General features: G+C 40.1%; 2 protein-coding genes, 2 long non-coding RNA genes and 1 other non-coding gene across 14 annotated transcripts; 2 read left to right on the forward strand and 3 right to left on the reverse strand.

Moving 5' to 3' along the window:
* Positions 1-4,551: 4,551 nt before the first annotated feature.
* Positions 4,552-4,623, reverse strand: TRNAT-CGU. The gene has a single exon. It is a non-coding gene; the product is annotated as a tRNA-Thr (tRNA).
* A 195-nt stretch (positions 4,624-4,818) lies between these two features.
* LOC116794692 lies at positions 4,819-78,204 on the forward strand. Of its 4 annotated transcripts, none has more exons than XR_004359854.1 (5): positions 4,819-5,099; positions 6,981-7,075; positions 38,215-38,289; positions 70,136-70,270; positions 76,104-78,204. It is a non-coding gene; the product is annotated as an uncharacterized LOC116794692 (long non-coding RNA). The 4 variants fall into 4 exon arrangements; XR_004359855.1 differs by having other exon boundaries at positions 76,110-78,204; XR_004359858.1 differs by lacking the exons at positions 70,136-70,270; positions 76,104-78,204 and adding an exon at positions 42,156-42,668.
* On the reverse strand, positions 8,573-80,708 carry MRTFB (myocardin related transcription factor B). 6 transcript variants are annotated; one of them, XM_032703571.1, is made up of 18 exons: positions 80,631-80,708; positions 77,638-77,682; positions 77,260-77,328; positions 60,227-60,400; positions 35,558-35,623; positions 34,169-34,224; positions 33,549-33,624; positions 32,373-32,534; positions 31,627-31,811; positions 26,415-26,555; positions 25,139-25,386; positions 23,470-23,623; positions 20,560-21,585; positions 19,059-19,181; positions 17,280-17,438; positions 16,859-16,996; positions 15,959-16,019; positions 8,573-14,003 (listed from the first exon to the last, which is right to left on the reverse strand). In XM_032703571.1, the coding sequence occupies exons 4-18, from the start codon at positions 60,378-60,380 to the stop codon at positions 13,465-13,467; spliced, it is 3,288 nt and encodes a 1,095-aa protein (XP_032559462.1). In that variant the 5' UTR covers positions 60,381-60,400; positions 77,260-77,328; positions 77,638-77,682; positions 80,631-80,708; the 3' UTR covers positions 8,573-13,464. The 6 variants fall into 6 exon arrangements, with proteins under 6 accessions (XP_032559462.1, XP_032559463.1, XP_032559466.1 ...); XM_032703576.1 differs by lacking the exon at positions 8,573-14,003 and adding an exon at positions 14,037-14,191; XM_032703572.1 differs by lacking the exon at positions 77,260-77,328.
* A 17,454-nt stretch (positions 80,709-98,162) lies between these two features.
* ERCC4 (ERCC excision repair 4, endonuclease catalytic subunit) lies at positions 98,163-112,506 on the reverse strand. 2 transcript variants are annotated; one of them, XM_032703443.1, is made up of 11 exons: positions 112,280-112,506; positions 110,615-110,795; positions 108,468-108,663; positions 106,904-107,111; positions 105,793-105,973; positions 105,334-105,462; positions 104,656-104,766; positions 103,028-103,619; positions 102,234-102,326; positions 101,416-101,528; positions 98,163-100,352 (listed from the first exon to the last, which is right to left on the reverse strand). In XM_032703443.1, exons 1-11 carry the CDS (start codon positions 112,451-112,453, stop codon positions 99,619-99,621), a joined length of 2,712 nt encoding a protein of 903 aa, XP_032559334.1. In that variant the 5' UTR covers positions 112,454-112,506; the 3' UTR covers positions 98,163-99,618. The 2 variants fall into 2 exon arrangements, with proteins under 2 accessions (XP_032559334.1, XP_032559335.1); XM_032703444.1 differs by lacking the exon at positions 112,280-112,506 and adding an exon at positions 111,410-111,589.
* On the forward strand, positions 105,670-130,045 carry LOC116794646. Its single transcript, XR_004359836.1, has 4 exons — positions 105,670-106,112; positions 111,111-111,202; positions 119,244-119,380; positions 129,953-130,045. It is a non-coding gene; the product is annotated as an uncharacterized LOC116794646 (long non-coding RNA).
* The last annotated feature ends 14,134 nt before the right edge of the window (positions 130,046-144,179 follow it).

Genomic DNA, 144,179 nt, shown 5'->3' on the forward strand with positions numbered 1-144,179 from the left:
CTTCCTGCAGAGGGCTCCTAGCACAGGGGAAAAAAAAAAAGGCAATAAAGTGCTTTTCATGCTTCTCTGATCAGATAATGGTTAAAAAAAAGAATGGTAAAACACTTAACTCGCATTTCTCCGATACAATCTAGGAGTTTCGTATGGGAAGAAAGCTAATCAGTAACCCCCTTTCCTCATTTTCTACTAGTGTTTATAGATGCCTATCTCCTGTATTTATTTTCCCCACGTTCTCATATCAGACCTATGCACGCAGCAAATAAAAGCAATATGCATGTGGGTGAAAAATGGGCCAAATGATAACCCTCCCACGGATCACAGGAACACTAATGAGTGTTCGTGTGTTATTTTAAACAGGCTTTGCCGTTTGCATCTTTCATGCCACGCTGATGTGAATAATTCATGTCCCCACTGTAGATGTGTGCAATATTGTTACTCGCATGAATGGGAATTCGGAGGTTGCCTTTTATTTAAGGGCCCCAATACTGAGAACTGCTGAGCACTGTCAGTCCCCATGGACTTAATGGTATGTCAGGTTGTTAATTAATTCAGTTCAGCCATTCACAGGATCAGGCCCTGCCCGACAAATGCAGACCTGCACACTGTCAGGAGCTGCTATTATTCCTCATGTCTCCTGAATCTCTGTGTTTGCTTTGTGCTTGTGTCTAACACCCAGTCCTTCTTGAGTCATGTCTTTTAAAAAACCACTATTCTGATACATTTCATAGGAAGCAGAACTCAATGTTTGCAAAGCAGAGCTAGATGAAGATGTTATTATATTCAATTAATTATATAAAGATGTCAATGCATTTGTAATAAAGGATTATTTATCCAGGAATAGCAAAGGTTGCTATAAAAACCCCAAAGCCAGCTTTTGGGGGAAGATAATAGGTTTCAATGTTTGCAACTCTTGCAGGTTAATTGAATTTCTGTAATGAGATTCCCCTCAGCCACATGAAATCCTTGGGTTTGTTCTTTGCATTTCATTATGACTTGCAGAGTCTTCTCTGCCCCTAAATCAAATGCAGTAAAAACACCTGAGTCTGGCTTTACTTCAGTGTTTTATGAACACTCACATTTAATCAAAACTTAGTTAGAGACACCTTGTCTGTCTGCAGTTTTGAAGGGGAATTAGCAGAGTTCACCTGACAATCCTGAGTGTGCTTTGACTCCCAAGTATGTTCTAACTGTTATTGCAGTGCTCGGTAAACAACTGCGCCGAAATACAGACCCAGCTTTCAGAGAGGTGCACCCACAGTGTTCCGTTAGCAGTAATGCCTGGTTAGAAGTAGATTTACTTGGAGTAATCTCTTGGAATTCAAAACAGCTCTAGTTAATTGCAAAAAGGCCTTTTTAATCTGGCTGGTTTACTTATGGCACACTGCTCCACTCTGCCTGTCACTCTCATTTCCTGAGTGAAAAAGTGAATGGCAGCTTCAAGTTCAGGATCTTTTAATCATTAAAAGAAATGGATGTGCTGTCCTCTGTTGGTCATACTGGTTGTCACATGTAAAATTCAATTAAAAAGGCAGCAAGAGGTTCTGTTACAACAACGGAAAACACAAAACTAAATTGAATTTGCTTCGTCTGCTGCTTTCACCAGTACAACTGCACAGTGCGAGGGATTTTTTTAAAATGATACAATGATAGAAGCTGGACTGTGGAGAGGACTCATTTCACATGACTCTGTACTACAGTCTGTGCCCTGTGTTCGTCCTGCTGCTGTTGTCCCTGCTGTACCTGGTGTGCTGGGTGCCCAGGGAGCTGTGGGTGCCCAGGGAGCTGTGGGTGCCCAGGGAGCTGTGGGCTCCCCCGGGTGCCAGGGCTGCAGGGGGGCTGCAGTGCTGCCAAACACGTGGCGAGAGGAAGTTTCTAGTTTACATTTCACATCCCCGTGGTGTGGGGACAGGGCCGTGTGTGCCAGTGGAGATAGTTTGTGCTCATCACATGTGGTGACTCCCAGCATGTGACGTGGTGGCAGCTGAGCAGCTCCCGGGGCACCCCAGCCATGGCAGCTCGGGCTGTGCTGGGTGTGCCTGATGCAAATTCCCACTTTACTGCTCCTGGGGTCCTTCTGTGAGTCCTGATGTGCAGGAGTGCTCTGCTCTGGACCCTGTTGGTGAGCAGTGGTGTGTCCCCTCTGGGTCCTCAATTCAAAAGATGTAGCAATTGGAGAGGATCCAGGGGACTGTAGCAAGGGTGATTAGAGGTATAGAAAACCTGAGCTAAAAGGAGAGATTTTAAAATCTGGGCATCGTGTTGTCTAGAAAGGAGGAAGATGAAGGCAAATATAGTAACACTTTCAAAAAGGTTTACCATCATGTAAATGAATGTGTCATGGCAGTAAACTTATGTGATATATCAATTATTTCTACCTCTTAACTGCTGCTGGAGTTATGATTTCTGGGCTACACTAGTTTCTCTTAATATGTAACTTCACAGATAGTTTTCTAACTGCAAAATTATTTTCAAGTAAATAACCACAAGACATATCTTAAGATGTTACTTAGCAACATTGTTATCATACTAATAGTTTAGCTATGTTATTCCAAAAAATGTAAGTTCTGTCTGCAGACTATGGAAAAGCAGGCTCCGTGTTACCTGATTTCTGTGTGTCATCTAACACAGACTCACAGGCCTCAAATTGGTAAGAGGATGAGACACAGCCAGAGCTCTCCTACATACCTGGCTTAGTCCTATGAATATATTTCTAAAAAACAAGGAAGAATTCATGAAAGCTTTACTCATCATGGACAGGGTGGCTCCTCTCCACTACCCTCCCTGTGAGTCTCCCTGAGGCTGTAGTCAGTGGCAAGCAGTATTTATCAGATCTGGGTTTTGTCCTTGACTCTGATTTTTGCATTTAAAAACCTCTTGTGAAAGCAGTTTCAGGGACATGGCTGTTCCTCACTGTCCTTTATATCCATAAGTAAAAACATCTAAGAAAACAGAAATCAACTTAGAACGTTTTGGGTTGTAGTCTTGCATGTGCTCTGTGCTGAAACTGTCACTGCACAAAATCAATAATTTACATCTTTCTTCTCTGTAGGGAGATTGGGCAGTGTTGTCATGGATTTCATACTAGAAATTTCAGGTTCAAAATGAGCTGGAAGGTAAGTACTGTGATTTCCTCTCTGCTGGTGCTTCGTCAAAGTTAAGTCGAATTTACCAAAGAGCAGTTCTGGAGACTTGTGAATACTGACAGGAAACGAAGTGCAAAAAATACAAACTTTAATTACACTTAATTAAGACAGTCAGATAACCTTTGTAACACTAAATTTGAGGGGGGAAAGAGCTTTATATAGAATAAGGTGTGCTGTGAGACAGCAGAACAGGTTGCCCAGAGATGGCTGTCCCATCCCTGGAAGTGTTGAAGGCCCAGTTGGATGAGGCTCTGAGCAATTTAATGGAAGGTGTCCCTGCCCACGGCAGGGGGGTGGAATGAGATTGTCTTTAAGGTCCCTTCCAACCCAAACCATTCTTTAATTCCATAACTGGTTACAATCCTTCTTTAAATCAAAATACAGCTTGAATGATGATTTTGACTTGCCAACAGAATTTACACATTTTATTTTTAACAGATTTTACAAAATCCACTGTAAATAGTTAATGACAGTTATTTCTGTTCGTGCAATCATACAATTTTGATTCTTGACAACAGTGGTGCAGAATACGAGAGGAAGATTTGTCAGAAAGAAAACAAAATCGACCGTGTGGACACAGCGGTGAGTGAAATTTCAAATGGTAAGTAAGTATCAAACACAAATCAATAAAGATTTCCTTCAATTAGTAATAATGTAATTATTTACACTGTTAGGATGGGTTTAAGTGCTGTCAGCCCTTAACTGTGTGTGTGGGTTTGGTGTCTGGTCCTGTCACTGTCACTGGGTTGGACCTCCTGATCCTGCAGGATCAGCTGTGCCTGGAGCACCCAGCGTTTGCTTCTGCTTGGAGAAGGTGACACTGCTGGGCTCCTGGAGTGTAACCGAGGTGCCCTTCCCTTACCCATTTTCAGTGTCACAGGGAGTTTCTCTATTAAAAAAAATGGAAAATGTGAAGTGAACACTAACCAGATTGCAAATAATCCTTCTAAGTGGTTGGTGATACAGATGAAGACACCTCATGGTTTACTAATCAGAAGGCAGAACCAAATTAATAAATAATTAAATGAATTCCATGGCTGCGGGGTGGGGAGCAATGAAAAGAACGTGGCATTACAGGATGATCTCGGCCGCTACATTGCAAACTGTCTTCTACTTTTGCTAAGCTGAGCGGGGCTCTTGAAAAAACAGGATTGGACCGCAGTTAAAAACGAAGACAAACGTTTCTGTCTCTGCAGACGCCAGGAGGGAGGGCGCGCATGAGGCAGGAGGGGCACGACATTGCTCGCGTCCCTTTGTTGGGGCCGCAGGAGCCGCAGCAGCGGGGAACGCGCCCGGGGGCGGACCGGCCGCTGCCGGGAGCGCTCCCGGCCCGACCCCGCGGAGCCTCCGCGCGGCTCCGCCCCCCCCTAAAAATGATGGGAAAGCTCCGGCCCGCGCGGACCCGCCAAGGCACGGACGGGGTTCGAACCCGTGATCTTCGGTTTACGAGACCGACGCCTTACCACTTGGCCACCGCGCCTGCGTTAAGGGCTCCTCCCGACGCCCTTCTATCGCTGGCGCCACTCCCGCGCGCCCGCCCCCGCCCCGCCCCCGGCGCGGGCACCTGAGGCGCTGAGGGGGCGGAACGTGTGGGAGGGACCGGGAGTGGAGCGTGGGTGTTTCGCGCTCTCGCTGTTTCTCTCTTTTTCCTTTTTTTTCTCCTTTTTTTCTCCTTTTTTCCTCCTTTTTTCTCCTTTTTTCTCCCTTATTCTCCCTCTGTCCTTGTCGCTGTCCCCGGGAGCTGCGGGGCCGTTCGTGAGGGTACCGCCCTCTGCCCGTCCCGCTCGCGCTCAGCGGCTCCGGGGCCGTGAGGGCGCCGTGCCCGGAGATGGCACCCGAGCGGTGCGGCCGCTTCGGACCGGTCAGGACACCTCGGAGAGAGGGGACAAAGCGGGACTGAAGCTTTCCTCCCCCGAGAAGAGAAGCAGAAACTCAAAACCTTGGGATAATTAAATGGTAAATGCTAACTTAAACGCACTCGCTACCTGGTAGCTGTTCCCTCCAAAACCTCACTGTTTGGAAACAAAAAAGATACTAAAATACATTTTTTTCTCTAGATTTTGTCTCCTAGATTTTTACAAGTGTGACCCAAAAGCAAAGCTTTTAATTTTCATTTAATGTTTGTGGGGGGGTTTTGTGGTTGGTTTGTTTGTTTGTTTTGTTTTTTAGGTGTGGGGTTTTTTTTTAATGTTATTTTAATGGAGATCCCTTTAAATTCTCCAAGAAACTTCTGCCGAACACCCAAGTTTTATATCCCTTTTGGTTTTGGTTTTTTACTTTAGGTTTTTTTTGTGGAAGAAGCACGTGAACATATTACAGAGGTACCTTCGTAAAGGTCGAGATCAGAGTTGCTAATTTGGTGGTCCTGTAAGGCAGGTGCATTAAAAAATTGGTGCAGAACCGGAATAGTTCTGTTTGGAAGAGACCTTCAAAGGTCATCTAGCTGAACCAACCCTGTGATTAGCAGGAAATACTTCTGTATCCTCTTGGGATGTTCTTTGAACTCTCATCAGGGAAACTCATGCCTGATGGCTTGAGTGCATGAACAAATTTTCATGCTTTAAAAGTTATCAGTTGTCTGTGATAACTCTGTGCTGCCTGTGTTTGAGCAAACAGAGCAATTTGAATTAGTTGCACCTGCATTGAAAGGTGTCACATTGCCTTACTGAATAGTTAGCCCGTGTCAAGCCTGTTTGCTCCTCCCATGGAATAGCTGTCCCAAAGGAGATGAGTCCTATTTTTTGCTTGTTATCATTCCATTTCTGGCCCACTGGCTTATTACAAATTATGCTCGTTGATGTGCCATAGTTGCAAGTTGTAACTTGCCATCACAGTTCCTGTGCAGCTCACATATATTTGATTTATTCATGCTTTTGGATCTTTGTGAGGTGAGAGGTAATTTTGTGGTGGGAGAAGCAAAGGGGGCTGTTTGAATTGTTTGTGGAATTCATATGAGTTTTATCTCTTCAAATACACTACATTTTTAATAAATGCATTTGGTTGGCATTAGAAATAGTATTTAATGGCAAAAAAACTTCTATTGATTAAGTTCTTCCTTAACTGTATGGGGAGATGGAAACTTCAAATTGAAATCATATGGATCTTCTGTGTAGATTAGGAGGAAGTACTTGATTTGGTTTACAAAATTTGGCTATTCCCTAAGTTCCTCACAGTGCCTGGGAAATTGTTTCTATCTGTCTAAACAAAGTGCTGTTTAATGGTGAACTGATTTATCACAACAGTAATTTATATAACTAAAAATGCAATTTTGATTTAAAAACGTGTAATTGCCCTTCTGCTGTCTGAATACTTTTGTTTGGAAGTGTCTTTTATGCTGGTCATTACCCTTGTTTGAGCTCCATGGGAAAGCCCTTCCTCCTCATGCTGAATTCTCCTCATGCTGAATCCTCCTCATGCAGTGTTCTCTTCTGACACAACCTTTTTTTAAACACAACATGACCTTCCTAAAGGAAAGTCTTTGGAAGACTCCATTGCTGAAAAGATAACATCAGAGATTTTGTTGGAAGGAGAAAATAATCACCTGGTTTTTTTCCTTCCTCCCCTAAGCCTCAGTCATATGAGGTGGAGGTGTTGCTTTAGGAGAGTCTTTGATGTCTGTTTTCATGTACAAAACCAAGCTTTTTGACATATCCCCCAACTCTTCTGAGGAGATCCTGGGGAATAATTGTATTTATGTAGATTTGGTGCAGCTGAGTTTATAAAGATTTGTTATGGGATAGCTGGAGTGCTCCTCAGTTAGCAATTACTTGAGCTTACACTTTGTCCTGGCTTTATGAAAGAACATTTCTGTTCACCACCTTAACTTTTAATCCACAGCACTTGTCTTGGAGGGCTTCAAGAATGATGCGGTGCTATGGTGGAGTGGCCCCGCAGTCCTTCATCTGCAGGGAAGGCTGGAGACGCTTCTTCAGGTAATTTTTTACATGAAGGGAAGCATTTCTTAGAGTTGTTACATTTTTGGATAAACACTTAAAGGCAAAAAACCAAACCTGAGCTGTTGGGTCTCAGATGCTCTAATTTGTTATTTTGATTTTGGATTAGGAAGGTCTCAGTAGAAAGAAACATCTCTGAACTTGAGACAGTACAAATACTCTAAGAAATATGTCACTAGCACCATTTGTACAATACACAGCAAGCCAACAGGCAGCAGTAAAGAGCATTTAATGTGGTACAGAGTAAAGACAAATGTGAGGATGGCCATCTGTAGAACATGTTTTAATAAACTGGGGTTTTATTGAAAACCAGGGTTTAGCCTGTGGGAGAAGTTCACTCAGCATAATTGTGTTTACATCGTAATACTAATACGAACACAGTTTGGGAGGGAGAGTTTTGTGTTTGTATTTCTTTGTAAAACAATCAAAACCCCCGATTGCCAGTTGGCACCAAAACAAGTGCTTTACCTCTGTTATACTCCAGCTGGAATTTCTGTAATGCACAAATGCATAGTCCAGAAGTGCTGCACTTGTTTTGCAAGATTTGTGATCGGTGTGTGATGGCTGAAGGTAAGTTAGTGGCATATACAGCCTACAAACTTCTACAGTGGAGAAAAGGTATTTTATGAAATTTACAGGGCAAAATTTTTAATTTGTACAGCTTTACTGCTTTGTGGGTTTTTAATATTTGGCTGAGTTCTGATGTCATCAGTGCAGAACAGACTCTGAGGAAAGGATGGGTGATCAGCACAGGGACTGCCCTCACAAGGGGAAGTAAATATTGAAATGCAGCAGCTTCATCATGAAAAGAAGCTTGTGCAAACAGCTCACAGCTCATTCTCCTGAGGAAATGCTTTGGGGTGTTCTTGAACTCAAGTTGAGCAGAATGCAGATTGCAAATATGAAATCCCACAAACCAGCACATCTTGGAAACCTTGGAAGAATCCAGGAAAGTCGTAAATTGAAGTGCAGGACAAGGGGGAATGGATTCAACCTGGGAGCAGGTTTAGATTAGATATTAGCAGGAAGTTCTTTACCGTGAGGGTGGTGAGACGCTGGAATGAGTTGCCCAGAGAGGTGGATGCCTCATCCCTGGAAGTGTTCAGAGCCAGGCTGGATGGAGCTCTGAGCAACTCACTCTAGTGGAAGGTGTCCCTGCCCATTGCAAGGGGTTGGAACCACGTGACCTTTAAGGTCCCTCCCAACCCAGGCCATTCTATGAGTCTATGTAATGGCATTGCTTAAAAAAACCAAAGTCCAAGAGTTCAGAAAATCTCTGGTCTTACAGGTTTTGGCTCCAATTTTGAAGAGAAATCATCATTTTTTTGAAGTTTGTCTAAGCGCAGATTTCATTCTTTCTCCTTTTTGTGAGAAAGGTACTTGGAACATAGGCCAGAGGTTTCAGACTCATAAAAGAATTTTTGTTCATTAATATTAATGTTATTTTTCACTTTTAAGTAACCACAGACAAACGAACACAGTTTTCCTTTTTTATTTGAGACACTTAGCAAAAATGCTGAAATATCAAACATTTCCTCAGTAGCTACAATATTGCCACTATGTACAAAATATTTGATAAATGTAGTACACATATAAAAATACAGTATGCATTACATATATACAGTACAATGTGCAAAACATATGGCATTCAAACGTATGGAATTGATTTCAGGGGTGCAAACAGCAAATACAAAGGCATCATGGTTTCTTATAGAAAGGCAATACATAAACTGACGCCCTGATTGCCATAATTTGCATTTAGTAAAGTAGTGCTTAAATGAAGAGGGCCCCAGAGACAGGTGTCTGTCTTCTTCTTTTCACAAAATGAGATGCTAAGACATAATTATGACCGTGAAAATAAGAAGAGGAACAGCTCCTGGGGTTAGCGTTGTTCCTACTGCAAGCAGTTCTGTGAAGGAAATCCTATCTGGAAAAAAGCCTGTGCTATTACTTACTACAAATTTCTCAAACAACAAAAACAAATCTGTACTGTTAAACATCAAAAACAGCTTTGAAAGTATCTACATCCTCGATTTTAAAAAAGTATGGGTAACACTTTTGGGGGTTTAATTTCCTACGCTTCAAAGTACAAAGTGCCTCCTTTGGCAATATAAATGGCAATGCTTTGGTTCCTATTTAAATTTTATATTATTATAATTTATTTTAGGCTGTCTTTTGAATATCTGAGCTGTGTTTTTTACAAAAATAATGTGATTATATAGTTATTAACCATTCCCTGCTTTTATTTGAGAATTTGCTCTCATAGCTAGAATGGCTTTTTTTTTTTTTGGCTAGATTTCTACAAATACATTTATGCACTTTTAACTTAAAAAGTCTTTATATTCAGTATTGGACACTACAGAATGATGTAGGTGTCTCTTTTTTGCACTTTACCTAGCAAACTGGTATAAAAGGAATATTTGAGATTACTTCAGGTTTTAATGGCTGCTCTTTATTGGCCATGTATGTACTATGTGCAACTCAATTCCACGCATCTCACATAAAATACCATCTGCACTGAGGTCTAGAAGTCATCCAAAGGCAATTTAATAGCCCACAATATAAAGGGTTTCAACAGAACATTTGCTGGAGATAAGTGGAAGAGGTTTTTTTTTCCAGTTTTAATAGAGTTTGCTTTAAGTTTATAATACACTGAAGATGCCATCCAAATAATAATAATAATTGTTTACATCGGTGAGCTTTCCTGTGTTTTGATTACATAATGCCCTTCCAGTTCAATGGATTCTGTGATTGCATTTTCTCTGTCTTGAAAATAGTTCAGCAGCTTGTGCCTGGGTTCCAATTGTGGTGCCTCCACTTTTGAGGCATCTGGGTGTTTGAGATTATGTAACAGAAAAGTTTAATACTGACCCCTCTGTTTTGATCATCACCACGTTCCCTGAACGTGATTCCTGTTGGTGAATTTAGAAATACCTGGGAGAGAAATGCCAGTATTTAATGATTCTTCCCAAAAGCTGTGGCCTCAGCTTTTTAAAGGTGAGATTTTGCAAGCCCACATTGCTGGATTACACTCCAAATTTCTGTAGAGAACAACTGCCATAAATTAATTTTATTCTCAGGGAGAACTGCTGTATTTATGACAATGCTTTTGTAACTATTTATAATGTCAAACAGAATTTTGCTGTAAACTTCCTTGCTGTAACTGCTGCTGAATGGCACTAGAAGTGTGTAACAAACACCATTTCTGCACTGAATGCAGGATGTGACTCCTCCTGATTAACATCAGCCTTTAAAACGTGTCTGAGCTCTCTCTGTCTAGAAGTGTAAACACCAACTTTTGATTTTCACACAGATAAAATGGTGTTCTTAATTACTCTGAAGGACCTACCAAGACATTTGATAGAATGCATTCTGTTAGTACACTGCAGCCATTACATGGCAAATGTAGTGCCAGTGCATTCCTTTGCAACTGTTCTCTTAATGAGAAATATTCAGCTCTGTACAGTCAAACTGCACAGTCACGGTTCAATTTCTAAGATGTATGGTATTTGTGCTACAAAAATGTTCATGTAAAACATGCACACACAAAAGTCTAAGCAAAACCTATTTCTGCCATAAACAGGCATATACAACTATGGCAAACATATCACATTTCAGAACAAAGTCTAAAGCAAACCATTTTATATAAGGTTTAATACACAATTCTGAAATGTACAAAAAAGTAATCACACATTCCCTACACTAGAATAGTTGTACTTCAGAAACTAAAATGATCCCTTAATTTTTATTTTTTTTTTTTTTTCAAAGAGTAGAAAGCTACACTGTACTGCTAACAAGACAGCTCAACTGTTTGGGTTTATTTCTGCACATAGATTCCTATGGGTTAGTTAACATTCTACACTGCCAATAACGAGAGTTTGGTAGCAAGATGACTCTGCCAGTTTCAAGCTCTATTTACATGCACATCAAAAATGACAGTACAGTTGCTCTAGGTTAATTTGTCCTCTAAAAATCAATTTACTTGCCTCTTATTTAATCAGAAGGCAGGGTCAAAAAGGGATAATTCTAACCACACAAATGTGGTATGATGTCTGGTGTATCACACATAATAAACTGACAGCACTGCAGAACACTAGATTTCATTCAGAGTTGTCTCTACCAGACCAAGAGTCCTTAATTCTTATTCTCCTAACAGCTGAGGGCACTTAGAATCTCAGAGTATTAGCTCCCAAGAGAGTATGGTAAAAAGGAATGCAAAAAGTTGAATGTGAGTGTTCAATGCTCTCAAAGAGTCCTAAACCATCAAAGCTTAAGGCAGACAGTCCACATGTAATACTGTACTCAAGTACTGGAGGCACAGCAAGAAGGAATAAGGAAATATGTCTTTCAGCTTGGTGTAATTAAAATCTCCACTGATTGTTTTGCTGTACTTAGTTTCATATTGAAGTAAATCTTGGCCAGTAAAACTAGTGAAGAGATATAATGATTTAAAGTGCTGTAAGTGATATGATGCAAACATGTGATATGGGGTTAAACCCTGAATCAGTGACATAATCCACTATTTTATCTGAAGCCAATGGAATTCTGCAGTAGTAGTAAACCAGACTGCTTTGTATCTGGAGATATAAATTTGCAGTTAATTCCACAAACTTTTTGGCAAGAGGATTTTGTTTGATGTTAACTGATTGTGTTTTTTAAAAATGTGATAAAGGTTGCTGTATAGTTAACAGCTACTTTCTGGTTTCAGCATTTCTTTGATACATGTCATTATTCTAAGAAGGAAGCAAAAGCTTCAGGGCATTTGTTCATTCATTCCTACAATGAATTCCTACAAAACATTATTTTTATAGGTTAGGGGAAGAAAGAATGATGCAATGAGATCAGTTTTCAGACCAGAAAACATACCACGTTTCCCTGTTTCAGGAAACAGGGGACTGTTTCCTTTTATCTTAATTTAAGAATTCCTTAGTAAGAAATAATTCCCATTTTGATTGATTATCAGCCTCCATCATCTATGGCAACATTTAACAGCTATTACCTGAGAGACAACCATAGAATATCAAAGTATATTAATTCTATTTGCATTTTTTGCTCATCTTTCTAACTGCTTTCGTAATAGACTCTGAAGACAACAACTGAGGGCTTTAAAAAAATAGTATTTTCATGTGCTGTGCTGTGAGGTAAGAGCTTAATTTTTGCTATTATCTGTTTCAGGTATGAAATATGCCTTCTTATCACAAAACAGTACATCCTGATACTATTAGGATTCTCACTGAGCAGCTTCTCTGTTGGCTTCCCTGATGTTATGTAGTGATAGACAAAACTGTTCAATAGATAAAGTACTCATTAAAAAATGATGGTTGTCCTGTCAGTACTGTCCCCTGCAACTTGATCTCATCCTACAAACATCTTTTACTGGGGGCATTGGGCCTATTCTTGCATAGATGCTTGCAGGATCATAGTGTACAAAAGCATTAATTAAACTTTTCTACTTCCTCAAACTGTTCTAATCTGCTGAGATACTGGATTCAATGATCTAACAAATATCCTCAAACACAAAGCAAAGTAGGATATTTATTTCCATTAGAGTAATCTCTTGTTTGAAGACCACTGTGTTCCCCTCTGTCCACAAAAATAAGCTATGTAATGTTAAAAGAGTATACAAATAACTGTCTGATATACACATTAAAACCTATCTGTTTAATCCAGAGCATTGCTATAGAAAATTCAGTGTTCTCAATATTACCTGGCATAGCTACAGTGGATTTCTTGCAGTTACACTTAATATCCCTTTGGATGCAGTGAAATTCCTCCCTCATGATTAAAGAATGGGGGAAGTGTTTTAAAAACCACAAAACCAAAATATAAAAACAACTTGAACAAATTAAGAGATTAGATATATGAAATTTCACTGAACCAGCCAGTGCTTCTACTTGCCTTTGCCCTCCCAATGGATTGTGACCCTGGCTCAGGCTGTCCACAGGAACAATGAAGTGCAGTGATTCCTCCCCCTCCCCCAGATATTTGCTCACTGTGTCAATACAGACAGCTGACATCTCACTAAGTTTAGCCACGTTGTGTTGCTCATTTAAGCATTACAAAGTCAGAGACATAACTTCTTTCTTAAATATTTGTGATGCATTTACCTTGGGGTACTTTTAATCGGTAAGTACAATCATCCTCTCTGGACTTGTGAAATACAGCTTTCAGAGGGCCCTGATCTGCATTACTGGTAGGTGCATAATGTAATTCACTGTTGTAAACTTGAAAATCAATGAGGAATCAGCTTCAAGCATTTGTTCTTCCAAACATTACTGTCCTAATTTATCTGAACTGCAATCAGGATGGTATGATAATGGACCTCTGCTGTGAAGAGACTTGCAGGTCATGTTCTCATTGGCTACAGCTTAATCCCAGTGCAACTGTAGATCTTGTGGATCTAGAAAGTCAGTGGAAAACACACTCGGGGCAGCAGAACTGAGAGGGGTGAGTCCAGATGAGGAGCTGGGCATTGTAATGTCCAGCCATTCCATATTGTCCAAATTTGTATCGGGAAGGTCAAGAGACAGGCAAGAATTATTAGTGGTAAACTGTGGGTCAGATGTTTCCATGGGTGAATGAGAGTGATCTAAAATGCTCGAGTGATTAAGAAGATCATTCTGGAGGTCTTCAATTAGAGAAAAGGACTCCCTGTCCTCATTACTGCCTGTCAGTTGAGGAATTTCATTACCTGATGGTAAAGTTCCATCCAAGAGGGCTTCGAGTTGGTTTTCCAAACTTATAGACAGACTGGTGGTTGGTTCTAAGGACACAGGAGGAGGGGCCATTTGGATTTGTGGGGGTGGACGGGATATCACTGTATTCACTGGCATTGTAGTGATGTTGGCTGTTACTGGTCTCATTTTAGATATGGGAGATGGTTCTTCCTTTATTGGAAGGGAAATCTCTGTAATTTAAAAAAAAAAAAACCAAACCACTGTTGAATTCAGAAAAGGTAATGACATAACATCCCCATGCTCACAACTTTCAGCCCCTCCTTGCCCACTCTGGGATGCACCCACAGCAAATGGAGTAGGAGTCACTCTGCTGCTCTGACAATACTAACACTGTACACATCAGCCTTTGACAGGAACTCTGTGAACAATAAAGTATTTTAAAACAAGTTCCAGAGTTCTGCTTCCAGTAATACTTCAGCCAATTACTATATGAATATTGATGAAAAATGGAACATAAATCCAGATTTAGCTTTACCTCCTTCATGTTTATTGTTCTTCTGACAAACTAGAATAATTATGGTACCAACACATTTCCTCATTTAGAGACGAGTACCCAAACCAATTTTCAGTTTCATCCCTGTTAATACTGTGTCCACCTGGATTAATTAAAAGTCCAAGAGATCAACTTGTGTGATTAGGATGCATTTATTCCCAGTTCTAGAACTAAAACTACACTTCTGTCAAGAAGTTCCATGTAAGGTAGTGGCAGTAACAATAAAAGGAAATAAAGCATAAGTTCCAATTTATTCTTAGATGTGAATGAAGTCTAAAAATAAAACAGACCAGGATATGCAAATAAATCCTCTAGCACAAGGTGATGTTTCTACCAGCAAAAATATACCTGACAATATATTCTGTGCTAATTTTCCAAGCAAAAACCCACGTCCTTAAAACCTGTAAGAGCATCTATTAAATGGTTACTGAACAGACATTCTCACTCTCCTGAAACAGATTAGTAAACTTAACATTTTCCAGTGCAGTGCTTGCTTACATTAAGTGCAAGAGCCCTGAATGCTTTACTTTGTTTTTTCATTAAGATGATCAGGAATCCCCTGCTTTTTTAATGCAACTTCACAAATATGGAGCAGTAGTTTCCTTTCAGATCAAACAGGTTTAGTAACGTAACAGAGCAAATATTGAAGTAAGCACACCAATGTTTCCTGCATTCCCTGTGCCAGAGGCAGAACTTCTTTGAACTACCCGGGCAATATTTTAATAAAAGCACTGAAAGCATTTTTTAATTTAGCTTGAGTTGTTCACTGCACAGGTCACTTATCTCCGTTTGCCACTGTCTGCTAATGTTTTCTTCAGCTGACTTTGTGGTTTGCTTTGAAAAAGCAAAAAAGCTCTGATGTTTAGAATATGGCTAAAATCTTCTAGGAGCCTACAATCAGTCACTTCTGTCCTGGCATTCACTGCTGTCAAGATCCTGATATGACAGTAGTTACAAAACATTATGTTAATTGAACTGCTGGGCACCACAGCATTTCCCAGTATTGTAATGGCTCCTTAGTCTACCAAGCCTAATTATGCCTGAAAGCCTCCTTTTATTGCCAAGCTACTTCCTATATTACTTATTTCTGTGTCTTTCTGGTAGCTCTCTTATTTTAGCTGATATAACGTTGTTATTCATTCATGTCTCTGTGTACTTCATACACACTTTTCCCAGAAATGTACCTTTGATGTTTATAGTTCATAAGATGTGGTTATATTTAATGAAATTTTAGTATCAACATGCTTTAACTCTTACCTTATTCTATTTGTTTTATGATTTCAATAAACATTATATGGACTTGCTCAACTTTTCCAATGTTGATAAAATGTATCTGTGCTACTCTAAGGTGTTACTTTAATCATTTGAATGCTGTGCTGTACAGATTATTCACGTTGCAAAGGTCTCCCTGAACTAATTGGCAAGCAGTGAAATTCCACAGCAGGTTGACTCTGAGTTTTGGTAAATCTTTTCTTTAATTGGTACTTATTGCAAACTTTCAGAAATTTAACTTCATCCAGGCCAGATAGCTTCTAATTCTGCTCCCTGAAGGAATTCTTTGTTTGACTGTAGCACTGAGTTTTTATTACCAGGTTTTAAATCTCTACATGCCACAGCTGTCCATGAGCTTACCTCCACTCTTGATGAGAATATCAAACAGGTCATCCATCTGCTGACTGTGTGCACTGGAAATCTGCAGTGCAGGAGAAGAACAGGGTTATTCTCTTTCATGCAGTATTTTTTCCTAAGCTGATTGTTCCTGGCTTCTCTCAACAGTACATAAGTATAACTTATGATCAAGACTAAAATGCTTAGTATGCAATTGTCAATCTAGAAAACAGAGAAGTAGTTTGGAGAGACACTTGTAATCCCTGTGGTCTGTTCAAGTACAAAGGAATAGGAAAAAAATCTGAAAAGCATGACCAAGATTTCATGAAGGCAACCCAGAGGTGCAGAAAACTAGGGATCAGAGGAGAATTACTAATCCTGTCTTGTACTAGGGCAATAAAAATTGCAGGACTTTGGGTGGTGCACCCTGAACTACTTTCCCTCACAGGTAGTCTGTGAATGGCCATCATGTAAGATACATTTTATTGGATATGTTTGGGGTTTTTTCCCAATTTGTAATTTATGTTCCTTTATTTTTTAAAGAGGGGGTAAGCTTTCAGGAACTTCTTATCTCTGTTTTAAACATCTCCTGATCATCAGCTGTCTCCTGAATATCTGATTCTATGATTCTATGAACCTTAAGCAAAAGGTAACAAACCCCCCACAAACCCATTCTTTCAATACCAGGTCTAGAAAAAGTGAAAACTTTTATGAAGGTCTCAAAACTAAAAGTGTTTTAAAACTTGCTCTAATATAAGAATAATGAAATGGGAGTTCTGTAGTTAAACACAGTTATGAAAATAATAAGAAGATATGTTAGAAAATCTTGAGACCAAATTAAAACAAACCTAAAATAAGCAATAGTTTTGATAATTCTAGAGAAAAACAATGCTTTTAATAGACTAAACAGGAGAAAATAACAACCTCACGGTGCGGTGTCTGAATATTGCGGGTCTGTTTTATGGCCTCTTCGTAACGAGGAGGATCTTTTGTCTTGGACACTGTGTTGTTGAAGAGGGGCTGCTGAACAATGTAAGGCTGGGCTTGGGATGGAGAGCCAGGCTGTGTGAAACAACAAAGTCAGGAGTAAATAACACACTTCAGGGAATGCAAGGTGTGTGAAGGTGTACAGATTATTCTACTTTATCACCCCAATCTACATATTAGCGTAGGTAATCAGAGGGGTGAAATGAGAGTTTGTGTCTCACACATATACACATTATAAGCATTATTAAAATCTACAAAACATTCTTCCTTGAGTGAACTGCAGTACATACACAGTCACGTTATTTAAGAATAATAACATAAAACTGAACTGTACAGAACATTGTGGGGCTGACCTTACCTTACTGGGAGCAGCAGGTCCATTCTGCACAGGGGAGACCTGATTACCACCGGTGTGAATGTTAGAGTTTGATGTTTTATTAATAAAAGATTGTGACGGCGTTGTAACTGGTGCAGTCTGATAGGAAAACACTGCATTTGATGTGGTAGGTGGAAAAACCTGTAAGAGATTAACAGATCAGTCTTAAGACTGTGGGTTTTAAAAAAAAATTAGTAACATTGGGTAAATAACATTAATGAGAACTATTTCTTCTGAAGTACTTGCTTGCTTAAATTCCCTGTTAAGTGAATGTTATTTATACTGATGTTCCCCTCCAAAGGAGTAATTTGTAAATCCAGAACAACTGACCTTTGAAAGAAGCTCTGTGCTGTGACACGCTTTCATTCACTGATAACTAGAAATATTTTCCTCTGACTTCCCAGGAAGCATGAGGAAAGGGTAATATAATTTTTCCAAAACACATTCCAAAGACTGTGGAACAGTTTAATAGCATATCCATGATTTCCCCACCTAGTGGACAGTCACTAACATGAACTTATTTCTGGCCTGATACAAACTGGTACATGTATCCACACCTGTCCTATGGTGCCACTTTTAAGCCAGAACAATTGGTTTGTGCCAAATGGATTGAACAGGCTGTCTGAAGGCTACTGATGCCCACTGAGTGGTGTTCCCCTTTGCTAGCCAGCTCTCTAGAGAATGGCAAGGCACAATCATTCACCTTCTAAGATCAATTCTTATCTGGAACTAGAGCCCCAGCAGAAGCAGATTAGGTGACACTGCACAGGTACAATCCCCAAATCACAGCAGAACATGGGATTCATGATGCACTGGAATATAAACTTTGAAGGCTGAGATATTCTGTAACAGTTGCACGACATACTGTAGCAATTACCCTCTTCATCTTGAATTTCAATTATTCCTCGAGGCAGGCTGAAAATCCTCCTTGTCCTAAGTAATATGAGTCCTATAATCAATAGCACTGATAAGAAAACAATAAAGGTCCAAATCTAATCTCCAAGTTCCTAATCACAGAGGTCAGCCTGGAAGAGGCTCAGAGGAGGAGAAAACCTTTTCTTTCTGGTGCTGAGGGGTTGCTCTCAGTTACCATATGAACACGACTGGATTGGTACTCACAACTGTACATCCAGTGCTGATGAACATCTGTTGGAACGGGACATTACAGAGCTCATTGTTTTGGGTAGAGAGGAAGAGGAGGATCTCTCTCTAAATTCCCTGCATTCCTCAGGAAGAGGTACAGTGGAGTTTTGGCTCACTGGAATTGCCATCCTCAGTATCTGAGTCCATAGTTTTCTTCATAAGTAAGGATGAAATCCACAAGGAAAAGTAAGAAAACTAAAAGGAACTTCTATAAAATAATAAATCTCTGAAGCCACAGGTAGAAGTTTTCTCTTGAGAACTGCCTGTAAGACTTCCATTTTGAGGCAATGGCAAATAAGAGGAACTGACTGGAATACCTGGTACTCCACTGGTACCAAGCATGAGGAAGGACATAGTGAGAGCCATGCCCTAAGAGTGCCATTAAGACAAAAAGTCTTTAGACTTATGTATTTATTTGCAACTGAAAAACAGAGTCCTAAAAAAATTTTTGGAAAGGGAAGTTAGAAGCCCATTGTATCACACACAAAAACATGGTACAGGTGTTAGGTGACTTGCTCATTTATATATAACACAGATGACACATAAAAGATTCTAAAAGCGCTGCCTGGAATTAGATTACACAACTATTTATCTTAATGCTTACTGCCATCCACAAACCTTTCTGACTTGCTGGGTCTGACCGAGTGTGTGCTGCGTGCTGGGGTTTTGGTTTGACTGTGGAGTGTGCATCTGAGGTGCTGGTATTTGTGATGGGGTCTGTATTCCAGCTTGTGATTGAGCCTAAAGGATGAAGATAAAATATTTGCATTATTTGTATCTCACAGTAATTTACATCATGTAAAAATCTATTGCACTAATTATGCAGGATAGCAATAGCCTGTATTCTGGGAAGGATGAGCCTGAACTGTGCATAGGAAACACAACTGTTACTGTGTTTGGTACTGGTGAGTTCCCAGCCAAAAGGTGATGTTTATTTTGCCAAGAGAGTTTAAGAAAGATAAAGACAAACTGGAGAGTCCAGTGGATAGCAATGAAAACAACAAGGGACAGAGAGGGCATAGATCAGTAAGAAAGGACTATAAGAACTGTGTTTGAGTAACCAGAAGACAAAACTGATGATGCAAGAAAAAGGTTGTTTTTAAGAAGATCATAGTAATTTTTAATGGCCAGTGAAAGGCAAGAAGTGTGTCTAGCCTCACAAGACAAATTCAGCTGGTAGTGGAAAACCTTCTGGAATATCAGTAAAGTAAAATACCAGAACAAGCTGCTTAATGTTCTTACAGAATTCTACCAGGATTTTAGAACAATTCAGATGGAGATCTGGGTGTGTAGATCTTGCACTGTGGACTGTGGGGCCCATCCCCAGCAGAATTTTCCATCCCCTGTGGGGATTGCTGAATATGATGGTGCATGTGCTGCATCAGGTCTCAGCCCACAGCGTGCACAACAGCCAGGGACACCTGGAGCTGAAAGAATACTCTGCTGGCAAAGTAGCCAGGTGAGTGGCAGGGGATTTTATCCAGTTATGTCCCAACAGAGCCACTGGGAAGTATCTGCTTACTTCTACCTTAGACCAACAGCTTACATTGTTTCAGCTTGGTCAGATTACTTTTATACCTCTGCATTTATAACCTGTCTTGGTTTATGCTGTATTTATTCACTGTGATACTACCTATAATCAGCCTAGAAATAATATTTGTGTAACCATGGTTTCTTTTTATAAGTCCATGGGAGTTCTACAGCCTGGCATTCACATGTTAAGTATATTGAGCCATCATCACAGAAGGAAGTTCACACATGCTCTGCAAACAGGTAGACCTCAAAATAAAGTACTGGGATCGTAACTCTCTATTACAATATGGAGGTAAAAAAGTGCTGGTATATGCTGATATAAAGCAAACTGTGCATGGAGGCAGTACCTAGTAAGACAGTTGCTTTTCAGGAAAGAGTATCTGGGAACAAAAGTTGCAAAGAAAGCAAGTACCAGAAGCAGATATGAGGAGAGTGGCACTTAAGTTTTTCTACTCTCTTCTCTCAAGCAGAAACAGGCTAAGCCTGATTTTTAAGTTAATCTTAAAAGTAGTACATTTACCTACTTATACTAAATTACAAACTAGTGCCATGCAGTTTACATGATGAAAAACAGAAACCCCCTTACCTGCAACTTGATGTTTCCAACTGGTAGCTGCACTGCAGTGGCAGAATTCGGTCCCTGGATAGACAGTGGAAGGAGCAGCTGTGCAGTCCCTTGGGTAGTTAATAAAGCTTGAGGTTGGGCAACAACTGCAGTTTGAGGCTGCCTCTGTGGATTAACATAAAATTGAGAAATGGCATTCTGAGGTTCAGCTTTGGCCACGGGTATCTCCTGCTTGATAACAACTGCCTTTTTGGCAACTGGATTCTGGCCACTAGTGTACACTGACTGTCCTAAGGAATGGCTGGCCACAGGTATGGATGGACTGGTGCTCGAGCAGTCAGCAGGAGCAGTTTCATCTTTGACAGCAGCACTGAACTGCTTCTGTTCCAAAGCAGCTGAATTCCCACAAGTCTGAGACTGTTGCTGTTGTCCCCGTTTTTCAACCTCAAGTTGCATTTTCAATACTTCCACAAGTTTTTGCTCTTGTTCCAGTTTCCTTTTGAGCTCTTCAATCTGCTTCTCCTTCTCTTGGAGCTTGCGGTCCTTTTCTGCCACATCCAGCTCTATGGCTGAGATGGTGCCACTGCCGCGGCTCTGGTTGTCATCGCTCAGGTTTGCCCTGAGGGGGGAAGTGCTCAAGAACTGCGACGGCGACATCATGGTCATCATTTCTGTGAAAGTATCGGCCATACTCGTGTCATCTGTGCTTAGACTCGACTGTTCCGAGGGAGAGGGGGATATAGGCAAAGGAGAGCTGATGTTTTCAGTATTTACTATTTTGCTGCCAGGTCCAGTAGATGTTTTTTCTGCGGGGAAGCTGGATATCGTATTAGCCACTGGTTTATTTAGTGTTGCAACAGGAAATGCCACAGTCACTTCCCCAGTGTTACCTGTGGCCCCAGCAGAAGTGGTTACTGTCACAGAGGTACTTGTAGCAACCCCGTTGTTGTTAAGATCTTGGTAGCTTTTCAGACGCTCAATGAGATCTGTTTTTGTTCCAGACACTGGTAATCCCCTCAATTTCAACTCCATTTTAAGTTCTGCTACCTGAAATAAAATAAAGCATGATAATAAAAAAAGATTTAAACTTGCTGATATACATTCTACTTTATTACATCTCAATAAGAAAAATCATTTTTTGCTAGTTATTCCTTCTCTGGGTTCTGGCAGCATGCGTGATCCATGACCACATTTCCATGACCTGCTACCTACTCCACTGTCTAAGTGGCCAAAATCTTAGTAGTGTTCAGTTGTACAAAGAGCAGTAGCAAACTTATGATGATTTTTAACAAATGTTCAAAATGGAAAAATGCACAAAAAGCTCCAGTTCTGAGCTAAAAACCTGAGAAGCAAACCTGTAGATGATGGCAGCAGTGCTGCTGATAAAAGCACTGAACCCCTTTGCTACACCACCAAGACACAGATCTGTTTCTGAGAAACTTTATCAGGTCAGTTGGATGATTCAATAGACCCATCAAACACAAAAGGCTCTCCTGCTAATTAGCAACCAGACAGTTACAGCTATGTGCCATCTGGGTTTCTTTTACAAACAGAGACAGTATAAGGAGTCAAAATTAATTTCTGATAGAAAAACGTTCTGTTTTCCAGTAAGCTTTCAGAAAAAGCAAAGTGCAAATGTGTTGAGTGTAAATTAATTATGTGCTTCAAAATATCAATTAAAAAAGAACAGTCACAATGACTGGCTTCTGTTTATGATGAACATACACCACAGCTAACTGCAGTTGGGCTATATGTGTCTTAGAGCTACCTCTATTAGAATAAAAGATCCTCAGGAATATTTCAGTCCTTAGCCAGTCTAGAATTTAAGTTGGAGGTCCTTGTGATTTAGAAATGATGAAAAGTCACAGCAATACATTTTACATCTCTAAAAACCACAGCAGTTTTCTGTGAAGTAACTCTCTACCTAACAATGACTATCAGCTGTTTCCCCCAGTCTGCTCTAAGTTTTCTGTTTTCCAGGGATTCATTTCTGAACTCTTAATCACAACTGACTTTGCTCATTCCGTGGTAAAACCACCACCATATGACCTTCCAAAACTTGTGGTTTTTGTCCCTTCAAAACTAAAGCAATGCTCATTCCCATCCCTCACAAAGCCAGCCCTTGGTAAAGGCAGGGAGGAAGGAATGAAGTGCCCACTAGATGTCCCTACCCCGCTGCTCAGGCTTGGCCTGTCCGTGCTGTTCAAAGAGCTGAATCTTAAACCTCCACAAAAGCTGCTTCAGGTTCATTTTCTTTATGTCCCCCACAGTATGATTTCCTGTTAAAGTATTTCTGAAGGCACAAAATACTATGCAATGCCTTCATAGAGCAGTTTAAACAATTTACACAGTTATTTATAACTTCAAGAAACTTCTGCAAAATCTAGCATTCATTTTCAGATGATGTGTTGAACTCTGGTAAGAAGATCTCTTATTTTCCATTCTCTTTTACTGGCGTTATTTCTGTGTTGGCTTTATAGCACTGACCTCTCTGAACACGTTTTTATTAGGGCAATTTTAATTTATGCTGCTTAACTAAACCTCTGCATTGATACACTGAAATTGTCACGAGGAAACTATTGCTCCAGTGTTTAAATCTGCCTGGGCTAAAAGGTCACATGAAGTGAACCTTATAGTTTACCCAAGGGATCAAAATGAGGAACCTATACAATGTGTCTGAAATCCTTCCTCTTGTAATTCTTTGGGAAAGAAATGTCATTTCTAGAACATATGCATGTGAGGAAGCTATATTAAATATTTTAAGTTTAGAAGATTTGTATATGAAAAACTTGACACTCTTATTCTAAACAGTTAGGAGGAAAGCACAGTTTTCATTGGTAACAACAACTGGGCACATTCTTGCCAGTCACAGTTTGCAAGTAATGCCCTACAGTAATGCACAGGAACGGACAGATCCCTCTGATCTTTTACCTTCAAGTCGTCCAGGCTGGAAGGCAGAGGCCCAGGTTTCCTGCTGGGAACGCTGCTGTTCTGCCTGGGGGAGCTGGCAGCTGACGTGGGGGTGCTGTTGTTCAGAGTGTTCAGTGGTGTGTTCCCGTTGTTACTCTGTTTGTCATTCAGTGGCCTTCGAGTAATAAGAAAAAAGAGGGGCAATAATGTCAGTGCTAATTATATTATGTTTTCAACCAAGAAATTCTCAATCTAATGTCTATCAAGCTAATGGACAAATTAACTTTTTTTACAAATACATATTTAACATAAGACATTACCGTTAAATGTAAGACAAAACAGACAAGAAAACATAACAGAGAGTAGTATGTTGATATTTTATTTTCTGTGAAGTGTACTGATTTATGCTTCACAGTTTTGATTGTTGTCATGGTATCCCCGAAGGATACTGTGGACTGCAAACTCAAGTTACACAAATTAATCATCAGCTAGGACAATTACTTAGTTTTTTGTTTGGCACCAATAAAAAAACCCCACAATACTGAACTTTGTGTATCAACCCTACATACATGTCCAACGTTCATACACAGTCAGGCAGTTTACTTTGAAGATGTATTTTTACCAGCTGTACTCAAAAGAATGTTGTACAAGGATCTCAAAGTAATGGCAAAAAAATTAAAAATGCCATCATTTACACTGGGTACCATAAGTCAGCTCTTTTATTTGGTTCAGCTGATTTCTGCAGAAATGTTTCTGAAATGTCAGTAAATGGAACATAAGAAGCGTGGGTAAGCAGGCAGAAACACCACTAGGCCAAATGTTAGGATACATGGTAATTATAAATACAACCACAGATGGCAGCTTTAACTTTTCTAGCCTCACTTGCTGAGGAAAAATAACTGAGTGAAAACTCATTTAAAAAACAGTTGAAAGTCATTTAATTTGGAGTTGTGTGACTGTGGCATGTTACACTTTAAGCACTTCTAGGAAATGACTGGTCTTAGATGATGAGAATGAAACTGCAGATAATCAGCTTCTCATTCTGCTCTGGGGTGCTGGCAACTCTTTAAACATTTATTTTTCTGACTGCTTCTGCCTATAAATCAGCAAGTATACTTCTCACTGTTCAGTGCTAAAGATCAACACTGATGAGGAATCATATAAGCATTACAGATGAGGCTATAAACAATATACAGATCTTATCTAATTTAAAATGACTGTTATGTCTTACTGTAAACAGCAAGAATGTGTTTTGTGAAACTGATGTCAAAAGAAAATGAAGCCACAATAATAGTGTGTATCATTGTAAAAGACACTCTGTAACCTCTTCTGCTCTGCCTACCTATGACATATTCGAATGACAATGGTGTCAAAACTTATGTGTTTCAAATATTCATCTCGTCAGAAAAATATGCATCTGACAGGTAGGAGGTTCTGTTTCCATGAAACACAAAAAAAAACTAGGACCATTTCAAGGCTTATCAGACTTCAGGAGTATTTTAACAAGAGAACCACCTCATCACCTTGTTAAATGAGGCAAATAATACCCCCAGTGATGCACAATGCCATTTAAGTTTTCTTGGGTTCCAACGATCTCAACAATTGCAAACCACATTTCCTTGTAAAGCACTAAGCCTATAACTGATGTAAATGTCTTTTCTGTAAAGGACACAAACAATGCTTCACATACTTCAGTGGTGCAGGCAGAATTGTCTGGTAGTTGTAGTGTTGTTGCTGTTGGCTCAGGATCTGCAGCTGCAAAAACAGTTGCTGCTGTTGTAGCAGACGAGCATAGTTGGAGTCCATCTGTGGCTCATTTTTCTCACCTTTCTGATCAGGTGGAATATATTGATGATACTTCAATTTTTTCACCCTTGGCTTGGGTTCTTTACATTTCTTGCTCCGATGTTTATCATTTGGGTTCTTTGGGTGGCTTTGCTGTTTATGGATGGAAAAGATTGAAAGAGCTACAACAGATGTGATTTAAAGCAGTTATGCCTGGTGCAGAGATAAGGCATGCTGAGCACGTTCACTGCAAAGAGCTGCTGAACACAATTATCCCTGCAGACCTCCCCAAAAGAACCATCTCCCAAACAGAAATGCTGTGTTGATCCACGCACATTTATTCCACACACAGCCTGTTCTGGGGGATATCTGAATTTGTCATTAGGGTCCTGCATTAAGTAAGCTGCTACGAGTGCAGTGATTTCAAAGGATAAAGCCACATTCATACTAGAAATTCACGACTAGAGGTCATCCTGGTAAATGAACTGAGCTCATTTCAGGTAGTTAGTAGAAGTCTACATACATATATGCATTACACAGCTGAAGATAGCAAAGTTACTGAAATGAAACATTACAGACATCTTCTAACACAACCCCCTAACTGTATTTGAAATGGTTTTCTGTGCTGCTGGCCAGGTCAGTGCAGAAAGAGAACTGAGTATGTTCTTCAGATATTAAAATAGAAGGATACAGTAATTTCTCTCATGCCTTCTGCTTATACATTAAATCAACTAAGAAAATAGTTTTGGAAAAGGGGCAGTGCTTTTCACCAGTTTGGTTACAGGTAGACTATGAATGCAAAATCCTATTAAATTATTCTCCATAGAGAACTAGGTTAGAAGAGATTCATTTCACCAATAGAAAGTCAAAAGTCGGTACTGTCCTTATTCCCTAAAAATTGCTTCCATAAGCAATGTAATGCATAATTCTACATGAAAACATCTGCCAGCTGTACTGTAAGGACCTCTTGGAGTAATGAGCTGGTCCCTACAAGTGTTACTTGACCTTAGCACACAAAAGCTTTGAGTCACCAACCCTGTGTGTCCCCTGACCACTGGCAGAAGTTAATTGTTAGCTACAGGCACTCTAACGTTACTCATGGACTTTTCCATTAAACACAGCACTGGAAAAGGACACAGATAAGGAATGTTGCCCTCAGATGCCAAGGGTACAGTACCCACCTTCACTAAGGTTGGCCCAGGCTTTGCTGCAGAGACAGTGTTTGTGGTCAGGGTGGTGGCAGCAGTGGAACGTGTGACGTGCTGTTCGATTGTTGAGGGAGTTTTGAGAAATTCAGGAACTGGAGAGGTTAAAGGTGGATACTAGTATTAAAAAAATATAAGGAAAAAGAGAAACATTAAAAACATCCACCACCTGAATAACTGAAAAAAAGGTGAAAAGGTTAAGACAATTTACTATCATGGCAAATTCACAAAATATTTTCAGAAGGAATGGTGAAAACAGAACTCTTTCATGTACCTGCCTACAAGTATTCTATGAAGCACATTTTGGCATACTTCAAACATAGCAAATAAACCAGTTTCTTACCTTGACTTCTTAGTTTGCTAAGGAAACACTGCTTTATCACTAGAAATGTGAGGCTTTCAGTATTTTTTCTGCCTATGAAGTCAGAATCTTGTGTACACAAGGAGGATCTTAGCACCCAGACAAGTACTGCCAGATAGGCATTGCTTTCATGAAGGTCAGACATCAACACAGGCAAACAAACTTCTTGTTTCAGCAGCAGCACAGCAGGTATATTTTGAAGACACTGATTCCTATATATTTTCACAGAACCCCACCTCTGCATTTCTGTACCTGACTGCCAGCACAAGTGTAAGATACTGTGCAGGTACAATCCAGGAGTTTGTTCCCTTGATGTTACAAACGTGTGTAATTTCTTCCATAAACTTACTATAATTTCATATAGGCTTAGAAATTCATTATTATTTTTTTCCTGGTGCCACTATCCCTACCAGAAAACTCCCCAGAGTTTTCCTACGTTAAAATCAAACTTTGCTCAGCTTAAATTTGTCATATCTATTTTTATTGAACTGAAATTGTTTTCTGATTTAAAACCTTAAAATTTCCTTCTGTGGTGAATATCCCTCTGATGGGATATAGACTCTGTACATAAACAGATCTCAGCCCTTGTGATCCTAGACATATGAATGAATTTTTATTCTTTTCTCACAAAGACATTTTTCATTCTCTGATCATCCTTACCTGTTACAGGTGACTGTGTTAGTTTTCCTTAGTCTTTCCTGGATATAAGTAATTGGAAAAAGTACAGGATATTCCATGAAGGGTCTCACTGGATCCTTACAGTGGCATTAACACCTCTACTGGAATTATCTCTTCTGACACACTTGTGATTTTAAAGCAGCTCACAGTCACTGCCAAACACTGCACCCAAACTGCCTTCTGCCCCAGTTTTCTCTGGAGTCAGGAGTCCCCAGGTTTCCACATTCCTTTCTCATTGGAAGGAGAGGCTTTACGTATTTTTCTTTTTAAGAACTATTCCATTCTATTGCAATTCCATCTCTCTCCTAAAAGCCACATCAGCCAGCTCTTTCTGCAGAATAACAATCCAACTGTGTGCTGACTATGCTTCCTACTTTTGTTAGGTGACCCATTCTTACGTCAAGGTTGTTAATGGTAACATGAAACCAGAATGTCCCCAAATCAACTCCCATAGACACTATTACCAATTTCCTTTCAACCCAAAAATTCCCTTTGTGTCTCATTTCTGGTAATCTCCATCTTCAGTTTTGCTAGTGTTTAATATCATACAGTATTAAATCCAGACAGATGAGATCAGTTGCATTTCCATTGTTTAAGAAAGTAGTTAGATCACCTAGTACAATGTTCCTTTTATAAAAGTCCCTTCTTTTTTCTGTATATTCTTATCAGTAAACATCCCTTCGAAATTAATTCTAAGACTTGCACTCTGATTAAGCCCAACAGGTACTTCTCCCCAGTTCATTTCTTCCCATACTCTACTACTATTCTTTCATGAGACTGTACCACAAAGGACTTAAAGATTTAATGTGCCCTGTCACTGAAACATTGTGCACGTGCCTGTCCTGGGGTTGTGTCAGTCTGTGGTGGTGGGCTAAGGATACAAATGTCTCTATTTTTATCTCCAAGTTTCAAAGTGTTTGCTCTGGAAAGCATCTGGTATCTACACAGTGTCTGTTATTTGCTGGACTTGCACAAGAATTGCCAAGGGATGTTAGAGGGACTTAGCCTTTGAAAAAGGGTTCTGGATGCTGTATTCCAACATCCTGCACTGCTGTTGCTATCAAGTTTAAAAGGTATATTCTAGTTAGAGCAGTACAATTTAAAAAAGCACTTAGTTTGTCTTTGAATCAAAGTGTCATGTACCATATTACCATAAAGCACAGACGAATTCTAATGACCTTGTGATTTTCTATTTCTTCAATTTTCTTCTCATGAAGTCCCAATTAAAAGGCATTTTAGATGTTTGCTACTTCAGCTTATTCATTACATAATCTTTTACTATTCATCATTCTGATCCTTCTTGAAGCCAAATGAATAACTTGACTTCAAACATATTGAGCTACTCTTTTTAGGCTATGAAAACAAATCCATGATGGCAGCACAACAAAACTCTCAAAACTGGAAAAGTTAGTAAATTAGAAAAACCCAACCAAACCAAACCAACAACAATAAAACCATCCACTACCAAAAAAACAAATCACCTCTTTAATTCACTTTGTGTGAAAACAGTGGTGTTAAACATTCTCCTCTTGCCAAAGTAAATTACTTTTTCCTTACATTAGTTGTTATCCTCACCTACAAAGGGTTAATGGCTACATGAAACACAAAGCTTTTTACAGACATTCCAATTTTACCTGCAAGTCTGAGATGAAGTAATGAACCATGCATATAATTCACTTTACATGTCTTCAAATTCAAAAAACTGAATTTAACAGGTCTTGACTTCTTAACTTGATTACTGTATAAACTAACAATTATTTCATTTGAATAGATCCCTCTTTTCAGGTAATATGATTTCTGCACCTTTTCTGTTGGATGCAAACAAGCATCTAGCAGGTCAACAAGCTACAGTGACTGTATTAAGAAAACAGTCATTATATTCTGTGCCATCAAGCAAAACACTTCAGCTGTTTTGAAGAGAACTGTTTAATGTCTTGTGAATTGTGAGCACCACAATTTCGTCTGTTTAGAGTGTGGTTAAAATGCCTAATCCTTCCCAGATGCAAATATAGTGGGTTAAAGCAAGTTTTAGGTCACCACTCAACAAGAGCTGAAGTTCTCAAAGTTATGTTACATCCTCTGAGGTCTGGAAATGTGCAGAGGAGGAAGCCTTGCAAAGAACTCTGGCTACGCTCCACTGCTTTCAAAACATGCTTTTTTTATTTTTATCATAATAAAATTTAAAATTTATCAGAGGAAATTAAAAGAATAAAGGAGCAATTCGCAGGCACATCTCCTGTAGAGACCTGCTGGGCTGTTGCTCTTTATTTCAGAAGGAACAACAAGGTAAGCATCTGTTTTATTCTGCAAAAGAGCAACTTCTCATGTTGCTCTTCTCACAGAAGTGGCTGTAATACCTTATGAAATCCATAAGCAAAGGACTGAAGTTCTATCTGAAGTGCTTTTTCAATCACATTCAAGTGCTCTGTTACTTTGTTTCTGTAATCACGTATCTCTCTTATGCTTCCTACTTGAAAAGCTTTTGGCTGGTATTATTTCGAGTGTTTTTATTTAACTCTCCATTAGGAACCTAACTCGTTACTTAGGAATCTAATTTCATGTGGTTTGTTTTCAATTTATCCAACACAAATTATATTCTCTCAACATGAAACCCAAATAAAATGGAAGTGCCATACTTTGTGTCCAGCACTGGTTTTGAACATGAACTTTGCAATACTTTTTCTGTCTACTGTGGTAATAAGAAAACCAAGGAGAGCAATTCCAGACCTTGAACTACTCAGCTGCCAAGTGTCCATGGTCATCAAGACTACATGGTCTTCAGAGTACCAGGTACACAAAGCTGAGTGCAATATTATTGCACTGACATAATTTGTAAGTCACTTCAAATATATAATGCTATGACAAAAAACCAAGTCTTTCTACTGAAATATTTACTGAAGTATAAACTTGAATAGTATGGTAAAATGCATCAATCTGAAACATAAATTATTTTTCTGTGATAATACAGCTGCTTTTGTTTATGTACATCAGGAAAATGGGCTGACTGAGAGAAATGGGAGCTGAGGGTCAGGACTTGCCCAGCTGCAGAAATCTAGTTAAAAGCAAAGCCTTCTCCTCTTAACTGCTCTTAGTGAGTGTAAAAGGACTAGCTGAGGTATGACAGAAAACATCATGAATAATTATTTAAGGTAAATATAGTAACCTTTAAATAAACAGGGTCTCTCATTAATGAATAAACTTACTGATTAACTCCAAGGTGAAGAGAAACACCTGTGAAGCAAGCACTGTACAAGATAACTCTAGAAAGCATCCAGATAACTATGCTTGTGCATATAAACCTGTGCTTTCAGTAGCTCACAGAAGATAAAAGAAATTAATTTGTAGCACCTGATGTTTCATTACTGTTTTTACAAATTATTTTACATCAGCACTTTTATAATGTATTTAAAGACAGGGTAGGTGATGTTGCTGTCCATTTAAAATCATGAAAATTAAACTGTTCGAAGAAGAGTTCTCTTTCACATTTTTTTGTGAAAACAGTTGTTTTCATTCAAATTCATTGCTCTTTAAATCTTCACACATTTAAATCTACTATAAAGACAACATTTTATCTGCCATGACACAGTTATTTTCCTTTCTTTCTAAGTAACTCGAGAGAATACTAAAAACCTTATAGAACAATCAACATAAATATCATTTTCATTTCTTAAATAGAAAATTCCTTAGGCACTCTTTTAAAACTATAAGAAAGAATATTTAAATTCTGTGGGAAACCTTTTTTTATGGACTTTTCTGAAGATAATGGAACTGACGTCAACTGTTGTTTCAGCTCAGTTTAATTCTAATGAGTTCAAGACCTTGCTCAGAATGAAGACAGACATTAAGTAATCAATAACAGCTGGAGTAAACTATGGCCATGACCTTTCAAACAACTTCTGGGAAAGCTGCAGATCTTCTATGGGTCATAATGAATTTCAGGGAATTTATGGCTTCACTACAGTCTATGGGAATTTCATCGCTGCCAGCAGCTAAGCCAGGGCTCCAGTCTGTGCACTCCCAAACACAAAAGGGAGTGCCAGGCCCCCCTCTGCAGCAGCACATGGATTCATTCCATGAGAAACCATGCCCCATTTCTGTAGCTCCAGATCAAAAACACACTGTGAAGATTTAAACATTTAAAAGCTGTACCTGTGTTGATGTAGCAGCATTTGAGGTTATAGGTGATGGTGAGTCACTGGTTTTTGGCTCACCAGGGGAAGCTGCTGAACCCTGGGATTCTTGGCTGGCTGGCTGATCTGGTGATAAAGCATCACTGCTGTCTTCATCAAATGAAAAATCATCCAGAGCTTGAGGATAATTCTCTTGTCCAACTGCTAGAATGTTTACAAAGAAACAAACGAAACATTTTTTTGTTGTTGTACAAATTAAATGTAGACATTCATAGCAGAAGTAGCCAACTGCTGGAAAATGATCAGTTTTCAGCAGCCTAAACATATGGTGCCTACGTATTTATTGTGTCTTTAATACAGTGACAGCCATATTAAATCATATGCAAGGAATGGATAAAACCAAGCATGTAGCAGAAGTGGTTTTAGTAAGAGATTAAAAGGTATGTTCAGCACACGTGGAGTGCACACAGACACCTCCAACACACTGAGTATTGGCCACAGCTCTGCCATTACTTTGTATTAAAGCAGTTCTTTTCCAAGACAGTACTATACTCCGGCTATATATATGTATAACTTACAAGTTTCCAATAAAAATAGGATGACTTTAATTAAATGATGACAGAATAGGACTCAGAAGCTGAGAGAATAAATAGTAACAAACTTAGCATATGTTTCCTTCTAGCGAACTTTACCCTCAGGAGTTAAATGATTACTTTCCACAATGCCCTGGGGATAAGGAACAGAAGCTGTGGGATTTCTACTTGCCTATAATAGCTTCTTTAACACTGGAGTCTACAGGAAGAATATTTTTTTCTACCAGTTCCATAGGGCCAGGTCTCTGAGCAATCTTCTCATTGAGATCATCTGCCAGGCGAGCTCTCTTCAGCTTCATCTGAGTGGCCTGGAGAGAAGGCTCTGCAACCGTCTCTGCAAGGACACACAGAGTTACATATCCCGGGCCAACCCTTCCCCAGTTTCATGACAAACAACACCCTCTTGCCTTTGCAACAACCATTCCACTTCTATCAAAACCAACCCATTAGTATTCTGAAAATTCTCAAATCAGTAAGCAAAAGTAAGATTATATCAGTAGATGTTGTTTATCCCCATGATTGTGTTTTTCTAGAAATGTAATCTCTTCTTAACAGCAGTAATACCTTTGGTAAACATCTGTATAATGTCCAACAACAAAGCAGAGAATATAAAATAACAAATGCCTCTTATAATCTGGAACATTTGCTGCTCTAATGGTTTACCAGTATGAGTTGTGGTAAAATTTAATTAATCCACTGATTTTTGGATTCTCTCTTCACAAATTTCTTTAGAAGTTTACCTTCAAAAATAGCTTCTAGCACAAATGTGAGTCTTCAAAACTACTTTTCAATGAAATTATGGAGATTGTCAATATGGATGTGATCTATCAATGTGGAAGCTCCTACCAGGATTGAATATTCAAATGCATATTTTGAAAAATAATGGCTATTAAATTCACTTGGCTTATGGTTATTTGGTAATCTCTGTATTTGGCAAGGTTATGGGGAAACACAGTAATGCAGCCCCATTCATAAAGAGACTTGTTTCCAATGACTGAGCAACAAGGAAAGTTAACATAGCAGGGTAACAGTCATTTATTAAAGGTTCAATAGGTTTTATATTATTATATTTATATTCTAAAGGTTTTATAAAGGGGGAAGCACAAGACTGTCAGATCATTTTAGGGCATGAGTAAGAACTGAAGCACTACAAGCATTCCATACAGACCATGGCATAATTACCATTAGAGAATAAGAGCAATATGCAATAGCAAACAAATACACTGTAGACTTAGAGAAAGAGCAACTAAACCTTCAGAAATAACTGCCTTTGAAGTGTAATTCTGTCAGACAAGTGAGTGCACAGGAGCCCCTCCTGCAGCAGCTCAGGGGCCAGAGCTGGACGTACCTTCCAGGATGTGCATCCTGACCAGCTCCGAGCGGTCCGGCCGGCTGCGGATCTTGTGCTTCAGGAAATTTTCAGTCTTAGAAGAAAGGAGGAAATGGCATTAACTACTGTTTACTCGAAAAATCAAAGTTTGATAAATCCCATATCTCCAGTCAATGACTTGTGCTCTTTCATGCAGATGGGTGGACACCACTGTCAGAATATGGGGTTCGTTTTGCTTTTTTGTTTTCCTATCAGTTAAGCAGTGCTAATGAATTTCTATCTTCCCCAAACAAGTTGGGAATGTTGCTGGATTTGATCCCATATCACCATATAATCACAACAGTACACATTTGCTACAGAAATACTGCACAAGCATAATTTACCCAAGTATCCCATCCTTAACTGGGGGGAACATTACATTGTGACCACAAGTTTATCACCCACTCTGATCTGTGAAAGGCTTAGAAAAGTTCCTCTCTGATTTGACACCCATATTTTATTTTAATGAATTCTTCCAAGATAAAAGCACATGTTATTACTGTAGTGCTAATTTTCCATGTACTCAGAGAATTTAGTATCACACACAACTGACTATCCATTTCCAGATGTTAATCACAAGTTTACACAAAGTGGTTTACCCTGGCTCGCTCCAGGCTCTTGATCTGCTCATGGAATGCAGCTGGACTTTTCAAAGCTGTGAAGGGAGAGTAAGAGTTAAAAATGGCAGCAGTGATTTCCAAAAGAAATATCCTAATCAGTACGTGTGCATGGGTGTTTCCCACCACCTCGGACTCGTGTTTGCATCTGACCAGGCTTACATCTGATTCGTGCTTGCTGGGTTCACCTACATGTAGCAGAGCAGAATACAGATATTATCATGTAGCAGTTCACTTTGTCACTATGTGTTTGTTTACCAATACAGTTCCACAGTAGAAACTGTATTAGGTAAGCTTCAGAATGCTAAAATACTGTTTCATAAATACTGTATTTACTTTCTGACCATACCTCACACTTGCTGTTATTAGAGAGAACTGGACTGCCCCTTAGGAACTACTGGTGCTGATTTAAAAAAAATATAGAGACCTTAAATGTTCAGATTAGAAAACAGAACGATGGTTAGCTGCTAAATAGCCCAAAAGAGTAAAAATCACTATTCAGCTCGAAATAACATAAACTGTAGAGTGCTTCATCTCAACTGAATTGCTGGAAGGGTGAAACAGCAGCAGGCACAATCCATCTGAACTGCCATGCTTTTGGTAGAGATACCACAGCACAAAACCTTTACACTCTCTGACTGTTTAGAAGATTTTTTCCCAGGTTTCACTCAAAAGCAAACACATTGTTCTGTTCCTGAAGGTAATCAGCACTACAGACCTGGGGGGTGAAGATGCTTTAGCAAAGCAGTCTCAGGTCTGCTGCACACTCAGAAAGCTTCAAGAACAGCTCTGCTTTAAGACACTGTGCTTTCAAGCAACAATTCACCAGTGCACACTGGGCTATTTTTAATCACTTGCCATAATTTTGGTATGTTTCAATGGCTGGGGTTTTTGTTTGCTTTTGATTGAAATCACTTTTCACAGTTGAATCTCTTGACAATTTGGACCTATTATCTTGTGCCCAGTCTCATTCCACACTGTTCACTTGTGGATTCTTGATGCTTTCTGTGCACGCCTCAATTTGTTTGGCAGCCCTTGCCATCCTACTCTTTAAACCTGGCTTTGTTACTAATGTCCACTCAATTATGTAATTCAGTTTATTTAGTAAATTAGTCATAATTATTTAAATAGAGAAAATAAAAGGAGAATCAGACTACGTCTCCAAATCCTTGAGTTTTCCTCACAGTTGCTGAAACATGAGGTATCATAATGAATTTACTGCATGCTCATAGAGGTTACCAAAAGGATTCCACAAGTCTTTTCAAATGCTGATGTTATTTTTAACGACTCTTATCTTCATTATTTTATATATTCAGTTCAAAATTCCTACAGTATTGAAATACAAATGACTAGAAATAACACAAGTCTTACGTGGCATGATGCCCTGGTCCACCAGCTGTTCTCGTGTCCGTCTCTGTTGCAGCCTCAGCTGAAGTACTGACAAAAGAAAACATTGATTCCCATGTGAGCACAGAAAGTGCAAAACCCCACGTAGTTCAACTTGAGAAATATGCTCTGTCTATTCAGACCCGACAGTCACCCCCAGACCTGCTGTTCACCCAGTTCAGAGCAGTGACTCCCAATCCACCCTGGCAGCGGAGGTTGCTGCTCTGTGCTCACAACTGACAGAGGGGCTGCATTTCACACACACATCCACTGTTCCTATCAGCTGGGCATTGTAAGGGATATGAAGCACACATCAAGAAAACAGTGAGGTAAGAAGAGTTTATACCATAAATTGCAACACATAATGATTCCAGAGCCTTATTACATTTCCTAAACCAATCTTCTGAGACTTCACTGCTGAAACAGAAATCATGTTTCCAGAGCATTTCAGAAGAAAAGCTGCACGTGTTTGGTTGATGGTTTTTTCTTAAGGATTTTTTTTTTTAATATAAAGGCTGACTGTACATTTAAGTAAACCTTGCTGAAACACAAGAAACTGAAGAGAAGCCAGATTTTATGTGGCTTATTTAAAATCACTAAAAAAGTGACACAATCAGAAACAGATCTTATCCTCTCTCTGAACATCAGAAAATGCTATTTTCCAGACTAAGTGTTAGCATAATTACTTCAAGGAAAAAATAAATCCAGTACTGTCAAACATGGCAAAACTGTTTAGAAAGTTTCAGAGGTAACTTCTTATGTTTCGTTACATTTAATAAAATACAGTTTCTCATTGTTACTGTGTGAGTAACCAGTGTGACACACATTACATACTACATCGGGAACCACAAAACCTGGGGAAGGATATAGACATAAAAGCCTTGTATTTTCAAAAATTATGGATTTTTTGTAAATTTTTCCAGGGAAAAGAAATAATAAGGAAAAAAAATAGTTGTTTCTTTCTTCTACTGTTTCCTTCCCCTTGTTTCTGTATCAATTTATCATAGTGCTTCATTATCTCTTTGGCACATACAGCTATGACCCCAATTTCATCTTCTGAACAAGGGAGGGTCAAGAGAAAACATACATTAAAGATGTAATATTTACATTCTTAAATTCAGACTTGATAGCTTATTATGGATGTATGATTATGGTATGCTGTTCCCATTGTATTTCACGAGGAAGCAAAACAAGCTAATGCATTGTCCAAAACATCAAAATGAATGTAATTTCTGAAAAATTAAGCTAAGGACAAAGTTCATTGTTTCCAGAATTTAAAAGGAACCAGCTTATTTCCTGTTCTGCAGTACAGGAAGGATACTCCTCTGGCTAAAGCATTAAGACCGGGAATAGCAAGTCCTGAAAACAAGGACATTATTTTCTTATGTCACACAAACATTGAGAGTTTAAATACAAACATCTTAGAGCTGTGGCACAGCAGATCTGTTCAGACTTTACAACAGTTCTGTTACACAAGAATTACAGAGGATAGAGATGAGAGAATGCAAAAGTAACAACACTAAAATGTAAACTGATGAAAAATCATTCAAAAGGTACTGAGTCCCTCTGGAAACTTGAAAATACCTGCTTTAAGTAGGGCATTGTATTTTCCAAGTAACAGTATATGACTGCAAAAAGTTAATTATTTATTCTCTGAAGCATTATTTTATAATAGTTCATTTTTGTGCTCCTTAACTTCATGTGTCTCCAAGTAAGCCATGACCTCTTCCTAAGGTATCCCTTACTAGCAGGTGCCAATGTGTGCTGCCTGGGCTCTGGCACCAGCTCAGAGGCTGTGCTGGACCCTGTTCTCAGAGCCCTCCCCAGGCTGGGCTGGGGCTGTAGCACAGTTACACACTCCACCAAAGCCACAGCATGGGCAGAGCAAGTTCAAATCTTCCTGCAGAAACCCACGTGGGTGTCCAAGTCCACTTGGTCTAATCTACCCAAAAAATGCAACTGTGTGCAAACACACATTTATGGATGGATATCCAACCCTACAAATCCACAAGCTTTAGTATACAAACATGCATTAAAAAAATCATTCCCATGGCAATGCAGTTCAAGCATACAGTCTAATGATATAATGTTAAGCTTCTAACCCTGGGGATACTTCTCAGAACTTCCCCCATCACTGACACAAAGGCCTGACTCAGTCACTAACTGGTGTGGTGGTTACAGGAAAGCAAAAATCTCGGGTGTGTTCTTGTTTTGGATTTCCTTGCTTACAACTAGTAAGATCAAGCAAGCTCAGAGTCTGCCTTAAAACTAGATGTACAACCTCTGTAAAAATCTTAAGCAAGTCTTACCCACCCAAGTCATGTGAAAGAAAATTTATATACAGCGTGGCACGACTACTGTATTCAGACCCAATATTTTTGGTTCTGAGTAGATTAAAACTTGTCTTTCTTATGTTCTTTAAACTATGCTTACTTTTACACAGCTAGAAAGCTCTGGCAAGGGTGGAAAACCGTGTCCTGCTCTGGGCAGGAATCTCATCCATGCTGTACAGCTGTATTTGGTCCAAAGTTACACCACACTTACATTTGGCTTTCTTGGAACACCAAGCACACTACAGATGTGTCTGCCAAATCTTTTACCTAGTTACAGATCAGTTCTAAACATATGCCTCTTTATTTCAGGCCCAAAGTCTTCAAGCAAAATGACCTGCTCCAACATCAGTGATGTCCACAGTGGAGCTGATTATGTCAGACACAGTAAGTAAACCAGAATTAGTCATTTTTTCAATTCATTCCGTGGAACACAGTGAATGCTGGCAATATTAGAGCAGGTGCAGGAATGTTAGTACTGCTGTGGTTCATATACCAACAAAGAACAGGCAAGTAATCGATTCAGAAATAATGCATTTCTGGTGGTATTTCTGATTTCTAAGATGCTTTTTCCTCAGACTGTCTCTGTTACTAAGCTTTATCATAACCCCATTTTGGAGGTGTAGCTGGCTCAGCTGTAGCTGCCTAAGCTTTGCTAGGACAGTGCTTTCAATGTTAGTAAACACAAGTGGGAAAGAACGTTATTACTGAACACGTTGTAATGACCAGTATTTCCAAATGTAGATGATGGGAAGCCCTGCTATGACATTTATTGTATTGTAACTAGGATTTGTGGCTTCAATTATGATCAGGCATTTGGCTTAAGCTTTGCAGCCAAACTGACCCATACCTAAAGAATGTCCAGTCTAAGCAGAGAACAGGCAGTGGAGCCCAGCAAAAGGGGAGCAGGAGGAATGTACCTGCACACAACCCACATGCACTCAGGTGTGAGCCTTTAGCATTTCTTAGCAAAACCAGGGAACCAATCCTTCCTGTCTCCTAACACTCCCTGCCTGCACAGCCTCTGGGAACCTACACTGGGCATCACAAAGCAAATCAGGGAGGATTTTGAACCTGTCCCATCTGTATCTGGACAAGTGACAAGAACTGTGGGAAAACTGAAAAAAAAAGGAGAGATAGAGAAGATACAAAACGTGCAGTTATTCACTTTCTAAATAAATACCATGAACTTATAGATTACATAATAAAGGACAGCCTGTAGCATGACTAATAGGGAAGCACTGCAGGGGGAATACGAAAGAAGAGATGACTCATAGTTAGAAAGATGGTATAAGATGATAATAATTGAAGAGTTTGACTTGACCAGAGCAAGGAGGTTAAACAGAAATAAAACTGGATGAAAACCAGATGTTTGCTTTTGCAATCAACTCAAAATTAAGAAGGTTAAAAAAAGGTTTGGTGTCTAAATTTAAAAAAAAAAAAAAATCCTGAACAATCAGATGTATTATTAAAGAAAATTTCTAAATAGAAAGCAGTTGTGAATAAAACCACTAAATATATTATTTTTAAAAGCTGAAAAGCTAAAGAAGTTTTGCTTTTCCAAAGCAAACACACTGGGGAAAAAAACAATATTTATATCTCTACAAAAGACCTAAGGACCTAAAATACTTTTAGTCCCCCACACAAAGTAAAAAGCAGAGATGTTCCTAAGGAAGAAATGGCAACACCTGTACTTGAGTTGCATAACTTCATCTAGTCAGAGCATTTCTGGGTTACAGATGGTCACTACAGACAGCAGTGACCCTTCTCTTCCCTCTGTGGGGTGATGGACAGCAGTTACAGACAGACCTGTTAGACTGGAGGTGAACCTGAAGTAGGTATAAAGGAAGGGAGCAGGAATGAGGTTTGGGAAGAGCTTAGAAGAAAATGGGGACTCACAAAAAGCAGCTCAAAGAGCAGCCAGGAAGATGGGAGTCATGGAAACTAAATCACAAGTTTTCAATAAGGAAAATATGATGAAATTATCTTCAAAGACAAGGATGAACAATGTGAGAATTGCACTTTGGCAATTTATTTCTTCAGTGAGAAACCATCTAGAATAGAATTCAGGTTGGTTTAAATCTACAGTAATTAAAGCTGATACAGACTTTGCTTATCATATATATAGAAATCCATACAGCAAGAGATTTCTAGAACAGTCAGTGACACACAAAGCAGTAAATCTAATAAGGATGGATGAGACAGGGGGTCACAGCTTCAAAAAAAACATAAATCTAAAACCCACTGAAGCATTATCCAAATATAACATATATGTATTTTGCTACTTGTTCTAGTTTGGGTTTAGGGTTTTTCTTCCCCCTCCCCTTTATTTCAAAGAACCCTTTACAGACAAGGCAGCACAGAATCTGGGGAAGGGAGAATTCAAAAGACACGAGGGGTAGGTACTACAAAGTTCCCCTGGGAATGGTACTTACTCCAACACTGTGTTTAACAGACTGTTCTTATCAGGGTAAATCCATTCAGCTTGTAGCCAGATAATTCACCTCTCACTTTTACACTTGTAAAATCAGGCAGTTACCCACATAACATCTAAAATCATAGAAGATGATCTCTGAAATAAAGGCCTCAATTTAACAAATATTTAGATATGTTAATACAGTGTTAATATTAGCAATACTCTTCCTCCTATTTCAAGTGCACGTGCAAAAGAAGGACTGTGTTAACACCACTGAGCAACTCTAGTTGCTAAAAGATGGTACAAATATTTTGCACTTCACATTATCTGGCAGGACTCCTCCTTCACACCACTGCAACTCTAAAAACTGCCTGTGAACTGCTTCTGAATAAAAGCCATGCACAGAGAGGTCAGTCAAATTCCTGTTTTGACTGAGGGAGAAGGGCGGGTGTTCTTTTTCATTTTCAAGTCAGGGTATGATTTTAACACTTGAACACCAAGAGATTTCAAAATTTCCAAGTGTTTTCTTCAGTCAATAAAATGATCATTAAACCCTGGATAGCTTACTTAATACCTCCTGACAAAACAGGAAAGCATAATCCCTCCTCACAGCAAGAACATCTGGTTATCTGACTCTCAGAGTCAGCACAAGTCTTGTGACTGCACTGGAGGTGTGGATTTTTCACCAGCTGAAAAAACTGAGCACCAGAGGCTGGTGCTCCCACTCTGACAGCTTCCTCCAGTGGCAGCCCAGCAGGGAATCTACACTCCAGGAGCCAGGGAACAGAGATGGTGGTAGGAAAGGGAGAGGTCACCTGTAAACCGAGGCACTTTATCATGCACAGCTGTGCTTCTGTAAAGCAGCAACTTTTATAAAGCCAATGGCTTTTGTTCTCAGCCAGCGAGTCCTGCTCGGGGCACAGGATCAAGGACACCCACAACAAGCAGCTCCTCGATATCTTGCTGGAGGGCTACGAGGGGCTGAGGGCAGGAAAACTGGCAAACAGACACTTCAGGAGACACCTCACGTTCTGTACGAGCCCCTTGGAAAGGCAGCACAGGAAAGGAGTGGCCAGTCACGTCTCACTCGGTGTGAACAGCAAAATGAGTGAAAATAAAGGGTGTTATTACATCACCTCCAACAAACAGTTTTTATCAAAGGCGAGCAAGTGATCTCTGTTACAAATCTGTAATGTGTATCCTATGGAAGAGCAGTCTCAAAGTAGTCCTATATCATCACAAGCACTGGAATGTAAAGAGGCCAAAAATAAATTGATAGTTGTCCTACAGGAACAGTGCTATCTATGCTGATTGACAAGCTTTCACCACTGCTTCTTGTCTTGAAAAAACCCAGAACACATGCTGTGCACAGTTCCAGCACTAGTAATTCCACATCTAACACAGTTCATTACTAACCTATTAATTTAAAATCAGATTTTATCTTTTTATAGAAGGTACTATGAAACAGCAAATAGCTGTTGCCATTTCACAATTACAGGGCTGAAGGAGAAGGGCTCCATCACCCAGTTCTTTCAAAAGGCAGCAAAAAGAAAAACAATGCATCCAGATGATTTTTTATGTTCCGTATGTAATCATCTCATTATTTCTTCCAAAGCTTAAATCCAATGGATATTAGCTATTTAAACCCTTAAACCTGCAAGTAAAAACGAGAAAATGTCATGTCCAACATTCCTGCATACCCCTTTGGAAATTTCCAAGCGGCAGGAACTCCAGAGCCGGCTGCTAGGCTGGCTGCCATGGAAACAGCGCTGGAAATAGGGCCGTTTCCTTTAAATGAGGAGCTGTTCCACTGAAAGCCTCCATTTCTTCCTGCCAGCTTAAAGCAGCTTTTCTGCAGCCAGAACCTCTGCCCGCTGAGGCTGCAGCGCAGGGAGCGGGTGCTCGCACAGCCCCGGGGCACCGCCGAGAACAGGGGTGGGCTCTGCCATCCCACCCTCTGGAGTCACTGCAAACCAGGGATTGGGCAGCGGGACCGCAGCACTGGCACACGGGGACGAGCAGCAGGAGGGCAGGGAAGCGGAACAGAGCATTTCATCACACATAGGTGGGCTCGAGGAGCGCTCTGAGCATCAGCTTTGTATTAGAGCTGCAGCCCAGCCCCACAGGGCAGCACAACTTGAGTATCAAGGACTTTCTGTGCATCCCAGTGTTACCCCTGCACCCAAACCCCGTCTGCCTGGACTTCAATGGTTATATTTTCTAAACAGCACAACTTTACACTAAGGTCATTTTCCAGAGACAGAGGTTTTGCTTTCTCCTGAGCTGTGATTGTTTCTCCCTCAGCTCTATATGAGGTGTGGTACTCTATTTAGTAAATTATTAAATGCTTGATTGAGACAAAAATGGTTAATCTTTTCCACTAATATCTGTTCTGTGAATAAAAGAAAAAATTAGTAAATGGAATGTGCTGTATAATAAGTAAAAGAAAGAGCAGGTGATAGGTGAGGCACACATTTCAGGAAGGGTATGGAGTGTGGGGGCTTGCACATGGCACTACACGTTCCACTTGAGCAAAATCAGAAATTCAGTAATACAATGCTCACTTCATTTATGTGGCATGTCAAAGAAGGAAGGAAGGAGAGGGAAAACCATGAAAGTATTTAGCTACCTGTAATTTGTTGGAAGTGATTCCAGGTAAGTTGTACAGCATTTTAAAGACCAAATGCATTTGGAATTGTGGCACTCATGCCCCATCAGCCTGAAGATGGTGACACAATATGTTAAACACTCTCCATTTTAAAACAAAAATAACTGATCGCCAATTCATTTTGTAAAAAAAAAAAATCAGACCATCTAATCGTGAGTGAATGTGTTATACTGGGTTTAGTCTTCAAAACTGCCATGTATGCCAGGATATAATTTAGAAAAGGAAATATTTTACTTGTTTTACTGGTTTTTATTAAAAAAACCCCAAACCACCTTTCATATCTTCATATAACTTTATGTTCTTTTTTCCACTATTTTATATGTGATTTTGCTGCTAAGACTATACCCAAAATAATTAAGGCAAGTGAAACAGCTCTGTTGCAGACTCACTTTAAGCAATTATTCAGTCATACTTTCATTGCAGCTTAGAAATGTTCTGGATAAATGTAAAGTACGTGAGATGAGGCTGCTGAGGGCCATTTCACACCATCTCTTCAGAATTCTGGAGGGAAACCCTGCAGGCCCCTCCAGAGCACTGAAATTACACCACTGGCATTTGGAGCTCTGGTCTGTAATGATGCCGTGTAACCACCTCCAGCAGCAACCCCGACCTCTGAAAGGAGAAAAGGAAAACCTACACGGGAGAGATAGTTAAATGTAAACTTAACACTTCAAACAAACACATCAAGCGTAACAATATCATTAGCTGAGAGGCTGAAATGACTGGGATATAGGACAATCTGTATTGTATCCTATTGCTATGGAACATGTTGCTTAGAAACAAGGCAGAACATACACAACCTCCAAACAAATTACCGGGATGTCTGCTGGGGTGAATACATATATACCCACATATATCTAAAAAGCAAAATCTACACTTTTCCCAATTCTGTTTACATCTTTAAAACGAGACAAATCATGACCACCTTGGGTGAAAAGCCTGAATAAACTAAAGCTTATATTTCCCATTTCTTTAAAATTGCATACTTTTAGTATACCATTTGAGTATACAATAACATTTTCTAAATCTTCAAGTATTCCTCTGCTAAGTACAATCTCCTGATTTTTAATGCAAAAGTTATTCTTTAAAAATAATTTGCATTTCCTCAAATACTACTATCAGCCAAGAACTGTACTGTCAGTGGACTCATGGAACTTGAGTCACAATTCTACATCTACTATGACTTGCTTTGTGATAATCTGGAGTGTATTACATCGAATGATGACAGATGATTTCCAGTCAAGCTCCCTCCATTTTCCATGCTATTCCCATGGAATAGACAGCAGAGCCAGCAAACAAAATACAGACCCAAGCAGATTCTCCAACTCAGGTGATTCCCCATCAATTGAAAGCACTGAGGAAGGTGGATCTACACTGAGATGCCTGACTGCAAACCAGGATGGGAATGAGCACCAGCTCTGTGCCAGCTGTGCTCCAGATACACCCCCACAGTCCTGGGGATGCTCAGGGGAGGAATCCAACTGCACACAGGGACGGCAAAGCTGCTGCATTAACCAGCCCTGGCAGCAGAGAGGCTGAGGCACACACATGTGGTGCTGGATGGGAGGGGAAGAAGAAGCCCCCAGCAGAGCAGCAAAGCAGACAGTGGTTTGTTTCATGTGGTTCCATAACTCAGGATGATCTAAGCCAGGATTCCTGAAGAAAGGCCAGTGGTCACTTCCTCCCTTCAGGCCCAGCTGCTCCTGCTGCACCAGCACTGCAGGGCAGCGCTCTGGGCAGGATGAGAAGCAGCACTGTGGAATAAGTGCTCTCCAGTAATACCTGTTCCCTGACCCCTCTCACTCTGGGGCTGCACAGTTACTAATGCCAGCAAGAAAGGAGCTGGCAGGAAGCAGGGCAGGGCTGGGTGAGGCTACACCCACTTTTGGCAGCAGCAGACTTAATCCTGACCTTTTATAAAACCCTCAAGAAATCTTGTCATTGCCATAGCAAGTTTTCTTTAAACTCCTGGTAAGCCAAGTATGTTCTAACTGTACACAGATTACACACAATATCAGATGAATGCATCGTGGTCTTGGTTTATCGATGTATTTCAGCTTGTCTTCATTATAATGGTATTACAACATATTTATTGTTTATTTGAGTGCAACATTGAAGAAGAAAATTTTGTGGAATAAGTGGTGCTTTACTTTTAAGACATACAATTATCCCACTGACATTAAAGACACTGCTTATGGTAGATTTTAATACAGCCTCAGAAGATCATGACACTGAACTTACAGTGCCTCCTTTATTAAATAAGATGACAGGAATACTTTTTTTTCCTCCAGTATTTTTTTCATTATCTATGTCTCAAGAAACATACCTGAATGACTGCCACTGATAAGGGGTCATAAAAACACCTCTAAACACCAGATAATACAACTTTAAAGCTTTTTCTTTATAAAAAATCCAAACCAACCAACCAAAACCAACAAACCAACAGCAGAATCTGTAAGTCTGACATGCCACCGTAGGAGAGGTCAAGAGTATCATCAGCATTCACCACGCCAGCAATAGCAGGAAGTCTGTTGAATAAACAATTCCCATGCAATATGGATTTGATTGCAAGGGATGAAGGGAAGAAATCCTTCCTGACTACACCTGGTAATCTGTTAACCAGAGCATGAACACAATTCCAGTGCACACCTGAGAAATCCACTCATTGCACCCTGTATCCTGTTTCCAGCACTTGCCAGCCTCCAGTTCCTCACAAAACAGTAAATTTAAAATGCAAAACAAATCCAGGAAAGAAATTATGTTTCAAGGTGGAAAGAAAATTTCCTTCCTGGTTAGTCTTTTTTTTTTCCTTTAAAGTAGTTTGTAGGCAATTAGTAACTTTGAAGCCAAGACCATTACATGAAAAATATGGTGCAAACAAACTGGGATCCAGCGTCCTTTTAAATCCCACCTAAGGCAGCACCACACTGATTTGATGCACCAATTTAATACTATGTCTTCATGAGTTCTGCATGGTCTTGCAGCTCATCCCTCTTTATATTAAAGCAATTTAGGGTACAAGGCAAGACTCTCTGCACTGCTCAGTTAAGAACCTTTCCCTCTGCAGCCTGAATTTGTTCCTAGTTCCTCACAGAGGCACTGGTGACACTGACTGTGCCCAGTGATGGCCTGACTTCATGGAAGGCTTTTCACTTGACCTTTCCACATGTTTTGGTTCTTACTTGACACTGCTCCAGGACACCACAGGAGGCACAGTCACTGCTTCGGCACCTTCTGCAAAGCTGTTGAGTTATCACTGCCTGGGGGCCTCGGGGCCAAAAACTATTTCTGCTCCTTGCTCATACAAAAGGTGATTCTGATAAAACAGATGAAAGTAAGAACTCTTTTCACAGAACAGACAATATGCAACAATAACATTTACAAGAAAGTAGGGTAATTAAGAGGATTTCCTCCCATGCTACAGGATGCTTTAATGTGCATCATTAGCCTAAGCAAAGGAAAAAATTCATCCTTGTAATCTAACCTGCCAGTGCCCTTAATAATAATTTGCTGAAGACACTCCTGGGGTTTTTGTTTCCAGCAAAAGTCTCTTTTCTTATCAAGAAATAGGAAGTAAAAAATGCTCTGCACCCAACAAATCTCTGAAGGTACTCACTGTTGAAATAAGCCCTGTACTATCTCAGGATTTTTAGGTTTATCAAACCTGTGTAAAACAGATTATGAAACAAAGGCACCTTCTGAATTACTGGATCTCTACATACTTCACCTGGGTTTGCCAACAGAATCACATTTTTAATTTTTGCAGGTTTAACCATTTCCATGTGGTATTTTTAAGTATTTTTGTGTCTTAACAAAAAAAAAAATTGATGATTCAGGTGGCAAAACCAGGCAGATCATTTGAACTAAAGGAGGAAAGAGGAGGAGGGAAAAAAACTGAGACAGAATGGCACAAGTTAATTTAGAATATACTCTTCTGTAAAATAAGTAATCTGTAAATTTTTTTATGTAAAATGTCATCTGCAGTATTATTTAAATAGGATTAAATTAACAACTGCAATTGAATTTTTAAAAGTCTATAAAATACCTGAACTACATATTTCGTAACACTATAAAGTGAAAAGGTGAAGCTCTGTTTTAGTCTCTCTAGATGCAAATCAAGCAGATTTGGAATGTTTTCAATAATTCATTCTATATACTACAAGAAAGAAAATGCTTGTTTTTCTAAGCTTTAAAAGGAGGGAAGGCTGGAAGAGGAGATCCTGTAGTCAATCAAACTCTCAAAAAGAGGTTCATTATTTTAATCATTATGTTGCCAAACTTCAGGGAGATAAAAGGATGAGCAACATTCACCGGGGGAAAGTGAAAATGGAGAGCAGGTACTAAAACAGAGAAAAGGAAGCAAAGAGAGTGACTGTGGAAAACAGTTATATCTTCTTTTATGCACTGAATAATTTAAGCTCTAAAATATTCATTAATTTAGACTGGAAGAGTGTCCCATAATTGCAGGGTTTTCACTACTCTGACAGACCATCATTATTGTAATGTACATCCTTTCATCCACCTTCTACATAACTGACGTGCTCAAAGATGACTGAATATCATTATTACCGTGGTTACTCATTAGCCCACCTACACTACCCACATATTAGTTTTTTCCATGTTTTTCTCCCCTTTATTTCTCGGTAGCTCAGCTTGGATAGGTTTTGGTTTGTCCCCATCAGTCCCCTCACTCCTCTGTCCCTCTCAGCTCCCTCGCTTTCTTCTTCCTTGCTGTTGCCCCCAGAGCCTCAGAGGCAGCAGCAGCTTTACCTGGGCCTGGTTGGAGTTGCAAGGCAAAAACACCATGAAAAAGGAGCCACTGGTGGCCCTTTCTTTCAATCTCTGTCTTCCAGTCAGTACTTTCCTGCTGCAAAGGAAGCAGAACTGCTCTGCTCTCAGCCACTGCCACAGGCAGCAACACTCAACTTCTTATCTTTCTATCAGTAACAGACCTTTGGTGTCATTACATTACATAAACCCAGCACTTTCTCTAGCTCCAACTTAGAGCTAACTAACGGGGTTTTTAAACTCATCTGTCAGTACTGAATTTAATAATGAATATGGGCTATCTTCTTGCTACTGCAAACATTATTAAGGTACAAATTTAAAAATAAATGAACAAAACCCCAAAACAAACCCAGCATTTAAATTCTGAGAAAGGCATGATCTCATACAGCAGTCTTGCCACAACACCAAGGACGAAATCTCTGAATCACCAAACAATCCTGAGGTATCTGGAGGAAAAGCCAAGGCAGAGTGCTGTAAAGCAAAGCAGGGATTTTGTCTACTCCACATCCAGTGTGTGTGTGGTTGAGAAGCTGGAGGTTGAGCCCAGAGCTGCAGGAGCCCAGTGTGTAACTCACACCAGTCCCCAGCCTGCTCTGGGCAGGGCTGGCAGAGGTCTCCTCCTTCTCCCCCTTCACCCAGGCCAGCTGGAAGAAAACCCCATTTCCCTGTCTCAGCAGCATTAACAAATCTGCCTAACAAATACCACTTACAATGAATCTCAAACACTACTATTTGTCGGCTCTAAATAATGCTCCAAATATTCTCAGACTATTGCTATTTTACAAACTAATGCCTGTGCATTGTATCAATTTAATGGCCAGTCTAAATCCAATCACTGAAGATGATATAATGTGGCTTGAAAACCACGCATTTCAAAAGCAGAGTCAAATCTAATTCAAAGTGTGAGGGGAGAAGGGAATTCCAAAGAAAGACAAGAGCTGAGAAAAGCGCTGTTGAAAATGAGGTAGTAATATGTCTGATACTAAAGGTTTTATTTTGACATGTCATATTTAATGGCATTTATTTCAATTGTGGCATTCTGAAGCATTTTGTGCAACATTTACAGGACAATTTCAGAATACTTCATTAATTTGGCACTAAATGATACTCTGAAAGTATCTTACTTAATCCCTCATTTTTCTTCATACACATTTCCATCGAGTATCATCATTGTTATTTTAATACTCTCAGGTAGAATTTAAATGTAGCTTTTAGATTTATTTTTTTTTTAGAGGGAAAACAGTACCTCACTTACTTCACGTACAAAAATTCTGCCTGACCTAGAGCATCACACCACACATGCGGGACCTGCCCAGGAGTTCTGCATTCTGTGTCCCCAACCAGCAAGTGACTGACCTTCCTTGAGGGTTTTCTGGCTGTTCACCTCAAGGCATTCCTTCTCCTTCAGTGGCTTAAGGTCTCCCGCGGATAAAATCTCGGAAAAGCCCTGCTGCTGTTTCTTGGAGCTGTCGATCATGATGAGAATCCTTTAGAATGGCAACATCCAACACAGGAAAAAAAATATGCCTTTGTGGCCAGGCGGTCCCTGCTGTGCCAAGCAGCGCTCCCAGTGCCGTGCCTATGGAAGGGGCTCTCCCGCCGCGGTGCAGCCCAGCGCAGCCTCCATCCTTCCCTCTCCCTTTCCAGGCTGCCCCCGCTCGCTGCCGGCTCTGGAGCTGAACTCACTCACACAGCAGGCACGGAGCATGTGAAGCACAACTCCCAAATCCCACCTCTCTTCCCAGACAACCACTCCCCCTTTTCCTTTGGTTCCGCTCGCTGCCCCTGCCCATTCGTGTTCCACCGTGCAGCTCGGTGGTCAATCATCTGACAGAGAATGACTCAAGCGGTTAAAAATAAATCCAGCAGTTGCTGAAGGAGCAGCATTCGCTGCTGCCCAAGACAAACTGCTGCTGAGGACTCTTTCCCTTTCCCCTTCCCTCTCCCTTCCCCCTCTCCCGCCGCAGGCAGCAGAAATCCTTCATCCCTGCCCGCCCGGCGCAGTGACCGCTCATTGGGTTTCACCAGGAACCAAAGCTGCGCGCTGGCACTTGGAAAAGTTATGGGAAGGAACCCTCCCACCCACCCCAGCCTCACGTCTTGTTTCAGAGGCATTTATCTAGCAGAGGTAACTGGGAAAACCAGGGATTATTTCCATGCCTTTCCTTGCAGTGTGAGAGATTCTGTTCCTTGCTGTAAATACCTAAACCCCAAGTACTTTATTACTTTCCTCTTCGCATTAGTTACACATCTCATTATTCCCAGCAGTTTGGGGAGTATTTCCTCCCACAGCTTCTGATCTGCCATTCTCTTCAGCATATCCCATTTATCTTACATGAGTCATCAACTTCAGTGTCAACCTGGAAGATTTCAGGGAAATGGATCCCCTCTAATTATCTGGCACTGGCCATGAGGGAACAGCAAACGAGTTTGCATTTAATTTCATGTACTTAGAGAAAATAAGCTGTACATAATGTTAAGTAGTCACTACATGTCAACAAGTAACTCCAGCAGGTGTATTTTGCCTCCAACCTAAAAACACCATCACTGCACGTATTTTTCACACACCCCCACTTCACATTTTAAATCTTTCAGCCAGAAATTATAAAGGACACATCCCATCAGAAAAACTGTTTCACTTGCACAGAATCAGATTTGAACAGATCTACACACAATTACAAACCCCCGACAGAGAATTTTTAAAAGTGGAAACTAGAAAGAAAACCATTTTTTGCCTCTGTGGATCTTTGTACACAACAATCACTGAGCGCTGACTCTTCACCTTGACGGTCACTCCCGGGCAAGCAACTGATACCACGGGGTGTGAAGCTGCCTGGCACAGCCAGCAGGGTTTGGAAGCCTCTCCCTGTTTTCCTACTGCTGGAGAAAGGAGACCTAGATCTGCTCAGAGGAGGCGTGAGCTCAGCAGGCTTTACCAACTTCTTGACATGCAAGGAGCTGACAATGCAGGCAAGAGGAAAACTTTGCAGCATGAATGATTTGAGGCCACTCTCCCAGCCTGAAGATTTGTTGTCTGCACATCATTTATATAAAAATTATCAGCTTAAATTAGGTTTTGCTTAAATATCAACTACAGGCTGTTCCAGTACCATTGCTTTTGCAGTGATTTTTACTGAACAGAGGAAAAAATAGTGTGGAAGAAGTCCATAAATCAAATGCACTCCCTCACTGCCTGAAGCTGAACACCTACTGTGCATAAGAAACGAAATTACTGGTGAGAAACTCCACACACTCAGAAAATAAAAATTTAGACTAACAGAATACAAACACACACTACTTAGAAAACCCCCATTAAAATCTGATGTAGACAATGAACAGAATCTCACACAGGTACGGATGTACCACATTACTCCACATTTTTCTTATACCAAGAGAGAAGTTACCTGTTTGGATGGATGAATTATATTCTAACAGTGTAGCAGTATATAACAGCAGAAATTGTTTTATGGGAAGGGTACAGTGCACTTCACACACCTACTGAAAAACTGGTACTTTGGTCTGAACTGATTTCACAATGATTCAGAAAACAGAGTATTTTGACATTTAAAAAATTCAGTGTACTAATGAGGAAGTGTGGGAAGAACCCAAAGAGTAAATTGTCATATTTCCAAAGGTAGTGCTATCCTTTCCTATCTGTTTATAGTGCTTTATATAATTGAGAGTGTCCAGTGCTCAAGTGAGAGCTGATACACAGGCACAGCACTTGGGGAGGAGCAGTTCAAGCCTTCATGAACGTTTCTCTTGCTCAGAAAGATGAGCTTTAGCAGCAGGGAGTTCCTGCTATCCAGTTCCTCCCCCTTTTCCAGGGAGCCCATCCCACAGCAGATGAATGTGCTTATGCTTCAGCCACTTGGAGTTATGCCTAATATTTTGCTTCAAGTTCACCTCTTAGTTCAATACAAGCTTAACATACAGATGAATATTTTAAAAGACCTTTAAGAAGACTGGTCAAAATCTCACCAGTAATTTGCAAAGAACTTTACTAAGAAAGGCAGGAATGACAGAATTTATGGAAAATAAGAATGCAGAAGTTCTTGTCCAGACTAGGAGAGAGGAATGGTCAAAATGACACTGTGTATTTTTCATGTAACCACATACTGCAATTGCCAATAAATGCTATAGAATATTGACTAGTTGGGTGGGGGCAGACAGAACAAATTAAGAGGAAGAAAAGATACCTTGGAAGAAGAAAACAGTTTTGGTTCAGATTCAGTTATACTGTGAATATTGAGAATATCTGGATATTGTGCTCAGGGAAAGGTTTCTCTTAAATCCCTGCATGAAGAAGAACATTTATCCCACACATAATGAAAAAAACCCACTCCTATTCCAACAATCTCTTGTTTTCCCAGCAGTCCTGAATATACACTAATCCAAGCTCAACTGATAATTTGGATTTACTGGTTACTTGAGTGACCAACAGTATAGTTCTACTATTTTAGTGATATGGCTTCAAAGAAAAACAAATCACCAGGTCTCAACATCTCTGTTAGAAAAGCCCCAAATTCTGAGACAGTTTCACAGGCACCTGGGGGCATCTCCCAACTGCTGCTCCTCAGCTGTACCTGCAGCACTGCAACGTGGGAAAAGTGCATGTTCCTACCACTGACTTCCTCAGCATTCCTAAGGACTGGACTGGAAGGCACAGAAACCCTGTTCACATGTTCAAGTACCAAATTCACGTGCTAAATACCAACAGCCAGCTGTTCAGAGTGTCAGCAGCAGGTCCCCCCAGTGAACTGAGTTTGGAACTCCCCTGGAAGGGTTCACTTGTTCTTCCCTGTGCCTGCTGCAGCCCCACACCTCCTGCTCACACTGACTGATGCACGCTCAGATCTCAGAGTCATTTTTTAAGCTCTTACAAAAGAGCAGGAGCCCTGTCATCAGCCACCCCCACACACTGATACATTAAACACACTTCCTATGTTTGGGCAGTATCTTTGGCCTTGAAGGTCACTGTTTTGACAGATAAACTGCTTTGTACTGCAGTTACTCTGGCTGTTGGTTTTAAAGGAGGCCGATTCCACATTTATCTTACACGAAATGGTGAAAGACTTCACAGGTGGAAACTTCCTACTTTTCTATCCAAATTACTCATTTTGGCCTACAGCAAAAAATCCTCCAGAATAAGCATTAGGGAAACTATAGCAACTTATTTGTTCTTTGACTACTCTTTATTTTAGCAGTAATATAGTTAATAGAACACAACCCATGAAATATGAAATATAAAACAGGTCCAAAAAAAGCTTGGGGATCTTTCAACTCCACTCAAGTCTGAAATACTTCTGTGTTCACTTTCTTAAAGGCAGGTGGAATTTGAATTTTCATTTGAAATCGGTGGCATTGTTAAAAAACAGCCAAAACCCTCTTAAAATTGCAAAATTTTCATCTTCTCTTTCTGCTGTTGACTGTATTTAAATAGAGAAGGTTTTGTAATAAAGAGAACTACTCATTTCCAAAGTAAACACTGGACATAAAGCCTCTCTGATTTGAACATGTACCTGTTTCAAAAGAGCTGTTTTTACCAGTACAAATAGCAAAATGACTCTGAGGATCATACAGAAACCTATCGTGAGCCAGAAACAAAACTGTGGCTGAAAGACCAGTTTCTATCAAACCACAAAACATTTCTTTCAGCTGAAAGAAAATTCTCAAGTCGTGCATATTGAATTTTTCAACTACAGGTTTAAACCAACTACAAACAACCTCAGTGTATCAAAACCAGACACTGAAGTAACAATGTACAAGCTTTATATTCCTATGCAAGTTAAATCTGTTAGAATTTGCATCACCTTCAGATGCAAGTACCTCTCATTTGAATTTCAGTTTATTTAACTTGTATATATTGTATACAAGTGGGTGAAAGGCAGAAAAAGGGCCTCAGAATTGAACATCCCTGTCAGCTCCATAAAGCAGGATCCAGTAACATCTCATTCAATGCACTGTATTGCAGTTTTTCATAAACCTCTGCTTTTCATCTAAGGTCATCACTGTTTGTTGCTCCCATTCTTCTCCAACACAGACTTAAGTGTTCTGCAAACCTTCAGCTTATGGGAAAAGTGTCATTTAAAAAGTGAAGTGTCTAACAGACTTTCACCAAACCCCCAAAGTCCAGGAGGAAACAATGCAGCAGCATCTTCCCCTTGCACACGGTGCCTGTGTGCCCTGAGAACAGCCCCGTTATCTCGCCCAGTATCGGCGCTGTGCTCAGTGAGATCACTGGGAGCCACTTCCCAGCCTCATTAAACATGAAGTAACTAAGCAACAACTGCTTTAACAGTACATTCCAACTCTTCTCATCATATGGAGCTCATTCCCTTGCAATCCCATTAAAAAGAAAAACAAAACCAAACAGAATCCCCTTGGGGATTTAAACTCTTTCACTACCACAGTAACATTTTACAGTGGGAATAAAAGCTTAATTACTCAAATACCTCTTTCACTTTGGCTTTACATACACTGTGATGGATTCCTTGGTCCTTTATACTGTGTTAGGATAATCTAGTCCTTGATCATGGTGTAGGTTTCTTCACGTGGGAAAATAGTGCACTGACTACATAAACTAAAATATTAATTATTATATTATATACGTTCATTATTATCATTTATTCTATTAATTCTTTAAACAGTGAGACTGTTACCTCAAATTGTTAACTCAAGGGGTTTTGTTCTGCCTATATACTCCCCCGTTATTGTAACAGAGACCCAAACAACTCAAATTATGGCCATCATCTACCTCAGTCACTCTTCCCAGAAAAATTCCAAACACTTACAGTGATGTCAAATTTATAAGTCTGCATGTTCTACTTCTCCCACTAAAACCCACACAAATTCCTTTTAGGGGAGGACATATGTTGGCAGAGCCCACTGCTTAAATGAAAGCCACCTTCCATTTGGTCTCGCACATATACACATCTAAATTAATAAGGATTTTTAAAGTATATATATAAAATGCATAAAAATATGTATTTTATATATGTTTTACTATACCTATATACATTTAACTGCACACATATAAATTCTTTAAAGGACAGTATTTAGTCATCCACCATGATTTGCAAAAGGTGCATATAAAAGTACTCACACCATTTACCAGTTGTGTTTGCATTGTGTTACCTTCTTGTAGTGGCTCCATCACAAGCTGACACTTCAACAATAACATCTGCAAGGACGATTTAGTTCTAACAATTTGAAACAATTATACAGCGGAATTTAAAAATTAACATTCTTTTCTGGCTATGCATTTAGTTATGCACAAGGAATTTCAGGGAAAAAAGGTCAGAATCAGACAGTTTGATCAAGTGATCTCTTTAAAGGAAAACATACTTTCTGTATCTCCTGTAATCACTCAAACGCCAAGCTCTCAAACAGGATCTTTTCATATATACCAGATGCCTTAAATTGAGTCTGTCACAGGTCATGTCTCCCATGTTAATCTCTTCACAATAAGCAGATAATTAAAAAAATAATATCTATAAATCAAACTAAAATGATGGAATGTTTGTTTAGAAGTTTACCAAATGGAATGACCCTGCTGGAATTCTTTCATGTAGCCTGTGAAAATGTCAGAATATATTCCATTTAAGAGGTCACAGTCCCTAGAGATCTCTGAGTTTTGGCTTGTATGTCTTTTCACATGCTTTAATATTTGAAAATTGTTCCTTGTAGACACTGACTGATGCCCTGGGAATGCTAGGATTGTGGGAACTGGCAGTACCAATGACAAAGACAGGCTTACTGGGAAATCAGTACCTACTCCATTTGCACTCTCATCTCCTATAGGACAGGACAACATTCACATTTACAGGAGACCAAAAGAGTCCACACATTAAAACACATTTGTTTTTCCTACAGATACCCAAAACCAAACTTCCCAAAAACCCACAAAACACAGAGACAAATATATATTAATTGTAATATGCTGTGTGTTCTGACAAAGGATTTTTTTAGTAGACTATTTGCATTGGACATTTCAAGGACTATTAAAACCTTGAAGCAGGTTGAAAGCAAGAGGTTGGAAGCAACCTCTTGACATCACCTGGCCCAACCCCTGCTGGAGCAGGTCAGCTGGACAGGCTGCCCAGGACACTGCCCAGTCAAGATTTTTTACATCTCCATGGATGGAGATTCCACAATCTCCTTGGTCAACCATTCCACATGCACACATTATTTATACACTACACTATATATAGGCACACACATTTCTATTGTAAACTTATATAAGTTGTGTACTTCTCTATCTAGATCGGTCTTTCAGAATATACTTACACTGAGGTTTGGTTTTGTTGGGTTTTTTTGGTTGGTTTGCTGTAGTTGGGGGGTGGTGTAGTTAATCAGAATATCTGCATGCTGATTCCCAGCTCTCACTGCTTTCAGCTTAGTGACTATGAAACTGCTGAATTTAAGATGACATTTCCAATTATCATCTGTGCCAATCTACTACTTTAATCAGAACTAAGTTTTCCATTTGTTGTTCTCTAGTCTTCCCACTCTAGCCATCTTCTCTACACTGTCTCTCTCCCAGTTCTCTCAAGAAAATAAATTCTAAGCACAGTAACCTACCTTTGTATCATTATGAGAGGAAAAAAACACACCTTATAGCTGATCTTAAAGAAGAGGACAAAAACCTGTCCTGCACAGATGCAAGGAGAATGTCCCAAATCCCACTTGATTCCCTAATATCAAACTTGCAGTTCAAATCTATTAACTGCACAGAGGATTAAGAATTTGTCCAGAAGCCATAAAACTATGCCAAGAATGCATATTACCAGTGCTACACACTGAGGGAGCAGAAGATAAGAGATAACAGGCAAACTAATATACCAGGACTCTTTTAGATGCCAGAAAAATTCCCTTGGATCATCAAATTTATTTAAGTACTGTCATTAGGTTAAGCGTGATGTGGATCTCATTCAGTTATTTTAAGAACTGTCTTGTCTCCCAGCTGACTCGACTGGTCCCTCGGGAGGACCCAATATACACCATGTGGAGTATTTGTTTTTATTTTGGTTTGTGTTGGGTTTTTTTGGTGTCTGTGTTCCATCTTCCCCTGAATTCCCTACAGTTCCCCACAAGCTCTCGGGCTCCACAGGAAGCTGCCACTCTCCTCTGACCTTCAGTGCCTCAGGGTCTCTGTGCAGGGGTGTCCCTGTTCTTATGCAGCCAGAGGCACTGCTTTCTTTGGGATAACTTCTAATCGAGACTTTACCAGTCTTGTTTTTACTTTAAGGCATTCATTGTCCCAAGGCTTTTTTCCCCAACAAAATATCCAGGAAGACTCTTGGCTCTCTTCTCGATTAGCTCAATTCTGCTGTAGAATAGCAGCTGCCAGCCACCAGTGAGCCATGGGAGGCTCAGCACCCCCTTCTCCACCCTCCTCCACTACAAGATACACAATCCCACACAGGACCAGAAGGCAATCCCAGACCTGCTCTGGTTCTGAGTCTGGAGAAGCAGACCCTTCTCAGCTGCCATTGCCTGGAACAACAGGATTTCTCCACACCAGGCAGAGGACAGAGAATGGGCACAGTCACCATGTGAGAAGGTTTACAGCCAAGATGCAGAGCTGCAGCCGTCCCCAGAGTGCTCTAAGTCAGTCAGGACCTGGGAGGAGCCAGCCTGTTACCTGCCCGGTACAGGAATATAACCAGGCTCCCATCCAGGGACGACAGCTGCACAGAAGCAGCTCACAGGTCTCTCTTTCAGAAACTAGCAGCCACTGCCACAGGGAGATCCTGGCACAGTGAGACAGTCAAGGAAGCCACCAGAGAGCCAAGAGAGGTTGCTGTAAAACACAAGCTAAGACCTTTCCATTTTAATTGTACCTTGAAATAACGAAATAACCCAGACCTTCACACCTCCCTCTACCAGCCAAAGTGGCACACTCACCAATTCTGCAAAGGTACTAATTCAACATGCAAAACCTTTGCTCATGCACTGCTTCCTTTTTTTGATGGTATCTCCATGTGCAATCTCTTTCCATCCTTTGGCTCTGACACAGAAGGTTGGAAAGCTGCAGGCAGCATCATTCCCATCCACCCTCCTGCTGTCAGCAGCAGACAGCGGATCCTTCCCTCCCTTGCCACCTCCTGGCTCTCAGACAGAAGCTCGTGAAGCTGTGGCACAGTGTGTGGGCAGCACATTGTTCTGACTGGTACTTCAGCTGTGCCACACTGCCTGCCACTACTGGCACTCTTCCTCCACTGCAGCCCAACCCAGCAACACTCAGTCACCAGTTTTCTCCCTCGTGCTCCCAAAGAGCCTCATCTGTGTCACTCTTCTCCTCCCCCAAGCTGTCCTTCCTAAGGACACAGCACATACAGTCCACAACCCAGCATCCTCCAGGCAGGGATGCAAATGGGAGCCTGTTTCCCAAATTCCCTTTCTGTGAGCACCCCAACTGCTCACATGACAGACAGGGACTGTACACCCATGGCTGTCATGAGACTGCCAGAATCACAGACACGTCTCTGTGTCCACGCAGGAGGTGACAACTGTGAAAAGCAGAACCCACAAAATGGTAACTTTTGCTGCTTTTTAGCAAATGGAATAAGAGTTGGGCTTCAGAGAACAGGCAAGACAAAATGCTGCAATATACAGGGCACAGGGTTACATGATCAGTGCACTGCATGTGTTGCCTAATTATCCAGGAAGATGCAGACTAATGAGAAACTGAAATTAGTTTCATTACTAAGCCAGTATTGCCCAGAGCCATTAACTTGAAACCACCTCAAATGAAAAAGAACCTTAAAATTGTGACAGCTCAGAAGACCAACATACAACATCCACCACCAAAATCATCCATTTGTCTTTATTCAGGGAGTAAACACCTCATGTAATAAATGACTGGAAAAGCTTAAGACCCTAATGCACTCCAACTGTTTTGTTATTGATCTTCTGCTGGAAGTTAAAGCCTCTTCAACAGAGTTGGCACAGCATGTAAGTGTTCCTTTGTGAACTCGAGGGACATCAGTTCCACTGGAGCTTCGGCTGAGCCGTGAGAATCTGCACCAAAAGCACCAGCTCTGCTCCCCTGGACTCTCACAGCTCCTCTGCTCTGCCACTGGGATCTCGGGGGGCACAGGGCAGGGAGCAGGAGCACAGTGTACAAAAGGAGAAGGGAGTGTCATCTCTGGTGACTCTTGGCTCACCAGGCACACACCTGCCACTTCACCACACTTCTGCTACCCTCCATGCTAAACAAAACCAAAGCACAAAACTCCCACCCTTCCAGTGTCATTGGAAAAGTTGGAAACACAGTTTCTGTACTAACTTGTGCAAGTCAGCTTAACAACACTGTGCAGAGTAACACTGGAATTGCTCAGCCTTCTGCTGGAATACTGCCAGAAGACTCACTCCAGTAAACAAAAGGTTTAAAGGATCACTACCAAAGCTCCCAGTAAGCACAATGCTTCCTGCACAAAAATATCCAACCAAAAAACCCCCTTTTTATTAAGTGCCACTGTATTTCTGGGTACTGAAATCTCTTATGCTCACAGAATTTATAAAATAGTGACATGCTAAAATATTCCAGCAGAAATCCAGTTTTTGGTAAAAAGTAAAAACAAAGAGTAATTATTAAAGGTACTTTTAATATGAATCCATCACATTCAAATTTCGCTTTTATACGAATTTTCTTCTGACTTTCATTGCTTCCACAAAAAAAAATTACTTTTAACCAAATCAGCCAAAATCCCTTAATCAGCTGAGCGACAGTTTGGCTGCTCTGGAGGTTTGACTGATTTAAACTCAACACATGATATATGATACAGATACCCATGTCATCCATCGTGATTTTACAGGCAATTAGGAAAAAAGAAGTTTTCCAGAGGTATATCTACACACACACACACACACACATATATAATTCTAAATATAAAATTATATATGATTATATTATAATATTATAATTATAAAATAAATAAACAGAAATTAAATAAATTGATAATAAATAAATTAATAACCCCAGAACCCACCCCAGGACCCCCAAAACCCATCCAGTACTCCACAAGCTGCAAGGACTCCCCCTAAAGCCAGAGGGACCCCACAAATCCCCACCAGGGACCCCCTCAAAGTCCTCTGTCCTGCACCAGTTCCTGGGGGGGCTTTGAGACCCTCCCCCCAGGACTCTCCAAAATGCATCCAGGGACCCCAACAAACTACCCTGAGGCCTTTAAACTCCCCCTGACCCCCAAAACCCACCCAGAACCCCAAACACATAAAATTTTATATATATTATGTTTGGAGTTTGTTTTCAGCATATAATGTCGAACCGAGCTTTGTGGGATACAAGGTGAAGCATCAGTTCTGTATTACTTTTGCAGAAAAAACCCCGTTTCTCGATAATGGTCTTGTTTTGTCTGACACTGCCCCAAGTGAGCCCCACCCTTCCCGAGCAGCTGTGGCCACAGCAGCTGGGGCTCTGCACTCACCATTCTTGCGCTCGGTGAGGGGGGGCAGGCACTGGCTGGGCTGCAGCGACAGCTCCCGGAACTCGTGCGCCACGGCCTCGCTGTGCGGGCTGGGGGCCAGCCGGGGAGGGGGCCCCGAGTCCTCCTCGGCATCCACGGGCCCCAGGTGATCCATGCTGGGCAATCCTCTGCACTCTGGGAAAACAAGGGCACTCTTAATCACACTGCACTCGAGTAACAAACGTAAACCACATTGGCGCGTTTTTCGGTTCGGGTTCGGGGTTTGGTCGCTTCCTTCGCACGCAAAATTCAACCTTAGAATTATAGGGACGTTATTTACTGATTCCCCACAGATACTACGGGTTTGCAAAAACAGAGTTAAGCAGTGTACTGACAGGCAACTGAACAGTGGCCTGGTTCTGAGAGCAGGACAGTGTCCCTGCTCACCTGACACAGCAATTGCACTGTGGATGCTCAGGATCTCCTGTGCCCAACTCCAACATCCCTTTTCTCAGTAACTTATACCAGAGAATGCTCAATTAACATATGATAACATACAAATGGCTTTGAGTACTTTGAAGCACTGCACAACTTTCCTTTGTACCCAAAATCAACTTCAGTATTAATCCAGGACTTCACCCTGCCTCAGGACTATGTTAGAACTAATTGCTCCTCCATCTCTCCAGCAGGGAAGACTTTTAGGCATGAATGTTTTACAATGAATTTTACTGCACACTAGCTACTTATTGTAGAATACAGAGTGGAATAACCCCCCCAATTTATTATTTCTTTCCTTCCTATCATTAATGTGGTACTTAATCTACAGTGAGGACAGACAGAACTATGAATTACTGGTGCAGGCTTTTCATAGCTCACAGAACTATCAAGTCATTAAAATTTCAATCAATCAATATGGACTTCAGTGAAGTCTATCCCTGGATTCTTGGAAACTGGAACAATATTACCAATTCAAGAAGATTCATAAAAATGAAGAAATATTATCGTTAGACTGTTTGTTACTTTGTAATCCTTTTGCATAAGAAACACTACTGCTTGCCCATACTCAGCCTTCCATTTCAAACTTCAAGTATGCTGCACAGAAATACCACACGTGTTGGGGGGTGTATTCCAAGGTTTTTAAAATGCAGTTTCAATGACCAGACTCAAAATATTTCAACTGTTACGTATTCTAAAAAAATAAAGATGACAAAAAATTATCATGAGCACCAAAGAATGGCCTACACTAGAAAAAGAGGTAGAGGATCATGTTCTGAAAGTGTCAATTGAAAAATAAGAAATATAAGCAAGTTCTGCTTGATATGTACACCTCAGCAGAACAATTATGATGGTTAAATGCATATTTTTCATTATTTTCCCGAGTTACCAATTGGTGCTTTCACATTAAATGAAGACACATTAACTTACTCTTATGCAAGATTTTTTTTCTTTGTTCTTAGCTTTCAGAAGCACAATTCACCCAGCTCTCACTCGATTTCCTGACATTACACTCTCCTCAAACTCCCACTCACTCATACAAATTAAGTACATTATTAACTAAGCAAGTCTCTTCAGAGCAGAATTTAAGAGAAAATTTAGCTGCTTATCTGCTCATATTCACAGCATTTGATCCACAATTTATTAGCTATAAGTTGCCTTGGAGTCAGTTCTCAAAGAGATTAAGCCACATGAGCTGTATTCATGCTTTCAAATCCATGTGAAATTCATAGAAACACCTTCTTGTACTGAAGGTTTAACACTCGTTATGCTGCACGTTAGCCTTGATTAATTATTTTCCCCATGACAGATAACTAAATATCATGCTTTAAATTAAACCAGCTTAACTCTGATCACTTTACAACACACTGTTGGACTAGTTACACATCCACTTCTTAAGGTTTCTTTGAGGAATGTACGTAAATGTGGGTTTATTGTCCAGATTCCCCTCAGAAGAGGGCATGCAATGCAATGGGATTGATTGCAGCACTGCAGCACAATTCAAAACAAGCCTGACTTCCCACATAAAATGAGCGTGATCTGTGGCTTGAACATGAGTAAATCAGGCTCAGAGGGACCTTCTGGAGGTCACTTAGTCCATCCCCCAGTCCCGTGGAGTTACCCCCTGCTCAGGAACTCATCCTGTCAGGGGCTGAAACCTCCACAGCCAATGATTTCACCCCCCCTGGGGAGCCTGGCTGGGAATTCCCTGCCCACCCCTCCACACAGAACTGCTCTTCTGCTCATGGGACTCCCAAGTCCCAGTTTTCACTGTGGTTTCACACAGTACATGAACTTCATCATTAGGAAAACTCTAAAGCCAAAGTTCTCCACTGCAGAACTCTAACCCTAATTTCAGAGTTTCTAGTTCACAGTAAAGTCTCAGATATTGCAATTACCTTCTCCTGTTAAAAATCCAGATATTTTCCCAAGTGATCCCTTAACAGTAGAACAACCCTCCTGCTATGACTGGAACCCTATTGCAGTGTTGCTACATAATCTTAGAATGAAAGACGCTCTAGAATTCCCAGAAAGCCTAAATCCCTCAAATTCCTCAGTCAGATCTCAAATCACATTTTGCTCTCATTCTTTTCATCATTGCTGATGAACTGCTACTGTATCAAACTACGGAAATATTTCTGAGCTTAGAACAACAAATTCTCTTGACCTTCCCCCAAAAAAGAAAACACACCTCCACACAACATTTATAAGGGCTTTTTGTAGCAGGGAAAAAATGTCTATAAAGCAGTATCCTTACAGCTCCTTACTGAATCAATGATCAGAACATCTAAAAAATATTATGAAGATGATACATTGAAGACTTGCAATAATAAAATATAAATAATTAATTTGATGCTTTTCTCTTGGTCGATTAGACTCTAAAGAACAATTCAGCTCTTCAGCTTTCCGAAGAGAACTCCTAAACTTGGCATCCATGAAATTACTAGTTTGTCTTAGGCATAAGGTTTTCCTTATTGACTGACAAAGTAATTGGGAAACTTAAAAACCATTTTGATAAATAACTTTCCAAACAAAGAAACAGACAAAGAAATAGGGAGGAAACGAGCCATGTCTCTGTCAACAACATCTTTTTACACTGCTGCACTGCCACACTGCTGCTTCTCAGCACGTTCATTTTAGCTGCTCAGGAAGATGAGTACAATGGCTTTTTCATCAAGTGGGTGCTACGAGCAGCAGCATTTACTCCACATGAAATGAGTCTCAAGATATGCAGAACATCTCCCATTCTTTTCAGTCTTCCAAAGCCATATTCCATTCTGACATTTCCAATGTAACTGATTGTTTGGACATCAGCAGTTCAAAGACAAAACCCAGTAGCAGAAAACATTAGTCCACCTTGTTTAAAATCAATCCTTGCACAATAAAGACTTCATGCAGTAACCATGTGCAAAAGTGAGAAATCTCTCTGATTTAGAATGTAATATACCATGATACCATCATATTTTATATTAAAGATAACAATTTGCCTCCTTTTTCTCATTTATTTGAAGCCTCCTCAATCTTGAAGAATTATTTTATATTTGCCATCTGCATTTACAGATGGTAACCATTATCTATGGAACCCCTGACTTTAAGCAGACCTATACACAAAGTGTATTTATAACATAACTGAATCTCAACAGTAAAAACATGTACAGGAGAAATACAATTTTAAAAAATCCATACTATTAAAGTTTCAGCATTCTACTCTGCACAGCCCAAGAAAGCACCTTTTGTACAAGGCTGGTCTGACAGAATTTAGTTGTCACTTCAGGGGTTCTCCCTTGCTTGAAACTAAGAAATCTAAAGGTTAAGTTGTATGAACCATCATTACATATGGTATGAAAAACTGTTGGAAAGCACAGTACCAACTTACTTGTGGCAACTGAAATAAAAATACTCCACTGTTCCAATATTCCCAAAAGATTTCAGGTGGTTGTTTTTTGGTTTGGGATTTTTTTTTTTAAATGCAGAATTCAGCGAAACGTTTGAGAGTAGTAAAGTGAAAACTAGAAAAAAATTATTTTCCTACTTAACCTTTAGAATAGATTATCAAAATAGAACCTGCAGCAGCACTGCAAGGAGGGCTGTGGTTCACATTTCTCTGACAAGTACACAGAAACAGTGTTCCAGCCCTGGCAAACGAGAGCTCTGTACAATGCATGAGCCTTATGTAAGTGTTCTCACAGATTGTAGGTGGTTGCTATCTTCTTAACTGCTGAAGACAAACGCTTCCTTTATTTTTAAACATTTTATCTTCAAAAGACAAAGTATATTTCCTTAGAAAAATCTTATAAGGGAGGGAAATACATACTTCCCTGCTACTTGAGACATTAGAACTGGTATTTTATTCAGGACAAACTGTGAAATCTGGATGACACTGAAGTAGGAAATCAGCTTTTACTTTAGAAATCCACTGGAAAAAACCAGTTCAAGAATCACAGTGCATTGCAACTCTGGCCAAGTCCCATGGCTGACCTTAGCACTGCTCCCTCATTCACACCTGCAAGGGACCTGGGGCACCATACACAGGGCAGGATTTAACAGAATTACCAGCCACCAGGTTAGACACCAGGCTCCAGATTTACACAATCATGGTGGGAACATGAGCAATCAGTTTCTACATTTATAAAACTCAGTAAAATTTAAAACTCTGTAACTTGCAGTTTGTAATACATCAGAGTTTTTAGAGAATACTAGAATTGCAAAATGTTGAGTGTGGTTTGGTTTTCTTACTTTTTTTCCTTCCAAGTGCCAGAAAACACTAAACACTAAAAAAGACACTTCAAAAGTAAATGGAGATCCAGCAGGTTCCCAACAGCTGCCAAGGAAGGCCATTTGCACTAAACTCTTCAATCTTCCTGTCAATGCCTGGAAAGACCTGGAAATCTGTGCAGTGGGGCTGGAGATGACAATAAGCACTGTTACAGTTTCCTTCCATGTGAGCAGTGAGCATTGGGGACCTGCACCTGAGATAATGTGCCAAGTCACACTGAGACCAACCTGCAATTCCTGTCTCCTAAAGCAGGGCCAGGACTCTGCATTCAGAGCTCTGCTGGTCCCACCAGAGCACAGACACACCCTCAGCAAACTTCCCTTCTCATCTCCAAAGGAGCCCAGTTCCCGTGGTCAGACCCCTGGAATGCTCAGTTCCCCCTCTCTCCCCAGGATCAACGCAAGTTGGGCTTGGACATAAACACTCCAAGTACATGGGAACATTCAGCTCCCTGAACAATCCGGGAACTGGAAGCTTGGAGAGTCACTTCCCAGAGACAGGCCCTGGGGATGAAATACCCACTTCGAGGAGAGGAAAAGGTGCAGAGTTTCTAGAGGACGACTCCTCTTGGCACGCTGCCCATCAGCAAGGGGTAACACGAAAATAAAGAACAGCTCCCGGGGCTGGCTGCAGGAAATCCAGCTCCAGTCAGTTCCTGGAGCAATCCCAAAGCCAGGTGTCTGCTCCAACGGCAGGAACGCTCCTCAGTCCAGGACACAGGTTCCTGTGACCTCTGGAATGCCCCGTGCTCTGTTGGTGGACACACTCCATATATGCACAAATTCATTGCAGCTGGGCTTACATCCCATCATACAGCTGAGATCTTATTAAATTCCTACAGGAAAAAGGGTCCTGAGTAACCAAACTGAAAGACAAATAACAGTAATTAAAAAAAAAGCTCTGGCAATACTTACAAAGTATCTAAAACCCACTTACAGGTATTTTTCCAAATCACTGACCTGTCTTTTGCACCGTGTCATATATTGGTGCTTTTAAAATAGTAAAGATGTAAAATCTAAAAAGCAACCTTTTGCACTTAGTACTGCAATTTTAACAATGAATTGGTGCAGAATAGGTTTTTAGTTGTTTTTTCTTTTTCATTTTTTTCAGTACGTTTCAAATCCACTTTCTGATAGAGCACTTAGAACCACTGAAGATGAATTTATGACCAAGTACAAAAAATAATAGACATGGAAAGTACTTGCTATTAATAATCATCCAGATTATCAGTAAATTAACTGAATATGTTGTTCTATTTCATTTTTGTCATTTATAATTTCACTGATTGGAGAAAATGTCTCAAATTACGTTTGCCTCTGTTGCACAAACAATGTTTATTTTGTTGAGGTTTCTGCTCTAATTTCATGTATTTCACAGTGGATTAAAAGACCAGAAGACAATTTTAATGAAAAAAATCTTGAGAATATTCAACCATTTTAGATTCCCCTTCACACAGTACAAGGCTGTTCCTTTTCCCAGAGTGGAGCCTCTGTAGTGACAGCCTGGTGACACTTCAACTCCTGCACTTGGCTTCTTATCCAGCCTCTCTCATCTGAAGTATTGTGGATACAGTATGGGAACTCTGACACGAAAACTGACATCAAATTATTATATTGAAAGAGAAATTGCAATCCTACAGTTAAAATATAGTGTTGAGATATTAATTAATTAAGTTGATCTCTGTGGTAAAATACAAAGCAACGAGGATTTAAATCATACAGCTATTTTTACTGAGGTAATTATACAAAAGCAGAAGAAGATGAGAAATATCAGTGCTGACTAACCATGAGTAATCATCTTGGATTATTCATTATGCAAAACTCACTGTTACTATTAATTTCTTTAAAAAACAATGTGCAGAAGTATTTGACAGAGCTGAGGTTCTGTCACGCTTCCCATCATAGCAGTGCCTGGAATGCCATCCTCCTTCCAGGAACAAAGAGTTCACACTGGGCTGGTCAGTAGTGCAGAAAAATTTCCCCTTTTACTAAATCACTTATTGATTAAATTTGGTAACTGTGTGCTCTGGTTAAATTAATACCACTGAGCAGACACCAGAAGACCTCCAGAAACTCATTTTAATACTTTTGCACAATGACAGTGCTACACTGAGATTCTCTTTGCTAATTCTTTGAAGGAGATCTTTAAGTCTGACTGAAATCTCAAAAATGAGTAAGCTCCACTTGCAAATGCACATCATAAACTAGGTAATGTATAGAAAATGACTGGTATGTGGACAGGGCAGGGGATGAGTCAGGAGTACCCTCGGTGATCCATTCTCTGCCGTGCTACCTGCAGGCAAAAACACCCACCAAAGGCCCTTGCCGGTGATGAGCCGGGCCCTGCTGAGAGCACATTAATTAATTAGCAGCACAGAGGGGGCTGTGAGGAACAAAGGCAGCCTCCCACAGCTCCCCTGAGCGTGGGCAAACCACAGCCTTCCCTGGGTCTGTAGGGCCAGCCAGATGAGTTCTCTGCCCTTCTCTCACACTGCTGCCTTCTCAAACCAACCCGTGCCAACAGCAGGTGGGCAAATCTGGGCTTCACATAACCCTGCACTGGAAAGGATCAGCCTCTGAGCAATGTTGGGAAACGTACTGTTTAAATACCTTAAGGTCCATGAAAATGTTGTAAGGAGTTGTAAGTATTACAATTATCTTCTGTGCTCACACTTCAAGGGCTTTAAAATGATAATTAATAATAGAATTTATCCAAGATGCTAAACTTCTTACAGATATTTTAAGTAAAGCAAGCCAAGGTTCAATATGCACAATATTCATCACTAAAACAAAATCAATACCTTCAGGTGAAAGAAATGTTTAAATTGTTCACTGATTACATAAAACTTTTCAAACATATCTTCTTTTCAGAAAGTTATGAAACTAACTCTGCAACTCAACAACTTCTTACTTTTAATCACCTTCTGAGCAGGCACAATTTGATTTCATCTCATCTTTTCTGTGGATATTCTTGATCAGCAATGCTCATATTACAGCAGTGTAAATCATTCAGCTGGATTAACTGGATTAAACAAACACAAAGCTGCTATAGCACATACCCTCACCAGTTCTATTAAAATAAACAGCTTCATAGAAAATACTTTAAACTAGAAAGATAAAACAAAGTAGTATCTTGTTTAGATGTTGCACACACAGTGCGTGGAAATACATCATTTGCAAATGGTCAGAAAAATCTAAATGTGACATTCCTATTTTTCAGTCTATGAAGATGATGTTGATTGTCAATATTTTACATTTGCTTTAATATTCTATTTTAAAATGCCTATATTAACACTGGCAGCAAATTAATTTGCAGTCAGCTTAGGAAGCAACACAAGGTCAGTTTTATAATACCTAAATTTAGCAAGACAAAGAAACAAAGAAACCAACCAAACAAAAAAGAAACCATGTGCATTACTGGGGTGCAAAGAAGTGATGCTTCTAGTTTCTCATCCTCATAAGTCTCTGCACATTTAAATTAGAATTTTTTTTACAATAAAACAAATAAAACATAGTGACATAAGATTTCAGAAGTAACTTACTTGAATTCCAATTAACAAAAATTCCGAAGTCCTTAATATCAGCTTTAATGTGGAGCACTCAGCAGCAGTGTTCAAATAATTGCAAGATCAACTCAGATTAACCTGCCAAAAAGCAAGTTCAGTTCTTCTACTCTATGAGAGAACTTTGTGGAAGGAATTAGTAAGATCCCATGTGCTCCATGATTTTCTGTGGCCAGCAAACATAAAGTGTAGCCAGCAGAATCTATTTATGAGATTGAAGTTGACAACATATGAAAAAATCTAAACCCAAGTGTTCATTTTGGTATTATAAAAGCACTTGATAGCTCAAGGCTGGAGTAAGGGTCAAATATTTATGTGAACACATCATAGGATTGCTACACATTTTAGTGTCATGTCCTACAAGTGGGCATTTATTGAAAAAAGGGAAGAGAACCTACACAGAGCTTTTTACAAGTTCAGGCAATAATTAATAAGTTTTATCAATAAACTGGATCATAGCCTTTCACAAATCCTGTATGTGTTCAGAGTCCTTTGATAACCAAAATACTGACCTATTCTAAAACTGAATGCTGGTAAAGCTGCTAAGGCATTTCAGGAAAGGCTGGACGACTCCATGATTTCATTTGTTGGCTACTGCGAGATGTTCCCATTTATGACTAAGCTGCAGGTGCTATTCTGTTTATTTTACTGCCTGCAAACCAAGCCCTTGAACTGAACAAAGCAAGGAAAGCACAAGGATTGAAGTCAAGGAGGAAGGAACTGCAGGACTGCTTCCCGCTGACCGTGCTGCTCTCTGCCTCCTGCCACAAATGGATGGAGCCTTGCACAGTCACATCTATTAACTGGAAGTTCTGCAAAAATATATACTTTGCTTCTTTTTATTTCCTTACACTGTTACAGAGACTAGCAAAGCCTTATTATTATAATATTTGCTGTTCTCTTAAAAAATACAACCAACTTCTATTGGACAGAATTCAACATACTATTCACATTCAGCAATAAACTAAATACTAATTAGACATGAATTCAAAATAATGTAAACATAATTAGAGATTACTAGCAACTTCCACTTAGAGAGTCTTGAAAAGATCAAAATTATTATATCTGACCCGAAATTCAGTGCACTCATGCAGGTGGTTCCCAGTTAAGCAGGCCCTACTCAGAGCCTTAGGACAACTTAGAAAACCTCTCTTTCACAAACCTTTTGCTGCATATTGACTTGCACCAACACATCTACTTTCAGATATTAACAATGCAAACAATAACTTGAATTAGCTCCCATGGAAACCAGTCAACTTGTTGCTCTTAACTTCTCAAAGCAAAACTTTCAAAATTTAACCCACTAATGGACAAAAGAAAAATTTAGAAGGTGACAGATTAATGTTTAATTAAAAAAAAAGATAAAAATCAACTTGCTGTACTTCCTAGAGCAGCAGCTGTTTACCGTGCAGTCTTTACCTGATTTACACTATAAGTGTTTAGGGTTCTACAATATTCTTTTGTTTCCTATATCTCATCATGTACCCACCATGTAAAATTGTGGCTTTACAACACGTATTTGTCCCAAATGACTGGTTTTACTTCAAAGTTATTAGAAGTATTTAATCTTCTCATCCATTCTATTTCCTTTAACTAGAAAGAAAAGAGAGGCCTGGTCCAAAACCAGGAACGTGTCTGGTTTACAAGTCCATGGGACTTCACTTGACACTGGATGATGTGACATTTTGGATAGCAACAAAAGCACAGTTAAGGGCTAATTAAAGGTGGTGGGGTAAGTACTGAGATGATTTTTTATAGTGCTGCTGTCCTGTTTAGACAAAACCACTGTGTGAGCTACAACCCTGGATTCTGAAGGCTCTCCTGGAGTTCCCAAAGGTGCCTCACAGCTCCACCCCTGAAACAGTGTTCTCCTCACATGTGCTGTGGTACAACTGCTCATCTCCCTTAACTACACACGGGCAGTGACAGCACGTTTTGGCAATCCCATCATACCACTCTGGGCTCCTGCCAGCTCTTGTAATACACATTAAATATTCTCCACTGATGTGTCATTATTTTATGGTCAGTGAGGTCCATCCTTCCAGCAAAAGCTGCCTCTGCAACTGGGCAAAGATGTGTAATTGCTTGGCTTAAAAACATTCCTTTCTATTACAAACTCTAAAAAACACAGTTGTTTCATCACTTCTGTATCAGCTGTTACTCAGACTCATGGCTCCAGGAGGGTGAGCCCCTTCCTCCAAGTTACACCTCCTGGTAAAGCAGGGAGAAAGAAAAGTTTTCCCACTTTCCCGGAGGGAGAACAGTGTCACACTGCACTGCTCACCTGCTTACAGTCCACTTTGCATTGTGACCTGATTTTTGATACAACAGTGACAAAAGATCCCAATGTGAATGCAATTACATCAGTTGTAATAGATTTACATCTTGCAGGATCTTCCCCAGAATTAAAGTGGTTTGGGTTTTTTTTTTTTAATAGAAACACCAAAGCTGCATACTGAAAGAATGCTGAATTCCATGCATTTAAGCACAGACTTTCAGGAAGAAAAATTCCCCAGCAAACCACAAAATATCAACCCCAAGATTCCTAAACATTAGAAATTAAGCATGAAGATACACCACATACATGGTATTATGGCTGTAACACAAAAATAAATAAATTGGTTAAAGATGAAATTACTCTTTACTAAACCAAAGCCAAACTTTAACTTCTCAAATCAAGCACATTTCTTCTAACAAGGACATTAATACTCCCTGTGAACAGGGTAAAAGCACAGGAAGGAATATCACTTATTATTTTTTTATAAATACAGATCCAAGATTATAAGTTATGTAGTTTAATCTCCAGATCAACACCCATATTCTAAAATAACCAGAAAAATGATGTTATTAGTATGTTGCCTGAAAACTCTGATGTTCTAAACAGTTTAATGCTATAATCCCCAGTCTATGCCCTTGGTGCTTTAAGAACCAATTTCTCACGATCCCCAAAGCTAAAATGAACTGGAATTCCATTTTCCATACTGAAATTAGCTAAAGACTAACAGGGCAGAAACTCTGGGTCAGGAGAGTTTATGTTGCCTAAGGCCACTTTCAAAGAAGTCTTATCTGTTAAACTATTGTGTTCCAATATTTCATTCCTTACAAAGCTGTTTGTTTAAAAATAAATAAATAAGAAATAGAACATTGTTTACAGTAGATTTCGGCACAAATTGCTACACTTAGCAGCTGTAACACATCTAATTTCTGTATTTCTTGGGATCTTTCTTGTAATACAAATTGAAGTAAAAAAAAGCCAGTAAACCTTCCCCTTGAAAAACAATCATCATTCTCATTTTCCTCAGTTATAAAGGAGAGGGAAAAGTCCTCTGTTTATGCAGAAATGGCAGCAACCAAGAATAAGCTGATCAGGGAAGAAACATAATGGCCTTTAGAAATACTTAAAATCTCAAGAACCACTTAACAGAAATTTATTAAACAGAGAAAAAGGCTTCATGTATTAAAAGATATAAATGTCATAAGTGTAGACTTAAAAATGAGAAAACCTGACTGCAACACCTTCATTCATTCTACCAATTATTTCCAAATATCATAGTAATTTAGGAAAATAATGTTCATAAATGCATGATTAAAATAATAACACAACACCAACAGGGCATCTACTTCAAGGGTTTACCAAAACTAAACCAGTTACTGGCAAATTAGGTCCAGTGGCACAGTGATTAAATACAGGGTTCTGTCAGAACAACCAAGTGGCTGAATTAATTCTCTGCCCTCAGCTGAAAATGTTCTTCAGTCACAGAGTAAACTTCATGAGCTTCAGAATGCAAAAAAAAATCCTTAAAACATAGGCTGAAATACTTTCAATATATTCTCTTCTATCCCTCTGCAGTACTCTAATGAAAAAGCTCTTACTGAACATTTCTTCTCCTGAACACATCACAACTAGAGTAGCAGTCAATTTATGAACTCATTAGCCTAAAAACACTTGGAGCCATAATTTCTCTCCTACATAATACTTTTATCTGTATAGTAGATATTTCTGGTCTTCAGCAGCACAACAGAAAATATCTTGCTTTAGTATGTCTTCTGATCTGTAACATTTCCATCATTTAACAGTTATCCAATGTCATTTATTAGGGTATGTTTCAACTTTGGTTTGATCTATTTACTAACACTAAAACACACAGTGTTTTTAATCATGAATAAATCAGTAAAAACAGGCTGGAAAACCTAAGCAATCCCACTCTTTCCTGAAAGATACATTTTTGAGCAGCACTCAAAATATTAAAAAAAAAATACCACAAAGCTTGATTAGAAACTCTGTTGGAAAATCACGAAAACAAGATATTCCTTAAATATAATCTGGTCAGATATAAATACTACAGCCCAGCTTTCTTTTGCTCTTGCCTTTTTTTCATAATTCCTTTTCTAGATCAGATCATAGTTCCTTTCTTCCCCAGACCACTTTAGTACCATTCCTGATTCCTCTCCCTGAACTCTCAATTTGTTTCTATCCTCCATGTATCACTAAATCACCTCTCAACTCAGCTTCCACTTTACCCATCAAAAATGCTCTGTATACCATCCTTCCCTGATAACCTTTTCCTCTCTTGACCATGTTCCTCAGCCAGCCAGGATAAGGCTTGGATCAGGCTTTCAAAAGTCTACTACAGATGCCAAGAACCCCCAGGCAGATGAGAGATGCTTATGGAACTGTATCTTTTGAAATACCTTCTGGCTCCACCTGCCCCAGATATTTGAGAAACAGCAGAATTTCGAGCCGTGTCTGTGTCCAGGAGTCTCACTGTGGTCAGTCTGCATTAAAGGGCAGCACCTTCCCGTGTTCGATCCACGCTCCGTGTCCGAGGGCTGGCTGGGCTCCACATTCCCCCCCTGCTCCTGCTCAGAGCATTCTCAAAGCAGAGAAAGATGAACTGTGGGTTGGAATAGGCTGAAACCATCTGCATTTCACCCTTTCCCAGAGATTCCACCTTTCTGTTTTCCTAACTCTGCGTGCCCAGCTTTTAAAATCAGGCACATTCTACAGGACCTGGTGAAAGAGCCATCAAATGGTTCAACTGGCAGAACAGAGGAAGGGTGGAACATCTGGCAGAGGAGGGAGGATCTCATTCCAAAAATCACAAATTACACTGTTATTCACAGAAGCAAAGAAAGTTGGTTGAAACCATCTACAGCTGTAGAGTGAATTATTTAAGGCTTGATTCACACTGGAAGATTTATAATCCCCATAAAGATGGTTTATATTTTGCAAACACTGACAGCGTTTGCTCAGTACTTCCTATGCAAGTGCTGCTGTATTATTTGACATTAAAATAAACAAACATTACTGTAAATAACCCACACAAATTCAGAAATAATAAAGACTGCAACATAAAGCAGTAACTTCTCTTGAATTAAGTATTTACTAGAAACACAGTCAGTGAGCTCTGCCCTCATAAACTGTGAACTGAAATCCTCCTGCTCAACAGACACTGCAAATGAAATTAGTGTTGAACACATTAAGGAGAAATGGTGAGGTTTTGTCTTTTCTAGAGCGTCACACACGGTTGTGAAGTTGTGTGTTGTAACAGCTCTCAGTACTTACCTAAAACACACGAGCCAAACTACAGAAACATTGGAAATTTGTAAAGAAATAACAGCAAATCCCAAAGGAATGACCTGTTAACTGATCACCTTTGCCTTTGGAGCAAATCCTTGCTATTAGTGAGATAAAGTATTATCAGCACTTTCACTACTTGCAAATTGTATCTAAGATTTGGATTTCTTACCTGAAACTAGGTTTGCAAAAATACCTACATCAGAGCTCCTACGTGTGCTCCTCTGGAGGACAAGCATTAAATTCTTTTTTTCTCAAAACACCCCACTTTGTAAAAGTGAATAACTTAAAAAGCAGAGCTGACCTGCAAACACACAGCTTCACTGTCCATTTGGCCTCCAGCTGCACAGCAAAGGCTGCTGCACAGTGATACTAAATCAAAGACAATCTGAATTTATCTATTTTCAGAATTTTCTTACTAGGAGTGTGCAAAAATGTATTGCTCTCTGTTGGATGTGAAGTGAGCACAGGTAGAACTATGAGAGGAAAACGTGTGAACAAGCATACAGCCACCCAAAAATATTACTGATCTGAATAAGAGCAAATCTGACACATCAGTACTAAATGGCGTCAAGAGCTGATTAAAAAAAAGGATTTTTTAAACTATTTCCTAATTCACACAGGTTACAAGGCTTTAACAAAAACCTTATAAACACACTAAGGATATTTATACAGAGTATGGCTGTACAAAGAGTACAAGTTACATACTGGAAATCATCAGCAAAACACTGAGGCATTTCTTCGTGGGTACCTGTCTTGAGCTGTACTTTCCATAGAAAAATACGTTTAAAATGATATTTTTTAAAGAGAATATCCTAAAAAATAACATCCCAAGTGACATATCATAATGAAAAACCACACTCAAAAGTAGTTCAGGGAGATTTATTACTCCACTGAAAAACTCCTAAAATAATGCAGAAATGGTGCAATTCAGACCAACCATAATGAACATAAAGACAGTGACACCATAATTCACTCTGAGCACCTCTGTGTAAGGGATTACTCACACACAGAGCTGCATCTGTAGCACTGTGGTGTGAGGAGACCCCCCCACAGACACAGTTACACACCCACTTCCCTGCTTATGTTACATCACAACTATTCCTTTCCTAAAGCTTTGCTGACATGTGGCTCTAAATCCTGACGAGCTTTAAGCACGTGTTCAACTTTGTGCACCCCATTTAGTCTCAGAAACACATGCTTAAAGCTTTGCTGGATTGCAACTTTACCAAGCAATACATCTTCATTTTTAAAGTTAGTCAGAATGCCAGTAGCTGGAATTCTACGTCTCTTCTATTTATTTTTTTCTATAGGAAATACTGAAAAAGTTGCCACTCATGAAATATAAGAACCATTTATGGGTATTAACTGGACTTTACTGGAATACACTAACAACTTGAACTCATTTTAATGAGTTTCTCTGCTGAATTTTTATGAGCTACCTCTTTTACATTTAGAGTAAAGAATGACTGGCACACTAATTTTAATGTCTGTAGAATTTTTATTCACGTTTTTAGCAACTGTTCCCCAGCCTTCCAGCAGGCTTCTAGTATTAGAAACAAAATGTGGGAATAAAAACATGTGTGTGTGTATATATATATAGGTATATAAACTAGGGCTAATCATCTCACAAATTCAGTCTTAGAAGGGTAGAAAAGCAGCACGTTTTCTTTTTGTCTTTATTTTTAGTGTTTTGTTCATTGGTGTTTCACTAGTTGGTGTGAAGATCAAAAATCAGTTTAACTGTGACTTCTCTCTCACTTTGTTGCTCTTGGCATTCTGCCCAGCTTGAAGCCCGTCTTCAAACATTTAATTAATGGCTTTAGCCAAGTACCCAAATATGAAATCTTAAAATACTGTCTACTGAGTCAACAATCACAGAGACCCAGTTTACTGCACAAGTGCAAAACTGTTACATTAACATCTGGATTTAATAACAGGAATGTGAATGCTTTAATAAATTCTGTAACGTGCATTTGCTTTGGAGTTTCAGGATATGGAAGATTTTTGTGGCTGTGGCTTCGACAGAGCCTCAACAACCACAAGGAGCAGTTCTACAGAAGCCATCAATCTTCACCACAGAAGGAAAGTTTGGAAATGTTGTATGCCATAACTAATACAATGCAATTTTGGCTCTTGAACTTCAGGTGCTAAAAAGGCTTAAAAAAGGCCAGGAATACCAGTTCCCTGTCTGCAGTGCAGCATGGAATAATTTCATTCCAAGAAGCAAACATGAAACATTCATGGCTGTCAAGTGCAAATAGGCCTAATTTCAGTTGTTGATCTCTTTTTTTGGGCACTCTGCTAGGAGAGCAGCAGATACACTCCCAGTCAGAAACAAGGTTGTAGATTTACTAACCCAGCACACCAAGGGAACTGGTTTGCCAAGTCTAACCAACTGCTCTGCTCTTCGTGCAGCCCGAACACAACCCTCCACACACCTTGCCTTCAGGTTAAAGGAAGCTCCCCTCTCTGCAAGTGTATCCAGTTGCTCTTTTTATGCCTAACACCACAGTTCTGGGGTTTGTTGGAATACATCAATGCTCCAGATACAAAACTGGGTATACACAGAAGGTGGTTTGTGTGTCTTGCTGTCTTTCCAGTCTCTGGAGCAGTTCTTAGCCATGAAAGTCATGTGCAGTGTCTGGCTTTTTCTGTAGAGGTGGAACCAATGCTCTGAACCATCTAAAGGGGCCTCAGTAGAAATTATCAAGGAGACTTTGAGCCTGGTGCTCTGTCTCAGTTACTCTGAAAATCAGGCAACCTCTCTCACCCCCCCAGTAAAGCCCTTTTTCCCCACACAAGAGATGGGGAGGGAGGAGCAGGATCAGAATTGTCACCGTTTGGGGACCAGCAGAACAACACAGGCACACAGTTCCAAAACTGAGAATGTTTTAGTTGAAATAATCTAAATTCCTTGTTTTACTGAGCTGCTTGATCTCCCTCCCTAACACCTCCTGAGACAGCAGCCATTAAACTCCTTGGTTACTCCCTCTGAAACAAAAGTTTCCTCATCTCTACCAGGACTGATTTAACCAAACCACACTGGGTCTGGTGGCCCTTTGCAAGTGCTGGGCTGGGATGAGCCTGAGAAAAACTGTTAAAAACAAACAAAATGCTCCATAGGCCAAAGTTTTACCTACCAATAGCAAAACTATTCACATTTGGAAAAAGTCTAATATAACCTCTGAAGGTTTGCAAGCATTACAGTCCTTTAAAAGGAGAAAATAGTTTAATCAGCATACAAATATTTAATTCAAAATTCTAAGAGGTAATTAAAAATTACTTGTATCAAATGCCAAAGCATATAATCACAGAAACTTGCTCTTAGTTCATGTAACACAGGCACTACATATCCCCAAATTTCTGTCTGTATAGGAACATATCTCTTGGAAAACCTGCCATTTTAACAGGATTATAAAACCAGGAAAATTTAAAGGGATACACTTCTCACTAAAAAAATAGCTTTATTTACAAAATGGATTTAGAAAGTTTTAATTATTTTAAGATGCAGCACTTACCTTGTATCTCTTGCCCCCCTCTAAAGTGTCCGTCTCAGCACATTTCTGGTCAGTTGGAAAGTAAAGAAGAAAAACAGAAGTCACAAAAATGTCACAAGGATTCATTATTTTCAAAGGTACATATTCTAGCCCATTTAAGAAATTAAAGCCCTAAGAATATTAATTCACTTTTCTCAGTTTTTGCAGGTTTGTGATGTTAAAGTATGTTACTAGGTTAAAATCCTGAGAGTAAACTGATTCTAATATGCTCTAAAAAAATATTTTAGCACCTTTCATGTTACTACTCAAATTCTAAGACCTTATTTGTCCTTCCAGTTACCTCTGGCAAGAATAACAGTGGTAAAACCCTCTTCTTTTAACTCAACTACAATATACAAGACCACTTCCAGCTCCTTTAAGTCCATCTTGCATAATTTCTTAGAGCTGGAATGTCTTCACACTTGGAAGTTTAAGTGCCAATTATATCTAAGCACTATAACTTCATTTAATAACAGAAATATATTCTAGTTTTCTACGGATTCCAATGCAATGGACCCTTTATAAAGAAAAAGAAACTGCTCACATGACATTTTGTCTTTTTGCTGTGACAACTCAAAGATATTTGTTCCTTCATCTACATTTAATTTATTAGTACATTTTAGAGTATGTGTGTACAAATATACATATACAGACAGGTATGATGATGTCAATAGAAACCTAATGCATATTAAATTTAGAAAAGTTCAAGAAACCAGTTATTTTTAAGGCTGGAATTTATCACATGCTGTTTCATATAACATTAATGAGGTTTTCCTGGTTTGGGTTTGAAGCCAAAGGTATCAGCCTTAAAACATCCCATGCATTGCCCAGCCACACAACGTTCCTTTTGTTCCCAGGGATGAATCCTACAGACTGGGTTTTTCTTCTTTTAATGGATTCCATGCCCAAAGGCTGAAGCTGATGTTGTGGTTTCCTTACCTATCAGTGACAGAGGTTAAAAACCAAACCAAACCACTCACAAGGAAGAGGTTATAAGAGGAAAATGGCAAAAAGGCCTAAAAAAAAAAAGACATGGCCAATGATAAAATATATTCCCTTTTCCTTCCAATATTTATTTCATCAGTAATCCTAACGTTGTTTCAATAACCGTAAACCACAACCAAGCATATTCCCTACCCGATATCATATTAATCCATCATTTCACCAATTATCTAATTTGATTGCTTGACTAACAAGCCAAGGCTCCAATTTACTAAGCATTTTATGCATATAAATACTAAATTTGTCTGAATATCCATGTACTAACCTCCACTTTTGAAGCTTTTTTATACTAACTCATTCAACAGAATCCCACAAATAAAAAAGGTAAATATTAAGGTGGTTTTCGTGTTGTTGGATGACTGCATCAAGTTGTTTTCTACACTCCTCTAAATACTGCCAAATCCTCAAAGCTGTTCTGCACTTCCAGTAACATACCAGGGATCTTCAGCTTCCAGATGTGTTTATTTGCTCAGTAACCGGTGTCATTACCAGACAGCACTCTGTCAAGTTTTAAATTCAACTTATACCACAAAAATCACAATTTGCCCTAACTAATTGCACAGGAAAGAAAACTTCAGAAAGGAACAAGATAAAATGTCAAACATTAAGAGAGTAATTTTATAAAATGCCAGCTGTGCCTTTGTTGAGAGCTTTAAAACCTCAATTAATTGAAAATCTGTGCATTTTTCCATCATAAAGGAAAAGAGGGAGTGTCAGGAAGAAATGTGATCACCTACCATAAACAAGAACTTTGGAACATGCCATACTCACAGGACAGTGCAAGCCTGTTTTTTTTCTTAAGAGGTGAGTGATGTTTAAGTCTTAAGTATTTTAGACATATTGACACATGAGATTTCATGGTGCTCTGTGCTGAACACGCATGAAAAGATAATTTTCTAATATTTACTTTGTGACTAAATAAATTATTCCCTTTAAATCTTGGAAGTTTTATTTCAGGTAATTGCCTGCTGCAGCCAGGAAATCATGGTTTTCCTCTCAACTGCACTAAGATAGACCAACGGCAGTTTTCTGCACTGCACACTTGGACACCAATGCAAAACCCACATAAATGGAATAAAGGCAAAGGCAGAAAGGACGGCACTGCAGCACAGCTCTGCACCTTGTTCCCCGCATCCCGAAGAATGCCAGTGCCGCGAGTGCCACCCGAGTGCTGTGGCCCTGGGGATGCAGATCTGTGCCAACAGGGGCTGTGGATACACGTGTGAACAGAGCTGATGATATAATCACAGAATCGTCAAGGCTGGAAGAGACCTTTAAAATCATCCAGTCCAACCACCAACGCAGCGCTGCCACTGTAACCCCTAAACCACTGAACACCTCCAGGGATGGTGACTCCACCGCCTCCCGGGCAACTTGTTCCCGTGCCTGACCACTTTAAAACGGATTAACCAAGTGCCACCTAAACCCCGTGTGTCACAAACAACAAACCGAGCTCGTTAACAGCCGCTGCTCTTCCCACAGCTCGGTGACCCCGCGCTGGGTCACGGCGGGCAGAGGTTTCCCCTCGCGGCTCCCGCTGCCGGGCTCGGGCCGTGCCCGCACTGCCGCCCTGCTGCCCAGGGCCCCGCGCGAACCCCGGGAGCGTGTGCTCCTCTCCAACAAATAACCATAAAACAACGGGGCACATCCACCCGCGGCCGGGCCGCGGCAGCCGCGTCCCAGGGCGCGGTGCGGGCTCTGCGGGCACCGGCAGCTCCACCTGCGCGGGGCCCGGAGCAGCCGGCGGAGCTGCGGGGCCGCCCCCCCACCACCCCCGCACCCCTCCGGGGCCCCTGCCCGCCCCCGGCGCTCCCTAAGAGGCGCAGCCCACCCTGGGGCCGGGCGGCGGGGCAGCTCCCGCCCAGTGGCCACGCCAGCCTGGCCCAGTCCTGCCCGCGGCCCCGCTGCCGCCCGTGAGGCGCGGTCCCCGCGCGGTGCCGCCCCGGCGGTGCCCCCCGCCCGCCCCGGCTCACCCCGGCCCGGCGCGGCCGCGGCCATGTCCGTGTCCATGTTCCTCTCGCGAGCGCTGCGCCGGCACCGCCCCTCCCGCGGGGGCCGCGCGCGGGGGCGCGAGCGTGTGGGAGGCGGGCGAGGGGGCGGGGCCGCACATCCGGGCACTCGCGCCCCTCAGAGCGCGGCTGAGGGCACCGCGTGTGCTGCCCCCGGAGGGAACGGCAGAGGCAGAACTGGGTTGGAAAAGTCCAACGTGTGACCCAACACCGCCTTGTCAACGAGGCCAGGGCACTGAGTGCCACGGCCAGTCGTCCCTGGGGACGGTGACTCCCCTCCAGGGACGGTGACTTCACCACCACCTCGGGCAGCCCATTCCAATGTCTGATCACCCCTTCTGTGAAGAAATTCTTCCTAATGTCCAGGCGCAGCTTGAGCCTGTGTCCTCTCATGCTATCACGAGTTCCCTGAGAGCGGAGCCCGACCTCCACCTGGCTACAGTCTCCTTTCAGGTAATTGTAGAGAGCGATGAGGGCCCCCCCTGAGCCCCCTCCAGGGCAAACAGCCCCAGCTCCCTCAGCCGCCCCTCATCACACCTGTGCTCCACACCCCGCCCCACATCCATTGCACTTCTCTGGATCCTCTCCAGCCCCTCAATGTCCTTCCTGAGCTGAGGGGCCCAGAACTGGACACAGCACTCGAGGTGCGGCCTCACGAGTGTGTTCCCCTCACAGGGGTACAACCCCTGCGCTGGTCCTGCTGCCACACTGTTCCTCATACAGGTATTTCTGAACACTGGGGGTCCCTCCCCTGCCCCGGGCAAACCGGCCCGTCCCTCACAGCCTCTCCCTGGCCGAGTGGCCCCTCAGGGCTGTGGCCGCCCCTGCCCGGGTGGCCCCGGGTGCTCTGGCCGTGCCCGGGGATGGGCCCGAGGCGGGCGGAGGCTGAGGGGAGCTGGGGTAAATATCCTCAGGCCCTCAGCGCACCACTCCAGGTGCTGCAGCAGCACGAATTTGAAATTCGAAGCAAAACTCAGGGCATGCCTTCAAATGTCGGCTGTGCAAACACTCACAAACAAGATGGGACTCATACCTCGTGCGTTTTACCTTCAGGCTTAGCTGTCAGTGTCTGAGGTGGCTGAACTTGATTCAACATCAAACCAATCACGAGGAAAAAAAAAAAATCCCTCCAAGAGGTTTTGGAAACCTGATGATTTATGCTTGAGAAGGTGCAATAGAGAACACTGGCGCTCATTCTGCAAGCAGAATATGACCATGCACGCACACAATAATTTATTGCACATGTTGAGCAACACTGTGCTTACAGCAGTGAATATCTAACAAATTGACTTTTACTAATACCGAGCCAGTCCTGTTCTGTCTGTACACTACATCAGGCCCGTTATTATGCAACCCTGATGCTTTTGGTTGGTTTTGGTTTTTTTTTGCTCACAGCTTAAGGACCGAGCTGCCACTTGGTCTAATACAGCTTTTTTATTATTTGCCATTTCCTAGTGTCTAGGAGCTTGCTGGGAGACTGTGTCGTGCTGACCAAAGCAAAACAAGGTTCCCTGCTCCAAAGAGTTTTTTGATGCATCTGTTAAGCAGTGACACCATAGGCACAAAAAAAAGGTCATGTTTTAATTTCTTATAGTTTTAAGGCAACATTGCAATATGCTTCACCATAAACAATTGCTTTGACATTTAAAGAATTACTTGTTCAAATTGTTTTAGATGGATTGGAAGGGTTATTATTTGTTTGGCTTTTTAAAACAGGGTACATATCTCCTTTCTCTAGATTACAGTCAGCTAATCAGATTTTATCCAATTTCAGAACAAACTAAAAACAGTGACCTGGAAACTTAGCAATGAACTATGTAAAGATCTCATTAAAACCAGTAATTTGCTCCAGATTTACTTCTGTCCCTCTTCAAATGAAATAGTTCAAATGTGAGTCTGCTTTTAAAACCAGAACGCGAACAACCACCGATAAGTGCTCAGTTTACTGTGTAGCATCTAATCAATCAAATTAGGGTTACAAAGCAGTTAAGGTGTCCTGCTGTGCTATTACCTTACCTGGAGACAGTCCTAAAACGTTGGAAATTAAGGCAGAGAAATGGATACAAATTCAGTGGATGTCTGTCGTGTCCAAACATCGTTTTCTCAAACTGGCAGAAACAATACTCTAAATTCAGGACAGATTATTCCATAACACAAGCAGCTATTGCTGCTAACAAAAACAGCAGGAAAAGGTAACAGAGATGTATGTAAGTGGGTGAGACTGATACAGTTAAACAGAGCTGTGCAGTGGAACAACTATTGGAATGCCTTTAGTTCCATGCATTTGGCAGGAACAAGTGCATTTAACATGGTCAGAATTTGTAGAGAGTAAAGACATTTATAAATAAATTCTTATTCAGCAATACTATTCTGTTTTTCACGTTTAGTCTCAATGGACATTTAGTCTCAAAGAGATTTCATCAGGTCATCCCAATGGAGATGCCTGGAACATATATGTTATCCTTTAAAGCTACTCAATATTTGCTGTTGCCCTTTTCTATGAAATCTTCTAGTTTTTTAATATTTTGGGAGTGAAACTTTGGTCTAGATAGTTCTAGAAAAACTATTAAGTAACCAACAACAACAACATCCTTACCTAAAAGTTCAGTAGTGCACAGAAACCCAAAAGGAATTAGGGAAAAAAAGATTTATAATGTAAATATTAGCAAAAAATTTCAGGTGTGAATGATACTGAGGATGGGATGTCAGATAATTATGCCAAAGAAATTATGTTAGAGTTTTCCCTTTTTTTTTTTTTTCAAATGCACTGAATAACAGGAATATTTGCTGTATTAATCTCTGTGGAATGGTTTCTATTCACAAAGAATTCTTTATTTTGTCTTTTCCTAAAAGAATGAGACATCCCTTTGCTACAGAGAGATTATGTTGACAAAGTCCAGTCTTCTTCTTTACCTTTCCTTCCTTTGAGTTAGCCAACATGTTTGAAAAACAGAACCATAAAAAGATTATCTGTGATTTCAGGGGATGGTCGCTTATAGATTGTGTTTCTATCTTTATGTAAGAACTGAAATTCCATCCTTATTCCAGAAATGCAGATTACCTCTTTAGGGAGCGAATGGAATCTGAGGAAACAAGCACATCCAAGAGCATTGAGTAAGAAATGTAAATCCCCTCAATGTCACAATGCAGCCTGGAGCATTCTACTTATTTCAACATCTGCCCCTTAATTGATTAGAGGGGTATAGATGTGGTTCATATTACAGAACACGGGGAGTATTCCATGGTAAGAATACTGTAGGATACTAAAAGCCTGAAAAGGAGATATCTGAGACAAAGGTGTGTTAAGGGGTTGACATTAAACACCATTGGTGCTCATTTCTTGAAGGTATTTGTGCTTTTTGAAAGAACATGGTGATATGAGCCAGTGAAACAGAAGACACAGCAAGTTACTACTTAAAAACAGTTTCTTCCATAAAATCACTCTATGGAAATTGTCTGGCTCCACACAATAGTTCTTGTCTTTTGAACACCACCTTTCCTGTCTTGGGCATGGACATGTACAACACTTCCTTCTTATTACAGAATAGTTCAATGAGAGCCCTCCAAGAATAACAATGAATTCTGTGTTCCCTTTCTTACAGCAGGATCAGGATAAGGAACAGCAGTGCAGTGCTGCTGTGTGAAAAGGTGCACCCAACACTCCCTCTCTTGCTTACAAACCAGTGTCCTGCTCTTAGAAACAGGGGAACATGAGAAGCATACAAATGACACAGTGTCAGTATTTTAATATCCAAACTAATGCACAAATGAAAACATTTGTTGTGATTTATAACAAAAATGTATTTCATCATGCAGTTGCAAGCTGTATACTTAAGGGAAGGACTGTTTATTTAGTAAGACAATGCAAACGTTTTTAGGAATGATTTAGAAACTATAGATGCTTCTCAGCTCTACTACAGGCTTTATATAAAGAATTTCTTCTCAAGATGTCTACCCTGTGTTCAGATTCATTAATAAAGACAATTCATTATTTAAAACATACATAAAACTATTCTGTAATTAATTTTAAATAACCACAGGACTTACCAAATTCACCCGTGTCATTTTACATGTCCAAGTCATATCAGATACAAGCAGCAGCAGTAAAATCATCAGTGTACTTGTCTTAGATATGTCTGTAACAATCTTTGAGGACACCTCAAAGTCGTTTGCACTTTTTTCCAAGCTCTTTCCATCAGTTCTTTTCTTGAGGACATTAGAAAAGAGAAGGGCTTATTGCATTTCTTCTCGACCAACAAGTCCATATCTGTGTTGATCAAAAGAAGACACTGTTGCCCAGTAATATTACGAATCCCTTGCTGTCCCTCCAGCCTGGATACAGAGCTTCCCATGAACATGGAATTGCCCTGCTGTTGGTGCAATAACCACTGAATCTGACTGCCTGATTATCAATAACAACTTGCTACTGCTGCTTACAAAAACATTGTCTTACAATGCAGGTCTTCCAGTCTGCTTTTTTCTGCTATATAAATATCTGAAAAATATATACAGGAATCACACCAGCTTTTTGGGGAGGAAATCCAATGTCACTCAATAAAACCACAGTCTCTGTAAACTCTAGTGAGGAATTTTAAAAAACATGAGCATGAATTTTCAAGTAGGGTTTTTTTGTTATCCTAATCTTGAGACACTGTGATTTGTAACATCCTTCCCAAGAAAGCACTCGAAGCCTGTGTCTGCTAACACAAATAGCTGGAGTACTTAGTTTAAAACAGAACCAAATTTATGCTGTTTCAGAGACAAGCTTAGCACCTACTCAGATGAAGTGTATCATGGTTCCACCTCTCTCCAAATAGAAATGCCATGTAAATGAATTATATTAAACATCAGAATTTCTAGTTCTTGTTATTTATAGGCATAAGAATGTTTTTTGAAGCTGTTAAGTTTTTTAATTCTGCTTTACAACATGTTGGTAACGTACCTTCATTGAAGCACTGGAAATTCATATAAATCAATTTCTGCACATTAAAATTTAAACATTTCCCAGAATTTCTGTAAATCTGCCTTTACACCAGAGCCCCAGTGAACCACTTGGGGTTTTCTCTGTTCAGGTTGCAATTAGTACATAGTGTGAGGCTTTTTGCTCATTGTGACTGTTTATTGAATGATTAACCTCTAAGAAGTTTAATTACACATTGTAAGAATTCAGATGCTTAGAAAAGCATTTTGTGATCCTTGTTCATTGTGCCTGATATTTTTGTTAGAAAGTACTTGCAGTTTTTCCAGCACAGTCCACAAAAGAACAATTAACATGGAAGCTCAAGAGAAGTTCAAGTACAGGATATGATTGCAGAAATTGCTGCTTTTTAGGATATTTTGGTCAAGTTTGAGCTAGAGGGCAAAGGAACATGCAGAGGAAACTTTCTAGTAACAGTGCAGATGTGGTTATCTTATTCTCGTTTTCTAGAGAGTTAAATCCCTATTCCTTTGATATCTTAGCTTTTGCAATATCTGTCATCTGTGCTCTTTCATCATTTTAGGCAGGTCATATCCTCAAAGACTTGGACTACCTGCAGAAAAAGAAATTCAGTTGTTAGCCTTGGCTCCCAAAGCCAAGTGCCAGCTCCATACTTGATGGGAGATATTGCATTTCATGTTAGAATTCATTGAGTAAAGACCACAGTTTTGCCACATAACTTGCTGGATTACAGAATAGTAGGGCAGTTAGTTTACAGCTGAGCAAGCTACTTTGAAACTGGGGCAAGAACTACTATGGCTTCTCTTAGTGCCCTATAAATTGTAATTATTACATTCCAATATATTCCTTAAAGGCCTGAGATCAAAGATTGACAAAACATGCTATGCAAGGACAAAATAACTACTTTCTGCAAAGAGCTTTCTCCAAAGGATCATTTGAGCTATTCAAATAACTGACGGGGAAGAGGATAAGTTGTTGATACATGTTATTTGGATTTGAACAACCTTTTAACACTCTGGTTGCACAGGCCCTCACGAAATGGCAGCAGAGTTAAAAAGGGGTGGTTCTCTCACAGGAGAACAACTCCTGGAGTTCAAGAGGAAACAAAGGATGGGATGTTTATGTGGAGTGTCTCCTTGTGGCTGCTCTTAGAGAGAGGATGCTGGACTGGGTGGACTTTTTGTGTAAACCACAGAACCAGTTCTTAGTTCTGTTGGACGAGGAGACTGAAAGAGGAGAAGACAGAATTTATCAGTGTAATAGTGAAGAACTAAGGCAAAAATTATGAAAACCTCCCACCAGCTTACTGGTTAAATAAGCAATATAAACCAGTATTAATTTGAAAGAGCCAGTAGGCTCAGAAACAGTAGGCTGACCTTATCTCTGCCATGAGTTTTTTGTATTCTCTAGAGAAACTTCCAATGATTTGAACCCAGTGATTATCCAGAAGGGCCTTGATGTCTGGAAGCAATGATCCTGTAGTTTTAGTCTCCATTGCCAACTGTAGTCATGCTGACCTTACTGAATGGAGCTCACTGCAGGTCATCAGTGGCTTCTTGTGAAAGAAAACAGGGTTACACTTAGGACTATATCTCAGAAAGTACTTATGAACATGGCTGGTACTGCATTGGGTTTTGCAGCACTGCCAAACAGTAGCTGTTTTTATTAATTGTAAATTCAGTCTTGTACTGAAGCTTTAGTAGCCTGTCACAAGAAATGGATATATCTACTGATGGCATTTAAATACTATTTTTTCATTTTTGTTTGATCCTTCCAGTGGTTTATTTTCTCTGATCCTCCCAATGGCTTCCCTGTTTTGGCTGTTTTTTCCTGGAGTACCTGTATCCCCTCTATCAGCCCATTTTGCCTGCATTAGACTTTTCTGCCTGTTTTTCCTCTTGTGTGGATGCAGCCCCACCTTTGAACACGTGTGTATTCCATCTCTGCAGCCTCTCATGCCTCTTTTCTCCTCATCTGCCTGTTCCCTTAAGCAACAGGACACATGCCAGGGACTGCTGTTCTTTCATGTCTCAGCCACAGTCCTGCAGTTTTGCAGGAATTGGAGGCTTGCAGGGATGAGACTGAGTTGGCAACAGGTCTGCCTCCTTACCTGCCCCTAGGCTGCAGGTTTGGTTACCTGCTTCCTGGCCTTCTGCTCAGCTGGGGGAGAAGAAAAAGAGACGAACAAAGATTAAAAACAACAGTCTCTGCTTCTCTTTCCTCCAGGTAAAGTGTAGGTCCCCAGATATTCCTGGGCGGTCAGTGGATATAAGTGCCCACGTTATTAAAGCCATTCTGTTGATATATTAATTTATATGAAACAAAAATCTTCCCTAAGCAATACTCCTTGCCAAGACAGTGATGGCCTAATGAGTGGCAGAGCAATGCAGCTGCTCCAAGGCTGGGGGGTGTAGCTGGGTGTGGGGCCAAGGTGAGTTGTTGCTTCTGTGGGTGCTGAGGCACCTGGGAGGATATGAAAAGTCATGGACTAATTATCGTGTGTGGATTTGGACCAGGGGCTGTGTGAGAAGCAGTTGTTAGCTGGGTGGCTCTAAATGCTGCTACAGTTAGACAGGGAGGGTTGGGAAGCTTTCAGGGTATCCCTTTGGGAAATGCTTTTCTAGAGAGCTGAGGGTACATCCTGTGGTTCGGCAGAGGACCCCAGAATCTCCAGTCAGTCTCTTGCTAGTGCTTAAAAACACCTTAACAAGAAAGAAGCCTGTGTGATGGTGGCTGTGGTCTTATTTACTGCTACCCTGGGGAGAGACTGGCAAGAAAAGGTATCATTTATCACCTTGGAGCTGGTTTAGCAGACCGTGCAAAAACCTTCTGCCTTTCCTGTGGAAGGGTAGGAAAAGACCTGCTGTAATGTGAATATTTCCTCTCCTTGGAAGGCACCTCCAGACCACAGACTGCACAGGATGGCCCGTGTTATTCTAGTTTATGATTTATTCTTTCCATGGATATCAAAGACGGAGCTGATGGTCAGTTTGCACTTTCAAATGATTGCTCATTTTGTTTAACTGAGTTACCAGTGCAGTGTGGTTAAACTGCAGACTCACGGGCTCTAAGTGTGAGGAATTAACAGCCCACAGTTTGTGAAAGATCCCGAACTCTTTGTCACTTGCTTCTCTTGGTCTTCAAGAACGAGGATTTCTGAAATTTCTGGGAGCACATCAAAGCGTTTGTGGAGAGGGTGTTTGCAGTGGGGATGTTTGGTATTAGTTTTGGAATGTTGGCAGCCAGCCTTTTACTTCTAATTAAATGAGAGAGAATTTCTAGCAGAGGGAGCTAGTTAATTTAATTTTAATTTTTGTCAGAATGCCCAGAGCATCGAATGGGAGTCTCATTGGAACCTCTTTAGCACAGATTGAAAGAATTAATACAATTAATTCACCACCACCACAGGAAAAATTCTGAGATTTTGTTTATACAGTTTGAAATTGATAATGAATATACAAAACCAAATGTATCATACTCTTGCCTTTTCTGTGATGCAGGTTCAATTTCTCATGGAAAGCTCACAGCTGAGAGGCAGAAAGTGCTTCGTGGGAGATGGAGGCCCTTGTAATTCCTTTTTGGAGACTGGAGAGTCCACGGGCTACTTGTCCCAGGTAGTAACTGAAACCTTTTCCCAAGGGATGCAGCTATCTTAGTGCTTGTCTTGTTTTGTTTTAGAGCCTTTTGAAAAATACAGTTATAATGAAAACTCGGCAAAAGAACAGTTTAAAATGTAAAAATAGCAAAATGTGTGGAGGCTGCTGTTCATTTTGTAAGGCAAAGCTTGTGACTTAAGAATGCTGCTTAGCAACAGATGGGGGGAATCTGAAGGTGATCACATCATTTTGCAGTCCCTGAAAATTAATTATTCCTGTTTATTCTGCCTTTTAAGTACCGTCCTTTTCACGGCCCTGTTCTGCTTGGGCTGAGGGTGTGAGGTGGCTCAGCTGTGTCACCCGGTCCTGGTGTCCCCCATCCTCACCCTGATGCAGCAGTGATTCGGCTACAGGGCTCTGCTCAGGCTTCTCCAGTTCTCTGTCCCACTGTGCTGGATGTAACGTGGCCTGATCCGTATGGAACAGGGCCACAGGTGTCCTAGGAGGGAAGGGAGGACAGAGCCAGGCTGTGCAGTTTGTGCAGAGGGTGTCCCTGTAGCACACACTCCTGTCTCTGCAGCACCATCCACCCCAGCCCTTGGGGTGACTCCTCCTCTGCAACTCCTTCTCACACCTCGGCACCAAGAGTTGTCCTTCATTGGTCTTTTTCTGACTTTCAAAGAGCACAAGGTGGCTTTTCTCTCTAAGTTTGATTTCCTTAAGAAATTACTCAGATTCCAGATTGAAAACTTTATTTTATGGTATTGCTAATGAAATCTTGGCAGATTGTGGCATTTGGGAATCTGTGAAGTTCCCATTTGATTCATGTGCCACTGCCATCATTCAGCATGCACGGGGTAGAAGCATAAATACTATGTTATAAGTTGGCAAGTAGTGTTTGATTTACTTATCTGCAGATGCTTTCCCTGTGAACCAAGACTTATGTTGACCAAGTCATTAATCAACTTGGTAGGCTTAAAGTATAAACATCTCATGCCCAACTGAAAAATTAATTTGCATAAATACTTAAGGAAGCAGTGATTTGCATTCATATTTAGCTGGTGTATGCCACCAGGGACATTTGTGCTGTTCCCTGGGTGAGTTGAAACTCTTAAAATGCAGTTTTGACACAGTGTAGCACATGAATTATTTAGAACAGTTACATTTTTCTTTGTTTCTTGTTGGCCCTAAAGCAAGGCACTCTGAAGGAGGGATACTGGTTTTTCTCTGCATATAGCAGTGAGAAATCTTCAGGGTGAATTATTCAAGGTATCGATCAGGACCGGCAGATTATAAGATGATAAAACCAGCAGTTTATAAGAAGTTTTTTTGTAAAGCCTATCACCATATATTGATTATGCTCATTACTTCATAAAAATGTATTTAAAGGCTTGGGTTTTCAAAGCTTTGAAGCTACTTCCTCCCTCACTGTATGCCTTAGAGGCATATAAATCCATTTAAACAAACAGAAAGGATAATTCTTTTTATAAAGAAAGTAGAACACTATTTCCCAGTATGTAAACAGGCACTAATAAAAGTAAGTAATGAATATTTAGTATTTAAACCTTCTGAAAGAAAGGTCATCTTGCTACCTGGTTTGTAAGAAAGATACACTTTACATCCTATGGCATAATTGTTTACAACAATGCATAGAGTGGCCTTTAAGTTTCCTTGTGTTTTTTTTTTCTTACCAACTAGCATAATGATGTCAGGTAGCAGAGACAGGTGACTGTGTGCTTTACAGAGCTCCTAAAAAGTGCAGCTGGGAGAAGTGCAATCTGTACACACATCTGCTCCATGATTCTATTTTAAGAGATCCAGGATGAAAAGCAGCATAATGAAGGTGCTGTTATGACTTTCCAATAAATGTCCATGTGAGGAGCCGTGCTGCAGGATCTGGCTTGCCTGATCCTGCCTTTCTGAGGCTGGACAGAAAAGAGGATGGATAGAGAAGCCTAGATGATGTATTCCCAGCTCCTCCAGTTTGTACCTTATGGACTTTCTGAACCATATGTGGGGTGAAAGCATGGACAGCTCACAGTGTGAGCTATTGATGATCAAATATTGGTTCCAATGAGGGATCTGTCTTGGAGATTGTGCAGGACCATATTAAGGTTTTTAGGCCTCTCTGGCATAGTGCTGATTGGGAACTAAGGTGGATTTGTAGTTATAAAAGTTGGGATAGTATCCCTGAGCAAGTAGTCTGATATATGAGTATATTGTGGAGTGCTGTTCCTGTTACCATGAGTGCCAGCTGTGTGTGCTGTTTTTGGAAACTATTTAGATATTTGAATGCTATTTTAACAGAAATGAATTAATTTTTTGTATCTGTGGGAAATCTTTCAGTGTTAGCAAATATTTTTTGCTCTCCCCATGTTAACAAATGGCTTGAAAGGCAGGATAGATGTTAATAAACACAGTTACAAGTTTAACAAGTGGGACTGTTCAGCCTGGAGAAGAGGTGACTGAGAGGGGACCTCCTCAATGTCTGTCAGATCTGCAGGGAGGGGGCAGAGGATGGACCGGGCTCTGCTCGGGGGTGCCCAGCAATGGGACAAGAGGGAATGGGCAGGAACTGATGCTCAGGAAGCTCCACCTGAACATGAGGAAGAACTTCTTCCCTGTGCAGTGACCGAGCACTGGAACAGGTTGCCCAGAGAGGGTGTGGAGTCTCCTCAGTGGAGATATTCCAGAACTGTCTGGACACAATCCTGTGCCGTGTGCTCTGGGAGGACCCTGCTGGAGCAGGAGCAGGAGGTGGGACCAGATGACCCGCTGTGGTCCCTTCCTTCCAACTTTACACAGTCTGTGATTCTGTTACAAGCAAGGAAAAAGGCCTGGGAAATACTAATTGTTCTTAAGTCAATTAGTCCTACAATGCACTCTCATAAAATGAAACAGAGCTCCAATCTAAGCTGCTGATTTGTACTTAATGGAATATCTAATTTAGTGTTTATTTTATTTGCTAACAATCTTGTTTACCAGCATTTGAACTAAGTTTCTAGCCTTATTCTTTCTTTTTTTTTTTCCCAGTTAGAATGAAATAGGCTAGTGTATGCATTATTTGCCTGCATTGAAAAAAAGAGTTGTCTCCCAAAAGGTACATTATGAGAACTGCTAAAGAGTTAAATAATAGATAGCTGGTACAGAAAGCATAAGTTTTACATATTCTCAAAGGCAAAGAGGCAAAGTGTTGATGTGAGAGTAGGGGATAGGACATGGATCTCCTCTGCAGACAGGTCTGGGGTTGCATAACTGTTGCTTCCCCACAGTTTCCCCTCAACCTTGGCTAAAATTGATTAAAGAGTTCTAATTTCTATCTCAGTTATTTTATAAAGTACTTATAAGATGCCTGGATCCTCCAGTTGGCATCTACACACAACTGGGAAAAAAAGCACCATCACATAGCTGCTAATTTGAGCTTCCAAATTGAAGGTTTCGATGTTCAGTTAAGACGCAATTAGTTGAAAATGAGGCATTATGTACCAAAATCTCCATGTCAGCTTTGAAACTTAAGCTTATGATGAAGTAAGACATTTCAGAATTGAAGTTATGGCTGCATTTTCTCTTCCTCTCCAGGCCAAACATGTGTTCATAATCCCTTCTACTTACTCATTATTTCTTAACACACAATAGTAAATTAGGTCCACATGAGCCTTTCAGATAAATAAAACCAGATCATAACTGATTTGGCCTGGAGCCCATTTTGAAATCTGCCAGTTTAAGCAGCGTGGCCCTAAAAATGAGGGTCAAGCTAATTACAGCTGCTCAGAAATCCAGATTTTCTAGGTCTGAAGTGGGTCCTGCCTGCCAGCCTGAATTTCTCTGTAGTATTTAAAACTCACTCTTTGAACAAGGACTTGAACTGAGAAAGACTAGCAGCAAACCAGTAACTTCTTGGTTCTTGACTCCATGCTACCACTTAATCCCCAGCTTCCCTCTCTTACAGGGGAGTTAGAGATGACCCAGAAGGCAAGATTAACCTGGCTTCTGGACAGGTTTTATTGGTGAGTTCATGCCATAGCAGAGGTGTCATATTGGGTCCCAAAGCTGTACTGGAGGTGGCAGAACATGTCTGCCTGTGACCCAGGGTGGATCTGTGCATCAGTCCTAGGAATAAAGGGAAACCTCAGTGTATGTTACTGAGGGGATCACCAGACACTTACTGCAGTGAGGACTTTTACCTTGAACTGGTCATAAGCAACAGCACACCAGAACTGAATAAGCCTGTGGAAGGGTGTGAAAGACAAGCCAGACAAGCCAGACAAGCCGTGTGAGGTGTGAACTGCCCCGGGAGTCAGTGCTGAGCTTCAGTTCCACACTTTGTCGCTGCTTTGTCAGCTCGGCCATATCCCTTTGCCTTCCGTTTTTCTGGCTCCCTATTTGTGAGATTAAATAAACACATCACCATGTGCAGGACAGAACTAAAGCTCTTGATTTTATAACCTAGCAAAGAGACACAGTACTCTCCTTATAGAGTCTCTGTATTTGACTAGAGGTTGTGTTCTTTCAACCAGAGGGTCAAGTTAAATGAGTTCCACTTATGTCCACAGTCATTAAACAGGACAATTACTGTATTAATATAAGAAATCACCAGCAAGTCCATGAGCAAGCCTACTCTGCCACTGGACAGTCCTTCTACTTCCCTCTGAACTCTGTGAGCTGCTTTGTACCTCATCTATTTGTTAGTGCACACACTGAGACATAGAGTCATGTATGGTACTGGTACATTAAAAGCAAAATACATAAAAAAGGGATTTAAAAAAACATTATTAAGCCTTTATAACCTATTACAGCTTAAGATTTAATGAAAAAGTTGAAAAAGTAATTGCTATACCTGTTTAAGTATTTTTTAATTTTTTTTTCTTCTAAGATAAAATTTGTAGTTAGGTTCATAGTTTTTAAGTGTTATTAAGCAAGGTAAATATGGTCTGGAAAAAATATGATGGTAGTCTTCCCTAATCGATTGAGAGTACCTGAAAGCTTTTCTTTTTCTTTCTTTCTTTTTTTCCTTATATTTTGCATGGAAGAAACTTCATCTTTAATCTGGTTAAAATCCTTGATCCAGTTTTAGAATTTGAACTTTCAACTACTTTTACATTCAGCAAACAAACTCTCCAAAACCTCACTTATGTGCAGAATGCTTAATTCTTGAAATATTGCACTGTTCCTAAAGCTGCATTTAGATAAAGCTGTTCACCTTAATGTGATATAAAAAACCAAACAAAGGAGAGGAGAAAGTTCTGACTTGCAGAAACAATCCTAGCTGGCTGTTCTGGGAATGATCTTCAGAATTAGCTCATTATTTATTCTTGGTGCACTCCACCAATTAAACAAACAGTTTTATATATAGAAACAGGGAAAGGCTTAGCTTACTTTTCCAGGGTCATTTCCAGAGCCTCGGACACTGAGGATGTGCAGGCTCATGTTACCCTGCCCAGCAGGTTCTGTGTCTGTGTGGATGTGCCAATGCCCAGTGGGATGTTACACAGTACAGCTGATAATGAAAGGCAAGGCAGAGGTTCCTGGGAGATATCAGCTGAAACTCCTCGCTTTGGGTAATAACAAATGACTTATTCAAGCCACTAGAAATATGTCAGGGATCCCTAAGGAGGTGCTGGGGCTGAGACTCCCCCCTCCCCACTATATTTTAATATCAATGTATTAATAACTACAGTCTTTGATAGGAAATGATTAAGGTGAAAGAAAAAAAGAAATAACACTGAGGGACAGAGGACCCTAGAAATGGAATCCAAGCATTTGTTTACAGAGGGAAGCTCTTACAAACAAATACAAGGTAAAATGCAAGCTGAGAGAATAGTATCTATTTAACCCCAAACTAATATTCCTAGGAAGACTGCTTTATAGCAGTTGTGGATCGAGGTAATTTTGCCATGCTTTAAAAGAAAAATCACACTAAAATTAGCCCATTTTGATATATTGCAGCAACATCTTCTGTTTAGACAACAAATCACCATAGCAGTGTAGCAGCCCTGGTTACCCTTACTAAGTTCAGGAAGACTAAGGAATTCATCTCTCAGCTAAATATTGGCTGGCCAAGCTACTGAACAGTTCTTCCCTATTTTCAAGGTCATGGCTGAGAATATTTCTTTCCTCTTTATTTATTGCAGAGAAGCTTGCAAAATACGCATCAAAACTCAAGGAAAAAAATGGTCCTCCTGTTTGTTTTGAAGTGTGGGAGATGAACTCCTAACATTTCGTACTCAAAATAAAAAATGGCACTGAAACTTTAAAACCCTTGAATATTTCCATGTACAGCCTTATCAAAACACTTGGTCAGTCATGTACATTCTCTCTCTCTGGCCTTTGGAGTAAATTCCCACCCCAAACCTGCTGGCTGATTTCAAGAATAAAGTACAAGGGGAGATAGCAGTGCTAAAGTGATCCTCTTAGTTCCTCTTCTGCAGTATCATTTTTGATGGACAATGCCAGTGTTTCCTCTGGAGCCAAGGGGAGGAGAGTGGCTCTGAATTACCTCTCAGCTACACTCTGGGTCAAGTTTGGCAGTGACTTCCTCTGATCCCATTTGTAGTGGCTGGTGGGGAGCGGGAACATTTAAAGGTTTTTTTTATGACTTAGAGGCTTTGGCATCATTGTGTGCCACATGAATCACACCCCCTTTCACTTGTTAGAACTTCAACCTTGATTTAAAATAAACAAAGGAGCAACTCCAGAGTACAGGGGATGTAACATTTACACATTACTAACCTCACCAAACCTGCTGTTATCACAGCTAAGTCATTTTTGATTGATAAACATTGAGAAAGATTCTTGGTGTTTAATTCTTCCCCCCTCATCTTGTAGGTGAGGGATATTATTTCTTGTGGCTTCAAGCTGAACTTAGAATGAACTGGAAATAAAAGAAGCAAGAAATATAATTGACAAATAGGTACAACAGTTATGTCTTACTGTTGCCTAGGCTGCCAGCCCACTGTGAAACTGGGTATTAGAAATATTGAGAGGAAGCTTTGGAGAGGATGACTATAGACAAAAATTGAAAACTTCGGTGAAAAAAGTTGCAAATTAAGAAAAATTAGTGCCTATACTGTCAGTGAGTGTATTTTCAATGCAAGAAGGTAGCTCACAGTTAAGCAGATATTAACCATTTCATATGAAGCACATAAAGGGCTTACTCTTAGTTTGATTCAGCAAATATCCAAAATTCTTTTATGTCAAGAAAGAATGAACGTGAAGCAAGTTATAAATGCAAAGTGTTACAAAATCCTGCAGCAATGGTTTCTGATCTTTTTGATTTATGACCCTACTTGCATTTCTTAAAATCATGTACTTTAGAAAACAGATCAATTGAATATTAATGTAATTTAGGTTATCTTGGAAAAAGGGCTAAGGAGAACCTTATCCTAAAACAGTCCTTATGAAAGGATTGCAGACCTCACTCCTCCTGGAGCCCAAACTACAGAGTGTCTCTTGCTGAGCCCACACAGGACAAGTTTCTTTAATGACCCTCAGTTACACTTTTTTATGCTGTTTGGCATATAAATGTATCTGTTTAATAACAGTCTTTTTGGCAGCCGTTTGCTTTTGGATTCTATTCTACAGTAACAGAATTGGAATTCTGGATGACTAAGGAAAGCTTTAGAGACAAGTGTTTTTATATTTAAAAATTATGTTGTTTGTGGTTGTACTATCACTCTGCAAATGAGAAAGCCTCACAACCACAACAATCTGCACATTTAAACTTCTCTGCTTTCTCAAAGAGTCACTGCTTTTTACAGTGTAGCTGCATATTTTATAAGCAGTGTGGTCAACTGATTTACATTTAAGTTCTGAAAGCAATCAATCCAGACAGTACTAGAAAAGCCTGACTTGACACGTTCATGCAGAAGAAGTAATTTCAAAAGCAGAGTTAGTTTTGGTTTGGAACTGCACAGTGACATTGCCAGCAAAAGGGTTCCTTTGCAGTTGCAGCTGGAAACTTAGTCCCCAATATCACGTGAACCCCACGGGCTTCACATATTGAGTGACCTGGAAACAGAGTCTTGGTTTGGGGATAAGAAAGAACCTGAGACACTCACAGACTGAAGGCAGCGGGGTTTTGTTTGCTTTTTTTAATAGAAAAGCACAGGCTTAAAACATCAAGCAATGCCAAGACGTACAATATTCCATGACTGTTGCAAAGGAGCTGAAGAACACCCCAGGGGCAGGATTTCCATCAGTCACCCACCCGTGTGCTGTGAGCCCACCCAGGCACAGCCTTGGCTGGGTTCCTTCAGGGTTAAGTGCTGTCAGGACACAAGTCCTGTTCCACCTTGGGGCACAGTGGGGACCTACTGCCCCAGGAGGGGACACAGCTGAACCCAACAGAGAATGTCAGAGCACAGAGAGCAATAATAACATGCAACAATGTTACTGCTGGGTGTTTAAAGAAAAAGACAAATCCTGCACAGAGAAAGAAAAGGAAAAGGCTTTAAAAAATTCCACGTATACAAGCAAAAGGTAATTGCATCAAAATATTTAGCAAATAATTATTTAATTGCATTTGTAGCTTCATCTAGCATCCAACACAAAGCTACTACTTTATCACCTCTTCATATACCCTTCATTTTCACCCCATACAATCTATGCAACCCCCTCCCCCAAATCTCACTGCCAGAGCCGAGGCAGTACATGTGAAAAAACCCAAACCCACAGTTCCTGGAGCATCCAGTGGTTGTTCTCAAAGGTTGGTCACCTCCCCTTTCCTAACACACTCAGGTCAGTTATGAACTTACTCTGATTTTCTGCTCTCTTAGCACCATTTTATGGGTATTCTCAACCCTGATCATTTCCAACAATATTGGTTTAAATAAGCAAAAGTCTCATGAAAAGCTTCGTTTTATATTAAATAAATTAGAATATAGGCCAATATAAAATCACACACTAAAAATAAAAATGTTCTGATATCAACACAGCCAAATGAGAAATGAGATAATTAACAAATTTTAATCTTCTTATGGATGTATTTAATACTGAAATTTGCATCTGCAGAATTCACTTAGGAAATTTGTCACAGCTCAGCCCTAGAATATAAGTTAACAATTCATAGTTCATACTTAAAATGCACAGTAAACAAACCTGAAAGTACACAGAACGGTTTTTACTGAACATGAACATAAAAAATATTTTCTCCTTTCAAGAAGGAGATACTTTTGATCTGTTGTTCCCATAAGAATTGTATAAATACATGTACAAATCACAGATAAGGGTTTGTAAATAGCAAATGTAAATATATAACCATGGAATGATACTGGACCAACCCTTTTGGCAATGGCAGTTTGTTACCCAGTATCAAAGTTCAGTGCAGAATATATAATTTAACAACGAACACATTCACAAACTATCAAAAGAAGAATAACTTTTCCCTCTTTTATGCTACACAGAATGCTGAAAGTTTTATCTTCTAGATGACAACGGACAATTTGAGACATTAAAATGCAAGTGCAGTTGGACACAGAAAGAAGTCAATATTGAAAGAATTGTCCACACTTTTGGAAAACCTTGCTTAGAAAACTACTGCATTTTACAAGAGGAAATATGGCCTGGTATATTGAAAAGAACAGTGCCAATGGTATCCCCAGATTTTTCACTTGCCAGTGAATGATGTGAAAGAACTATCAAAACTGATTAAAAAAATAAAGCATCTTCAAAGTATAAGTAAGGCACACTGAGAATTCAGAATCGCTGTCCAGTCCAGCCCAAAGGAATGCACTTTGCAAAACCCAGCAAGACAGAGCTGTACTGACTTTGGAATGGCAAAAATATAACTTGCAGTAAAGTAAGCAAGTAGAATGTAAAGCATAGCATAGAACTGTATCTTACTGTGACAAAGGCTTATGATGGTAATTCTAAAATTTAGGATTGAGTCCAAGTATATTCTCCTAAAAAAAACTCCTGAGCAAAGACTATGATATAGCTCGTCACTGTCAATCAAAAACTGGCTGTTTCCAGAGAGCAAGACATTAAAAATGACAAAAGCAAGGTGATGTTTCGTGCAGCAAGTCACACACACTAATCAAAACATGGTACATTTTTAGCTTTAACAAGACATCATAACTTCCATATGAAAACACCTTTATCAATTAGTCTTAGCACTTAATTCCTTTGGAATTGGTGAAAAAATTTAGTTAATTCAGTGGTAATTCAGTAATTCATTACAGAATTGGTTAAAGTGCTTTAAAATGAATAAATATAATTCACATATCTCTATTAGAAATACTTATTCCTTTTGAAACTTGCCTTCAGTAATAATTAACTCACATTTTCAAACCGATGGAACAGCATTAGCAAGAAAGAGCTGGTTGTCTGAGAGGGGGCATTTATCAAAATATTTCATGTATTTGCCAAAGTCCTGTGCCAGAAGAGTTTATCTGTGCTCCACGCTGAACTATGGCATTAGTCACCTTTTGCTTTTCCCTTTGGCCAGTGCCTCTCCGTAGGTGAGGTGAATGAAGTCGAAGAGTTGGGTGGCATTGGCAGCATTCCCCAAAATCCTGGACAGCTCGTCCTTGGACAGCGTCACCAGCTCTGCGATGCTCCTCACGTGGTTCATCAGGGCCCGGCAGTTCTTGGCATTAACACCTGGCATTTTCAAGAGGAAGTCCTGGGGCCCAGGGTTGTACTTGTCCGACTCGGGCAGGATTTCGGAGTCGGCGGTCACGGCCATCGCCGTCTCTGCGTCGGGCTGGGGGTGGTTCTGCTTCAGCTCCTCGAACAGCTCCGCGGTGGCGTGGGGAGAGGGACACCACAGGATCCGCAGCTTCGGGAAGTGCAGCGTAAGGAGGGTCAGTTTAGAAGTAACATCATTCCCGGAAATTTCCTGCTGTAGAGAGCCTCGGGGGAGCAGGGAGAACGGTTTGTTAGGATCAAACTCGATCAGGAGGACTGGTCGCTTGTAGTAGCGGCACATGGAAATGCACTGGGAATACAGCCTCCCATTGTTTAGGGAACCAATCAGATCGCTGATGCTTTTCCGCTCCACACAGATATCAGGAGTCAAAATATAATCTCCAACTTCCAGAGTAACGGGCTCAATGTCAATCCCACGGCGATGAATCAGCGATGGGAGCTCACTACGGAATTCCCGCATATCCACGATTATAGTTTGCTGAACATCCTTCTGCTCCTGTCCCCCTAAAGAGCAAAATAAACACAGTTAGCCCCATACTTGTGACCTGCAGCTCCAGCTGTAGAGCTTTCGTGTGTGCTGCCAGTGCTTCTGTAATGGATGGACTTCACATCCCAAATTATACCTCCAATTCAGCATTTAATAAATCCAGACTTCATTTAATTTTCAGTTGCCCAATTATGTAGTGTAGTTTATGGAGTACACTCTGCGGTTTCACAGAACTCCCATGCTACCTGCTGTAAGCTTTGTGCATGTGACAATGAAAGACATTCAACTGTAGATGAAAGTTATTTAAATAAGTCAGGAAAATCTTTAAAAAGTTGCTTGCAAAACAAGACAATGAAGCTGATCCTTTTTATTTCCTGCTGTTTCCCACAGAAATATGGCATTTTATTGCAGGACTTATGTGTTGGCCTCTGTAGATCTGCAAAAAGACACATAAAGAGACTGCAGCACCAAGGCCACAAAAGACATAAAAGCAAAGATTAGAGAGCACATGGTAAAGGAGAGCAGGATTACAGACATGACAGCAACGAAAAATGGGCAGAGCTGTGAAGATAAAGGCACAGTATAGATGTCAGAGGAAAGCAACAAAAATGTGGTTAGAACTGCAAAAAAAGAAAAAGGATGTTTCATTACAAAGAAGGTGATCAAAACTACAATGTGCAGTCGTTTACCCAGGCAGTCTGTTCTGCCAAGATGAAAAGATGTCCCCAGTATTTACTACCTCAAGGACAACTTGACTTCCTTTGACTATCTGCAGACTTCAGTTTCTATGTTTTAATTTCTCGCTTTACCAGCAGCACTAGAGAGTTTTATAACCAACAAGCTGCCCAGAAACTATCCAAGTTGTCTCTGTCTCCATGGTAAAACCCTTCTTTAGTCTGTATTGTCAGAGAAAACCACAATTCTCCATCACTGGGGAATACTGTTCCTTTACCATGCAGACTGCAGAGCCAGTGTAGGTGTCTCTGACCCTGGGGCTGGGTCCCTGGTGGCATTTCCAGGGCAGCAGTGACGGGGCTTTCCAGCAGCTCAGAGCTCAGCCTGAGCTCAGGCCCCGCTCACCTGCTTTGCGTGTGTCGGCAGCCACACCGGGGGGTTTGGCGTCTCGGATCAGGTCCAAGTTTGTTTCATCTCTTCCTTCTCTCTCTTCAGGAACAACCATGCTAGCCTTCTCTCTAAGGAACCACAAACAAACACACGCTAAAAACTGCAGATATATGAGAAAAATACACCCAAACAGTTTAACACCCTTCATCCAGATGTAAAATATATACAGTCTAATCCTAACTGCAGACCTGATCAGAACTGCAGTTTACCAGGTTTGCCACATTGTTGGGCTAGATGCTGTATTTCTATTTCAATTATCAGCACTTTTTAGCATCTGATTACTTTTTTATTTCTAGAATTTCTCAGAGCATAATAAACAAAGGAACTAATAACTAGTAATAGCACTATAACCTGATGAGAAGATACTGTCAGTAAAAATACTGTCTTATACAGTCTAAGGAAATAATTATTTTGTTTCCCCAACTGACTTAGGTTATAAAAGCCTTAAGAATTATCTTAAAAGAAATGCTACTTGCAGACAAAAAGACAATTACAAAAATGAAATTCACAGAGACAATTAGGGGAAAATCCAAGTGGTGCTGTTCAGCCTTAGAAGTTTAATATGAAATCCTGCTAAAATTAATAAATAAAATGGAGTTTGACTTTTTGTTGATTCTCAGTGGGAAAGTTCTCTTAATACCTGAAAAACAATTGAATTAAAAGTTTATTTAAAGCCTTCACACAGTTAAGAACTTCACTCTATTTGAAGTGTAAGCATATAAGGGAATTACATGGAACACTAATAATAAAGGTGGTTAAACTAATTGTGTTACCGAATGAGTTTTTCAAAGGCCTCCTTCTCTTTCCTCAGAGCTGTGAGATAACGCTGCTCTTCTGTGGAGCCCCCATATATGAGAAAATAAACTCTGTAGGTATGAAAGAGAAAAAAAAACCCACCTTACAGAACTTCATATTAACTTAAAAACACCCACAACCAATATTTAAGATTAGTAGCCTGACAAGTCAGTCAATAGTTTTCTATATTTTTAATTAGTTTGTGAAATTTATTCATAAAAGTGAGTTTGGCAATTTACAGGTGTATCAAATACCTATATACAGTGTGGTGATCCTTCTGTCAGCTAGAACAAAGTATAACTGCAAATACTTCTCATTTTCTTTATTGTGTTTTCCTATACTTGTTTTTCTGTTACAGTTTCTGAATTACTGGTCTTCAGCGTTGCCAACATCAGGAAATGTGAACATGACTTAAACCCAAAATGAATCTTATTGTGTAAAAATCATACCCACAGAAATGGTTTAAAATGAGACTACACCACCTCAAAATGATCTACTGCCCCTAAGATCATCGAAGCAGAGGTCTCGAAGAAGATTGAATGAACTTTGGGATTTTTAACAGGTATGTTTCTACCCTAAGGGACTAAATACCCTCTGGAAAGTAAAAATTATCTTTTGGTTACTCCAGACATTTTGCTTTTGTTTAAAATTAGGAAGAGGGCTAAACAGGAATCAAAGGGTAGCTAAAGAAAATGAACAGCTGCACGTTCTGCCTTGACTGCTGACAGTGCACTTTTTAGTTTTTAAGACTAGAATTACCAAGTGAACTTGCCTCAGAGGCTTCCCAGGCCTGCTGGCCTTGTAGATCTCCAGCTGCCGGACAAAGGTGAGTTCTGCATCGTATAACACCACGTATCTGGGCTCCACCTCGTGCAGGACGCGGGTCAGGGCGTAGGGATCCCCACAGCTCTGCAGCGGGTGGATGATGGTCAGCGGGTCCTTGAAAATCCCGTAGTAACAATCGGAGGGCAGGTTCACATCAAAATCTTCAGCAATGGCCTCTTCACCGCTGCTTTCTTGGCTACTGCTTAATTCTTTGTTCTCTTCCACCTCTAACTGCTCTCTCTTTTCCTCCTCGGTTTTCCCTATCATTTGGATTATAGTCCGGTCTCGTTGCTTCTTGTGTTTCTTTTGTTTTGAAGAAGCTGCAAGTTTGCCTTTTTTGGCTTGAGGCCCTGGGTCTGGTTTGGCATTTCCTTTGGACTTGATGGCTTTTCTGTCTGTAATCCATACTTCTCCAGCTTTCTCATCCTTTCCGAAGGTTTTGTTATACAGCCTTGTTAAAAAAGCTTCTGCCCCAGCAATAATAAACTCCCTGAGCTGGGCACAGGCTCGGTCATCGCTGGCACAAATGAGCACTTGCCCTGCAGTCAAGAAACAATATCATGTTTACAGGCTGTAATGCTGGGCTCCTTTTCCACCTAAAAGGCATCTCCTGAGCAAATTGGTTTTACTGATCCTGGAAGTAATGCCTGCCAAAGACTTTTGTATTTGGTTGTCACAGCTGCTCTGGACTTTGAGAGAAATATAAAGTGCATGGGCATTTTGTACCAAACAAGATTAGAGGAGATTAATGGAAGTTCAGCATTCCCTATTCTCACAATGTCTAAATTTGTGAGGTTTTCCTTCTGGCCATCTGAAACATAGTGTGTATTGAAACATACTCACAACTACTTCTTTTTAAGACGTGGAATAAGAGAGAACTTAATTTAGACCAGTCTAATTTTCAGCCTTTGTCAGCTGTGATAGAAAGTCAAAAAATACATATTTCACACAGTATTATTGACATTTGTGGTCTTGAATAACAATTCCCCACAAGCTGACTCAGATAAACTCCTACAGCACTAGGTGAGAGAGCCAGTTCTTATGCAGTCAGAACACTGTGGGTGGGAGAAAAGAGCACTTTTTTACCCTTAGTATTTCCTAAAATAAAATTTGCTGAAATTTAAGGGGCTGAACAGCCCTAAAATAGGAAAGGCAGCAAAGCAGTTAGACTCTCTACCCTGCCTTCTAATCTCTACCCCATTTATATGCATCTCCTGGAGAGGCAAATTTTCAGGTGCAGGAGAAGAATGTGTGAGTTAGAAAGGGCACTTTTTTTGAACTTGAACTTAAGAAATGAGTGAAATGTACCTTGATTATTATAAATTTCCACATCAGTTTTATTGGGCTTGGAACTAAGGGATCAGTCTAATATTGAAATGTAAGTTAAAAAAATTTCTCAGAATAACAAAAATTCTCTTTCCTAAACTGTATTGCATAGTAACCAACACAAATTATTAAATTTAAACTAGCTCTTTGTTAACACTACAGTAAAGAGTTCGGTTCCCTCTCTCCAAAGACAAGCAGAAGTGCAAACCAGCCATACCGTGAAAACTTTATCATTTAGTATTCTCTCACCTGGACCACCAAGGTTGTCACTGGTCTTATTCTCATTTTCAATCTCTTTCAGTACTTCTCTCAAAGCTTCCCATTTTGGGTTACTTTCAAGAACCAATTCCCTTTTCAGTTCTGAAACGAAGTAAGATTGAACATAGCAGCTCTTGCAGCCAAAATATCCCTCAGACTTTAAATTAGTGGTTAGATGTCAATAGCGTGATGGCTGTTGGCAAATATGATATTCAACAGCCTACATATGCAATGTGTTATGTTACAGCGTTGGAGAACACTCTTAACTTTAAAAATGGGGATAAGTGCTCTAGTGAAGCAAAAAGTTGAAATATTCACTAATTCTTCAATTCTGAAACTCCTGGGTATATTTTTTTAATAAAAGCAACCCCAGCCTCCTACCCGTTCAAGTAAAATCATAAAGATCAAGCTAAACACCACAAGAATTCCATAAAAGCTCTCTCAGTGATCAGCTGAGCGAGCTTAGGAGAACCCCTTACTTCTTCATGACTCTTGTATGTTGTTTATTATGTGCTTTTTGAACTAAGATTATGTCTCAGCTTATCCCAGCTAACAGATGGACATCCTGAGCTGGGCTAAGTTAACGTAGGGAACCAGAGCCCCAGTGATAACATGCAAAGCACTTGAAATCGTGACACTCCCAAACTTAAAATTCGGAACGATCAGTACCATTTTCCTTCTTCACATCACGTTTTTCAGAGCCTTTGCCTTTCTGACTCAGCTTCTCCTCTGCAATGCGATAAACTCGAGCCCGAGCGTTCACAAACATCGAGGTGCTGGCGTCAAGGAACAGCCAACCTGAGGGGAGAGGAGAAGGAAGCAGCATTAGTTTGACATCTGCAATGGGGATGTGTTTCAGCCCCAAACCTCTCATCTGGAATACCTGTGCTACCTGCTTGCTGTGCAATCACCAGCTTAATAAGAGACAAATGTGATGCAAATCTGCCCCTGTTGAGTAACAGCAGTTAGGTGGGAAGATGAAAGCATTATCTGTCAATAAAAACCTACGTCCTTATGGCTGGTTATGTAAAACCTGATTAGGTACCTTCAAATGTTTGGGAATACTAATTAAAAACATCAACATTTCACTGTTTCATGCATTGACTTGTATGGATCTTCAGTGTTTACCTGAATTCTCACCAAAAGCTTTTTCACTTGCTTTCAGTGACTCCAGAAGATTAAGGAAGGTGACACAATCATACTGAGTGAGATACAGGAGCAAAGTACGGAGTATCTTCAAATCCTGGACCAAAGATTTTGTCTTAGCTCCAAGCTGATGCCAGAGAGGATCTAAATAGTGACGTATTGTCTAGAAATATAAATTGGAAAGTTCAGGATGTCAAATATATAGTACACTAACCATGCTAAAAATGCACTTTTTTTTTCCTTTATAGGGGATGCCACTAGTTTCCTGAAGTTATTAAGGATACCAAATTAAAGACCTGATGGTAAGGTATTTTTTTATATATAAGTTATCATTTTTAGCAAAGTTAACATAATATAGATGCCTTTATGTAAAATATTTCAGCAATTAGCAGATGTGTATCAATTAATGCTTTCGGTACACTTTTTCCTTTCCATCTAATAATAAAACACTGGTACAATACTCCCCCCCCCTTAATTTACTGGCACTGGCCTGTAAAGCAGAAACCATTCTAATGGCATTTAATATCCAAAATAAGGTTGGTACCATGCAGATGTGCAACCTGTAAGGCTTAAGGAAAAAACCTCCAGATATTTAAAGTACAGAAGGCTTTGCATCAGGATCTAATAGTAGTTAAGAAATAACTGTGTTTCACTATGATGGTTGAAGTTTATGATTTCACCTTACAGAAAGCACATGTATGCCAAACATTGCACATCTGCCACAAACAGCAATGAACACACAATTATTGACATATATAATGATTAAAGATACAGCAGAGGCATGCATGTGCATATTGTCTACTATATACTTGTGCTTCTCCTACTAGAGGAAATGGAAACCACAAATAGGAAAGAAAAGCTTGAATAGGGATGTTCTTGCTGTAAGACTTGGGAAATGAAGGAAGAACAATAACACCTATACACCAAAAACCCTACTGGCAACTGTCACATCACTATTACATCACCTGGTACCACTAATAAACATGTCAGCTGCTGAAGATTATTAATGTTACAAATAAAACTTCTGTTTGCATGGCAGTTTGAAGATCTACATCCTGTTAGTTAGACACTGCAAAACAATCAGAATGGTTACCTTGTCAAAAGGTTTTCCAATAGCATTTTCTAAAGAGAGATCTTCTACTTCAAGAACTGGATTATAACGTTTGAGTTCTCTCAGACAGGCATTCAAAATGTCCAGGATTGAGGTCTGGATAGCAAGCATAGCAGGGGTCATTGCCACATGTATTTCCACCACTTCAGGTTTATGCTTCTCTAAAAATGAGTTCACTGCTATATGAAATCTAAGAGGAAAACAGCTTATTAGGATTTACATGGAAAGTTTTCTTGACCCACAATTACTCAAAAGTTTGTATAAACTATAATTACAATTGTTTTAAATGTGAACAAGTAAGTTAATTCCAAAGTAAATCAGATTCTACTGATGTGAAGACTGCAATCTCATGAACAGCCTCAGAAAACCATCTGTTCCACAATGATGACTGTAGGCATGCTAGTCATGTGAGCCTATAGGGCTGCTGAATGAGCCATGGAAAATTACTGCACTAGATTCTCCATCACCAATACACAGAACAAATACTAAAGTAAACCCAAAAAATCTCATAAGGGGGAAACAGGAACAGGCTCATGAATTCTTTGAAATCAGACACTGCACCAGCAGGTTCTGTGACATTCCCAGCTTGCAAGGATGAGCAGCAGGTCCTTGTTGGAACCCTCCCCTGCAGCCCCTCAGCTGCACAGGCACAGACATGTCACTGCCTTTACCTAACAGGGAGGCTCAGAGAGCCCAGTGCCTGCCAACCTCTGGAACTCCCTGGGCATCTCCCTTCCCACACACTGCACCCCCAGGCCTTGCCATGGCTCAGAAGCCGAGGAAGAAAACGTAGAGACCTTTTATCCAACCTCTCTTGCCCTAGTTATGTCCACTTCTACTTCCCTGGGATACTGGAAGAAAGACTGTTAAAAAAAGAGTTTACAAGGCAGAGTGACAGTTCATTAAGATGGAGTGAAACACATTCTTAGCCTGGAACAAATGGGCAGAGCTCCTGCCCAAGGCAAGAGCACTGATCAGTTCAGCAGATAAAGGGTCCAGTTCCATTTGTGGCTCTGCTTCTGACTGACTTAACACGTGTCACAAACCTGGCAGTTTGGTTTTTATCAGTCATCAAGAAATATTCTTCATACACAACATACATGTAAAAGAAGATTAAAAAAATCTGACATGTAGAAAGATCCATGGAGTTTCATCACAGCTGGAAACAAATATACCTCCTTGAATGGAGAACTGAGAGACTGTGCTCTTGTTACTTCATGGCTTAAATACTCTGTTTTATAAGAGAAGTTTTTCTTGAGCTATTAGGAGTGTCACCTTCTGCTGTGATTTCTGTTGGCTAAAAAGCCATCTCTGCCATAAGGTTCAGCCCCTTATAGAGATAATTTGAGTCCATTTTCAAAAATACATACAGAAATTTAGCATCTTCAAGACCACCAGTCAAAACCTGACTGAAATTTGTTTGGGGATATGAGGGAACACCCCTAAGCAGTGTGACTCCATGCACCTAATTTTCTGAGGAACCCATCTAACATCCTTCATCTTTCTTTTAAGCTTAACTCTCCAGTGGAGTAAAGAAGTGCCTCACCTTGGCCACAGATAAAGCTTACTGACAAAAAGGTTTTTCATCACTCTTTCCACGTGGCAAAAGCCAGTGTTAAATGCAACAGCATTATCTGTAAAAGCTTTAATGAAGCCTTGCTTGTTCTTCTGGCGGTACAGTCGCAGGATAAATGCTTCCTGGCAGGACTCGATGATTCTGTGTGCTTTGTACACCAAAATGCCTGGCAAAATAAAACATTTTCAAGTTAGAAGTTGTTAAGAAAGGTCCAACTTTATATAGAATTTTCCTCATAACTGTCTTATTCTTCTAATATTGCTTGGATTATAGGAATTTAAATCTTCTAAAATGAGTGTTGAACAAACTTTCTGGGGTTCAAACAAGTGATTCCTCAGTTTCAGTACTACAGAAATGCCAAATAACAGAACTGGGTTAATGATGCATCTTTAGTAACAAAAAAATTAAAAAATCTTGTGCTTGAGTGGCAGGACTTATTAGCTTAGTAAATTCTTTATTCCTGAGGCATAACTTGAACTCGAGCCTTTGAAAAGGAGGAAAAGCAAATGCACGACAGAACACACTGTTACAACAGAGCAAGTTTGACACTTTCAAGTCTGTGATATTTGCATTCTTTTGTTAGAGAAATTCTGGAATTAGTCTTGTCAAGTATGTTTCATTGGTAACAACAGTTCAAGTGTTTACACATTCAAGGAACATCTGAAAACATTTGTTTTGCTTTTCTCCTCCTTCTGATAAGTCATATTCACACTTAAGGACAGCAAATACTATCAACTGTATGAGTACACCCCCAGTTTTATTCAGGGCTATGGGGGTATTAGGAATAAAAGATTTATCAAGCACATTTTAGTAAAGAGAAATGAAACAACAATTTAATTTAATTAAGTGTTTGAGACAAATACTTCTGGGATTCACAGTTCACTCAGCCAAGACCTGTTAAACTCAGGCTTATTTTTTCCTCCCACTTAATCATGTTAAATAGCACACTGCATTCTTCCCTCTCCCCTGCTGAAGTGAGGCCTATGTGGTAACTCTTATCTGTTCACTGCTTGCAGTGGAATCATAAATGCCTTTCTGAAATGGAAGCAAAGGACATCAAACATCACAGGTTTTACCTTGTACCTGCATGAGCTCATAAACTTACAGTGCATTTAATTCTGCAACAAGTTTCTTCAACTCAGCACCTAGACATTGATTTTAATATGCCTTTGCTTGGTAAATGAGAAAGCATCTAGAAAGAAAAGGCTTCCATATAACTGCTAGCCATTCATGATTAAGTCATGGAATAATCCACTACAAGGTATTTTTCTGTCTAGACATTGTTAGATCTGTCCCACAAAGCAAATTTTTCAGGACATAACAATGATCAAACACATTTCTGAACAACTTCCAGTTTGTCAAGATATGACTCAGAACGGGCTTGAAAGGGGACAACCAATTTGTGATGGGCCAGTAAGACTGGGTGTTTATCATAATACCTTCCAACTTTCACTCAATATATATCTGCTTATGGAGTGAGGTTGTACCTGCTCTGTAAGCCCTTTTATTACCACTTTTTATTAAACCCACTTGCATCAGTTTTACTGTGCTGTCAAGTACGTAATTTTTACCTGGCTAAAACTACCAGGAATAATTCTTCTTTACTGCAGTGAAAATTTCTTATCTCCATTTAGCTGGACTTCATGAGTTCATCAGATGTTAATTCACATGTGATTCTACACTGATTTTATACACAACATAAAACCTAGAAACACTTTTTCTGTGTTACCTCCTCAAGAAACACTATTACAAGTTTTTGTTGGTTTGGCTGTACAGTCTCAGGTAAGGTACATGGAACCAGCTGTTGGGGAAGCTGGAAATGAAGCAGCTGGTCTATCACAGCTGCTCTGGCACTGACCTCTGGTGGCAATGCAAAACCTGTCACAGCTCTGTAAAAATATGTTTTCAAATGGTTTGATTAAATAAGACAAACAAGTTTGGAGCAAAGAAAACTACTAAAAATACGAAACAACTACATATTTGCTCTTTTTACCTCAGTCCTGGGGGGAAGGAAAGGAAAAGTTCTTCAATAGTGGTTAGTAGAACTCTTCATATAGAATTAAGCTTTATGTATGTTCAAACAGAACACTTTTACCTTCATTTCATTAAACTCTTACCAGTAATGAGGTTGGCAGGAATTCTGTCAGTAAGGAAATCCACCACCAGGATCCTACTTGTTGCAAAGATGACTCCTCCTTGTGTGTAAAATTCGTACCGAGTGTTATTTGCAATTTCATTGGTAACACGCCGAGGAAGGTGAACAACTCCATCTGACCTCAGCTGGTCAATAAAATACTCCTAAACCAAATACAATAAAAACAAAGACATAATTGTGGTAACTAATGAAAGGGATGCAATAAACACCTTTATTATGCATACCCTGCCAATTTTGAGGAGCAGTCCAAAACAAATTAAAACATGATAGTATAACATACAAAGTCACAATTATCATGATTTTTTTCTTCTTAGATATACTTTGTTCAGTTTCAAACTCATCTGGGTGATTTAAAGTCTACATATTGTCAGTAGTAGCTAGAAAATACTTAAGTAAATATGAGCAACTGACACTCAAAGGAGCTTACACTTTCTTGTATTTCCATAGCTCACTTTCAGAGAACATGCAATTTTAATACTGCCTTAAGAACAGAGAATTGGGAAGAGTTCATCTTCTGGTGCCCTCATCTGCTATCAGACAACTACAGCAGGTAGGCCCTATATATGAAGTTTAATCTTATAAACTAGAGCTGTGATATTTATTCCCCTATGGCCACTTTATAAAAAGTCCCCAGGACCTCACTTCCCTGATGGTGGGAAATCTCCCTGGTTCCAGGGAAAAAAGAGCAGCTGTTTTTTGTACAAGCAGGGACAAACCTTCAGCAAGTTTCATCCCTTTCTGCTCAGTGGTTACTTACAATTATGTACATACACTTGTTTTAGCTCAGTATTGCTTTCGGGGCTTTACTGTGCTGCAGGAGTAAGAATTCAGCTGATGGATCCCAAGTGTGTCTGGTCTGACAGCTTCCCTGGGACACGGGCTCCTGGGGGACAACCAGCTGTCCCTGAGCCAGCAGTGCCCTCATGGCCAAGAAGGCCAACAGTGTCCTGGGGTGCATTAGGATTGCCAGCAGGTCGAGGGAGGCGATCCTGCCCCTCTACTCAGCCCTGGTGAGGCCCATCTGGAGTGTTGTGTCCAGTTCTGGGATCCTCAGGACAAGAGAGACATGGAGCTCCTGGAGCGGGTCCAGCGCAGGGTGCCAAAGGGGATGGGGGGACTCTCTGAGGACAGGCTGAGGAGCTGGCCCTGAGAAGAGACAGCTGAGAGGGGACCTCCTCAATGTCTGTCAGATCTGCAGGGAGGGGGCAAAGGATGGACCGGGCTCTGCTCGGGGGTGCCCAGCAATGGGACAAGAGGGAATGGGCAGGAACTGATGCTCAGGAAGTTCCACCTGAACATGAGGAAGAACTTCTTCCCTGTGCAGTGACCGAGCACTGGAATAGATTGTCCAAAGAGGGTGTGGAGTCTCCTCACTGGGGATACTCCAGAACTGTCTGGACACAATCCTGTGCCGTGTGCTCTAGGATGACCCTGCTGGAGCAGGAGCAGGAGGTGGGACCAGATGACCCGCTGTGGTCCCTTCCAGCCTGACCCACTCAGTGATTCTGTGACAGCGCCCGGCCCGGCCCCGGATCCCGCACAGCCACCCCCGGCCCGCCCCCGGCCCCAGGAGCCGCTCCCGCCCGGGGCACTGCGGGGCCGCGCCGGGCGCTGACAGCCCCCTCACCTCCTCGGCGGGGCCGGTGTTGAGCACGAGCACGAGGCTGGCGGGCTCGCAGTAGAGGCGCAGGAAGCGCAGCAGCAGGCGGTCGATGCCGAGCCCTCGGGCGCACACCACGAGCCCGTCCCGGTGGAACAGGTCCAGGAAGATCTGGCTCTCGTGCTCCAGCAGCGCCGCCATCGCCGCGCGCGACCGCGCACGCGCACCCGGCCCACCGCTGCCGCGCCGGCGGCGCCCCCTGGCGGGCACGTGAGCACGGTCCTCCAGCGGAGGCTGAGGGAGAGCGGGGACAGGAGAGAGAGCTGGGACAGGAGAGAGAGCTGGGACAGGAGGGACAGGAGAGGGAGCTGGGACAGGAGAGAGAGCTGGGACAGGAAGGACTGGAGGATCCAGAGCCCCCGGCGTGGAAAGCGATGGGGGACAGGACCCACCTGCTCCCCACAGGAGCTGCGCCCCCGATCCTCCTCGTGTGGGCCGTGTGAGCGCCGAGTGTCAGTGTGAGGTAGCTGGTCTTCGCCTTTTTTATTATGTGTTTATCATGGCCCGGGGGAATGGCCCGAAGTTGTGTCAGGGGAGGTTAAGGTGGGTCTTAGGAAAGGTTCATTGCCCCAGAAGGTGGTCGGGCACTGAACAGGCTCCCCAGGGCAGTGGTCACAGCACCAAGGCTGACAGAGCTCAAGGAATGTTTGGACATGGATTTGGGGTTGTCCTGTGCAGGGCTAAGAGATGGGATTTGATGATCCTTGTGAGTCCTGTCTGCCTCAGGATATTCTGTGACTCTGTTACTTCTTACCTGGCACCTGTAAGCTAATTTCTTAAGCAGCAAAACAACACTTGACTGAACTTATCCCGCATTCCTCACACAATCCATCAGTTCCTCACTGTTTCCTTGGTCCCCAAGGGGTTCGTTTGTTTTGTTTGTGCCTGTAGGGGTGAGGGACTCCTTGGACCAGCTTCCAGAGGCAGCTGGAGGTGAAGGACACTGCTCAGAGTTCCCCTGCAGTTCAGCTGAGCATCACAGAATCATAAAGTCACAGCAGGGTTTGGGTTGGAAGGGACCTGTTTACACTGGGTGTTGATTCCAGTTACTCCTCTCAATATTCTGTTGGTAAAATGTGATTATTGGGGCATTGAGTCAACTGTCAAATACATTCAAATAAATAGTTTCAGTTCTTTGTTTCACACTGTCACATGTTGGCAGCTGCAGAGGGTTTTCTTTTGGGTTTCGGTGTTTTTCTCAGTAAGGGTGTACAGCTGCCAGCATGTTCTTTTGCTGCAGACTTGCTCAGGCTGACACCGTTAATGAAGATGCACTTTGTGATGCCTTCTTTGTGAATTTGCCACATGGTCAGAATTATGCTACAAAATATTTTAAATTAACATAGGAAAAGTTCAAATTATTTACTATCTATCTATCTATCTATCTATGTATTTTAAAAGGAAGTACAGAGCCTCAGGGCAAAGCAGAAAACAAGTTTTTCATAATCAGCAAAAAATTAATAAAATACGGGGACTATTCTTAATTTTTCTCATACATGTTTCATATTTCTGAATTTTATGCAGATACCTGCAAACTGGATCATATTGCTGACTGTTGTACCAAATACCATGCTTTGGTACTCATTTTTAGCTGGCTGCTAGTAAGCTCTGTGATGTTTGCTTTTAAAACTTATTTTAGACCACAAAAATGTCAGAAAAGCAGTGTTTTTATTTGAACAACATTTCATTTTTATGGATTTTACCGACCAAAACAAAGCCTTACACAATAATACGATGATTGCCATTAACATTTCTTACTATTTTTGAATCCTGTGTGGAAATCTGTAGCCTAGTAAGGTTACTTCTTTGAGGAATTCCAGTACTCTATAGAATTGTCTCATAATTTAGGAACCAACCATTTCCTTGACCTCCTGTTTCCTACATGAATTAGAAAGAATATGTTTTCTAATGGTCCAGCTAAAATATTTCAGGCATCTCTGTAGTATAATTTTATTTTGATTTTTATATATTTTCACTTTGGCTAAATATAATATTAATATAAAACTGTTGAGAAATGTACTTCTTGTGGGTACACAATTATTAACCAGCAGAGGGCTGTCATTTGTTACCTTAGAAGACCAGAATTTAGTCCTAAATCTTGCAATTCAATTTTGTGGAATTTTTCTTTCCAAAACATTAGAGTAGTATTTAAAAAGTATTCATGTACCCACAAGAAATAACTTGTGTAGGAAAAGGATAAATAAAATTTGTCTACAAATTAGCTGTGTAATTTTTTGAGTTGGGAATAATAAGACAGGAGAATGCTATTGAGGGGAGTGCATGAATACATTCCTGTATTCAACAATCAAGGTTTGCTTTTAATTTTAAGCATATTAAGGCTTGTGTTGTATGTATGTGTAATGAACACCTGGAGTAACTTTAGGAGTTTCATTCCACATAGAATTACAAACACACACAAATTATAGGCTGCTTTCAAGCTGATGGATGATATGAGATGGTCAGTGCAGCCCATTATCAACCTTGAGAAAGACATTTACTTGATCTTTTAAAAAGGCATTAACAGACCTATTTATTTCATCACATTCACAGTAGATGAAAGTCAGGTTAATTGTCTGGTAGTGCAAGAGAACAGATCCCTGGAGGGGGGATGATTATTTGCCTCACTCCTTATTGGGATCACCGATATTGATATTAATCTTTAGGATACACTTTGGACAACTACTTTTTTTTTTTTTTAATTTTAATTTTGACAAGCTATTAGCCCTTACTGTGAAAGAGAAAAATGCAAAAATCATGACTAAGTCATTAATCTGCCCATTTGTGTAATGACAACAGCCTTATCTGAAAACTAGTGCAGTTCCTTTGTGTGATATTAATTAACTTTTGCTACTGATCATGTAAAGGGCTGAGGACTCCCTGTGAGAGGAAAACCAATATTTAGATAAGTTATGTAAAACTTATTTTGTATTTAAGTAAAACTCCATATTTTCAGCTGTGAAAACGTGGTGAGATTTCCTACTCTGTGGATTTTTTAATTGGATCTTTGATTTCATTTGTTGTTTGAAATACCAGTATTTGTCTGTATATATAAATACACATAAGAAATTGAAAAAATGTGTTCCATAATCTAGGAATTTTTTATAATCCATTTTTTAGCCACATTTATTCATGTTCTTAGAGCATGTAGTTCTGAGGGGGGCACTTTCTGAAACAGATTTCTCTCCAGCAGTCTCCACACAGGACATTCTTTATATGTTCAAAAATATTACCCCTAGAAAAGAAAACCTAATTACTCTTCTTCAGCGAAGCTATTGTAAAAATTAAATATGACATGTTTTTGCTGGGTTAAAAATGGACTCCAATAAAAGAACTGATCTGGGCTCTGCTCTGATGGATAGGGGACATTAGCAAGGGAAAGGTAAGTTCTCATCCCACGCTGGCTCTGCACAGACCAGGAGACACTGGAATTACTGACTCCTGGAATTACTGCCTCCTTCCCATTCCTTTCCCCCTGAGGTATAATTGCCATACAAGTGTGTTTGTTCAATGTGCTTTGTCTTAAGTAAATCAGAATTGAATTTAGTAGCTGTTAATTATTTCCACAGTTGTTTTTTTTTTTAAATTCACAATTACAAGGCTGGGTTTAAAGCTTTAAAGATACATACATACAGTTTGTACTTCAGTACCCTGAACAACTTTAGTTTTGATTCTCCCCCCTCTATTTGTGCATCTTATACAAATAATACACATGGTGACTGGGTAGAATATCCCACTTTAATAGTTTCTAGATGAAAAAGTTATGAAATGCAATGAGGTTTCTTTACTGTGGCAATATATAAAAATGACAGGTAGATTAAGTGGTTTAATATGTTACTTAAATTCAACTCTATCATACATTTCTGAGGGCCGTGGTCATATTCACTCAGCTCTGTTTAGCTTTGCATGTAAAAGAAGGAATTTTACAAATTTCCTCCTTTGCTATGAACAAAAGAAGAAGCAGTTGATGATGCAATGGGGAATATTTCAACCTGCAAACATTTGCACCATTGTGACCAGTGCAGATTTGTTGTACAGCAGTGGCAATGCAGATCTGGTTTTGCAATTTTAGTTGAAGATTTGTGTTTCCTGACCCTAAGTGAAAAAGATACTGATGAAAAGCAGAATGTTCTAAATGCTACCAGAAGTGGGGGGTTTTTTTGCAATTTTTTAAAAATATATTAGTTTGGTAACTTTGGTGGTATCCCAGGGGAGGATTTTAGAGAAGCAAAATCAATATCCTTGCTATATTGGTGCTAAATTTTTTATGTTTTATACACAAATCTTTTCTTCTTCTGAACTAATTTTTAGAGCCAAACATTATTTTGGGTTGTGCACAAATGAGTTTAATTGTGTGTGTAACTTGCTGTCCATTTTGGTCCCCTTTTCTCCAGAAAGCCCAGGGTGTGGTCGGGCAGGATGATAAACTGAGCTTTGTGACTGACAACAGCTCTCAAGAAAAGGCTGTGATCACAGGGCAGGATTGTCTTCACATTCAGCAAAGAAATGTTGGGGGATTAATGCTGAAGCAAATGGCATTATATGAGAATAGTTATTGTTTGCCTCCTGGTTATAAGAAGAGTGATAGAGCAAAATTTGCATCCTGTGCTTTGCTTGACCAGATGTGGTTGTTTGCTCACATCTGACTGACTGTAACGTGGAAAACAGGTGTTTCCTAGAGTTTGTTTTTCATGGGAAGTTGGTTGGTCTCTGTGGCTTAGAAGACCCTGAGTAAAAAAAAAAAAAAGGTAGGAAAGGCAAAGTTCACATGACCATAAACCAAAATCCTTGTCACAATTGTTCCCAGGCAGGTGTGTGGAATTTTCAGTTCAGTAACTTTTTAAAAAGCATGAGTTGATGCTTATAAACAACTCCAATAATGGCTTATTACCCTAAGATTTAATAAATCAAATGTTTGTGGAATTTTGCTTTATGCACTTGTAATGGGATGGGATGTACCTGAAAAAAAGAAAAATGAGTGTTTAGTGTTTGACATGCAGTGTACTTCTGAAACAGTATCTGAGTTGGTTTCTTTCTTGGAATTATGTACCCAGAGAGAATCAAGGCTAGTGCATCTGCAGTAATGGCTTTGGACATAATTTGGACTAGTAGGTGTAGGCATATTGCATTTACTAATTTTATTCAGCAAATACATTGAAAATTGGTATGATGAAACAGAAATAGGTGTTGGGGTTGATTAGGAACAGTAGTGGGATAAGCTCTGGTGTATCAGTGGGCAACCTGCTGCAAGGAAATGACATGAAATGTTTAAAATACTCTGAACTACCATTAACATGTTCATGTAGTACAAATACAGTAAAAGAAATTGAGAACATTTCATATAAAAGAAATGAAAGCAAGGCATATAATATTCTAAAATCTAAAATAAAATAAATTAAAGCTAATTTCTGCCATCAGTGACCTCAGAATCCTTGACCCTGTTACCCTCTTTGACCCTATTATCAGTCTTTTTGAGGCTTGAAACCAAACAGCATTGCTAGAATGGAGTTACATGTTTTCAAGCTTCCCAAAATTTCTAACAGTAAAATTGCAATTACTTAAAGGCTGAAGAAACAGTTTCCTTTTCCTGTAACAACTGTAGTGGTGCTGCCAGCCCTCAGTGCTGCTTCAGCAGCAATTTGGGAAGCCCAGGCAGAAAACAAACCAAAGAGCTCATCCCCATAAATATGCTCCAAAAAGAACCTGGAAGATGGGAGAACATGAAGGCTTTTCCTTCACAGTGGTTTAATTCCCTGTTCAGTTTTGGACTTTGAAGTCTCAGGCAGTATTACACTTTGTTTTGCTGTCATTTTATTCTGATTTGCCTCTGATGCTCTGAAGCAAGACTCTCTTACTAGAGATGGTTTCCATAGCAATTACAACTCTCTGAATATGCATGGGACTGCTTCCTCATTGTTTCCAAGGGGTTTTATTTACCAGATGAATGGTGCAAGTTAACTTTATTAAGGAGCTGCAGGGGGTATTTGTTGATCTACTGGGGGGAAGGGAGCAGCTATATTAGCCATGGCTTTGCTGTGTTTGTCAAAGCCATAGTGAATAATTTGACAGTGTTAAAAATCACCATTATCATGGCCCCACGTTTGGAGCTGAGTGGCACATGGAAGTGTGCCAGAGCCATTTCAGTTCCCAGGGCATTGTCCTCCTGCAGCCAGACCACACTTTGAGCTGTGAGTGGTTGGGATGTGTGGACATTTTTAATTTTGCTGGCTGTTTGCTGGAGTAAGTGGTGTCACAGCTTGTAAAATCCTTCGTGTTTGTGCACTAGCAAAACAGGACCAAGTGCTGTTTGTGGTCTCTGAACTCTACTGTGATATCAAAAGCAAGTTGTGACAAGTAGATTTGGTCCAGTTCCTCCTGCCTTTTGCCTGTGAATGATCTATTCACAGGATTTGTGAGTTATGACAAAATTATCCATTATTTCTACTGTCTCTGTATCATTTTCTGAATTATACTCTAGTGATATTGCCACAATTAATAGTTCCACTCAGTAACTTTTACAAATCACAAAAGCACACTTACTTTGTAAGTTAAATTCATTCAGCACTGGGAATTGCCCAGTAGTTCAGTGGGAAGTTATGAAAACAAGACCCCAAGAGCATGTGTCATACATGGGAACTATTGGAGTTCTTTAGCAGAAACAAATATCTGTCTTGACTCTTCTCATACTGTCCAATTTAATTCAGAGGGTGAGTTGTTGTGTTACTCGCTATTTCCTGGCAGATCTTCTACTGGGGAGTCTCTCTTAGTTCCCTTCATTCTTATATTTTGTCTCTTCCCTGTCCCAGCCTCTGCTGACACTTGATTTGTGGTTTGTCCTCACCAAAGTAGGGCTATAATTTTCTTCTAGAGGGTTGCATCTTGTGTCTGATTATTTGCAGGTTGTTTTGTGACAAGTTCTTTTGTGCTCCCCCAGCCCAAAGCGAGCGAGCTGCGCAGATTTGTTGTGAGAGGAAGTGTCTGACTCTGGAGCTGCACAGATGGAACGGTGCTGCTTTCACAGGGGATGTGCTACTCAAATTTCAGAGGAACAGCATGGAAAACATCTTATCTGTAAGCTGAGATTCTCATTGAAGTGTCTGTATTTGGTACACAAAAATGGTGGCTGAGTGCATAAGGTGTTTGTTAAGAAATCACCTCAAGCTGTTCAACTCTTTCCCAAACTTTACTGTGATGGATATACTAAATTTTCTCTGGACTTTTTTTAGAAAGTTTTTTTCTTACAAGAAATTTAACAACCATTATAGCCTTAGATCTCTGTAGAATTTCTGCTGAAGTTTGCCAGCACTTTTCAAAGTAACCACTTGCTTTGCACAAGCACTTTAGACAAGAATTTAGAGTTGAATTCTAGATTCTGCCACGAGACGTGGATATGCTGCTGCTGTGGATCCTGAGGAATCAAAGTTAATTGCAGTAATTTACTGCTGAGCTGTGTGGTGCATATAATCAAAATATATAGACTGACAAGAAAATCTACAGTCAAGCATACTCGTTTTAACAGATGAATGGTACAATTTCAGTACCATTAATAACTCATTATGGGTAAGTAGTTTTTCTTCTGCTATGCCTTCGTCATGCTCTGAATGTACCAAATCTGCCTTCCCATCTTGCTTTGTGCTGTTACCAACCACTCTCTCCCCTCTGGAGACTTTGCACAGAACTTCTCACTCTTCTCCACCCTGTACAAGTATATATATATACAATATATAAATATATATAAAATATACCTGAACACTGAATACATTTACTTGTGCAAAATACTGAGTGACCCACCATACACAAATTTAGAAAACTGAAGTTGTAACTCTAACATCCTTTTATAAATCTGTGAAGTCCCTGTTGATCCAGCTTTGGGTTTTTTTGGTTCCTCTAATAAACAGAAAACTCCTTAGAAAGGATAGTTACAAAACTGCCATAGAAGTGCTCAACCATAATCTAATTATATTTATTAATCCTTGCACACTTTTGCTTAGAAAATTAAATTAAATTCATCAGCTCAGTCTTTAGTATATGGAGCTTTAATTTTGTACCTTTATTTTAATTTTATTTAAATTAAACTCTTATTGCTTACTTTTGGATAAAATGGTGCAGATGTAATCATCATCATAGGAAAACAGTGAGGCAGGAGAAGAGATATATATTAAAAATGATGTTGCTAAAAGTCAAAGAGAATGCTGATGCTGAATGTGGCAATGTATATTGGGCAGCACTTCTGATTTTGAAATATTTTGAAGAGTTGTAGAAAATATATCTTGATCTAACTTTTTAGCCTTTGAAGCTTTACTACGTGACCTCATTTGCAAATATTCATAATCCTGCAATAGAGATATATAATGAGGTTCTTAAAAACCCTTGAACATTGATTAAAGTACTTTAGAATCCAAAGAATCATACTCCATGCATAATAAAACAAGAGCCTTTATACTAAAACCGCTTACCTGCAAAGTCTTCTAGGCATTTCACTTTTCATTTCTCTCTGCCCTAAAGCTGAGGTTTGATTTCTCCTGCAGCCAAATCTCCCATTTAGATTACCAGGGAAATCAGGATTACACTTTTAATGCCTTATTCAAAATACACACGGATTGGAAAAAGAATAGATAAATAGACAACTGGGAAGCAGATTCGGGTGCTTGTGCCATACTTTGTCCTCTGTTTAACTAGAATGACCTTCCTCAGAGGTAGCACTTAATCATCTGGTTTTTTGGTCTGAAATAGGAAGTACTAAGTGATTTCCAACGCCATGTTTTGATAACATTTCAATTTTAATGGTATGTGCCAAAGTAATGAAAATACATAGGTTAAGGATGAATAAATGTGTGCAATTATGCAGCTTCTAAGCACCATATGCAGCACAGAGCATCACTATAAAGTATTTAAGTAGAAGTTGTAATAGTCAGCAACTCTTTTATTGCTTGGTTTGTCTTGTAATGCTTTAATACTTTCTCAATATTTATCCTAGTTAACATAATTTTTAATCTCTTGCTTTTGGGGAATGAAATAATTGTAGCCCTATTGGACAAATGACTTTGTGTTTCTGGCAGTGTCTCTTGGCACTTCCTTGAAAAGCCCAAGAGAACTTCCAGCTAAAAACTGCACAAGGGTTTTTTTGATGAAGGAATATGTTTTCAGTGTCTCTGTGGCTAATCTTGGGACTAACTGAAGGTTACAAAGTCACACAAAGGGGCTTTAGATACCGGTGCAAAGTGGTTTGATAGGATCAGCCCAGTGTCTCCTGCCTGGGTGTCCATATCACAGATAAACCTGTCCTGATTGGCACTAATTACCAACCTTCTTGGCAGGTTCAGCCCAAAGGCTGCCTGGATACAGATGAACTGGGGCATCCACCCACGGGCACAGGGAGCTGTTCCTTGTCAGGACTGACAGCTCTTGGTGGGGTGGGGTGTGAACCTTGAAAGGCCTTTTCCCTTGGTTCTTTTTCTTCATCCTTTCTGTAGATTTTGGTTTTCAGTGTTTCAGAGAAATACTAATGCTTCTCAGGGAAACAAAAATCACTTCAAGACTTAATAAAAAGAAATCAAGTCAACACCGTTCCTGAAATTTCATACAATAAAGAAGTGTTAGCAGAAGAGATGAGGTATTTTTTCTTGTCACTCATATCTAGAGAGTTGCTATTTTGACTTCTACCAGGAGGGAGAAATGCCATAATGTTTCTCAGTATGGAAGATGAATTCAGGGGAGTGAAGTGGTGATGAATCATCTCAACAGGGGCATGGAATATCCTTTGTAGGGAAACAATCAAGATGCTATTCTGTTTTTTTCCCCCTAAAGTCCCAGCATGTTAGTTAAAAACACAGGGTTTGGATTATTTTAAGGAGGTTTTTCTCTACTGCACTCTTTTTGCCTGTATGTGTTAATTCAGACAGTCTCTGACTGTTGTAGTCCAAACCAGTATTTTAATAAGCAGCTGGTTTTGGTTATTGTGTTGACATTCATCATGCAGATCTGGTAGAAGCTCCTATGAGCAATTCCTTACTTTCTCTCTTAGGACTTCTGGCTCTCACACTGAAAATTAATTTAAAACTAATTAAAAAGATGAAAATACTTAGGATCATTTATCCTTTTAATTAAATTAGAAGACTTGAGGGAATGTTTGCGGTCATTTTTGACCCCTCACACATTTCAGTCATAAATTAATGGGAAATAAGTTCCCAGAGTCACCTGTGAGCAGTCCCAGGAGTCACATTACTTGCTGCTTTTTCATAAAACTTCTTGAATGTAGACAGGGAGAATCTGATAGAGGAGTGTTCCAACAGACTTCTGAGAAATACCTTCTGCTCCAAACAAACATAGGCCTCGAAACATCAGAATATCTTGGGAAGCCTTTACAGTGAGTTACTTGGGGAATTGCAGTTTGTAGACCTCTGGTGATAAACTTGTTTTAATGTGCTCTCCTTAAGTAAAATGTACAGTCAAAAATATAAAGATTAAAGTTTTCTTGATAGCATGGCACAGATATGGTTTGTGTGGAGTGCCTGTGGTGACATGGGTGGTTTTGGGGGTGTGATCCCTTCTGAAGCTCTTGGTAGGACACTGATTCTGTAACAAGGGAATAAGGATCAATCCCACAGTTGTCTCCAGAATCCAGGAAGCCATTTTTTGTTGTGGAAAGTTACCTGGTTCCTCTGACATGGTTTGCTTTAATAGCATTGGATTATGGAAACATTACAGATTAGGGTTCTGTGTTACACGAATGAGACAAACTCTGCTGCTCTGCATTTTTGTGTCATCTAAACAGCATTGCAAATGCTTCCTGCTAAGAAGGACCACTAGGCTGAAAATCAAACATTTTTAGTACTAATGTATGGTGTGTTCACTGAGGACGCTTCTGAAAGGTATTCAACCTCTTACAGGAGAACAGAAGAAAAATTAAATAGCTGGTTCTGCACCACTTGGTACAAACATGAACTGTTGAAGCATGGACCTGTTAGGGAGAATGTTATGGGAAAACAGAATGAAACAGAAGACTATAAGTAAAAACACTGTGCAGGTTGTTCCTGCTCGTGGTGAAGGTGTGTAAACTGCACGTGAAAGAAAATTTCTGCAGTAAGTAAAACCCTGTGGAAAAACACCTAAGGCTAAATCATTACCAAAGGCAGAAGCTGACTGAGCTGTGACATTACACAAGGAATCTCATCCTCCACAAGATGGAGCTGTGTGATTTCTGCTTTTGGAAGCGAGTCAGTCTATTAGTAAATGATTCTTTGATTCTGTGCAAGGACAGGAGAATCACAGTGATCTATCCTTGCTTTCTTACTCAGATGCTAAGGAACTGCTGCAGTTTAATTCTAGATGGTCGTGTGGGTGCTAAAAATATTGAATTTAACATGAAAGCCTCTGAATCTAGAAGAAAAACTGTACTAAAAAGAAAAGAAGAAAAAGAAATCCTTCACCTTTCTCTGTGAAGATCACAGTGATTTGCTTTCTGTGAGAGGTCCTGTCAGCTTTTCTTTATTTACTCACTTTGATGATGACTGCAATGCAGATTTCTTTGGAATGATTTCTTATTATTTATGTTCTGCAACATCTGAATGAGGGAGGGATATGACTGCTTAAATGATAATTCAAACAAGTATTTTCAGCAACAGTGATGGACCTTCAGTTCTGGGGTGTTTATTAGGTCTGAGCAGATGTAAGTGAAGTACTTCATCAGCAGAATGGAATACTGTCTTTGAAAGCAATGACTGGAAAAGATCAAGGATTCATAGTAGTAGAAAAATAGCAGAACATGAGGTCCTGGTGTGATGCCTTTGCATAAAAAGGTAGTATAATCCTTTTCCTGAATAAGCAGAAAACCTAAATGGGAGTAAGGACCAGGGGGAGCTTGTTTTTCCTCGTTATGTGACATTGGTGCAACTGGCTGAGGAGACCAGAAGGACACACAGCATATCCAGAACTTCCAGAGCCAGGGACTGGCATCTGCAGCACTGGACAGAACCAAGGGGACTCTCTCAGTTAATGTGGGCTGAGAATCACCCAGACAAAGGCCTGGAAAGGTAAAAGAGTCCAGGGGTTATCCTGGGATGTGTCCCCAACAACCCCAGAGCCAACTGTGCAATTACCACCAGGGCTCGTGTGGACCCGGCCCCCAAAGGGTGGGATTGCCTGTGGCCTCCTGGAGCAAGTGCTGGCTGGAGGAAGCAGCCAGGAGCATCCTGCAGTGCTGGGCTGCTGCAGTGAACAGGGGAGAGTGAAAAGAGCAACTTGTCTGCAGCATTCCTGAATCACAGTCAGCATGACCTTTTGGGATCTGCTCCTGGTTTTTATTGGTTTGGATTCCGGTGGATCAATGACTACAAACACTGCAAACTTTAAAGAATTCCTCTGATAACAGTGGATATGCTGATGTTTGGTTTTAAGTGAGATTATGTCAAATCAAACTACAGCTTCCTTCTTCATTCACTTTTTATTGCTAAATCCTAACTTCTCCACTGATTCCAAAATTTACTGCCAACCACTCCTCTGTTCTCCAGCTTGTGGCTGGCAGGGAAATGGAGACCCATGATTGCTTCCCAATTACTCAAGTGGATTGTGTGGCTGATACACACAGTGAGTGACTGGTGGGGATGTCAGGCATAATAGATAATTGCTGAGCTTACACAGCAATATTTGCCTCACTGGGAAGACTCATGTCAGTCTTTATCTCCTACTCAACTGTCAGTTCTCATGGAAACTTGTTGGAACTTCATATTTTTGAGACCAGGTCCTTTTGTCAAATTTGATCAAAATTAGCCAATTCATTCAAAAGTTGTGAGGGAGGGGATGAGAAGTGACAGGCTGGCAGTGCATCTGTGTAATTTATTTCCTTGCAAAGCTAGCATGGAAAGCAAAGTTTTCTAATTTTCAATATAGGCAGTCAGAATTCAGTACCCTGCATTTAACTGAGCTCACACAACATCACGTGACCAAGCTGATGTTGTAAGTCACAATGTTGGGGTTTGTGTGCTTATGGATATATATAAATTGAAATACAAACCACATTCATTCCAGGAGTACCTGAGGATAAAAACTAGAGCATCTGGCAGTCTTTCAGTTTGTTTACCTAAGAAAAACCAATCTCAAAAAAACCCAAACCCAAACCAAACACAAACCCGCCCCTTGTTCCAGCACTGTTGATTATCCACCTTTTCTTTTTCCTGTGGCAAACATTTTACCAGGAGAGGAAAGCTAACAGAAATAGCTGATAACAGATGATAACTATGTTTTTACATAACCTAAGATCTAATATGCTCTCTGTTACAGTGAACAAAGCTATCTAATTTTTAAAACAGCACTAAAGAAAAATATTGCTTCTCTGAACATTACATGAACAAGGGGAATCATATAGTTACTCAATTTGCAGTATAAGAACTCTGATACAGAGTTAGACAACTTACAAGAGTTGTCTCCTCTTTAATTATACATTTCTGAAAGCAGGTAAAGTGAATGATTTATTTTTTTAAAAAAATTAAAATATTGTATGCACAATATAAGTAATAATAAAAAAGCCTTTTGAGGTGTAAAAGTCATTAGTTTGTAAAAAACAACCTTACATTTGAAGAAGCCATAAGAGATGATCCTGTGGTCTTGTGGTAGAAAAACAGATTTTGGCTTGGCACAGATTTTAACTTCAACAGTATCTGTGGAGAAAGATGATTATGTATGTTCTGTCATTAAATCATATATATGAAAGGATGGAAACTCTGTAATATGATTCTTCCACTCTTTCTGAGGGTAGAAAACACTGGAACCTGCTTGGTTCAGACCTACTTGAAAGATTCGCAGAAATGAATAATTCACATCAATAATGTGAGTTGAATTGCATCCCATGAGGGAAAGCATGAAAAGAAAAAGGCAGGCAGCACCAGTCAAGCTTTACTTTTGTGCCACCAATAAACAAGACTTTAAATGAAACACAAAAGCAGTGAAGTGTGTGAAATTCATAATTTGTAAAGGAGGCATGTAATAACAGGGAGAGCTTCTGAAGTAACTTAAGAACCAAATGAAGGTGCTTTATTTGCAGGTAAGTATAGTGCAACCTACACACTTCAATCAAACCAACAGTAGGCTTTAGTAAGAGATAATAAAGTGTGAAAGGTGGTTTTGTGAGGAGGATGGAGAGATGCATGTACTCCCTGCTTGTATTTATGAATCCAGTAAACACACCAAAATAGACACACTGTGTTGCCTGGCACTGTGGAACCCAGACATACTGTTAGCCATGGGCTCAGTTTAAGCTGAATTTGCATTTTGAATATGGTGAAGTCAAAGTTCATGGGTAGCAAATGCCAGCTATGACAATCAGGCTAAGAAAAATATACCTGTGTGTGCTTTGCAGGTACCTTGGCAGTTGTCAGGCTGTACAATTGCATGAGGCAAAGTGCTTGAACATGGTGTATTGGAATGGAATGGTTTGTGTAACCAGAATGAAGTATCTTGCTTGTTCACTTGTAAATGAAAATTCATTTTGGGACTCTGATGTAGAATTCCCATACTTTTGAGGTCTGATGATACGTTGTTAGGTGGAGATAAATATTTAAGTCTCTCTGGCCTATTTCAGCTTGTTCACATGCAGATTATTCCTGAAATTCTGTAGGAACAGAGGCAAAGAGCTCCTAGTGTGAGTGTAGATAATCTGTAATAACTCCCTATCCAAGACAAGATGAAATGTATTCCTAATCAATTTAGGGCAAGTCTGATGTGTTGTGGAACAACTTTTTTTCTGCAGCCAGGCTCCACCTGCAATAAAACCATAACTGAGAAGTGCCTTCTGTGCTCTCTGTAGGCTCCCCAGGGATCTGTTTTCACTGACTAACACACACTTTGTATGTCTGCAACTCTTTTACTTCAAAAGCAGCATTTGAGAAAATGTCATGACACAAAAAAAGTCAATGGTTTTCTAAGCCACTTCTTCCAGGAGTCTGAGGGAGCTTTTACCTGAAGCATGATCATTTTCTTTTTTTTTTTTTTTTAAAGGAATATATTTGATTTACAATATTCTACCCAGTGGGCATTGAGGTTGGATAACTATTCTTAACATTAGTTGTAATGAGAATGTCTGGATTGGGGTAAATACTAGAGGGAGAAGGGATCATTGAGAAAGAATAAAATGGCACCTTTTTAATCATTACACATATTCTAGAGAATGTAATTTTTCTGTAGTCCTTCAGTGGGAGGAATTTTTTCCTCGGGACTACTTTTTTACTTACATTGACCCCAGAGGAATGGTGGAATTTTCAGTCTAGTAGATAAAATAACTTCTAAGGACTCTCTTTTCTATTTTTTATTGTGTGTTTACCACTGTGAATTCTGTGAACACTGAGAGTTCCTTTTCTGCTGGCTGAGACTTCAAGAATGGCTCTGTCCCACCTGTTCCTCTGTTTCTAGAATTTACTCTTCTTTCACACCTTATAGGAACTCTTTAGAATCCATGTAGTGCACGAAGTCTGTCCCCTTGCACAAAGCCCAGCTGTAAAATATATATTCCTTGATCAGCTTGGGAGCTGAGCCCTTGATGTGCCCAAAACCATGTGTGGATACAATGAAGTTGTAATGGAAGGTGTCAGCTTGGAATGGAATGTCCAGGACCAGGACTCTGGGAATCACTGTGGGGTTGTGTTAATACTGCAGGCTCATGAATGTTTTACTTTGAGTAAATGCAAAAATCCTTCAAAGTCCATCCTTTATAGATGTGGTTGGCAGGAGAATCTGCTGCAGGGCTCGTGAGCTCTGTGCTGTGACTCACAGATGTGCTTTCTCATCTCTATTATTCTCTCATGCGGTGAGTGTTGCTGTGTTCCCCTTTCTTTAAATGAAATGCCTGTTGTTTAGAGCTTAGATATTTTGAAAAGTATAATTAATTGTCATCATAAGAATATATGACTGTTTGTCAGGGGTGATCCCTGCTCAGCAGTACCTGTTTGTCTGTTCACTCAGCATGAATTGGAGCTTTGTCTTCTTTCCTTCCTTTCTGTGTTTTATCCTCCTCTTTGTAGAAAGGCAAAAGCTCAGCCTCAGAGATCCAGCTGAAATCCAGATCCAAGTCTCCTGACATATATACAAATGATGGCCCTGAGGTATAGAACAGGAGGGAGAATAGGAGGAAAAAGGAAGACAAAATATACTTTACTCAGATAATATGTTTACCAAACAAGAGATGCAGGTCTATAAAACTAAAGGGAAAAAAAAAGACATGCACAGGCTGTCTCCTGCAGATATTTCAGCTGTATATTATGATAAACTCTTTTCTGACTTTTTAGGTGTGCCCTCATTTTCTGAACTATGGCAATGGCACAGGAAACACTTGACAAGATATTTCTGTCAAGAAACATTATTTTAATCCAGAAATAGAAAATAGCACATGCACAAAATTCTGGTACTTCTAGGTATATCTTGATAAGAACTTATGTGGAGGTCAATATTTTAAATAACAAGTACTTTGAAGTACTCCTGACAGACTCTTTGTAGGGTTAATTATGGTTAAAGAGGAAAGAATGACATATAGACATCAGTACGAAACACTCAGCTAATAAGAAGAGAAAATGAAGTAAATAATAATAGTATATATTTCTTTGTCTTTGCTACATGAAAGGATTTTCCTGTTCTGAGTGTTGCACATGTTTTTTTCTTTTACTTCTTCTGACATCAGTGTGATGAGTTTATGTGATGAGTTTGTTTTGGAGCCTGTGTGGCTCACGGGTGTGAAGGAAGCCCAAGTGTCTGCAAAAACAATGGAAACCAAGGGAACTATTTAAAGGCTGCTTAAAAAGGAGGTGCTTCTGCAGCTGAATGTATTTTTGTATGTTTTCAACTGCTGTAAGGAGAAAGGTGCCATCCATATTTATGCTTCATTAAATAAGCGTAAGGAGACCTGAAAAATAAAAAGGAAAAGTGAAACTTTCTTCCTTGGCAGCATGAAGGAATTTGTCAGTGAGGGATGCATTTTTTAAATTGTGCCACCCTAAAATGGGGATCAGGAACAAAGCAGGTGAATAGAGCCTGTTTCACAGATTCCAGATGAAAAAAACCCCTCAATTATTCGAAGTCAACAAATACCAAATTGTTTTCTCCATGGTTCTGAATTCTGACATGAAGGATTAAAACCACAAGCTAATAGGTTGGTTTGATATTTCCAGTACTTCAGAAAATGGAATAATTGATTGTTTCGTCACTTCTGCAATTGGGAGCTTTTCTTAAATGCCAGCTCTAGAAGCTCTGTTTTTGTCCTACTTTATAAATACTATTGCTAAAAATGTTTGCAGTAACACCAAAGCATGGACAATGCTCCTTATTACATCCCATCACAAATAATATTCAATTTTTTTCTGATTCCATCACACACGTTTTCCTGTGACTTTCAGTTCTTTAAATATGATGAAAATTCATAAAGGAGATGCTTGAATTTTATGATTTTATAGGGTAAAAATATTATTACTATCTATTTGTGCTAGAAAGAATATTTTCCTCATAAATAGAAAGAAATTGCAGTGATGGTCACTACTGATGTTCTTTCCTGGTTATAAATTAGGGGATGGGGAAGCAGAAAATCAGAAACATTCATGAATGCTAAAGCTAAATCTCTTTTGTGACATGTTCTAACTTCTGCAATGTTATACCTTTCTCTTACAGTGCTGGAGTCCTGCTGCCAGCTGAGGAGTGTGACTGGAGCTCTGAAAACTGCAGTGGCACTGAGGTGTGTGCTGGGGCAACAGCAGGGGATTCTTATGTGGAGATAATGGGAAGGAACAGCATTCAGGGTTTTTTTGTTACTTGTGTGTTTTGGTTATTGATAGTTCAGTCATCAAAGAGTAACATGGAAAACCCTTTGAACAGCAATGGATGATGCAAACCCTCGAGCTCACTCAAACATTGGGTCTGTATTCAGTTCCTGTTGTCTTTACACCAGAGTCCTTTGTTCTCACATGTTGAGTTGACAGAGTTAATTTTGGTTCAATCTCTTTTGTTTCAGCTGAGTGATGGGTAAGTTATGTTCTTCCATATCCAGGTACCCCTTGATTTTGAAAGTTCATCTTGCCTGGTTTTAGGTTCCTCTCTTTACAGGAGTGTGTGCTTGGTTGTTTCTAAACTTATTCACTCCTTACTGTGCTTTAGAACTTGGGGCTCTGCAGAGTATCAGAACAGAAGCTGATGGAACAGGCAGACTGATAAACAGGATTTTCAACCCTTCTGCATTAGAATACCTTCTCATATGAAACATTGTAGTGTAGAAGCTGCATTAAAAGGTGTTCAGAACAAGACATGAATTTGCTCAAGAACTGAGATACACAGGAATGTGTTTGTACTTTGGGATTAACTGTAACATGATTTTGTTTGAAAATTCCTTTTGTCATCAGTATTCTATTCTGATAACATTCAAATGCAGATAATTTGGAAATTCATAAAATGCTTATAATTGTAACAGGTTTGGGAAAAAGAAACAACCAGATAATGGAGCAGCTGCTTCACTGGATGGCAAGCTCTGTCTCCTTACAGGAGTCTGTGAAAGTCTCCACATAACCTGGCAGTCCTAACTTAGCTGCTCTGGCAGCCTTTGTTATTTTCCTGGTTTGCAACACATTTACTGCATGTTGGAATGCTTCAGCACCTTAATAATAATAAGTAGAAGCTATACAATATATGTAACAAGAATATAGGCTTGAAATGGGAAGTAGCCTTGAGGTGTGTTTGACTGGCATTTTGTGCCACTGAACTCCCCTGGTATGTCATGCACAGTGCAGGAAACATCAGTTTCCCAGACACTGGTGTCAACTTAATTTCAAGATTTCTTTCAAATGAACTTTTTGTGGTATTCACATTATTCTCAAAGAAAGATATCAGCTCTTTGTAGAAATGAGGAAATCCTCCAGGGAGCCACCTTCTCTCTGTGCAGTTTCCTTTGCAAAATGATGATCATATGAAAAGAAAAGTTTCAGTTGCTATAATGCCTGAATTGTAGATAGCCATAACACTGTTTAAGTGTTGTATATTTTGATCTAAACTGCTCAGATTACATTATTCTTTCAGTCATGATAATACTCTTTTATTTTCATTAAAGAAATAAACAATTTTTCATAAAAAAGGAAGAAAATAGGTAGTTTTAGCTAATATGTATTACCAATGCCATATGTGCTTGAATGTTATACGATATCTTAACAGCTTGTATTAGGAAATTAGAATTCAGTAGTTAACTGGCTAAGTAATGGGGAACCTTTCACTAGGAGGTGATATCAACTTCTTAAATTTATGTTTCCCTGCCAACATCATTTGAAAGGACAAAATCCTTGTGCTGTCTGCTGTGATAAAGGGCAATACTTTGTGACATGTAAAAAAGGGTTATTTAAAAAATAAGAAGTGGCTGGTATGCTGCCTTATTCTTCTCTCATTAGCAGGATCAGTTCCAGGAATATAGATTGAAGCATTTTAAACAGAACTTAAGATAGTTTGGAATTCCTGTGAATGTGACCTCTTTCCTCTTTTCCTTTGCCAATGCCCCGTATGTTACTGTATCCTGAGCTATTCCAGGAAACTACAGCAGTGAAGAACATGCATGTGGTGCACCATATTGGGAGAAAAATTCCCTTGCCAGCTTGGAGGAGGAGGGATACACATCCAAGAAGGCAGGCTGTAGCCAGCTCCTGACTCTCTTTAACTTTGCCTTTCATTGTAGTACCTTCTCATGATCAGAGTTTCCCAGAAAGCTCAGTTCTCTGGTTTGCTGTGGTCAAGGATTGCCTTTCTACCATGTTTGCCTTTCTACCACTGCACTGGGGATACCCCAGTGGGATCCAGCTCCTGCTCTGGGCACTTGTGTCAACTTAAGTCTTTTCCCTGTTCCCAGGCAAGCTGAAATGCCTGTCTTAGAGAACCAGTGCGTTTATTTTCCCTCATGTGATGACAAATACGTGCATATTTGTTATCTAACCCTATATAAATACATTCTACAATGTGTCACAAGCATCCACTCTCTGGAAAATAAGCACTTGGGTCTGAGGAACCTCAGAAAAGCTGATGGCAAACACCAAAAGTTCATGAAGGGCTCTGTGAGTTTTTCTTATTGGTTCTTCCCAGGCAGGAGAATGGCACATCTTATGTTAATTATAAAAAGACCCCTATAGTATCTGCCAACATATTACAAGCCACCATCTATACCATTATTTGGAGGGTTCTTTCCCAAATTAAAAAACGTCACCTCTTTTTTTTTTTTTTTTTAATACAAAGTTCTCTATTCCTTGTATATGATGATTTTTGTGTGTGAGACAGTTTCTCAGGTGTGATAACCTGCCAACTTTGGAATTATTTATTTGGATGGTATTTCCCCCTCTTGATAGATCTCATACTTCGTTTCAACATCTGATACGAAGAAAACCAGATGCTGACAAAACCTGTCCTTGCACCTTGTGAGGCATTGCCTGTTCTCACCATTTCAGCTTCATGATCTCAGATGTCTCTTGAGACATTTTTTTTGGTTGTTGCTTTGACAGTTAATTAGAAAATAATAAACAAAGCTCACATAATTCTGATTTTTTAATAAAGAATATTTTATCTCTTCAGTAGGCATCATTTCTATAGAAGACTATACTTTTCATTGTTTCACACAGCAACACTGACATAGCAAAAAGGGACTTGGAAAACTTGGAACTTTCTGAATTAAGGAGCATGTAAGTGCCATAAGATGAAAGACTATTCTGTGTTGCATCTTGTGTATGTGCAGGCAATAAGAAAGGATTATCTCACTAAAGCTTGCAACAGAGTAAGTGAAATATATTGCTTATCCTCAGATTGCTTTTTGATGGCCAGGCAGCTCCACATTTTTGCCTTTGCATCAACACTTGATTCCTGGTTTACTGCTACAATTAATGTCAGACTGGAAAATCTGCACTCTGGGCAGTTTGGAAGGTCCATTGGCACTGCAGAAACGTGATTACTGCAATTGTGGCAGCAAAACAGATGATGGGCATGAGAGGAAAGAGGTTAATGATTTATCTGAGGTCTGCCTAGCCCTAGAAATAGGATCCAAGCATTCTGCTTCCCAGTGCAGCATCTGCTTTGATGAATTGTTGCATGACTTCAACATTTTGTTCACAGTCTGCTGAAAAATTGCCCAGCACAAGTTGTGCTATGAACTACTCTCCTGCAGAAGTTTCTCATGGTTGTAAAACCAGGCTAAACTTTTGATTACTGTTCGAGAAGCTGACTGGTTGTATTTGGGAAGTTTTTACATTTTTCTATATCTTTCTGGTTGGCTGGAAAGTGTTGAGATACATCATGAGCTGTATTCTGGGCAGTTGTTTATATACTAATTTTATAAGGATTTTTAAAAATTGCCAAAATACATGTGTGAAATACTGTATTTGTGAGTTTTCATGTTTGCTCGGTTACCAATTTTAAGACACATTTTTATCCATCTCCAAAACATACAGTCTTCATAAATCTAGACTGAAATTAGCAAGAGTTGCACACAGTGCCTCAAAAGATCATGGTTTTTGTTTGATCATGTATGACAGTAAGACCAGGAAAATAAGCAGATGGTCAGACAAATCAGGGTCTTGACTGGCAGCAACATGGGAACCACTTCAATTCAAAGGGCTTATTAGTAAAATATTTAATATAATTTTGAACCCTTGCCCAGAAACCTAGAAGGTTTTCCATTTCGTAGCTCAGAAATAAGCCCTTTTTCCAGGGTTGCAGCAGCAAGGCGAGGATTTGCAATAGCGGAAGAGGCAGCAGGCAACAAAAAGGAACTACAGTAAAATATCAATTTAGAAATACAGAAAAAAGGCCAAAAAAAGCCAAGTTTCCTGTGAAATGCCCTTGAAAGCCATGCTCCCTGCTAGTCATCCTCCCTTGCTTTGACTGCATTCCCCCAGTGCAGCTAATGGCTCCATCTGCTCGGCAGCCAGCAGCCTTCCCTTTGCTCTCTGCTCCCTCTGCTCTGCTTGGCTGTAGTTCACAGCAGCCTCTACACTTCTTCACTGAGTTCAGGATAAGATAAATGACAAAGGAAGCCTTTGCTAAAGAAAATGTGACTACTGGTTTGGTGTATTTTCCTCACCTTTCTTTAAAATAAAAACCGAAGTAAGCCCGTTTTGCTTCTAATTTCTCAAAGGTCTGTATTTAGGCAGGATGGCTTCTCCCTGATGGCACTTTACTGCTGCAAAAACAGGGGCATTTTAGTTCTCCATCCTTGGGTGGTTGTGTGCTGCATTTCCCTCTGCTCTGCAATTGAGCTGTGATTTAAAGAAAGGCTCCAAAATACAGTGGGCATCAGTTGGGCCTGCTCTGACCTGATCCTTTGTCCCACTCTAGTCAAGGAGAAATGCTTACATGGCTTGAAAACATGGAGTATTCCTACTTTTTGGAAATGCCCCCATGTTCTTCAGCGATGGATGGGATGCACCTTCTAGTGTTGTGTCCCCAAATATACACTGCCAAGGCAATTAGTGTTTGCATAATGGGAGAGGGTGGGATAGTAAATAGTGACAACTAGACCACATAGATGTTTTAAAAGCTTCAAGCATTTTTATGTTTTAATTTAATGTTTATATCTTTTTAAAATCAAGATTCCAAACACTTGAAGAACCGAATCACTGAGGATTTGGATTTGGTTTGTATCCTTACCTTTGTTTTCGTTTCTAAATTGTTTTGTCTGAAAGCCCTCATTTCCCACAAAAAATGTGTCTGTAAGAGATTTGGCATTATAAAATATATATAACTACTATGTGGGAATTTCTTTGTCTTGATTTATGGAGGTGATTATCTCTTGGAGTGTGCAGACAATCCATTTAAGTTGGTGAGTGACTGTGAGAGCAGCAGGTGGAGTGGGGCAGCGTGGGCAGTGCTTGCAGGGCAGGGCTGAGGAGTGAGTGCTGGGAATTCCTGTGCTCCTGACAGAGCAGGGCTTCTCCTCACATTTCCTCCAGCCTGAGGGATTTTCCTGGCCAGATTTGAATTGTACTTTTATATCTGTTGGCCTCATGCTGAAGTCCTTTCCTCTAATCATATTCAAACAAGTTCTCCTTCAAATTTTTAACATCTTTACATGCATTTGAAATTATGTTGTCAGGTGGAAAAAAATTATAGTAGAATCTTTCCAGGTGTCTTTCATGTGGATTTTCATTTTTCTTCTGACTGTGAAGAATACACATTGTAAGTTAGTCAGCTGCTTTTTTTTTTAAATACCCTATTCTGAACTGATCTTTCTGTCCTTTCAGTTGGTGGAAGTTGTCTGTTTCTACCTATCAAAGATGGCTTGTTCATAATTTATGAATTAAGTATATTATATATATAACCGAGAAAAATATGACAATAAATATATTTTTGTAATATATGAGAATATATATATGAGAACAGCCAAAAGGATGGTGTAGGAAGTTGACACAAGCTGTTTTAAGCTCGTGCTTTTTTACCAACTGTGGGTTTTTTAAGGGTCTAGAATTCAGAAAAATAACTGCAAAACAACAACCCAAAATTCAACATACCTGAAGACATAAGTGAAATAAGAGGAGAGAAGTGGCTTGCTGGGGAAGGTCTCATTCACTTTTATGCATGAGAAGGGAGAGGCTGATGCTCTCTACCTGGATATGCATTTGCAGCCACTGAAATAACTGTGTGGTAACTGCCTTATGGAGGGTACTCAGAATTTGATTTATTGCTCGGTAGCAAAACCAATAAAATCCAACCCATGTCTGGTGTCTCCACTCTCCTCTTTGTTTCTTTGGGAGGTTCATGTATCCATGAGCAGCAAACACATCCCGTGGCTGTTTTTGCATGAGGTGGCTGTTGTCAAACTTGCGTGTCCCAGTCAGGATCAATCATTCTAATTCCACGTATTTTCAACTATTATAATTTTTAATTGGGGATGGGAGGAATAGAAAATTGATTATTTGTTGTTATATCACAGCCTACATTAAACCTGCATGAAGCCTGCATTAAAAATGTTCATGGAAAAGTGCATAACAAAGAATTAGATTATTCAAACAACATGATACTGCCTCTTTTCCACCCTCCTCACCTCCAGTCTAGCAGAAGAGGCTACATTTTTTTTTCTAATGGTTTCCTCTGTTTATTCACCAGTTTTAATTTCTCTTTAACTGTGTTGTAGTTTTCAGAATTGATCTCACTTCTCTTTTCAGCTGTACATCTGGTGACTGCAGGACTTAATCGTCTTACAATATACAGAAAAAAAATCAAGATATGGATGCCAAAAAGACTTTTTGTTACTTCCTTTTCTGTCACTCAGTAGTAGTGAAGCAGAACATTGCAGAAGTGAAATATTAAGCCAGAGATCATGTTAAAAACTGCAGGGTTTTTTTATTTCTTTTGCAGTTTTGTCAAAAGTCTCCTTTCAAGATGACTTTTTAATCTTCTGCCACTTGGTCTCAGGAGTTTTTTTCTGTGGATGCTCAAAAATGAAGGGAACACACAACCCATGCCCTGCAATGTGAGATCACAATGTGAGCTTCTTTTCAGGTTTCCTTCATTCCTACAATATTTCCTTTGTAAAACAGCTTTAGACATATTGGTCATCTGAAGATTTATAAGGGTTATATGAATTTTTCTTTTAATTACTGGCAGGTTCTGTCTGCTGTCATGGCACAGAAGTATTCCATTGTCTGTTGAAGTACAGCTGAAGCACAATGAGAAAGGCACCAGCAACAGCCCCTTCCACCACAGAGGATGGTGGTTGTGGCTCCACAGCTGCTCCTCTGGGACCATGCTGAGAGCAGTGACAGTGTAACAACACTTACAGACTGCTACAATATGTTAGTCCCTGATTATATGTGTGTTTGGGAGGACTTTATTTTATAGATGGGGATATTATAAATTACATGATATATCTGACAAATTATCTTCACTAGCAAAGTCATTAAGTTCACTTGTTCTTCAGTAAGTGTAGTGAAGTTGTAGTTATTCTTGTCTCTCATTCATAGAAGTAGAATTACTTTATAGCTGGATTTTTGGTCTGGAAAAGCAAACATCACTCCTGGAGACTATGGAGTGCCTGTGTATCTACAAAACCACTGTAGAGCAGCAAATGTTTACTTAGGATGCTGAAACTTTATGAGTAGCAGGACCCTTATAGATATATCTAGTTGGGCACTGAGAATCACTGATTATTTCTGGAAAGCTTTGCTAGAAGGTTGTAAGTGATGTTTTACTGAAGTTTTCATTTCTCAAAATAACAAAGAAAATGTCAATCTTCCTTATGCTTTTCCCTTTTCCTGCTTCTTTCTCTGTAGAAATACTTGTTTAGAAACAAATGTTCTTGTTTCTAAATCTAATTTCCCAATTATATGGAATGTTTCTTTCTTGTTCCAACGTTATTGGTATCCAGCTGAGTCTGTGGCAACTTCAATAACTCTCTCTGAACTCTGTATCTTTTTTTTTTTCAGTTCCAGTCATTCCCCTTCATCTGTCTCAGTTCAAGTTAACTGGAGGAAAAAGCCTTTTCATCTTCGCAATCTGGTAATACGAAATTTCTTTGAAAGTTGGTTTAAGGTCATCCTTTGTCAGTTTTATTGTTTGCCTGATGGCGTTTTGGTTATTGATGACATTTGCTGCTGCTTCCATTTTGTGCTGGTGACCCGAATCCTGAATTCATAGAACTTGATCTGTCTTTGGTTTTATGTCCTCTAAATGTTGCCATTTGAACTCCTCTGTTCCTATGTGGGTAATGCTTCCAAATCAAAGGGGGTTACAGAAGTTGCTGAAACAAAAATGTAATAGTATAGTTTGAAGTGTTGTTTTATCATTTGGGGCAGAGTTTCTCCTTTGCTGTTTTTGTTTCCTGATGGTTTTAATCTCTTTGCAGTTGATTATGAAGAATGATACAGAGCAATTATTATCTCTGTCATTGAGTATATATTTCTTTATTTTCACCAGTCAGTCTTGCAGCAGGACTTATGTCTGCAGTTTTGTAGGTGTGTTTCTCTATTTCTGACTTTCAACTGAAATAAGGAGGTGGCAGTATTCTTTTCATTACACTTACGGGGTTTATGTTATACTTTAAAATGTTTAGTTATTGTACTTACACTTTATCTCGGCTTTGAACTGGTAACTGATTGCATAAAGGTGTTGGGGATGACTTTATTAAGAATATTTGTCTTCATATGAAAGCATCATCTTTTGATTGCTGAAATGATGTTTCCTATCTCTGGCCTAATCTTAAGAATTGCACACCAGATTTTGAAAGAAAAGAAACATTTCAATGTTAAAGTGACTGGTAGGCATTTGGAAGAGCTGCATGTTTTCTTCCCAAAGGAACAGAATGCTTCTGATCTGCTATCTGGTGCTATCTTAGTATTTTTGACATGAGTCAGTCCCTGTTGGATTCTGCTGTGGATCCGTGTGATGCTGGAGCTCAGCTGAAGTGCTGCTCTGCCCCTGCCCGTCTCCTGGGATGGGCTCCATGCTCCACTTACCCCCCAGTGTGCTGGGCAGAGAGGCACATGGACAGACCCCAGCCCCAGCAACAGGGGCACTCCTTACTCAGTTCTCTGCAGGGTCACAGGCAGGCCAACCCTTCTGCACAGGGAACAGCAAAGTTTGTTTCTGGTAAAGGAGAAATAAAAATAGGAAGTTTCTTCCTAATCAAAATTAATGAGTTATAATAGCTATTACATACTGATGTAGCCTTTCAAATCTGCTATGGTTATCTATTATATATATTATGGTTGAAGGATGACTGTCATGATTTTCTTGCACTTGCTACAGTTCTGTGGTAATTCTCTAACTGACTCGGGATGATTGCTGTGAGCTTAGAGCTGGTTGTGCAATATTGTCTGGCTGGGTTTACAAACAGGGGAGATAATAGCAACAATTCCTTGTTATCCCAGTTAACAATTCTTTGTGATTGCAGGTAAGGGCTCAGGCTCAGCCAGAAGGTGCAGGTTTTACAGCCTCTCAGAAGCTGATGGCCCCACTCGCCCGGCTCTGCACCGTGCAGGTTCCCAGGGTAAGTGAAGGGCTCTCTCACCCAGGAACCTGGGCTCAGTTTGTGCAGTGCTGCTGGTTCTCCTCCTGCAACACTCCAGTGACCTCAGCAGAGGCGTTTCCTACCTCAGTTTTGTCAGTGCTGAGGTTGGATGGTGCTGACACGGTGAGTGAACTGTAATACAGCCTTTGGTGTTACTATTCCTGGTGTGACCTCACGCCTCAGACACCCTTTGGAAACTGGGTCCTGTGGAAAACCTTCTGGAGCACGTGCCTTGCACAGATCTGACACACAGTTGTACAGGGGCATGGCTTTAGTTACCTTTTTCCCCCCCTAAGATATCTTTGCTTATAATTTCTAATACTTAAAAAGGAGTTCCCTTTTAACCACTCAGATTCAATGGAGTACATATTTTCATTTACTGTGTGTTTGAGCACAGAACCATTGCAAAAGGCCTTTGCTGCTGGAGCTCCTGAAGCAGTAGCAAGCAGTGGTTTCCTTTGGCCAGCAATCTGGGTGAGGTGAGACTTGCATGGTGGTGCTGATTTCATCAGTTACTGTTGATAGCAAAGAGTGTTAACTGGGGCATTTTGATCACAGTCTGTACCATTATGAGACTTTTCTGACCTGTTTTAAGTGTCTCTCTCCCTGACAATCTGGTCCTCATACTGGGTCTCCTCTGCTCTCTTGAATTCTTTCTCCCTTTTGCTGAACCCTGAACACTTTCCAAGACCATGAGCAACCCTGGCATAAGCAAGAGCAAAAAATTAAACCCATTTCAATAGGAAACATTGGTAAAGAGTCTGACAAAGTTTTGCTGTCAGCAAGTCTCATCAAGTTCTGGCATTTTCCAAATGCCAATAAAACTAAATAAAGTTTGCTGCATGCCTTGAAGGTCAACACACACTGGCTGTTTTGAACAGAGTGGGTAAGAAAAAACTGAGTTTTCTTCTTTTTCATATTAAGTGTTTTTAAATTTCTTTTTGTCTTCTTCTTTGTTAATATATTTATTATATCAGATGCAGAACATTTGGTATCTTCTCTACTGACTCATTTTTCAGTGAATATGGCAGTGGACTAGAAAATACCCCAAAGACAAAAACATTTTAACTACTAACTCTGTGCTTGATGTGTACACTTGGTGACTGTTCAGTGTTGTTTACTAAAAACCAGACCAAACTACTTATAATACAGCTTCTCAGTCTGCCTATTTTAGCAAAATATTAACTAGCAAGAGAACATCAGTTACATTTTTTTCTCTTGTGAATTATGGTGTTAATTGTTACTGATTTCAGTAGCTGCTGGCACATCTGAGAGCTCTTATTTAGAACAGTTGTAACTGGTGTTTTCTGCTGTATGTCCATTTCAGACATTTTAAACATTAGCAGTATTTAAAATTAAAATGCAATCCATCTTTTTTTCAGAAGACCTGTGATTTTATTGTGGAGGGAAATGGTGCGTGCTCATCAGACCTCATTGTTTATTTATCTATACTCAAAATCTTCAAAATCATGGTCACAATTGTTATTACTCAGCTACAGAAGAGGTTTATTGGATAAAAAAAGTCTCTACTGTTGTGAAATTCTTTAAGAATATAAACCAGAAGATTCAGGATTAAAAATTTATTGAATTACAAATAACAAATCCATATTTATTTTTCTGGTATTTGTTTTCCTGCATGTGGTGTTTCCAAGGTGATGAAAATAAGGAGAACTACTGATGCTGTGTAACTTGTGAGCTAATACAAGAAAATCTTCAAAGTCTAAATACAGTAATTTTAACTGAAGTGTTATAATGGCACAAGTTTTTGTCATTTGACATATATGTTGGACTTCAAGTTATACTGTTTGTTTTGCTATACAGTGAAGGTGAGATAAATTAATACTTACACCTATATGATACTCCTTCAGAAAAAGTGGATTTGGGGAAGATTTTGGAAATACTTAACACTGTTTTCCTATGTGGAAGGACTTGTCTTTGCTTCAACAAAGCTGGTGTGTAATTCTAGGGAGCATGGTCTTGTATAATTAATCTTTCTGGCTTCAGAAAATTTAATCTATAATTTTAGGCTCTTCAGTGTGTTTTGTAGACTGCTCTGAAGCCCATTTGTAGACTGCTCTGAAATCCTTGTTTGGGAGATGCTGGGAAATATAAATGTGTATTATAATCGATTTGGAAGAGCAGTTTGCTGCTGCTGCTGCCTCACAAGGGGCACTGACAATAATCCAGATACAACTGTGCACTAACGTGGGCTGTTTACAGGTCTGCAAGGAACCTTCTCTCTGCAACTGTTTGCAGGGAGCAGAGTCAGTGACAGATGCCCCAGAAATAACCAAGCACAGAGAGTGTGTGTTGCTATGGAAGCTGTTCTGCTGCCTGATGCTCACTGTATCATCCAATTTAGAAGAGCTTTGGAGCCAATCAAATAGCTTTTTTTTCCCCCTAAAATTCGCCTTTGGGGGCAAATCTTGAGAAGCAGAGCACAGTGGAAGCAAGCTGAGAATTCCACAAGCCAAAGAACTGATGTTTGGTGCAGCTCCTCAGCTGCTTTGCAGGCACTGTGCCCCTTCCCCAGGCAGTGTGAGTGCTCCTTGTGCCTGTGTGTGCTGAGTGCTAAATTGCAGTTTTGTGGCACTCGAGTTTCCAGCTCTGATGCAGAGTTACAGAGAAGTCTTGTGCTACTGAGGGAAACTTCTCTGTGTCATTTTCCCAGGTACAAATTAATGGTTTCTTTCTCCCACACGCTGTCTAATCTTTTTAGACTGTAAGTGCTGCTATGCAAAACTTCTTTCGGTGTCTTTGTACATCTGCTGTGATGAGATTCCTAAAGCTACTGGAACATGACTAGTCAGAGCCATTGCCACTCCTTAGCCTCCTACCCACTGCCCTGAGACTTGTGCAAGATGGGAGAGAAGCATTGTTCCATTTTAAAGATGGGCTTTTGCATATTCTACTCTGATTTTTAATGCAGCAGAACTGCCACTTTCCAGTGTCCTGGGGGTGGAGAATAGAAAGAATTGATTGCTGCCTTGGAGCTAAGGGAGAAAAAACAACATAATTTGGTTGTTAAACATTTATGTTCATTTTTTTTTTAGAGGCTGTGTAATCTTAACTATGTTCTCTTTCTCACCATTTTTTTCCTTTGTGGTGGTTCAGAGACAAATGTGATAAATTCCCATTAGAAAGTTTACATTCTCATGATGCTGAGTACCTGCTGTTTTTCCTGAGCAGGGAATATTTGGAACTTCCCAGCAGAGGCTAGCACCAGCTTCTAATGAAACTTTCAAGTAGCTGAAGCAGTTCTGTTTTAAGTATTTGGAAGGATATTTACAGTATCTAAATAATTACTTGTGCCATATAGGAGATATTGTTGTGATGTATGTGGAGCAGACCTTATAATTAGTTCCCTAGGGAACTGAATGAAAATGTGACTCCATTCTGTACTTTCAAATAAAATGTGGCCTTGCTAATTAATCAAGTTTAAGAATACCACGAACAGTCACATAAAACTCACCATTAATGCTGGGACAAAGGTTGACAACTTTTGCTAAGAATACAAACGAAGGAGAGAACAGCAATGATTAATCATTCCCCTGCTTGAAAGTGATTTTTATTTAAACCCATCCTCCCTATTATATATAACTGCAAGCTTGTTAATGGCTTAAAACTTCTTACTGTGTGCTGTTAAGTAGTTTGGCAGATCACAAATGTTAGTTTAAATGAGCACTTAATAATTCTGAGTGACTTTTTAAGGTAGTTAGCACAGTACAAATGCTTCCAGCATAAAGTAACATCCTGTGAGACCTTGGCATGGACAAAAAGAAAGATTTATTTTCATCAGAGCACAAATCCAAAGGCATAGTACAGCAAAGTGTTCCCTCTCTATCATTACTCCTGGCAAATTCAGCTGCACGGGGAGAACATCTGTATCTCCCTTCTTGAAAATGTGTGAAATATCATCTCAACATTCTCTTGCTCACACTTAAACTCTGTGGATGAATTGTGGTTTGCAGCGCAAGCAGAGGGGAAGGGAATGATTGTAACTGCAATTCCAGTCCTTCACTGAGCCACAGCAGATTTATTACCCTGTAGCAGTAATAACCTTGCACACTGGATACAAAGGTTGTAACTCAGTAATAAGCATCCACTCTAATTCAAGAAGGGTGTTTGGTTTTCTGACTGAAGCTCTGGTGGCAGAACAAACATACTGTAATTGCTACGTTCCCCACACCTTTACCATGTCAGACCAATGGTTCAGGACACCAAAGTGATGTCTCGTGTCAGCAAGAGATTTTTCTATACCCCTAGCAAACCAATACAAACTAAAAGACAAAAATTATTTTAATGTTATACATTTAAAGCTATAGCAGCAAGAGAAAACTGGGTGCTCTACAGTCTATATGTGTGGGGTGGTCTGTGTGTGTATATATAATTCACACATTTTCTCCATTATGGATGTGTCTCTGAGATGCACTATGTCAGATCAGAAAGAACTGTCAAAAAAAAATCTAATGACATTTTAAATTGTGCAGCTCCAATCAGTTCCTCGTGATCTTCAGAGCCTCTGAGCTTGTGGCTTCACAATTCTCTGCATCTTATCAGACATTTGGTGTTCTCAGTGCTGTAAAAGCATTTCAAAATTTGTCATCTTCCATAAGCTCAAGCTAATTAAGAACCAGGTGAGTAGATGTAGTAATAGTCAAGGACTTGGTGCTGCCAACTTAAATTGCATTCCATAACACATCTGCTTTCAATTAGTAGGCTCCAGGCCTCGGTTCCAAACCCCTCCCACTCCTCAGGCTTTGGCTGCCTGTATTTAAGGCCAGTTTGATGGGGGGCAGCTGTGTCCCCTCAGACCAGGTTGCTGTGGGAAGGGTGCTGGCAAGTTGTGCTGGAGACCTCCCTGTTTGCTTGTGAGTTGTC

The sequence above is a fragment of the Chiroxiphia lanceolata genome, chromosome 16, assembly GCF_009829145.1.
Source record: "Chiroxiphia lanceolata isolate bChiLan1 chromosome 16, bChiLan1.pri, whole genome shotgun sequence".
NCBI lineage: Eukaryota > Metazoa > Chordata > Aves > Passeriformes > Pipridae > Chiroxiphia > Chiroxiphia lanceolata.

What these genes read in the sequence shown, in the direction of transcription:
- MRTFB (XM_032703572.1), bottom strand. Translation starts at nt 60,380, where the DNA reads ATGGATCACCTGGGGCCCGTGGATGCCGAGGAGGACTCGGGGCCCCCT. An exon ending in GGACCAGGGCATCATGCCAC is followed by an intron (nt 34,225 to 35,557) that starts GTAAGACTTGTG and finishes CTCCCTTCACAG; the next exon opens with CTTTGAAAAGTCCAGCTGCA. An exon ending in TTCAGACACCGCACCGTGAG is followed by an intron (nt 16,020 to 16,858) that starts GTTGTTATTTTC and finishes CCTGCACTGCAG; the next exon opens with ATTTCCAGTGCACACAGTCA.
- ERCC4 (XM_032703443.1), bottom strand. Translation starts at nt 112,453, where the DNA reads ATGGCGGCGCTGCTGGAGCACGAGAGCCAGATCTTCCTGGACCTGTTC. An exon ending in TGATGTGAAGAAGGAAAATG is followed by an intron (nt 104,767 to 105,333) that starts GTACTGATCGTT and finishes ACTTCGTTTCAG; the next exon opens with AACTGAAAAGGGAATTGGTT. An exon ending in AGGCCTGGGAAGCCTCTGAG is followed by an intron (nt 102,327 to 103,027) that starts GCAAGTTCACTT and finishes TCATACCTACAG; the next exon opens with AGTTTATTTTCTCATATATG.